Source organism: Aotus nancymaae, unplaced genomic scaffold (genome assembly GCF_030222135.1).
Source record: "Aotus nancymaae isolate 86718 unplaced genomic scaffold, 86718_ANA_hifiasm-v0.15.2.pri h1tg000077l, whole genome shotgun sequence".
Lineage (NCBI taxonomy): Eukaryota > Metazoa > Chordata > Mammalia > Primates > Aotidae > Aotus > Aotus nancymaae.
In genome coordinates this window covers 6,813,296-6,957,474 of record NW_026988492.1, presented here as the reverse complement: position 1 = coordinate 6,957,474, position 144,179 = coordinate 6,813,296, and the positions used below count along the sequence as shown (strand labels likewise).

Below are 144,179 nucleotides of genomic sequence, written 5' to 3'. Positions count from 1 at the left end.
GGATCGCACCACTGCACTCCAGCCTGAGAGACAGAGACTCTGTCTCAAAAAAATAAACAAAACAAAAAAACTGTCCTTGCCTTCTAGATCAGTCTTGGCATGAAGTCTATCCACAGAAGTAATTATGACAAGTAATTGTGACAAGTACTTGAAGAAAGTAGTTCGTGCATTTTGCTACATTTATGCTAATTATGTCTATTTCAGAAAGAAAGTCTTTCAAAACGGTACAATGGTCTTAAAGATATATCTATAAATCCTGTGATAATACCTCCCTTAAGAGAAGAAACTGAATTCCTCTCTCTTGTGCGGGGGTTAGGGTTAGGGTTAGGGTTAAGATTAGCCAATAGAATATGGCAGAAATGATGAGATGTCACTTCTTTCTGTTTTTTTTAAAATTGTGGTAAAATATACATAACAAAATTTACCATTGATAACTATTTTTAAACATACAGTTCAGTGGCATTAATATACATTCACATTCTTGTGCAACCATCATCACCATCCATCCATCCCCAGAACTTTTCATTTTGCAAAACTGAAATTTGTACCCATTAGACATAAATTCCACATTCTCCTCTCCCCCAGGACCTGGCAACCACCATTCTACTTTTTGTCTCTATGAGTTTGACTACTCTAGGTACCTCATATAAGTGGAATCATACAGTGTTTGTCTTTTTGTGACTGACTTATTTCACTTAGCCTAATGTCCTCCAGGTTCATCCATGTTGCACTATGTGTCAGAATTTTCTTCCTCTTTAAGGCTTAAGAGTACTCGATTGCATGTATATACCACATTCTGTTTATCCATTTATCTGGTGATGGACCCTTGAGTTCCTTCTGCCTTTGGTTATTGTGAATAATCCTGCTCAGAACGCAAGTGTAGAGATAGCTCTTCGGGGTATATACCCAGAAGTGGAATTGCTGGATCACATGGTAATTCTGTTTTTAATTTTTTTAGGAACTGCCATACATCTGCATCATTTTACATTTCCACCACCAGTGCCTGAGGAGCCCAGTATCTCCACACCCTCACCAGCTAGAGCAGACTAATACAGTCTCACAGGCGTTATTTGCAAAAATTATAAGAATAAAAGCATGGACTCTGGAGTCAAAATACTGGGTTTGAGTTCCAGCCCCAGCACTTACTAGCTCCGTGACCTAGGGATGTTATTTAATCTCTCTGTTCCTGTTAGGGAAAAATAATTGTACTTACCTTTTAGGATTATTATGAGGACTACATTTGTTAATATTTGTAAAGCAGTGTGTATGGCTCATATAGAGTAAATGCTATATACGTGACAAATAACTAAGAAGCTGATCCGGGCACAGTGACTCATACCTGTAATTCCAACGATTCGGGAGACTGAGGCAGGAAGATCACTTGAAACGAGAAGTTCAAGGCCAGCCTGGGAAACACAAAACTCTGTCTCTAAGAACAAACAAAAAGGCTGGGTGCAGTGGCTCATGCCTGTAATTCCAGCACTTTGGGAGGCTGAGGCAGGCATGTCACCTCAGGTCAGGAATTCAAGACCAGTCTGGCCAACATGGTGAAACCCCGTCTCTACAAAAATACAAAAATTAGGCTGGAATGATGGCAGGTGCCTGTAATCCCAGTTACTTGGAGGCTGAGGCAGGAGAATTGCTTGAACTAGGGAGGCAGAGGTTGCAGTGAGTCAAGATTGCGCTATTGCCCTCCAGCCTGGGCAACAAAATGAGACTCTGTCTCAAAACAAACAAACAAACAAACAAAAACCCACAAAAACTAGCCAGGCATGGTGGTGCATGCCTGTAATCCCAGCCACTTCAGAGGCTGAGGTGGGAGGATCGCTTGAGCCCAGGAGTTTGAGGCTGCAATGGGCTACGATCATGCCACTGCACTCCAGCCCAGGCAACAAAGTGAGACCCTGTCCCTCAAAAAAACAAACAACACACACACACACACACACACACACACACACACACACACTAATGAGTCACATTCCATTAGTCAGGAAAATAAAAGCAACCTAAGAAACTTGAATAAGGAGTTTATTATTGGGAACTAGGGACTTATATGACCTCCAAAGATAAAAAAGGCAGGAATGGCAGAAGACAGGGATCACAGAGAAGCCACCACCGATCCTCGGCACTGATGTGGGTGATTCTCAGAGGACCATCAAAAACCTCGGGCCCACACCAGTGTCGGCTGTCTGCCTCTCCAGATGTCCATGTGTTTCTGGGGACGAATAGTTCCTCCCAGTCTTCCACCCACCACTCACCTCTCAGATGCCTCCCTGTGCGCTGGGGAGCCTGGAAAGGCGGGGTTTCAGGCTTTCAACAGCTCCCGGGAGGGTTCAGAGAGGCAGGGCTGACACCAAGGTTGAATAGACAGGGTTTTATCTAATTTCTGATTATCTCCATGTGTGTTTTGCCTTCATTCATGATTAAAACATTGATTAGAGCCCTAGAAGATCTGTCTACAGCTGTAATAGATTCTTTAATGTAAGGGAGAGCATATTTTATACTTCTTTTACTCTCCTTTTCTGCCTTAATAGAATTTTGCACCTGGAATGTACTATGGCTGCTCAAGAGATTTTTATTTATTAAAAAAATTAAAAACCTTTATAATGAAAGTGACTCTATGTGATATAATTCAAACCACAAAGAGCCACTGCTGAAATTATTATAGATGGAACTTTCTTTACAAAACATCTGTTTTTATTTTTTTTCCCCCAGTGTATTTTACTTTTATTTCCCAGTCCATTCTCACACTGCTAATAAAGACACACCAGAGACTGGGTAATTTATAAAGAGGTTTAATTGACTCACAGTTCCACAGGGCTGGGGAGGCCTCAGGAAACTTACAATAACGGTGGAAGGGGAAGCGAACACGTCCTTCTTCACATGGTGGCAGCAGGGAGACGTGCATAGCAAAGTGCACATAAAACCATCAGATCTCGTGATAACTTACTCTCTATCACAAGAACAGCGTGGAGGTAACTGCCCCCATGATTTGATTACCTTCCACTGGGTCCCTCAAACAACACATGGGGATTATGGGAACTGTAGTTAAAGATGAGATTCAGATGGGGACACAGTCAAACCATATCACCCAATAATAATAGAATCTATTATTAAAAATCAGTTCTTAAAAACACGACTGCCACCATTCATGGCATATTACAAAGACACAGGACCCAGCTTGATGGGGAGCTGAGCAGTCAGATCTAGGACAAGAGAACTCCTGGGCTCAAACGATCCCGAGTAGCCACCACACCTCAGGGCTACAGGCACAAGCCACCACATCTCATTTGGCTAATTTTTAAATTTTTTTGTAGAGACAAGGGTTTCAACACGTTGCCCAGGTTGGTCTTGAACTCCTGGCCTCAAGCAATCCTCCCACCTTGGCCTCCTAAAGTGTTGGGATTACAGGCGTGAGCCACTGCGCCCAGCCAAAAACACCTTCCTAATCGGACTTTAACCTGCTGAGGATAACATTCGAGGTCAGGGTGGTACCACACCGTTTACTCCAAGACACTAAACTTGGGATCACTGAAATGCGAGGAGGCTACGGGGCCTTTCAGCAGGAAGACTGTGAGCACCCACTCTCAAGTAGTCATCCTCATCCTCTCCATCATATTACTGGCTTATTGTCCTCATCACATAACGTTACCTGTTATCATTTTTCCCTGCATATCTTCTGTGTCCCCCATCAGAATACAAGAAGCAGCGGAGCCGGGATCGTATCTGTCTTGCTCATGTTGTCCCCATGTCTGGGCCACGGTCTGGGCTGGGTGAAGAGGTTCTGAATCAACAGCATGAGTGGAGAAACTGGACATCCTGGAGGAGGGAGAGGCCAAGTGCCTGCCCCAAGGCCAGCAAGCCCAGTGCCAAGTGGCAAGCAGAAGCATCTTGTGGGGCCCCAGAGATCCCTTAAAAGATTGTGAATTTGTTTCCCAGGATCTTAATGTTTAAAAAAAGAAAATCTAGGCACAGTGACTCATACCCGTAATCTCAGCACTTTGAGAGGCTGAGGCAGGAGGATCACTTCAGGCCAGGAGTCAAAGACTAGCCTGGGAAACATAGGGAGACCTCATCTCTACCAAAAATAAATAAAAATAAAAATCATCTGGGCATGGTGGCATGCAACTGTGGTCCCAGCTACTTGGGAGGCTGAGGTGGGAGGATTACTTGAGGCCAGGAGGTCAAGGCAGCAGTGAGCTGAGATCACACCACTGCACTCCAACCTGGGTGACAGAGTGAGACCCTGTCTGAAAAAAAGAAGGAGAAGGAGAAGAAAAGACTATAGTTGTATCTATTTTGCTGTCTGTGAATGCAGCTCCTTCATGTCACTTCTCTTCACTGTCCGACCAACTCTTCCATCCTTCAATTTCCACTTTAAATGCCTTTCCATCTGCGAAGTAGTTGGAGATGTCCTTATCATACTTCCCAAGTCAGTTCACATCTCAGTGTTAGGGCTTGTATTGTGTCATTAGTCTGTTTGTTTCCAAGCCTACCTTCCCCCTAGACTTGAGTTGCTCTAGGATAACCTCTGTTATCTTCAAGGCCCACCAGTGCTGGTCATAGAGTGAGTGCTCCACGGACTTTGTTGTGTGCATGACTGGATAGATAACGAGGTGACAACCTGCCTCTCAGAGCCCTAGCCACCCCTAGTTAAGCCATGAGACAGGGCTACGGTTTCCAGTTTGCACGATCTCCTCCCTAAGTTCACTGCACTCCACCTAGAATGAGGAGAATTGGCTGGTCCCACTTCTTTCCTTTTGGCTCTTCCAATAGTTTCCTTCCAAGCTATAAGGTCTTTCTCCAGAGATTTTAAAGTATTAAGAACTGGAATACTGTTCTGCATGTTTAGGTCAACAGAGTCAACTGATCCACAGAATGCACATATTGGTATTTTTTTTTTCATCATTAGGTCTTCCCCTTCTAATGAATGATATTTGCCCCCAAACTCCAAAGTGATGTTTGATCCTAAATTACACATGCAAAGCAAGTTAGTTAAATAATGATTTAGTCCAGGTTCCCTGGCAAGCAGGTGACACTGGATAAGAGATCTATTGGTGAAAACACTGGGGAGAGATAGTGAGAAGGAAACAGAGGGTGACAGGAGAGCCATCAGATCATGGCACAGGACTGACCCCTGGGAAGGATGAGGGAAGGAGGGAAAGAAGCAAGGAGGGAAGGGAGTAGGGGAAGGAGAGATTAAGGGAGAGAGAATGAAAAGGAGGGAGGAGAAGGGAGAGAAGAAAGGAAGGAACTGGAGAGGAAAAGAGGAAGAGAGAAAAGGACGGAGGGAGGGAGGGAGGGAAGAAGGAAGAAATGAAGGAAGGAAGGAAGGCAGGCCATAGACTGCCTTGCAGTTCTAAGAAAGTTTCAGCAAGGTCAAAAGGGAGTCAGTGAACCTATGCTGCCCATTAGAAGAGCCCTGCCTCCCGGGAATGGGCCTCCTCGGTATCCCTGCCATACTCAGTCATTGACTGGGAGCAGCCCTCAGGAAGTGTGGTCTCAATGCTGGGTACACCAACAGCTAGGGATGGAAATCAGTTATGCTTTAGGAGATCTGAAACATGTTTTCGCATGCTACTGCAGACAACAATTTGTATAATTTAACTACCCTCTGATCTTAACTGAAACAGTGGAGTGATCCAAGGCAAGTTTGGGGTTTAGTCCTCAAGCATCCACCTGGGCCTTGCTCTCAATTCCACTAACTAAACAGAGGATTGTAGCCACAGCATCCTAAAGGAAAACTGAGACGAAGGATCCACATTTTGCTAAAAATGTTAAGCTATAGCTCTGCAGCAAGATAACTCCTGCTTTCATTTCAAAACACAATCGATGCATTACTTTTCTTCTGTTTCTGCAAGACACTGATTCGAGATGAGTGTTGGATGCCTGCAAACAGGAAAAAAAAATCTAGCGACTGTTAGTTGAAAGCCTTACTTATTTTTTATAGACTAATTTATGGATCAAGAAATCTTCAATTTGCCTTTGCTGCCAAATGAGGCCACCTTATCATGAGCCATCTTTACCTCCATGCCCTAGACCTGCTAGTGGACAGCATCTCACTGCGACTTACAGGCCTTCAGTTACACTGACATCAGCTAGATTAAGAGAGTTGGCTCTTGCCCCAGTGAGTTGACTGTTTCGGAACCAGTGTTTGCAAGAGGGCTTCTTTGCAGAATTCACTCTGCTAAATCTCTCATTTGGGGAACACTTGTCAACATTTATTATTTATTTTTATTTTTAGAGACAGGGTCTCATTTTGTTACCCAGCTGATCTTGAAGTTTTTGCCTCAAACAATCCTCTTGCCTCAGCCTCTCAAAGTGCTGGCATGAGCCACCATCTTGGCCCTTCATTTGGGGAAGCTTTTCAAAATGTCCATTTAAACAGTGCTTGGATCTGGCGCAGACAAGCAGTCTTTGGAGGTGATGAAATCTGGTCTTGCATTCTAGCTCTCCCACATTGTTGTCAGCAAAGGCAGGTGACGGGTAGACGAAGAACACTTAGAAGCTTTCTGACAGAAATGAAACATGATGGGTTCACATACTTGGTGCAGTATTAAAAGAATAAAAAAATTTTTTAAGGAAATAAAACAATGGGTTATAAGTGCTCTTTGTCATTCTTGTGTTCAAAACTCTGAGAGACAGAGACTTTTATATTCTATTTTTATTGTACTGACTGTCACATCTATTACAGTTCTTGGGTCTCTTCTCCTAAACTTGTCACTTTTAATACCATCTGTATTTTTTCATATGTTTATTTTCTCAACTGAAAAACTGAATGGCTTTTAAACTGATTGACTTCCAAGCCAAGAATATTCTTTTTTTTTTTTTCTTTTGAGACAGAGTCTCACTCTGATGCCCAGGCTGTAGTGTAGTGTAGTAGCACAAACTCAGCTCACTGCAACCTCCACCTCCCAGATTCGAGCAATTCTCCTGCTTCAGCCTCTGGAGTAGCTGGGACTACGGACATGTGCCACCACACCTGACTAATTTTTGTATTTTTAGTAGAGATGGGGTTTCACTATGTTGGCCAGGCTGGTCTCGAACTCCTGACCTCAGGCTATCTGCCTGCCTTCGCCTCCCAAAGTACTGGGATTACGCGCATGAGCCATCACGCCTGGCCAAGATTCTTTTATGTAGAATTATATACATAAGAAGCCTGGTAATGATTATTACAAAATTATGTGACTGTATTTTTCTTCATTTTCAAAAATATTGATTGAATGGAATTCTGATATATTTCTTAAAAATTTATTGTTTTCAGTGGTATAAGCAATTCCAAATGGACAAGATAAGAAGACGTACAGGCTCACGTTGTGCTAATTATGGACTTTAAACAAAGTCTCTAGGCACTACTGAACACATAAAGTTCAGACAATGAGGAAATGTGAGAGTTTATGTTTTGTTATGTAAAAAATCACCCCCAAAATGTAGTTGCTTAAAGCAGTGATCAATCATTTGCTCCCAATCCTGTGGGTCAGCAATTTGAGTGGTTTTTGCTCACATGGGTCAGCTAGGGTCACTCTGGGAGTATGGGCCTCATCTGGAGAGGCTGGATTGACTGGGATGGCTGGATCCTCTCTATGTGCTCTTTCGTCCCCTTTGAGACTAGTAGGAAAGCAGAGTCCCCGGCAGCAAGAGAGGGCAAGCCCTTGTGCACAGGCAATTTTCAAGCCTGCACTGTATTTGCTAATGTCCATTGGCCAAAGCAAGTCACATGGCTAAGTCCAGGTTTAATGAGTGGAAAAATAGATTCAGTCTCCTAATGGGCTGTGTTCCACAATCACACTGCAAAGGGGAATACACGTGCATAGAAAGAACTGATCGCCACATTTTGTTAGCAAGAAAATAGTGGGCTGGGTGCAGTGGCTCACACCTGTAATCCCAGCTCTTTGAGAGGCCGAGGTGGGCAGATCATTTGAGGTCAGGAGTTGGAGACCAGCCTGGCCAACATCATGAAACCCCATCTCTATTAAAAATACAAAAAATTATCCTGATGCATGCCTGCAATCCCAGCTACTTGGGAGGCTGAGGCAAAAGAATCCCTTGAACCCGGCAGACGGAGCTTGCAGTGAGCAGAGATTGCACCACTGTGCTCCAGCCTGGGCGACAGAACCAGACTCCATCTCGAAAAAAACAAAACAAAACAAACAAACAAAACTGTTATGAAAACACAAGTTGACAAAGGATTGTTACTGCTGCATGAATTTTGCTGAGAACTTGCTTCCTAACCCGTGAGAGCAACTTGGTTCCTGTTCTTTCTCCAAGCTTGATCCTTCCAGCTTTCCAGGAATTCTCTAAGCTTTTCCAATAAATTCCATTTGCTCAATATAGCCAGAGTTGATTTTTGTTGTTTGGTTTTTTTGTTGCTTAAAAGATCCTAGTGAACTACAAATTCATGCTACTTCAGATTCAATTACAAAAAATAAAGATAAAAAATAGTATCCTGGTCTTATTTGTCAAAATTGCTGTATGATGACAGCTCCACAGTGCTCTCTAGAGTAGCTGAGTAGATCAGTAACTGCCCTTGGGACTTTACGGAAATAGGTAATATTTTAAATCAATTTTTACACTTATAGTAAAAATTTAGAAAATTCAGAAAACTGCCAGGCGTGGTGGCTCACGCTTGTAATCCCAGCACTTTGGGAGGCTGAGGCGGGTGAATCACCTGAGGTTTCAGGAGTTTGAGACCAGCCTGACCAACATGGTGAAACCCCATCTCTACTAAAAATACAAAATTAGCCAAGCGTGGTGGTGCATGCCTATAATCCCAGCTACTTGGGAGGCTGAGGCAGGAGAATCGCTTAAATCTGGGAGGTGGAGGTTGCAGTGAGGCAAGATCATGCCATTGCACTCCGGCCTGGGCAACAAGAGCAAAACTCCGTCTCAAAATAAAAAAATAAATAAATAAAAATTTAAAAATAACTTCAAAAAAACAAAAATTCAGAAAACTTTAGAAAGAACAGAAACACAAACGATCTCACCAGCTAAATGCCAACTACTGTGAAAATTATTTACAGAATTATTTCAAAATTGGCACAAGCAAATATTCCCAGTTCTCTATTTTAGATGTCTATCTAAAATTTCAATTTAGGCTGGACATGGTGGCTCATGCCTACAATCTCAGCACTTTGGGATGCCAAGGCAGGCAGATCACCTGAGGTTAGGCGTTTGAGATGAGCCTGGCCAACATGGTGAAACCTCATTTCTACTAAAAATACAGAAATTATCCAGGCCTGGTGGCCCACGCCTGTAGTCCCAGCTCCTCAGGAAGCTGAGTCAGGAGAATCGCTCGAACCCAGGAGGCGAAGGTTGCAGTGAGCAGAGATTGCGCCAGTGCACTCCAGCCTGGGTGACAGAGTGAGATTCTGTCTCAAAAATAAAATAAATTAAAATTTCAATTTAAAAAAACTTACTTATTTTTGACACAGGGTCTCACTCTGTCTCTGAGGCTGGAGTGCAGTGGCTTGATCACTGCTCACTACAGCCTCAACCTCCCCAGCTCAAGCAATTCTCTCACCTCAGCCTCCTGAGTGCAGGAGACTGCAGGTGTGTGCCACCATGCCCAGCTGTTTTTATTTTTATTATTATTATTCGTAGTGATGGGGTCTTATGTTACCCAGGCTGGTCTTGAACTCCTGACCTCAAGTGATCCTCCTGCCTCGACCTCCCACCATGTTGGAATTACAGGTGTGAGCCACCATGCCCAGCCTCTATATGAAATCTCAGGTAGAAATTTTTCACTTTTTTTCTTTTCGTCTCTTCCTATTTGCAGCCAGTTTGGCATACAACAAATTTTCATCAATGTTGTAGTCCGTCCGTTCAACAACAGAAATTTCTATATCATCTGTTAAGCCCTGATGTTTGGTTTGTTCAGCTTGCAGAAGAAAAAAATCATAAATATGCTCAGGCTATATTGTCTTTTACGTCTCCCCCATAGAGGGTAATAAACACCTAAATGGCCCAATGAGATAGGGAGGTTTTGAATTTAAACAGTCCTCATTCAAGTTCTAGTTCCTTGCTTCTACCAGTCGTAGGATCGGAGGTATCGTGCCTGATCTGTATGCTCCTCAGATTCCCTGTTTGCACAGAGGGGATAAGAATTTCTGCCTTCAAGGGCAATGTGAAGATTAATGATAAGATCTGAAAAACACTTAGCATAGTGACTAAGCCATGCATTACGTAGAACCTCTACTCTCCACGTGTTATCTGTATTAAGTTGAAAGTAAACTGTAGCTAGTACCAAATAAAAAAGACAACAGTCAATCCCATAGTTTTTCTCCCTTTGCCTTAAATCAGTAGTCCCTAACTTTTTTTAAGCACCCCTTTGAGTTCAAAGTAAGCTATGAACCCTCCCTCCAGAAAAATAAACATCACAAAATAAGCCTGACTTTTTGTATAAAATTTCATAAGAGTGCCAGATACCTTAGTCATTCTATGAACTTTAAAATTTAAAACTCCTGCTTTTTGGCACCAGTTCTACAAGGTGTACATTTTAAAAATAAAAATTTAACCCAACTTCTGCTTTAAATGAGATAGCTTCCTTTAAGCCCTCTATGTGAGAGACAGTGTTCACAAAATCCCATGTGTTCCCCTATAGCTAGGATGGGTTTTATAGAAATACTTCTGGCCAGAGGATTATAAGGGGAAGGACATATGATACCTTCAGCCCAAGCCTTTAAATGGCAGGTGTGAAGAGTTCTCCAGTTTTATCTTTCCCATCTGTGGTGCTGGAAGCAAAAAAACTTTAAGATGGCAGAGTTGCAAAATGTCTTCAGCCCCAGAATTGAAAGTGAGCTACCAAAGAGATCGATCTATGATAAAATGAAGAAGAAATCTTTCCTGTGTCAATTCACTGAGAAGTCAGGTTTGCCTACTAAAGTAGCTAGCAGATTATTTAACCCAACTAAGACATTCCCTCTACTAATGTATCTTTTATTTTCTTGAGATGGAGTTTCACTCTTGCTGCCTAGACTGTAGTCAATGGCAGAATCTCGGCTCACTGCAACTTTTGCCTCCTGGGTTCAAGCAATTATCATGCCTCAGCCTCTCAAGTAGCTGGGATTACAGGCATGCACCAGGATAATAATATTTTGTATTTTTAGTAGAGACGGGGTTTCACCATGTTAGCCAGGCTGGTCTTGAACTCTTGACCTCAGGTGATCTTCTCTCCTCAGCCTTCCAAAGTGCTGGGATTACAGGAGTGAGCCACCACGCCCGCCCTGATATCTAATCTTGAATAACTTGGATTGACCTGGACTATGTCTATAGTAAATCAAATCTGTATGTTAATAATAAAACGTTTGTAAAGTGTTCGTTCAAAGGTCTTTGACACCTCACCGTATTTTACAACTTTGTGAGATAGGAGGGCAGGGATTATTGTATCTCCTTTATAGATAGAATGAACTAAAGCTCAAAAAATGTGTCCTGCTCAAGCACACTAGTGAAGATTCACTTTTAATATTTATTTATATTTTTTAAATTAATTTTTAATTTATTTATTTAATCAAGCTATGAGTAGGACTTTTTATCAGTTACATTTCTTTTGAAAAGATGTCTTAGGAACCTTAATGCAAATTTTTTTTCCTTTAACTTTTTTTTAGGTTCAGGGATACACGTGCAGGTTTTGTTATATAGATAAACTGTGTCACAGGGGTTTGGTGTACAGATTATTTTGTCACCCAGATACTAAGCCTAGTACCAACTGCAACTTTTAAAATTTGATTTATCAATCCAGTTTTTCTAACTTTGCTCTATAAAAGATTTGAGGTGGTTATATTTCAACTAGATCCAATATATTAGTGGGTTTAGCTAAGAAGATGCTATACATAGAAAGCCTGATGACTTTCTGGGATTATCCTTAGTTAAAACTACTGGATGGCTTCAACTAAAACGTCACATGTACTTGATTTAAGAATGTGTTAAGCAAAGAAATACCGATTTGGTTGAGAAACTCACAATAATATGAATTTGTAACTTACCTTTATTCTTGTCAAAAACAAAATAATTGCTTTTAAAAGTAAAAGGTATATTTTAAAAATAAATCACAAAATTCACTTCTTTAATCCTTTTTTATTATGAGATGAAATGCAGAAAAGTACATAAAGTTAAATTGATAATTACAAAGAAATATATGCAATTACCATACAGGTCAAGAAAGAAAACACGGCCAACACTTCAGCAGCAATCCTCTTCAGCACAAAACTCACCATTTGAACACCCAATCTTTTGAATTCATCAGAACATAAATTACCCATGATACTGATTTTTTTCATAATTGCATTAGACATAGCATTGAAAATATTGCTGAATTTGCCTCTTTTTTTCAAAGCAAGTTTGAGTTTGCTTTAGATACCCTATTTCCACTTTTCAAGATGCCATTCATTCAAAGGAGTGAGCATCATATTCAAGGTACTCATGCCCTCAGAAAGAAAAATTGGAGTGAGCTGTATTGTTATTATTTTTTTACTATAGAAATATCATTCAGATTTGAATTTCTTCAAGGAGACGCGACAATTAGGCCAAACTAAATAACTTGGATCACAGTATGGTCAGTATGGTATCTTTTTCTTTTCTTTTCTTTTTTTTGAGACAGAGTTTCACTCTTGTTGCCCATGCTGGAGTGCAGTGGCGCCATCTCAGCTCACTGCAACCTCCACCTTTTGGGTTCAAGCGATTCTTCTGCCTCAGCCTCCCGAGTAGCTGGGATTACAGGCACCCGCCACCCCACCCAGCAAATTTTTTGTATTTTTAGTAGAGACAGGGTTTCATCATGCTGGCCAGGCTGGTCTTGAACTCCTGACCTCAGGTGATCCACCAGCTTCGGCCTCCCAGAGTGCTGGGATTACAGGCGTGAGCTACATGCCAGGCCAGGTTGGAGTATTTTCAAAAGGAGATCATTTCTTCCTATACTTGAGAGTCTGCCCATTTGAATTAGTTTAGCTACAAGTAACAGCAAATGCAAAATTACAGTGGTTTATCAAAAAAGCAGATTATTTTCTCACTCACATTAAAAATCTCTCTAGAGGCTGGGTGCCATGGCTCATGGCTGTAATTTGAGCACTTTGGGAGGCCGAGGCGGGTGGATCACGAGGTCAGGAGGTTGAGACCATCCTGGCCAACATGGCAAAACCCCTTCTCTACTAAAATGCAGAAAATTAGCGGGGCATGGTAGTGCGCACCTGTAGTCCCACTTGGGAGGCTGAGGCAGGGGAATCGCTTGAACCTGGGAGGCAGAGGTTGCAGTGAGCTGAGATAGCACCACTGCACTCCAGCCTGGTGACAGAGCAAGACTCCGTCTCAAAAAAACAAAACAAAACAAAAAAACCACCTCTCCAGAGAGGTAACAGTCTCTCTAGAGGTGACGGGCCGTCCTAGGATGCCAGAAAACCAGGCTCATATCTTTGGCTCCATCATCCTTAGCACATGGTTTCCACTTCATAGTCCAAGGTGGGTATTCACGCTCCAGCTCTCACATTCACACTGCAGCCAGAAAGAAGGAGAAAAGTAGAAGAGCCTTTTCCCTTTAAGGACATTTCCTGAAAGTTCCATGCACCACTCCTGCTTATGTCCTGTTGGCAGACATGGCCACATCAAGCTACAAGGGAAGTGGAGAAATACAATCTTTTCCTGGATGAGGAGAAGTCCACTAAAAACTAGAGATTCTACAAAGAAAGAAACGAAGACAAAATATTGGGAGAAAGCCTCCTTTTGACAGAGCTTTTAAATTGGTAGTGCTCCACAGGTGAATTTATTCACTATATAAACAGGTCAATCTTCCTTTGAATATAAAAGTAACTTGCATGTAGAAAAACATGCAAAATTTATATTAGAATTTTGCCAATGAAATCTAGTTTTTTAAATGTTGATTTAAGATGGTCTTTCTTTTTTGATATAGCTAATGAATATTCCTCTTTCTGGAAGTATACTTTGTGATGGAAAAAAAAAAAAGAATAAAAGCCAGACGGAAAACAGCATTGTGAAAGGAAAGAATTCAGTACTACTACCCAGTTGTATACCACCTGGCAAGCAGACAACACTAATAAGAATTTGGAACCCTGCCGATGGAGTCATATGCCCCTTCTGGGCTGGGCGCTAGGACACGCACCTGCCTAAATGCGCCAAGTGTGCTCCCTGCTACATGCTCTTAATGCAGCGGCTTAAAAGCACACAATGCAGGCCAAAGGTGAGCCTGAAAGAATACTCTCACAGAAATCACATCATCCCAAAGTGATCACAAAATTCGATTAATTAGGAAATACTGGACATTTATATGAGTGGAATTAGCATATTTCCTCAAACACTGCATGAAAACTGGGTACCTAATTGGCCAGGCTGGTCTTGAACTCCTGATCTCAGGTGATCTGCCCACCTTGGTCTCCCAAAGTGCTGGGATTACAGGCGTGAGCCACTGCACACAGCTGTGCCATTTCTTTTTTTCTTTTTTTATATTCTTTATTGCATACCTTCCCATGGTATGTGCCCCCATTTCTAAACTATATTTTTCTTGGAGAAATGTTGCTAGTTTATGGAGTTCCTAATATTATATATTAAATAACAACCACAGCCTGGCCAACATGGTGAAACCCCATCTCTACTAATAATACAAATATTAACCGGGTGTGGTGGTGTGCACCTGTAATCCCAGCTACTCGGGAGGCTGAGGCAGGAGAATCGCTTGAACCCAGGAGGTAGAGGTTGCAGTGAGCCGAGATTGTGCACTGCACTGCAGCCTGGGTGACAGAGTAAGACTGTCTCAAATAAATAAATAACCAACCATTTACTCACAAGGCAAGAGTGATCATAGCATCTTGGTAAAAAAATAATACAAAATTATGAAAATGTTTCAAAATAAGGATCAGCTTTCCTATTAAAAAAGTGTTCACCATTGTCTTAAGGTTTTGTGCAGACATGTACTATTTCGCAAAAAGAAAGTCTACACAGCAAAATGATCTGGATAAACCAAGTATCTGAATATGCAGGCCCTGGACAGCTGCTGTAGCACTGTAACTCCCTGGCCAAGCAGGGTTGCATCACACATTAGTTGGATAACAGGTGCTTCTGTTTAGGGGTAACTTTCTGGCACAACAGAGTCCCACTGCTTGCTTCCCTTTTGGCTCCAGTCTGCTGTATTGTAATATTACCAGGGTTGCAAAAGAAAAGCCTAAATGCAATGTTCTTTTCTTTTATTATTTTTTTGAGACGAGTTTTGCTCTTGTTGCCCAGGCTGGAGTGCAATGGCGCAATCTCAGCTCCACACAACTTCTGCCTCCCGGGTTCAAGCAATTCTCTTGCCTCAGCCTCCCAAGCAGCTGGGATTACAGGCATGCACCACCAAGCCCAGCTAATTTTGTATTTTTAATAGAGACAGGGTTTCTCCATGTCGGTCAGAGTAGTCTCGAACTCCTGTCCTCAGGTGATCTGCCCGCTTGAACCTGGGAGGTGGAGGTTGCAGTGAGCCGAGATTGCGCCATTGCACTCCAGCCTGGGTGACAAGCATGAAAACTCCATCTCAAAAAAACAAACAAACAAAAAACAGACAACCATGCCATGCAAATTACATTGAATGTTGTGATTTGTGAGCAGGGATTGCTTAGTACCCTGGGGCCGTCTGTGCTTTATGTCTCGTTATCTGTTTCACATGAGACATAGTATATTACAATTCAGAAAATATTTTAAGTTATATGGATAATAGTTCCTAACAGTGTTTTTTTTAAATTGTGGTTGAATATTTAACATAAAATTTACCATTAAAACATTTTTTAAATGAACGGTTCTGTGCCATAAGTACATTCACACTGTTGTGCAACCATCACCAGCATCCATCTCTAGAACTTTCAGAATCGTATCAAACAGAAACTCTGTACACATTAAACAAGAACTTCCTGCTCCTCTCTCTCTCTGCCCCTGGCAACCACTATTCTACTTTCTGTCTCTATGAATTTGACTACTCTAGGCACCTCCCACAAATGGAATCATACAACAGTTGTCCTTTCATGACTACATTATTTCACTTAGAATAATGACTTCAAGTTTCATCCATGTTGTAGCATGTGTCAAAATCTCCTTACTCTTTTAAGTCTGAATAATGTTCCATTATACGAATATGCCACATTTTGTTTATCCATTTATTCATCAACAGATACTTGGGTTGCTTCCACATTTTGGCTTTTGTGAGTAACTCTGCTATGAATATTGGTGTACAAACATGTTAGGTTACTGCTTTCTTTTGGGTGTATACCCAGAAGTGGAAATGCTGGATCATACGGTAAATAAATTTTTAAATTTTTGAGGAACTGCCAAACTGTTTTTCACAGGAGCTGCACCATTTTATATTCCAACCAGCAGTGCACAGGTGTTCCAGTTTCTCTATAACCTCGCCAACACCTGTTATTTTCTGTTTTGTTTTGGTTTTATAACGGCCTTCCTAATGAGTGAGGTGGTATCCCATTGCGGTTTTGACTTACATTTCACTTGTGACACTAAGCATCTTTTTATGTGCTTATTGGCCATTTGTATATCTTCTTTGGAAAAATGTCTATTCAAGTACTTTGCTCATTTTTTAATTGACTTTTTTTTGTTGTTAAGTTGTAGAGTTTTTTATATATTCTGGATAGCAATTCCTTATCAGATAGATGATCAGATAGTGTTTTAAGGGAAAATTAAGTCTGCTATGAAGACTGAGTAGCAGAAGACACATAGGGGTGAACACAAGCTTTGTGTAAGTGAGTGAAACATACCAGTAAGCAGATTTCACTGGGGAAGGAACAAGTAGAGACAGACCCTCTTACGAATGCCAGGGTGCAGAGTTTCAATCTTTCACTCAGGCAGAGTTGCCCTTCCACTTTGCTTCTTACCTCCCTTAGCATGGAGGTATGGAGTTACCTCACATCTGCCCCATTTTTCTCAGACCCCCAACTACTACATCAGAGACCCACCCCAGACAAATTATTTGCTTTACAGCAATGTTTCTCAAACGTCCTTCACTTAACAATTTTTGCCATCTTTACATATACAACATTTTCCTAGCACTTTAAATCAACTCAATTTTTAAAATTAATTTTATTTTATCATTTTATTTTTGAGACGGAGTCTTGGTCTGTCATCCAGGCTGCAATGCATGGCATAATCTCAGCTCACTGTAACCTTCACCTCCCAAGTTCAAATGATTCTCCTGCCTCAGCCTGCTGAGGAGCTGGGATTACAGGCTCACGCCACCATGCCTGGCTAATTTTTGTAATTTTAGTAGAGACGGGGTTTCTCTGTGTTTGCTAGACTTGTCTCAAACTCCTGACCTCAAGTGATCTGCTTGCCTCGGCCTCCCAAAGTGCTGGGACTATAGGCATGAGCCACTGCACCTGGCCATTACATTTATTTTAGAAGGAATCTTTTTTCTTTTCTTTTCTTTTTCTTCCTTTTCTCTCTCTTTCTTAGACAGAGTTTCGCTCTTGTCACCCAGGCTGGAATGCAATGGCGCAATCTCAGCTCACTGCAACCTCCACCTCCACGATTCAAACGATTCTCCTGCCTCAGCCTCCTGAGTAGCTGGGATTACAGGCGTCCACTATCACACCCAGTCAATTTTTGGGCAGGGTGGTTTTAAACTCCTGACCTCAGGTGATCTGCCCACCTCAGCCTCCCAAAGTGCTGGGATTACAGGCGTGAGCCACTGCAGTATTGTAAATGGAAAATCAGAATCAGGTGTCTTTTCAGGCACAACAGATGATAAACATCAGTTATTCCTTTGTCATTTAGGACTTTTCTTACTGTTGGTACTAGATAAGCACATCCTTTCCCTAACAGAGAGCATCTGCTAGCATACCACAGTGAGACCATTTATTCAACACAGGTGATATTCAATAGACAGTTTGCACTTGTGCAAAAGTTTGTGCCCATCAAATAGAGAAGGGCTGATAGTGACAGAGTACAATCTCAAATGTTTGTTCATTCCATACTTTTCTCTAGCCTACAGAACACCTCTTGAGATTTTATTCCTGGGGCAAAACCACAGATTCTAAGAGAGTTCCCTCTGTCTATGTGAGTGAAGGTGGATACAGGCCTAACTGACTCAGCTGTCAGTTGCCCGGAGGTAATTCTTTAATTCAGTAGTTCTCAAACTCTGCGGCCTCAGGATCCCTTTGCATCCTTAAAAATTACTGAGGAATACCAAGAGCTTTTGTTTATGTGGATTTTATCTATTGATATTTACCAATTAGAAATTAAAAGTGCAAAATTTAAAACTATTTCTAAATTCATTTAAAATAAACTAATTACGTTACAAATTTTTTTATAAAAAATAGTTACATATTTCCAAACACGAATGGCTGTTTACATTTTTATAAATCCCTTTAATATAAGACTTAATGGAAATCAGCTGAATTCTCGTATCTGCTTCTGCACTGAATCTTTTGCAACATTACATGTCATAAAGCCTTTGGAAAATGACACTGTACACTCATTTATGTTTTGCTATTATTATGAAAAGTTTTAACTACATAGATCTTCTGACAGTTTCTTGGCCACTCCCAGATCTGCTTTAATTCATTTAGAGGTAGCATAGTACGGTGGGTTAGAGGGTAGATTCTAGAGTCCAATGCTGAGTGCACACCCCAGCTCTGCTGCTTTTATTATCTGTTTGACTTTGGCCAAACTTTAACTATTTTATGTCCTAGTTTTCTTATTTGTAGAGTGATGATGATAATGAGGTGATACACATAAGGGTATGTAACGATGAAATCAAAAAAATAAAGTAAGACCTTGAAAGAGAGGTGCATACAGGTGCTGAGTCTAGCCTTATACTGAAAGTTCAATGTTATTTGTATTTCTTAGTTTACATATGAGACTAAACATTTATTATTGGCCATCTGTATTTCCTTTTCCTGTAACTCATCTATACATTAATATAATCTATCTACTTTTTGTTGTTATTTTTACTAATTTTGGGAGTTCTTTGTATAGCATACGTATTAACTGCTCGATTCTTTTATGTATTGTAATTATTTTCTCCAAATCTATAACTTACCTTTTAACTTTAATTATTTTTCATCACAAAGAAGTAATAAATTTGTTTGTGTCAAATCCATTAGTGTTTTTCTCTCCGGCTTCTGGATTTCATGTTCTGTTGATACCTAGATCAAAACAATTCTCCTATATATTATTTCAGTACTTTCATACTTTATTTTTTTATTTTTTATTATGTTTTTCTTTTGAGATGGAGTCTCACTCTGTCACCCACCCAGGATGGAGTGCAGTGGCACAATATCGACTCACTGCAACCTCTGCCTCCTGGGTTCAGGCCATTCTTCTCCCAAGTAGCTGGTTCTACAGGCACGTACCACCAGGCCTGGCTAAGTTTTATATTTTTAGTAGAGATGGGGTTTCACCATGTTGGCCAGGTTGGTCTCGAACTCCTGACCTCATGACCCACCCACCTTGGCCTCCCAAAATGCTGGGATTACAGGCGTGGGCCACCGCACTCTCCCTTTATTTTTTAACATTTAGATATTTAATACATTAAGAACTTATTTGGAAGTACAATGTAAAGAAGAGATTTAACTTTTTCTTCAGAATGGGTAGACACATGTTGCAACATCATTTCTTTTGTCCATCAATTTGTTACTGATTTAAAATGCCTCCTTTATAATTCACTGACTTCTAATAGCTATATGGATGTGTTTTTGAAGTGTTTTGATTCACAGAGTATTTTTCTTTTCCAGTAGCTATAACATACATTGTAAATGACTCTAGACTTAAAGTACATTTTAATGTATAGTATTCCCTCATTCTTCTTCCTCATTTTAAATTTTTTCATGAATTAATTTCTCAAGATATTAGAATCAACTTATCAAATACTAGCCTCATTTCCCCAAAGTTATGATGACGATGAAATCCTGGTAGGTTAGATAAGGAACTTGTTAAAATGCGTGCTCTGAATGAAGAGACCCCCCTCAACCCCAAACAGGCTTTGTGTGAGCAACATGGCTGTTTATTCATCTGGGTGCATGCAAGCTGAGTCCGAAAAGAGCAGCGAAGGTTGGTGGGATAGGAGGTGGTTTTAAAGGTGTGCGGTGGGCAGTGGAATGTTACAGAAGTTACAGTTTAGGGAGGTTTTTTGCAAGCTGGGAGGGGGTCGTAGGGTGTGGAGTCAAGAGATTGACCAAGGTCGGTTACAAAATCCAATGGCCTTATCAACTGGGGCGAGAATAAGGAACAACAGAGGATGTCTCAAAATTAAGTAGGCCTTCCAGTTATTTCAGATTTTCCAGGAACTCAATTGGAATGTCTGTGCAGGTCACAGAGGTTAACATGACGTCCTTGGCGCTGTAAGTCTAAGACCTTACAGAACTTTAGGAAAGTCATCAGCTGTGTCAAGTGCTGAAGACCAAGAAATAAAAATCAGGCTTGAGAACCTGGAAGCTACAGATCATCTTGAGCAGGTTCAGGAGTGTGGGAATAAAGTCTGACTGTGTGGGTTCAAGAGAGAGGAGAAGTGGAGACAGTATTTCTGAAAAGGACAGCAGATCAGAGAGCAATGGAGTAGTATTTGAAGGAAGATTCAGGTCAAAATAGTTTGTTTAAGAAGGTGGCTTATATAGCACGTTTAAAAGTTGATGGAAGTGATCTAGCTATAGGGGGAAAAATTGTAAGGAAAGCTGACAATTCTAAGAGTAAAATGCAACTAAATGCAAAAATGGCAAGTTTGGTTTTAGGAACCGCGACAGTTTATCCAGTTATCGGAGTGTTGCGCTGTATTCAGATGTAGATAGGCTGGTAGGTGCAATGGTAGGAGTAGTTACTACTTTCTGATTTCTTCTATTTTCTTAGAGAGGTAACAAGCAAGTTAATGACCTACAAATGAGGAGGTATTTAGAAGATGTAAAACAGTTGTTTAAGAAGGCAGGTTAAATGGATTAGGGAAATACAGCCCCAGGGGGTGGGGGACTGTGGTGCTCACTTCAGAATTAGCAGGACTGTATTTTTTTTCAGCTAAGTTCAATTGCTCTGCGGCAGGCATACAGTAAATTAACCAGGGATGTTGTTTAAGCAGGTAAGAAGATGAGAAAAGGAGGTGAGGGTATATATACAGAGAAGGTTTTATCTAAGCTAGATAATGAATGGGTGTAACATTTAGACACGTCCCTTAATAAGCACAGATGATTCTGACAACTCTCGATATTTGCGGTAGTTATGTTCAATAAAGTCTCTGTGAACGCTGAACTGTTCCTAGGGTAAAGACAATTCCTGCAAGCCTCTGGCCACGATATTTTTGTCAATCAATCAATACATAATATTGTTTTATGCGTGTTTCTGTTTAAAGATACCTTAATATATATTGTTGATTAATTAACATCTAACTCATGGCCAAAAGCACTAAGGAGAAACCCGAATGAAACTTACATAGCACGTATGTTTTCTCTGTAACATAGCACAGCCATTTTTTGCTTAGGAATATTAGACAGCAGTTCAGCAATACCTGTGGGAGGAATTTAACACAGCAAAACCACCAATAAAAATGCACAAACAGGCTGGGTGTGGTGGCTCACACACCTGTAATCCCAGCACTTTGGGAGGCTGAGGAGGCAGATCACTTGAGGTCAAGAGTTCGAGATCACCCTGGCCAACATGGTGAAACCCCATCTCTAACTAAAAATACAAAAATTAGCCGGGCATGGTGGCACACGCCTACAATCCCAGTTGCTTGGGAGGCTGAGGCAGGAGAATCGCTTGAACCCAGGAGGAGGAGGAGGTTGCGGTGAGCCATGATCGTGCCACTGCCTTTCAGCCTGGGTGACAGAGTGAGACTCTGTCTCAAAAAAAAAAAAAAAAACACACTAATGCATTGTAAAGAAGACAGTTGTTTACAGTATAAAAGCTAAAATAATAAGGCAGAATGTTGCGTCATTCAACTTCAGCTGGGAAAGCGGGTGTCAGGCAAGTTAAACTTTCTCCAACTCTGTGTATCTGCAGATACTGGGAGTATTTTTTAGGGTTCCAAAAAATTTTAAGACAGTAGGTTCCAGTTTGCAAATGTGGAATCCTTGAATGAGGATCAACTGTACATTGCCTGGAACTGTCTCCTCCAGTTTGCTACTTTTGGTAATGTGGTTTATTTTTTGAGACAGGGTCTCCCTCTGTCGCCCAAGTTGGAGTGCAGTGGTGTGATCACAACTCACTGAGTCTCGAACTCCTGGACTGAAGTAATTGTTCAGCCTCAATCTCTGGAGTAGCTAGGACTATAGGCATTCACCACCATGCCTGGCTACTTTTGAGCAAACGGTTTATACCAATTTCAGCAGACACCTAGTTATCAAACAAATTAGTAGTAATTTTGCTGCCAGTTTTCAAAGAAGTTTCTTGTAACGTTTGTTATTTGTTGTACTCCTGATATTTCTTGTCTTCAATGGATTCGCTACAAATGTGTCAGAAATTGCAGGTAAGATGCACCGATTTTTTCATAATTTCAGCCACTGGGAATTTTTTTTAAGTTACTGACAGTTTAAGTGAGCATTAGATAGGCTTTTTACTGGTCTTCACATCTCCACAAACAGCAATAAGCTTTATGTTTGGCAGGTGATGTGACAAATAAGATTACGTAATTAAAAATTTTTTTCCACCCAGCTGTGATTTCAAGGCCTTTGTCCCTACATCATTCCCTCTCTTCACCTATTAGGTCTAGCAATAATATTACTTCTTGGATACCAAATAAATCAGTTACTTTTCGTTATTTTTTTGGGGTGGGGGTCTTTTTTCTTCGAACTTGTTTACCATTTTGCCTCTTCTGTATTAATCACATATTTATGCTTACTACAATTCTTTTAACTAATGTTTCCTTACAGTTTAGGCAAAAAAAAATAATAATAATAACTAATCACCAGATACCACCACTCTCAACTAACGGTTGTTTGGTATACTTGACGTTTCTCCTCCCAATGTGGCTACAACAGTACATAAAATCTCATTTGTAGCAATTTCACCTAACACACCTCAAGACTTTATTCACATCCAGAACCTCAACATGTATTTCCTTTCGCGAACTTCAGTGAAGAAGAATCAGAAGGGGGAAAAAGTGAGAGATAAATAGAGGGTGGGCGGGGCACCGCTGGGTATGCAAAACGTTAAAAAGGGGTGAGAAGCCGGGCACCCTGGCTCACACCTGTAATCCCAGCACTTTGGGAGGCCGAGGCGGGAGGACCGCTTCAGGCCAGGAGTTCAAGACCAGCCGGAGTAACAGCGAGACCCTATCTCCGGAAAAACTTTTTTAAAAAAATTAGCCGGGCGTGGTGGTACATGCCTGTGGTCCCAGCTACTCAGGAGGCTGAGGTGGGAGGATCCGTTAAGCCCGGGAGGTCGAGGCTGCAGTGAGCCGTGATCGCGCCACTGCACTCAGCCTGGACGACAGAGCGAGACCCTGTCTCAAAAAAAGGGAGGGGAGGTGGGGCAGTGAGACAGTTCAGCGCTGTTCCCAAGGAACTCATCTCCCTAAATCTCCACTATCAAGCACCGCTTTCATTCCCTGCCCGGAACGGCGCTCCCTGCTCCGTGCAGGCATCTCCGCTGAGGACCGCCTTGGTGCACCGCCTTCCACCTCGGGCACAGCACCCCTCAGCTCCTCCTCTCGGCCGTTTCTCGCCGGGCCGCATGCGCTCCTTCCCGCTTCGGGGCGCAGGGTGAGACTTACGTCCAAAGGGCGCCCGACGAGCTCGCTGCAGCCCCTGCCCCGCGGAGGGCCCGTGGCGCCCGCGGCGTCCGGTGAGGGACAGCGGCCTGGGTTCGGTTCCGGCTTCCAACAGTGGCCCGAGGGCGCTGGAGCACGCTCCCTGCTACCCAGAGCGTGGCGTCTGCGACTGCCGACCAGGCTGCTCATCGGAAGCGTCCGCCCGTGGTCTCGCCAGGGGGTTTCCGACCTCCCCGCCCCAGCCCATAGGGGCGGGGGCCGCGGCCCGAGAGCTCGCCCGAGAGTACCCCCTCCCACGGCGCCTCTGGGCGCACGCGCAGCCGCCGCAGCCTCCCTTATTAAGTCCGCGATGGCTTCCCTCGCGCCCCACCGTCCTCTTCCGGAAGGCGGCTCCCTCCCCGCGCAGCCCGGAGCCCCTGGGACCAGCCTCGAGCGGGCGCCCGAGCGAGACTATCCCTAAACGGCAACGGCGGTGGCCGGACCAAAGGGCTGACAGGTCGCGAAGATAAGAGCCAGGCCTCAGAGGAGGCCGGGTCCAACCAAGGTTTGTCGAGGGTGGCGTTCGGGACCCGCGCGGGGCGGGGAGGACGGCCGAGGGTGGGAGAGGAGGGGCGCGGCGGAAACTGCCGAGGTTTCCCGAAGGCGGCAGCGTCCGAGTTGCCCGGATGTAGTTGGTGGAGCGGCAGCGGCGGCACCAGCGGCGGCGGGAGGAGGTGGAGGAGGAGGAGGAGAAGGACCAGGCGGCGGCAGCAGCGGCAGCGGCGGCGGCGGGGGGAGGAGGGGAGGAGGCGGCGGAGCAGGAGGAGGAGAAGGCGGAGGAGGCAGTTGCTCTCCGTGGGGCTTAGCCGGACGCATCTTCTTGCCCCCCCTCCCCCCCGGTTCGCGCTGCCGCCGTGTAGTTGGCGCCGCTGCCCCGGCTGAGAGTGAGCGTGGTGTCGACGGAGGGAGATGGCCCGGGAGCGCCGGCGCCAGTAACTGGGAGGTGCTGAGAGTCGCCGAGGGCGCGCCGGGCCCAGGTGCCGGGGCTGCCCGCCGCCCGCCGCCGCCTGCTCGCTCGCCCGCCCGCCTCTCGCGGCCGCTCTCCCCCCTCCCCGACACACACTCACAGGCCGGGCATTGATGGTAATGTATGCGAGGAAACAGCAGAGACTCAGTGATGGGTAAATTGTCTTTTCGTTTCGGGCCGGGCGGCGGCGGCGGCAGGGGGCGGCGGCGGCGGGGGGGCTGTTCCTCCTTATCTGGAGCTGGCCGGGCCGCCATTTTTGTTGTTAACCCTGATCCGGATCGGGTTGGGGAGGAGGAGCGGCCGCGCGGGCGGGCTGGAAGGGACGGAGTGTGGCGGGGAGCGGGGACCCGGCTGCGCGGCGTTTCACCCTCCTCGGCCCTCCCGGAGGCTCCGGGTTTGCGCCTTGTGTGCGCCGGGCTCGGCGCCGGGGCGCTGGGTAGGTCTCCCGCGGGGAGGGGCGATGGGGGACCCATTTTCTTCCTCCCTGGCCCCCCACCCACGCCTCGTCTTATGTCTCTGCTTTCTCTTCCTGTTTTTCAGCTGTCACGACCGGAGAGGGGACTCGCAGCCTTACCAGGTACCAGCCGAGGCCGGGTGGAGGGTTTGGAAGGGGCCGAAGGGGGAAGGGAGGGACTGCTACTCGAGCGCAGGCCTCAGAAGTCGCTACAGGCCCTTCGGTGTAACACATCCGAAACCAGCACCACGGGTCCCCTTAAAATTCGGGGTTTGGTGCCTTTGGCCCTCTCCAGCAAGGTTTAGTGACTTATTTTGACAGGTGACTGGAGGAAGTTCGCTGATTTAGGAAAAAAAGAATCATTTGCAGCCAGGAAGACCTGACTCGATTATTTGCGGGTGAAGGAGTCGATGGGATGAGATGATAGGTGACTTCCGAGGCTTAATTATTTATTTATTGTGTTGGGGAACTGGAAGTTAATGCAAAGACGTTAAAATTAAGTGAGGGACCTGGGATAAATAGCTAAATGACTTACAACTTTTAAATCGGTTAAAAAGTACTATTTCCCCTTTTAATATTTTTGGTATACTTAATTGCTCTACAAGTAAAAGATGTGTGCTTTTGTTTCTGTAAGAATTGAGATCTTTCGGATAATTCATTCTGATGTAGGTGGTTCTAGGTAGGTGGATTCCTTTTTGTTACTGCAGTCGTTGCGTGTAAAGTTCTAAGGACTATGATAGAAGTGGCCCCAGTTTTCAGGAGGGAAACATCATAAATGATTGTTAACCATCAGATGACTACAGAAATCCTTTCTACATTTTAAAGGATCAGAGAGCAGGTTTCTAACCGGATTCCTGTGTTACACAGCTGAATTTGAAAACACTGTTCTCTGATGTGTAAAACATTGGATACGTCAAAAATTAAACCTTATTCAATCTGTCCTCCAAAGCATAACTAATTACACATTGCAACAGACTAGTACATCATGGTTGTTTTAAGATATGTTGGAATAAAGCTAAACCATTATTTTGAGTGCATTATGCTTGTTTAGAAACAGTACTCACGTTAGTGTATTGGTCAGTATTTTTATACCTTAATATTGTTTCCCACACCTGTAAGAGTAAGGAAGTTAGGTCTGAAATGCTTTATTTGAATCATAGAATTGGAGAAACTAGTGTGTGGGTTTTTTTTTTTTGTAGGTTTGCAAAAATATGCGTGTGCTTATTCATGTGCTTGTGCATATCAGTTGTAGAGCAGAAATTGATTGCAGTAGTACTGAATTTCTAGTTTTCCTCTGACTAAACTTTCAAAAAGTAATTTTAAATATTGCTAGAATTTTTTTTTTCCAGAATCAGTGTGCCAAGGTGCTTTGATTCAGTTACAAGACAATGGAGTGATTCTTTTTTTTTTTAACATTTAGTATTATGATTTGTACCAGGAGTGTTACTGTACCACTTAAGCATTAGGTTTTGTCTGAGAAACTTTGAAGAATAGAGCAGAATTTAAAGTGGAAATTTAAGTTCATAAAATTTAATGAGGTTAATACACCAAAATTTATGTTTAAATTAGTTTCTGGAGTTAAGTTTAAGGTTTCAATTCTTTCTCTCTGTTTTTGGGGGGTTGATGTTTTACAGGCACTTAAGTATTCATCAAAGAGTCACCCCAGTAGCGGTGATCACAGACATGAAAAGATGCGAGACGCCGCAGATCCTTCACCACCAAATAAAATGTTGCGGAGATCTGATAGTCCTGAAAACAAATACAGTGACAGCACAGGTCACAGTAAGGCCAAAAATGTGCATACTCACAGAGTTAGAGAGAGGGATGGTGGTGAGTAGCTTTCTTGTTGAAACTTTGACATATGTCTTTCACAGTAGCTGTATATAAAACAGGCAGCAGTAGTATTTCTAGCATGAAGTTACTGTGTGGTTATGTCATTAAAATATTTTACTACTATCAGTTTTTTTTTTCTTTCTCTTTAAACAAGTTACTGTAGAAATAAGATGCTGATGTGAGCATCTGAAAAGTGGAGTCTAAGGCCAGACATGGTGGCTCATGCCTGTAATCTCAGCACTTGGGAGGCCGAGGTGGGCAGATCACTTGAGGTCAGGAGTTTGAGACCAGCCTGGCCAACAGGTGAAAACTTGTCTCTACTAAAAATACAAAAGTTAGCTAGGCTTGGGGTGGCAGGCACCTATAGTCCCAGCTACTCAGAAGGCTGAGACAAGACAATCACTTGAACCTGGAAGGTGGAGGTCGCAGTGAGCCTGAGATCATTCTACTGTGCTCTAGCCTGGACGACAGAGTGAGACTCCATAACAAAAAAATAAAAAGTGGACTTTAGTGTCTAAGTATAGTTTAAAACATGCTTTCTTAAGGATGGGGAAAATGCAGGACATTTTTCCAATAAAGGAACTTTCCCCTTTTTAAGTAAAGATTTCAGTTTATTTTGAGATCCTTATTGTTGCTTCAGTTTGTTACTTTTTAAGGTGTTCAAATCTCTTTTCTCATTACAATGATAGTATGTTTTTTCAGGATAGTTCCCAGATTTAAAAAATTATTTGTGACTTAGAGAATATATTCTTGCTTTTTGTTGTAAACATTTTATTTTCAGTATTCTCCAGTTTTGGTGATGTGATTTTTATACCTTATTCATTGAACTATTCTTTTTAAAAGTTAATGTGATTTGTTTTGCACAATGCTGTACCTTCAGTTATAAGTTTGTGTCAAGCTCTTTGTGGTAGGAGGCTGAGAATAAGTAAACAAAACCAACTCAGTAACTACTTCCAGACTTAATTTGCCCTAAATTTGCCAGAATTACATTTCATGTCAGAAGCATCCAGTTTCAATAAAGTAATTAAAGACATCTATATTTTCTCATACTGTAACATACTGCTTAAGGAGATAACATATGTTAAGCAGATTTACCATATTAAAAGCTTCCAAAGAAATTCAAAGTACTATGTGGCTTTTTGCTCCTATTGGCAACTAGTTCCTCAATACTTTGCTTACTTTAAAAAAATACCGTGCATCTTCTGGTTCCTTAACAGAAATCAGCTTTATTCAGTGTGATCATACATCAAGAAACATTGACTTCCTCTACATAATTACTGGTTTGAGAAAATACTAGTCAGAAGAGATTACACTGGGATTGAATAATTTGGATGAGGAGAAAGTACTCTATTGAATTTAGTTACAGCTTAGTGTTATTTATGCAGATAAAAACCACATTTTTGTTTGTAGTAGCAGGTATATTTGATTATTAAAGTGTTAGAAGTTATTGGGTTGCAAAATTAAGCTCTTTAAGTTTTCAGTTTGGTGGGTAAGTTTTCCATAGTGTTACATAAACCCTGAGAAAGCCTGAGATGGTGCTGTCTATCAGTCACTCTTCTATAGTGGATTTCATTTCAGATGTTAGCTCATGGAGAGCAGGTACTGGTTGTACTTATAACTGTACTTTATTTTGTAAAATTTGGTGATTGTAACAAAATAGGGTATGGCATCTCATCTTCTTACAAATGGCTCTTATTTTAGTGACTATGATCCATGTTATCCCCAAATGCCAAGTAGTCAGTTTTGCAGTCAAACTTACTTTGTAAATGCTTTCAAACAGTTCCAGCAAACCTTGCTCAGCGACTTCTTTTACAGGTGAAATAATCCCAAGAACGTTTTGTTACTCATTCAACAAACCTGGGGGATCTACTCTGTGTGATACTCATTAAGATGTGATCCTGGCCTTGAAGCTATTCTGAAGTGCTTTGATTCTTGAGAGCTAGTGGTGTTTTAGCCACTCACTTTTTCTGTACCCATTTTTGTCTTCACTTTGATTTTTCATTTTCCTACCTGTCTGAACTCCAGGTACTTGTTAGCTTTTTGTTTTTAGAAATTTGCCTCTTTCCTGATCTTTAGCTTCATTTGCAAGAAACTTGATGTCTTTCTAGCTGCTTGTCTTCTGGAGTCTTCCAACTAATACTGTAATTCCATTCCTGTCTGTACCAACTCTAATATACCTGGATGCCATATTCCTTTATATTTCATAGAAATAACAACACCATGAGCTATACAACTTTGATGCTAATACTGTCTTTAAAAAATGTAAAATGGTGGTTTTTCCTCATTTAATACTGAGCTATTTAGTCATTATAATTTGACTTCTGGAGTCTTTGCTTTATTGCTAATGATGTGTTTGGTGCTAAGATGTTAAAAGTGTATATGTATGACTTTTATTGCTGGCATTATGAACTCCTTTAGATTTTTATCTTTAAAAATGAATTCAGGCTGGGGGTGGTGGCTCACACCTGTAATCTCAGCAGTTTAGGAGGCAAAGGTGGGCACATCACCTGAGGTCAAGAGTTTGAGACCAGCCTGGTCAACAGGGTGAAACCCCTTCTGTACTAAAAATACAAAAATTAGCCGAGTTCGATGATGAGTGTCTGTAATTCCAGCTACTAGAGAGGCTGAGGCAGGAGAATCCCTTGAACCTGGGAGGCGGAGGTTGCAGTGACCTGAGATTATGCCACTGCACTCCAGCCTAGGTGCCCGAGTGAGATCCTGTCTTCAACAACAACAAAAATAATTCACCCAGGTGCAGCTGCTCATCTCTTGTAATCCTGGTTGCTTGGGAGGCTGAGATGGCAGGGTCCTTTGAAGCCAGGAGTTTGAGACTAGACTTGGCAACATAGCAAGACCCTGTCTCTAAAAAAAATTTTTTTTTTAATTAGCTGGCTGTGACAATGCCTGCCTGTAATCCCAGTTCCTTGGGAAGCTGAGGTGGGTTGATTGCTTTGAGCCCAGGAGTTTGAGGTTAACAGCTGTGGTTGCACCACTGCACTCTAGCCTGGGTTGACAGTGAGACCTGTCTCTTTGAAACAGGAAAAAGAAAAAAGAACTCAAATATATAAATTCAAGACCATTATCAAAAAATCAAATGCAAGTGAGTAGGATTATCTAAGCTCTCAGCATGTAAAAAACTTAAGGTAATAGCAGGTTACTTACTGTATTGTTTATTGAACTACTTAATTTCCAATTTTTTCATTTTAAGATTTGTTTAATGATTTTCTTTACTAAATGAGAACCTGTATGCTATGATTTGTAACTTGCATTTTACAAAGCAAGTTAAACAAATGTGGAACTTGTAAAGTGTTGTATTTATGTTTTCCTTAGGCTTTACTGGCATCACAGCATTTTTCAGTAAGTACTAGATTTCTTAGCATCTTGGATTTCATTGAGAAATGATCATTTGGAAGTAATATATAAAAGGACTTTCAGATACACTGTAAAAAATGAGAAGTCAGGGATTGTGAGGGATTTTACTCCTAAAAACCGTTTCATTAGTTAAAATAAGCTTGATGTTGCTAACAGCATGTATAGTTTAAAGAGTTAGAGATTTTACCCTTTAGGATTTATTAAAGGAAATATTGTCTATTGTAAATTTAAAAGAGGTTATGTAAGGGTATAATTGAAAGGTTTCTTTGTGAAATTAGTTATTTTTATATATTCTGTGATATGTCAGTAAGCATACAATCTTTTGTTTAAAGTAACCAAAACCAAAAACCTTAAGGTACAATCATTAGGTTTTGTATGTGTGTGTGTTTATGTGTTTTTTTTTTGTTTGTTTTTTTTTTGAGACAGTCACCCAGGTTGGAGTGCAGTGGTGCCATCCCGGCTCACTGCAACTTCCGTCTCCTGGATTCAAGTGATCCTCCTGCCTCCACGTCCCAGGCCGCTGGGATTACAAGCATGCGCCACCATGCTTGACTAATTTTTGTATTTTGAGTAGAAATGGTGTTTCAAAATGTTGGCAAGGCTTGTCTCAAACCTCAAGTGATCTGCCTGCTTCGGCCTCTCAAAGTGCTGGGATTATAGGTGTGAGCCACCGCACTTGGCCTAAAGGGAAGTTTTTATCTTGTCATTTAACTATATCTTTGGAAAAATTTGGAAATGTATTTTCATTTCCCTAATTTTCAAACAAAGGTCAATAGTAACATTTTGAAGGAATTAGAAGTGATTATTTGGGGATAATTGGTCTTGTCATAGTACATAATTCAGTAACGCTTGAGTCTTTCACATTGAATAATAGACTGGTAGTTGAATGACATGGTCTTATAGTTATTTAGATGACTTGGAAATATGCTTTGCATTAGTAATATTAGAAATTACTAACAAGAAATGTATAGGAAGTACTATACAAATTAACAATCGCTTTTGATACCGACATTGGAAGACAACAGATAGTATCCTCAGTTTACAGTTTTACAAATGAGGGAAAATTTTTAAAAAATTGAATAAATTGTGACAGACTTGAGTCTGGAAACTAGTTCTTTAACTCTGGTAATTTATACACTGGCAGAGATGAAATACCTTGGGTATTGAAAGCTTATTTGGTGGTGTTTACCATGGCATGAATTAGTTTGAAGCGTTTTTGCTTTTATCCTCCTAATATCGTCACTCATCTTCCCTCAGTGGTTACATCTTGCCAAATTATAGTACATTGATAAAATGTATTTGTGTAGTTCTAGGCCCAGTTGTCACATTAGTGTTTTATTTTCCAGAATAAGTTTTGACATAGAAGCATGACACAAATTTCACTAAGAAAAGTCTGTTCTCTTAATCCTTTGTATTTATAGACTTGTTTACAAAGAATGGAAATATTGCATATTATCTAATATATTAATATTTGTATTTTAGCAATGCTGTTGACTGTTAAGTATTCCTTTTGTCTAGTAAATATAGTGACACATGACCTTTTTCATTGATTCATGTTTTGTGATGTTGTAATAAACTATGCAGAAATGTTTGCATTGGATTTTCACTGGTCAATTGAGAAAACACAGAAAACATTCTGTTTCAAGAGAAATGGAGTAAGATTGAAGGAGTAGCAGTCTTAATGCTTCAACTCTTTAGTGGTTTTTTTTTTAATTTTAGTAAACAGTGTCTGATGTAAGCATCTGTGCGTGTAAATTGTTAAATTTGAACACTAGTACCAACTCATTTGTCATAGGGCTTCTCATCATATTTTAACATTTTTTATATATTTAGAGAGATAGTTATGTGTTTATGATTTAATGGTATTTCTGTTTTACGATCATAAGAATATTTTGGAATGAGTTGACTTAGATCCTTTAAGACAGTCTTAATTGCACTGTTTTCTAGTTGTGCAAGATGTATTTAAAATTTCTGGTGTAACATAACCAGGGTTTTGGTCTATAATTCACAGAAAATTTATATATTCTGATTTGTCTCTGTTAAGCATCTGTTACTTTATATTGTGCAGAATCATTTAGAGATAGTGCATTATTTTGTTATGATGCTGGAAAAAATGAAGATGGAAATAAGCTGGGCATTTAGGATGCTATACCAGGCACTAGATATAACTCATTGTCAATTTAATCATTACAAAACCGATTTTCGTGAGGAGGTTTTTTTAATTTTTATTTTTTGGAGGCAGAGTCTCACTTGTGCCCAAGCTGGAGTGCAGTGGCACGATCTTCACTTCACCTCACTGAAACCTCCACCTACCAGCAAAACCAATTATTTGAGGCTGGCAAATATGTGAACAATCTTTTTCAGGATTTGTATGATGCTTTATAATTTTCAAAGGGTTTCTATTTGTTTCTCATCTAATTTCATAGTAGTCCTTTGAAATAGGCTGATCAGTACTTTTCCTGTTGTACTGATGAAATTATAATATACATGAAGTATTTAGTCTACTGTTGTTGAAACTGGAAAGGAAGTCTCTTCACATAAAATTTTACGTGAATTATACTCTAAATATAACTCATAATACTTTATCATTTTAGTTCTGGCTACCACCTTTTCTTAGCTTGAATTCTGCAAGAGCCCCCTGGGTGTTTGAGTCCATTTTGCTTTATGTAATTGTTTCCCCACACAGAAGCCAGAGTGATCCAGTTAAAATGCCAGTCACCTCACATCTCTCTCGGGCTCGCAGCCCTCCAGTGACTCCCTATTTCTTAGCAAGGCTTATAATAGATCCTGTGTAATCTGGTATCTGGGTATTTTTTCAGCCTCTTCTACAACTATTCCGCTTGTTTTTGCTACTCTCTCCATACTGGCCCTGCAGGCAGAAGTTCGTTTATGTCTCAGGGGTTCTGCACATTATGCTCCTTTGTTTCTCCTAGTGTACTCACTTACTTCAGTAATGTGCCTGCTTAAGTGTCACCCTCTCATAGAGCCTTCTCTGCCCTTCCTGAACATTCTGAAACAGTCGTTCTCATAATTGTTTCCTTGCCCCTGCTTGTTCCTTCCTTGTATGAAGGTGACCTGTTGTGATTTACATATAGTCATTTTGCCATAATATGATAGGGGCATTCCTGAAAGTCACTGTGCTATGCAGAATTTTACCAGAGGATTTATGGGGAAAATGGGGTTAGGAGCACAGTAACCAAAAATATTGTCAGTGACACATTTTAAAAAGATAGGAACCTAATAAAAATTGTAACCTAGTTTTATACATATAAAATGGTTAAGGAATACCTTAACATCCCAATAAATGGCACTTTACCTTGACCAAGACCTGACTTCTTGTGGAAGTGGCCATCCACCAGAAGGGTTGCAGCTCTTGAATTACTGTGTAGTGATGGATGGAAGTTACCTGATATGAGACAGAAAGTTGTAACACCAAATGTGGATGGATCTGACTCATAATTCCTAATGAACTAAGCTGTTAGGTGTTTGAGCTATGTGTATCTGTGCCTTGTGAATTTCTGTGCAGCTTGGTGTAGCTAGTGTTTCTCATAGATGAAAATACACGTAAGTGTGAAATTTACTGTTTTCTGATAAATCAGTAGCTTTCAAACAAATTTGTGTATTTCAAACAAATGTTATAGTAGAACTGACTGTATTTTAGATTTTGTTTGCTTGCCTTTTGTGAAATATAAGCTCCACAAGAAGAGGAAGTGAGAGTTTTAATGTTTTTATCCACCTTGTATTACTGTTGCCTGGAATAGTGCCTGAAACTTTATAGCATTTCACTAAATGGATAGATTAAAAAATACTGGGATTGTTGTAATTTAAGGGGAATGAAATTACAGTATTTTGGATTAGCGGTCCTCAAACTTGAATATGTATACTAAGCACCTGGAGATACTGTTATAGTCAGCAATTCTGGGGTAGGGCCCAAAGATCTGCCTTTTAACAAGATCTTGGGTGATGCCTATGCTTCACTTTGTTAACAGGGTTCTATAGCAGCATCGTTCAGTAGAAATATGTTAGGCACAAATGCAAACTGTACGTGTACTTTTCTAGTAGCTTAAAAAGTAAAAAGGAATTTTAGTGTATTTTATTTGACCTAATATATCAAAAATATTTCAACATGTAATTGATACTTTAAAAACTATTAATGACAAACTTTACATTCCATTTTTTGTACAAGGCCTTTGAAATCCAGTGTCTGTTTAACATTTATAGCCCAGACAAGTCACATTTCATGTGTTTAATTGCCACATATGAGTGATGGTTATTGAACTGGACAATGTAGTTCTGAAGAATGTAATCACCCTGTTGACCTGTCTGGCTTCTACACATATTTTTATTTTTCTAAAGAAAGTTTTCTGTATGCTTGATTTCTGAAATGCCATATTTATGTACAGCAAGATTGGAAATAATGGCTCCTAGAGCTATGTAGTGCTTATATAACTAAAATTTTGTTAGTACACGTTCATTGTAGAAAAATTAGGAAATGCTGAGAAAAGGAGAAAAACAGTGGCCTTGTGTCTTCTCATTTAGAGTTAATGATTAGTTTTCATGGAAGACATTCTTATGCCATAAAATTAGCATTCGATAATCTTTCCAGAATTGTTTGTTTTTGTTGTTGTTGTTGTTGTTGAAGGCAGGGTCTCACTCTGTCAACCCAGGCTGGAGTACAGTGGCGCAATCTCAGCTCACTGCAAACTCACTTCCGCAGTTCGAGTGATTTTCCTGCCACCCAGATAGCTGGGAGTACAGGGTGTGCTCCACCACACCCAGCTAATTTTTGTATTTTTAGTTGAGATGGTGGCCAGGCTGGTCTCAAACTCTTGGCCTCATGTGATCATTCTCCTCAGCTTCCCAAAGTGCTGGGATTACAGGTGTGAGCCACTGAGCCCAGCTTCTTTACAGATTTTTTGTAAAAGTGTTTTGCATTGTATTTTCCCTTTTTATAAAGCTTGTATTCCTATTTGTGTAGTGGATTAAACAAATACTTGGTATTAACTATCAGTCTTAGAGGACTGAGTTTAGAATTATTTTTCATTTGGGGCTCAGGGAATATTAATACCTACTTTGTATTTTTAGCGAATTAGGAAAGTCATTTTTCGTTAGATTTGTGTTTAGGTTCAGACACTCATAGCTACGTGACCTTACGTGCTACTTAATTTCTGAGTGTTTGTGTCCATCCCTGTAGGATTGTTGTGGGGTTAGATGAAATTGTGTATATATAACACTTCTAAAGCATTTTACCTCAGTGCCCAGGCTGTGATAGAGTAGATTATTAGGCTTGCTTTTATTCCTATGATTATATTTAGTGTCAGATTAGCAACCTATAGCTATTTCTAAAGCTGCTGCTACTTTCTTTTTTTAGAGTTAGGAAGAAACATGCTGGACAGTTTGCCAAATGAGAGCTACGTGATGGGGGCTGCAGGAACATTCTAACTTGCCACTTGTCCATCTCCAGGACTTTGCAGTTCATCTATTTTGGGGGATAGATATAAAGGTTAAAAAATAGAAAACGGCCAGGTGTGGTGGCTCATGCCTGTAATCCCAACACTTTGGGAGGCCAAGGCAGGCAGATTACCTGAGCTTAGGAGTTTGAGCCCAGCCTGGGCAACATGGTGAAACCGTCTCTACTAAAAATACAAAAATTAGCTGGGTGTGGTGGCGCACGCCTGTAATCCCAGCTATTCAGGAGGCTTGAGGCTGTAGAATCGCTTAAACCCAGGATTGTATCACTGTACTCCAGTCTGCGTAACAAAGTGAGACTGTCAAAAAAACAATGCAAGTTTAGAGTAATGGTTCCCCAATTAGGCTGCTTATTAGGCTCCCCTGAGAAGCTTTTAAAGTTACAACTTGACTCCATCCCAATTACCCAGCATCAAAGCAATAGTTGATGGAGCCTAGAAAACTGAATTTTTAGGCTGGGTGTGGTGGCTCACACCTGTAATCCCAGCACTTTGGGAAGCCAAGGCGGGCAGATCCCCTAAGGTTGAGAGTTTGAGACCAGCCTGAGTAACATGGAGAAACCCTGTCTTTACTGAAAATACAAAATTAGTCGGGCATGGTGGTGCATGGCTGTAATCCCAGCTACTCAGGAGGCTAAGGTAGGAGAATTGCTTGAAAACCCAGGAGGTGGAGATTACAGCCAGCTGAGATTGTGCCATTGCACGCCACACTAGGCAACAAGAGTGAAACTGTCTAAAAAAAAAAAAAAAAAAAAAACTGAATTTTTAAATAATCACTGGGTTAATTTAAATATTTATAAACTGCAGGTTTAGGGAGAGTCCACAGAAGGGAGGAGGAACTCTGAAGTGGACGTTAAGGAATGTGAGTTATATCATTAACAATATGGTTATTGGAGAGATTATTTGCCAAATCATATAATATGTTTTTGTTTCAAATAATTTTCTTCTCTATCACCTTCTGGATTCACAGATAGTATTAAGATTTGTAAGTAATTGCTATTAAATAGCTAACTTAGTATCCTGTGGCAAGGGTATCTAATGCCCCTCAGTAGAGAAGTTTCTAATTGGACAGGCCAGTGAAATATTGGGTAGTATCTGGAGCCACTTGTGTTACTTTAGATATTACTTAGGTACTACATTTCCACCACAACCCCTGGTCTCTAGCATAAAGCTGTCCTGAGACGATTCAGTGGTAAACTTCATTTAGTTTTTAATCTTGGTTTGAAAAATAGCCTTCCCCCAAGTTAGTAGAGATACTTTGGCTGACCTTAAGTGTTAAGAAAAGATGTCTAAAAGTTTACCCTTAGTATTTGCATTTTAAAGGAAATTTAGAATGTGTGTGGTTGATATATTTAGATAGTGCTAGTCTTTCTGTGTAGGCTTTGATTACTTCTGACTTTGTATGACAGTGTGCCAAAAGAACATGACTTACTGTTGGCATCTTCTGAAAGGTTCTGACCTGTTCTATATTCATAGAACTAATTTTTTCTGGTAGCTAAGAAAGCAATACTATTGAATTATGTTATCCTGGAATACTTTGGCTAAGATGAAGAGAGGATCATGATAAGATATTTCTGCGTTTAATAATTCTAACTTCATAGAATTGTGTGCCTGTTGATTGTGAAAATATTCATTGTAATGGAAGAAAGCTAGGGAAGTTGGGGTACAGCTTGTGACAGGCTGCTGGAAGTACTATTCTCTGCTGCCTTCAGCCTTTTGTATGGTTATTGGAGCTGGTTTCTGTTCTGCTGCCTGCTGGCTCCTTGTCAGTCTCCTAAGCATTCATATTTAATATATGCACAGATATCTGAATCTCAGTTATGATACTTTGATTTTTTAAAAAGATAAGAGTTAAGTGTAAACTACCTTAATTTTATATTTTTATGTAATTATTAGAGTTCCTTTTTTATATAGCTGTTAAATAAATGCCAGCGTTAATTATTTTGGAAAAATAAAGTACTTAGACCCTTAAACTCCTCTCCCCTTTGAGTTTGACCAATTTTATTTATTATTTAAACATGTAAATTTTGTAAACTTTGCTGCTTTATTCATATTGCATAGGTTTTGATGCAAAGTGGAAGAGTCAGCTCATTTTTTATTCAAGCCTAAATGTAATTTCAGTTTTAATTTGTCTTTTTTAAAACCCAGATCTGTTAAGGGTGTTTTAAAAATCCAAATGAATCAGTTTTGTAAGTCACTGTTAGGCTTTCTGTTATATACTAATTTTCTTGGCTTTTTGGAATTAGGATTTTTATTATTTCTGGGTACTTTTTCGATATTTTTTGGATATTTGAAAATGTATTTCATGTTGGGTACAAAGATCTCTGTCAATAGATCAAGCTCTTTATGTAATGGATAATTGTGTAGGATGTCTTTTGTATTTTTGATATAGCATTTTCTGACAGATGGGATAATTTTCCAGCGTAGTTGATTTCATTTCTCATTTTTAAAAGCGTTTTCTTTTTTTTTTTTTGCTTTATGTGTTATATATGTTTGCTTAAAGAGTTAGAACTTTTGGCCAGCCGTGGTGGCTCATGCCTGTAATCCTAGCACTTCGGGAGGCTGAGGTGGGTGGATTGCCAGGTCAGGAGTTTGAGACCAGCCTGGCCAACATGGTGAAACCCCATCTCTGCTAAAAATACAAAAATCAGCTAAGTGTGGTGTCGTGCGCCTGTAAGCCCAGCTACTTGGGAGGCTGAGACAGGACAATGGCTTGAGCCCAGGTGGAGGTTGCAGTGAGCCAGGATCACGCCATTGTACTCCATCCAGCCTGGGCAACAGGAGCGAGAATCCATCTCAAAAGAAAAAAAACAGACTTAACAACTCTTTTTGTGAATGGTAATCTAAGACTTTGCATATTGAGAATATCTTCATTTTGTTTTCATATCTGAATAAATGATCTTTTGGCTATATTCAAAAACCATTTATCCTCGAATCTTTTTTTTTCCCTGAAGATATTTCTAAAATGCTGATTACTGTTCATTCAATGTTGGAAATGAGAAGCTGATATCAGACCTAGTTCTTTTTTGTAGGTAGATCACCATTGGGATGTATGACTTCTAGTTTACTCTGCCACCCAGCTTGAAGGTTCTGGTTTTTTCCTTCTTTATCCTTAGATCTAAAACTTCACAAATCTCTCTTTGTAAGTGTAAGCTTCTACTTAGTGTGTTTTATTTTTTAAATTGCATTTTATTTATTTATTTATTTTGAGACAGAGTTTCACTCTTGTTGCCCAAGCTGGAGTGCAGTGGTGCAATCTTGGCTCACTGCAACCTCTGCCTCCTGGGTTCAAGCCATTCTCCTGCCTCAGCCTCTCGAGTAGCTGGGATTACAGGTGCATGCCACCACTCCAGCTAATTTTTGTATTTTTAGTAGAAACAGGGTTTTACCATGTTAGCCAGGCTAGTCTGGAACTCCTGACCTCAGGTGATCCACCTGCCTTGGCCTCCCAAAGTGCTGGGATTACAGGCGTGAGCCACCACACCCGGTCTACATTTTAGTTTTCTAAAGACCCTGGACAATGCCCTGAATGCTGAGTGCCTTTTTGTCTGACCCTATTCCTTATAAAGTCATCTGCCACACTTTTTTTCTTCTCATTTGTTTCTGACTGTTATCCTTTTGAAACTTCTGTTAGATGTCTTTTGGTTCTATTCTATTTCTCTTTTGCTTGGTAAACAGTAAGTACAGTAGTTAGATACTTTTTAAGTGTACACTGTATTCTGGCAAGAATCCCTTGGCATCTTCTTTCAACTCTCTGATATTTAAAGCTGTATTCATTTCATTCACCTATTGCAAGTTTTATTTTGGGTGCTCTGCTTTTAATTTTTCATAGCTTTTTGTAATTTTATGACTCTGATTTACTTAGAAATACTCTGAGAAATTTGGTTATTTTTAGTTTTTTTTATGTCCAGTATATTTCCTCAGAAAGTCTTCTGGTTGAGTTTGGTGCATCATATCCATGCTACTGGGTTCCTCAGATGCTTGCTGTTGATAGTTATCTGTTTACATTTGGGAATACAAGTCTAGGTCAGCTCTGTCAAATATATGGTTGAAAATATTTGCTGTCTGAGCTGTCCAATGTGGTAGCCACATGTATCTTGAGCATTTGAAATATGGCTAGTACAGCTAAGAAACTTAATCTTTGTAGTTTTTTTGGTTTTGTTTTGGGTTTGAAGCAGAGTCTCACACTGTTGCCCAGGCTGGAGTGCAGTGGCATGATCACAGCTTCCTGCAGACTCAAAAAAAATTCCTGGGCTCACGTGATCCTCTTGAGTCACCCTCCTAAGTATTTGAGCCTATGGCACCATTCCTGGCTAATTTTTATATTTTTTATAGAGATGGAGTTTTGCCGTGTTCCCAGGCTGGTCTTGAACTCCTGGCCTTAAGCGATCCTCTTGCCTCAGCATCCCAGAGTGCTGGGATTATAGGTGTGAGCCATCACATTTGGCCAACATCTTGGTTTTTTATGGTGTTGGTTTTCCTTTCTGTACTGCTGTTTTAATCTCATTCTTGAGCTCTGCGACTGAAAAGTTACTGTTTCCTGAGATGTTCTGTCTTTGCTGCTTTCTCAGTTTTCAAACTCTACCTGGGTATAGCTGTGGGTACCTCATGCTTCTACTATTGCTCCTTTGATTTCCAGGCCTACCACCTAATGTTCTATAGATAATCTTCCTAAATCTTTTTCTAACTTGAATATTCCCTGTCCTTAGTAATGCCTGGGAAGTTGTCCTTGATTCTTTTCTCCTGTGATTAGGGGTAACTTCTAGAACTCACTGCCCTGTTTTAAAATATTAAAATGTCTTGTTTACAGATCTGTTGTCTAATTTCTTATAGCTGAGTAAAAATTTTAACTACAAATTTAAACATACTCCTTAAGTCATTAACTCTTAAAGCGTAAATTTTATGCATCTTATGTTGTATTAATGACAGTTGTCCAATTAAGTTTTTCTCTCCGCTTCCATATATACTCATCAGAGAAATGTTCTTATTTAATGTACATGAGAGGATACTGAAATGAAAAGAACTGTTAGATCCATGCCAGAAAGTTAACATCTCAGACTAGATTTTTGGCTTTAAATAAAACTTAGAAGTTTAAGGAGTTTAAGTTTTGGTTGTGCGCAGTGGCTCATTCCTGTAATTCCAGCTGAGGTGGTTGGATCATGAGGTCAGGAGTTCAAGACCAGCCTGGCCAACATAGTGAAGTCCTGTCTCTACTAAAAATAGAAAATATTAGCTGAACCTCGTGATGGGTGCCTGTAAGCCCAGCTACTTGGGAGGCTGAGGCAGGAGAATTGCTTCAGCCCGGGAGGCGGAGGTTGCAGTGAGCCGAGATCATGCTACTACACTCTGGCCTGGGCCACAGTGCGAGACTCGGTCTCCAAAGTTTAAGTTTTCTGAGCCACTATTACCCAAAGTCCACCTTTATCTTTTCTCAGCCACCCTCTGCTTTCTCTACTATCTAGTAATGTAAAAACACCCAGTCCAGGCATCTTTTTATTACGCTGTTGTCCCATTGTATGTGTTTTCATAGCCAAAACTGTCCTCTCTCCACTCCTGCCTCACCTTTTCTTTTCCTTGCCAAACCTCTTACTTCTTCAAGATCCCACTTTATTTTATGAAGCCTTCCTTGAACCTATCTTTATTATAGCTGTTTTATAGAGCTTTGTAGTTATTTCCATATGTGTTTGCCTGCTACACTGTGAGCTCCTAATAGGCAGCAATTTTTCTGTGTGTGTGTGTGTGTCTGGTATATATAGGTGCTCAGTAAATGTTAAATGTCTTTTTTTCTTTGTTCTTTCCTTACACTATTTACCAACTGAAAATGTTAAATGTCTTATATGTCATTTGACATACTCGGAAACAAGTGAGTGGCAGTAACCTTCAGAGATTGGTGTCCCTCAAAGTTCTTTTTTAAAGTGCAATTAAGATAAAAGTAAAATCATAAGAGTTTACTACTACAGAGTTCCTATAGTGTTTGCATGGAAGTTGCCTTTATTTGTGGAGGAAGCTTTTAGGAAAATGTATAAACTGTAAGCATGTAAACTTAAAAAAAAATGGTGTATATAATTGATGGCCTCATTCCAAACTATTATCAATCTCTTAAGTAGCCCTGCTGGTTAGACTAGTTTTCCTTGCATTAGTATAATCCTATAGAAAGCTGTATGTGATTTGAATAATGACGTGACATTTGAAATTCTGCAGTTCAGACCTTTTACTGATTTTCTTAATTGTTCCTTTTCTAAATTGTTGTTTCTCAAACCCCGTTAAATTCATGTCTTACTAGCGAAGGAGATTTTTATGGTTTTGCTTTCTGTAGTAAACTAGGTAGAATAATAGGGGAGATATTTTGGGGTGGTGATAGTGGTGGTCTGTTTTCCAAATATCCTATATTTGAATATTCAATAAGCTTTTTGAAGCTATTTATACATGCCTAAAACTTCTCAGATGTAGTGCTCTATTTCCTGTATCCTTGAGAATGGCTGATTGTGTTGAACTGGTGATTCATTATGTTGTGATTTTGTTCCTAAAGTGACTATAATGATTTAAAGTGACTTGTGTTAGAGAAAAAAAAAAGAATGCAGCTATTACACAGGCATACTTTAGCTGTTGAGCTTGGGCATTTTGATAGTGAAACTATGACTTTTACAAGTAAACCTATGGAAAGTATATAAGCTATTATAATCCAGCAGTGGCTCACTTGTAAAAAGTCTTTCTTTTGGGGGTTGAATTCACATCTTGTGGAAAAGCCAGGGGCTGCCTAGCAGATCAGTCTTGGTTTCTCTTCAGTCCCATCTTATTTTTGATCTGAACCAATATAAGCCAGCTTGCCTTCTACCTTATTTACTGTATTTTCACTGAATTATGTTTTTAATAGTCAAACCCACCCCCAATAATTAAAGAATTAGCTTAAGATATTGGAGTGAATGTTGTAGGATCTGAAATTGTTTTTCAGAAATGATTAATAAATGTTTTGAGAGTTGATGTCATTTTAGACTTAAGTCAAATGCTTTTATGGTTCCTATTTACTTTTTGTGTGTGATGTATATATATTCTTTTTTGAGATGGAGTCTTGCCTTGTTGCCCAGGCTGGAGTGCAGTGACATGATCTTGGCTCACAGCGACCTTTGCCTCCCAGATTCAAGCAATTCTCCTGCCCCAGCCTCCCCGAGGAGCTGGAATTACAGATGTGCGCCATGATGCCTGGCTAATTTTTGTATTTTTAGTAGAGATGGGGTTTCACCATGTTGGCCAGGGTGGTCTCAAACTCCTGACCTCAAGTGATCTACCTGCCTCGGCCTCCCAAAGTGCTGGGATTACAGACATGAGCTACCACACCCGGCCTTTGTATGTGTATTTTAATAATATTTGCTTTTTAAAAATCAACACATTATTTGTTACCTTCTCATTTTTTTTTTCCTCTTAGTATTATTCTTAGGTATCTATGCGGTTTTTGAAAAGCTGTCTTCTGGCTTTAAAAAGCATTAATTTATTTTGTGGATGCTGCAGTGGCGTATCATTATGGTTTTTCTCCTGCCTAGGCTCAGAATTGATCAGAATCAGGTGGATAAAATCAGACTTGTTGGTTAGAGTGGTACATTACATTGGTTTGTTAGCCCTCTTTCTTCTTTGTGACATTAGATACTATCCCTCTTTCTATTGTAATTCTTCAATGTCATTAATGTTGATATCAATGGTGGAAGGCAAGGAAGCATATAGAGAGCTTATGTTTTGTTTTGTGTATTGTCACTTCAGAAGACACTTGTTGGTTGGCCATTGGGTTTTTAATGTAAATGTGAAAGCATCGTAAGAAATTATACCAAATAAAATTTAAAACTTTGAAAATTTTGAATCATATAGTCAGAACTCTGAATAGTGACTGGATTCTATCTAATGTGTATGAGGAAGTTCCTTTTTGGGTTTGGATATTATGTATCTTTTAGGATTGTATGCTGCTAGAAAGTATTGTCAACTCAGTAACAAGAATTAAGGTGAGAAAAAAAGTATTAGAACAGTGTTGCGATCTGGATGTTGTCGTTTTTGTTTTGTTGTTAGTGTTTTAACAATGAGCAAATCTTGAAACCACTTGGCTGCTTTTTTTGCTTTTTTTTTTTTCTTCCTTGAGTAAAGAACAAGTTTGAATTTGATAATCTCCAAGGTCCTTTTCTGAATAAATGATTTGAGACCTTTACAGGAGAGCCTTTTGATTTTTGTACTTTAATTTCTGTTTTCGAATATTTGCTCTGTGTCCTGCCAGCCCATGGTAACTTACCCTCCTAGAGGTAGTATTTATGGCTTCATTTGTTTGAGTGGAGACAAATGGAATGTTTTCTTCCAGCATTTAATATTTTCATTAGTGTATAGAGAAGGATAGAACAGGAAAATACTTATCTCTGGATTTATTAAGTTTAAATTGAGAAACAAGGTTGAAAATTTTCAAAATGACTATATACAGAAATCTTTTATAGTTTTTGCTCTATGTACTGTATTTACTATTTGTTTACAAATCATTTTTATATAAAAAGTGATTTAGTTTGTAACCTTGTTAATACAGCTTTCAGTTTAGTAAATCTTAAGTTGCCCACCAGATACAGTATTCATTTTATACTTAAATCAGGAAATACTCATTTTGACTCTTGAAATAGTAGATACTAAGCATTTTAAACCTAATCCACTGGGCAAATACAATTTTTATTTCTGGTGGGTTTTTTTTTTAATGAAAAATGAATTTCATATTTCAAATTCTTGTATATTTGTATTTTAAATGTATGGCTTTTTCTTTTTTACTTAAGATAGTTATGGTGTTGAAGAACAAAGGCATTATAGAGTTTTATAGTGCTATTTAAGATTGAGGGAAGAGTTGTTACTGTTTTAAGTTTGTTAAGGTATATAAGTAGAGTAAATATTAATATAGTCAGCCCTCTAAATTCATGGATTCCTTATCTCTGGTTTCCCCAACCACAGATAGAAAATATTTTGGGGAAAAAAGGATGGTTGTGTCTTTACTGAATATTTACAGGCTTCTTTCTTATTCCCTAGGAATAGAATATAAGAACTATTTACATTATAATAGATATGGTAAGTAATCTAGAGGGTTTTTTTTGTTTTTTTTGTTTTTTTTTATTCTTTTGAGAGAGAGTCTCTCTTTGTCACGCATGCTGGAGTGCAGTGGCTCTATCTTGGCTCACTGCAGCCTCTACCTCCCAGGTTCAGGTGATTTTCTGCCTCAGGGCCGGGCGTGGTGGCTCAAGCCTGTAATCCCAGCACTTTGGGAGGCTGAGGCAGGTGGATCACGAGGTCAAGAGATCGAGACCATCCTGGTCAACATGGTGAAACCCGTCTCCACTAATACAAAAAATTAGCTGGGCATGGTGGCACGTGCCTGTAATCCCAGCTACTCAGGAGGCTGAGGCAGGAGAATTGCCTGAACCCAGGAGGCGGAGGTTGCGGTGAGCCGAGATCGCGCCATTGCACTCCAGCCTGGGTAACGAGCGAAACTCCGTCTCAAAAAAAAAAAAAAAGATTTCCTGCCTCAGTCTTCCAAGTAGCTGGGACTACAGACACACACCACCACACCTGGCTGACTTTTGTATTTTTAGTAGAAATGAGGTTTCTCCATGTTGACCAGGCTAGTCTCGAACTCCTGACCTCCAAGTGATCAGACCCTTGGCCTCCCACAGTGCTGGGATTTATAGGCATGAACCACTGCACTCAGCCTTAGAGAGATGATTTTAAGTACACAGGATATGCATAGGTTATATGCAAATAATACACTATTTCATATAACAGAATTGAGAATTTGTGGAATTTGGTGTCAGTGGAAGCATCTTAGAACCAGTTTCCCATGGATACTGAGACATGACTATACCTAAATGTGATGATTTATTTTTGATGAAAGTGGGGTTTTATCAAAATGTAGATATCTAGAATCAGCAAATATTTGTAAAGTTGTTTGCTTCTGTTGCTGTGGAGTGGAAGGAACCACTAGGAACCACTGAGTAGGGGTTGTACTAACCTTAGTTCATTTTTGTATCTTGATTTCCTTCACTTTGCTTAGCTCGTGATTCTTTTACTGTCATTATGCTCCCTTATCCCCAATATCCACAGATAACTGGTGAATTTGTTCACTTTTTCTAGCTTGGGCCATGACTGTCTCTTGCCCTGAGTTAAAGAAGAGTCATACTACCCCACCATTCCCCACCAGTTTATTCTCCACATTGCAGTCAGAATCACCTTTTAAGAAAAGCACATTTGCTCATTCTTTTTCTAAAAATCTTTTACTGACTTCCCATTGCCCTTAAAGTACAGACATTGCAGTGGCCAGCTCCTGTATCTTTCTACTTTTCCATACCTCCCCTTTGCTCTTTCTTTGAAAATGTTCTTTGAAGACGGTTCGAGTTCTGACTTATCTTGGGTACCTCACGCATGCTGTTTCTTTCTAGAATACTCTTTCTCCATCAGATCCTTTTGCCTAGTTAATTCCGTATTTTTCAGACTTCAACTTAAAAGTTACTTTGTCTATCCTCAACCCCCAGTCTAGGTTACTTAGCACATCCGTTATCACATAAAATAGTTTATTTATGATGATAGTTATTTTAGTATCTGAAACTGAATTGTGTGTTTTCCCCTCCCAAACTTGCTTTTCTCAGGTCTTCTGTGTTTTGTTAAATGGAAACTACAGTTTCCCAATTGCCAGGCCAATAATCTTGAGCCTCCTCCTTAACAGGTCTTTCTGCTTTCCAACTTTGTAACTCTTCAGTGTCTTTATGCAGCAGTTAGGTCAAGTTACTCTTCTGAAACCCTCTCAGATGTCCTTGCAAGTGGGTCATGAGGCCCTATGCCTTTGTTACTCCTGCCTAGCCCCCTACCTCTCCAACCTCATGTCTCTGAGTTACATTCTTTACTTAGGGTTTACTCAGTCACATGAACGTTGTAGTTCCTTGAGCATTCCAGGCACATTCCTGCCTTATGTTAGAGAAGATACTCAGTGATACTTGTTTAAAAGCACAGTAAGGAAGATTTTTGGTGGGGACTATTGCAGTAGATAAAAGAAGCACTGCAACCAGGTCTTGCAGTTGGTGGGAGTGTTAGGCTCAACTCTGAATGCAGCATGAGCAAGTGGGAACTTACAGGCAAAGAGTAGTGTAGGAGTCAGTGGATGGAAAATTACTACAAGGAAACATCAGTGGTAAAGGGGATTTGGCTAAACCAACTGCTATGGTTTGAGTGTATTCGCTAAATTTTATTTGTTGGAAACTTAATTCCCAGATTTATATGTTGATGGTATTTGGAGGTTGGGCCTTTGGGAAGTAATTAAGATTAGTTAAGTCACCAAGGTAGGGCTCCCATGATGGCATTGGTGGCTTTGTAGGAAGAGGAAAGGAGACCTGAGCTTGTGTGCACTTGACCTCTTGCCATGTGATCACTGGCACCATGCTGTAGGAATTTCCAGCTTCCAGAACTGTGAACTAAGTAAACCTTTATTCTTTATAAATTATACAATCTGGTGTTCAGTTACAGCAACAGAAAACTAAGACACCAACTAAGCAGGATTCCTGCTGAATATTTGCCAGGGTGATTAGACATCAACCTGGGAGATGGTGGAGGATGAGAACCCTGATCAGGTGTAGAGCATAGAGTGTTCTTAATAAACTGTCTTAGCCAGAGTTCTTTGTTAAAACTGGACTTTGCAAGGAATTGCACAGAAGGGCCTAGTGAAAGATTGAGAAGAGTTTAGCCGAGCAAAGAATCTTTGTCACTTACAGTCTTGTCTTTGCTGTTTCTTCTTACTGGGTATCTTAGATATCCTCTGCCATTTAGGTATTTTGAAAATAATATATAAAATGTGCAATTAAGAATTACTAAAGAGCAGTAACATACTGAATTTGTGAAATAATCAAAAGGATTACCATGACATCTGTGGTACCATGGTTTGTATCCAGGGCAGATAACAGGTTATTCAAATGCTTGGTCTCATTAATCTTTTTTCCTACCAGAAGACTTAGATATCTATTCTTAAAGACTATATCTAGTGCAATTATTTAAGGTCTAGGGAAGTTTTTATTTCTTTTTTTAACAAGTGAATGTATACTATAAAACATACAGCCATTGATAATCTTGTCAACATTTTAGTGTATTTCAGAATATACTTTTAGTTCAGTGTATTTCAGAGAAATATTCTGACTTCTTTTGTGTGATCAGGAACTTTGTACCATTGTTTTTCGTTGGTTTCATGGACCATTTGACCTGCAGGGTTTGAAAATGCCACCTAGTCCCACTCAAGAGTGAGCAAGAGAACCTTTGGCTGATGGGATCTAAATGTCTGCACATTTTTTGTGCTCCTGAAAGTTTTATTGATCATACACATAATATGCCAGCCATGTCTTTATGTTGTACAGTTGAAGAGTTACAGTGGAATTGAGAAACTGAGAATTGAATCCCATGGTATGATTCGTGGCCAGAAGTCTGGGATATACTTTAAATTGAAACTTAAAAATTGTATTTAATTTAAATATATTTAATAACTTCAAAAATTATAATTGAAGGTTTGGAAAAGTAGCTTTCATTTTTTAATGAAAGAAAGCAAGTATAATCTATTAGGACTAAATAGAATCCACTTGATGTTGCTAGTTCTCATGTACTTTAATTCTTAGTAACATTTTTTGTCACTTGGGGTTTACAGTAGGGAACCTTGGGAATACCATTTGATTCAAATCACAGAAACATGTATAACTTTGTAAAGATTTTTACAAATCTTTGCTTTCTAGGGAAGTACCTCCTGTTTCTTAGTGCCTTGCTTGCATCAATTTTTTCAGATGTTTGTCACCATAATTGTGAAATGTTTACGTTAGCACTTGGTTTTTAGCCTCTATATAAATGGACTATTTTGGGTTTAGGAATGCGGTGTTTTTCCTGCTGGAATTCATTAGTTAAATGAAAACATAGCCACTTTAATTCATTTAATGTGTACTAGTTTTAAGTGTAGATTGTTCCTGACATTTGATACTGGTAATTGCTTACTGATTACATTCTAATTGTATTCCTGAAAGACTGCTAAGTCAAGGCGTTTTTTTTGGCTGGAAACTTGAATTTTGTTGCTGGAAAAATTACTTATATTTTAACCCTGTTTCAAAAGGTTTAAGGTTTATGAGAGCTGTAGTTTCTTCATTTAGAAACTATTTCTTTATATACCTTCTTTATTATTTTAAAAATACATAATATTTAAAATATTTGATAAAGTCAAAAATATTTGATGTGATGATTTCATATACATACACATTATGTATATGTTAATTAAATTAATACATCCATTACTACCCATGCTGTATGGTAGATCCCCAGGATTTGTTCATGTTACAACTGAAAATTTGTGTCCTTTGCCCAACATCTCTTCATTCTTCCCTTTGCCGCCTCTCCCACCCCCAAACACTGGCACCACCATTGTGCTCTCTGCTTCTATGAATTTGACTGTTTTTTGGTTCCAGGTATAAGTAATATCACAGACCACAGGCATACTTTGGAGATACTGTGGGGTTCAGTTCCACACTGCTGCAATAAAGAAAATATTGTAATAAAGTTAGTCAGTTTTTTTTGTTTATTCGTTTCCCAGTGCATATAAAAAGTTACATTTACACTATAGGGTAGTCTATTAAGTGTACAGTAGCATTATATCTTTTTTTAAAAAAAGTACATACCTTAATTTGAAAGTACTCTACTGCTAGAAAATACTATGATCTGAGCCTTCAGTGAGTTTTTGCTGATAGAGCTTTTTACCTCAATATCGATGGCTGCTGACTGAACAGGGTGGTGGCTGCTGAAGGGTTGGGGTGGCTGTGGTAATTTCTTAAAGTAAGACAATGAAGTTTGCAACATCAATTGACTCTTCTTTCATGAAAGATTTCTCTGTAGCATGCAAGCTGTTTGATAGCATTTTACCCATAGTAGAAGTTCTTTCAAAATTGAGGTCTCCAAGTCCTTTCAAGTCTCCAGTCCCTGCTGCTACTTTATTAACTAAGTTTGTGTGATAGTCTAAATTCTTTGTTGTCATTGCCACAACACTTACAGCATCTTCACCAGTGGACTCTATCTCTGGAAACCACTTATTTTGTTCGTCTACAAGCAGCAACTCATCTGTTCAAGTTTTGTCATAACATTGCAGGAACTCAACCACATCTTTAGACTCTACCTCAAATTCTAGTTCTCTTCCTATTATATCCACCACATCTGCAGTACTTCTGTACAGAAGTCTTGAATCTGTCTAAGCCGTCTGTGAGGGTTGGAATCAGTTTCTCCTAAACTCCTGTTAATGTTGATATTTGAACCTCCCATGAGTCACTGATGTTCTTAATGGTATCTGGAATGGTGAATCCTTTCAGGTTTTCAGTTTACTTAGATCTATCAGAGGAATCACTGTCTATGTTGTCTATAGCGTTATGAAATGTATTTCTTAAATAATAAGACTTGAAAGTCTAAAGGACTCCCCGATCCATGCCTTGTTTTACCAACCATGAAAACCACATTAATCTTCTTGTACATCTCCATCAGAGCGCTTGGGTGATGAGATGCCTTATCAGTGAGTAGAAATATTTTGAAAGGAATTTTTTTTTTTCTCTGAGCCATGAGTCTCAAGAGCGGGCCTAACAGATTAAGTAAACTATGCTGCAAAAAGATCTGCTATCATCAAGCCTTTGTTCCATTTCTAGAGAACAGGCAAAGTAGATTTAGTGTAATTCTTAGGGGCCCTAGGATTTTCTGAATGGTAAATGAGCATTGACGTCAACTTAAAAGTCAGCAGCTGCATTAACCTGTTAACAGGAGAGTTAGCTTGTCCTTTGTAGCTCTGAAGCCAGGCATTGACTTCTCTCTGGCTATGAAAATCATAGAAAGTCTCTTTTAATAGAAAGCTGTTTTATCTACGTTGAAAATCATAGTGTGGCCACGTTCATCACTGGTCTTAGCTAGGTCTTTTGGATAGCTTGCAGCTTCTCCATCATACTTGCTGCTTGGTCTTGGGTGTTTATGTTCTGGAGATGACTTCTTTCCTTAAGCCTCATGAACTAACTGCTGCTAGCCTCCTTCCAACTTTTCTTCTGCAACTTCTTTACCTCTGTCAACCTTCAATAAAATTGAATAGTGTTGGACCTTGCTCTGGATTAGGCTTTGGCTTAAGGGAAGATTGTGGCCGATTTGATCTATCTAGATCACTCAAACCATTTGCATGTTCACTGGAGTAGTGCTTTTAATTTTCAAGAATACTTTCTTTGCCCTCACGGGTTGACTAACTTCCATAAGAGAAGCATCTTTTTTTTTTTTTGGCTTATCTCAGCTTTTGACATGTTTTCCTCACTAAGCTTAACTGTTGGTAGCTTTTGATTTAAAATGAGAGTTATATGACTCTTCTTTCACTGGAACACTTAGAAACCATTGTGAGGTTATTGATTAGCCTAATTTCAATATTGTGTCTCAATAGAGAGATGGGAACAGTCTAAACATGCAGTGTTTATCAGTTAAGTTTGCCATCTGCCCTGGGCAAGGTTTTTGGGGCTTCAAAACAGTTAGAATACTAACAACAAAGATAACTGATCTCAAATGACAATAATGGATATAATAATAATGAAAAAGTTTGAAATACTGTGGGAAGTACCAAAATATGACACATACACAGCACATGCTGTTTCGTGGCACTGATAACTTGCTCAATGCAGGGTTGCCTCAAACCTTTAATTTGTGAGTTTGTTTTTTTTTTTTAAAGCAGTACATGCAAAGTGCAATAAAACAAGGTATGCCATTCTGTTTCTTTGTGTCTCTTATTTCACTTCGCGTAATAGTTTTCCAGGTACACCCGTGGTGGAAATGGCTGGATCCTCTTTTTTAAAGACTGAATAATATTCTGCTGTGTAATATATATCACATTTTTCTTATCTGCTCGTCTGTGAATGCACGCTTAGGTGGTTTCCATGACTTGACTATCGTGAATAATGCTGCAGTGAACATGGAGGTGCAGGTTTCTCTTTGAGATACCGATTTCCTTTCCTTTGGATATATATCTAGTTGTAGGTTTGCTGGACCATATGGTAGTTCTATTGTTAATTTTTAAGAAAGCCTCTATACCAGTTTCTGTTATTCCCACCAATATTGTACAAAGGTTCCCTCTTCTCTGCACGCTTACCAACACTTGTCTCTTGTTTTTTTTCTATAATAGCCATCCTAAGAGTTGTGAGCTAATAGATCATTGCAGTTTGATTTGCATTTCTCTGATGATTAGTGATGTTAAGCACTTTTTAATATACCTGTCAACCATTTGTACATTTTTAAAATGGTCAAATCAATTTCTTTGCCCAGTAATATATATATATATTTATATATATATATATATATATTTTTTTTTTTGCCATTAAGCTGGTGTGTTTGAAACGTTTTGTATACTTAATTCCTTGTCAGATAAATGGTTTGCAAATATTCCCTACTGTTTCGTAGGTTGTCTTTTCATTTTGTTGATTTTTTTCTTTATTGACACACAGAAGCTCTTTAGTGTGATACAGTCACATGTATTTTTGCTTTTGTTGCCTGTGCTTTGGTGTAGTATTTGCAAATTACTGCCAAGACCAAAGTCAAACAGCTGTTTTGTCCCTTGCGGTTTCTTGTGGGAGTTCTGCAGTCTCAAGATGTTATATTTTCAGTTGTTAATTCATTTTGAGTTACTGATTGTATATGCTGTATGACATGAATCCAGTTTCGTTCTTCTGTGTGTGGATATCCAGTTTCCTCAGCAACATTTTTAAAAGAGACTTTCTATTCCTCATTGTTTATTGTTGGCACCCTTGTCAAAGATTAGTTGACCATGGAAATATGGGTTTATTTTAGGTGTTCTGTTTTGTTGCATTGGTGTGTGTTTATTATTACCATAGCTTTGTAAGATAGTTTTAAATCAAGAATTATGATACTTCCATCTTTGTTCTTTCTCAGAATTGCTTGGCTATTTGTGATCTTTTATGGTTCCATACAAATTTTGGGATTTTTTGTGTTTAAAATTTCATTGGAATTTTGATAGGTATAAGTCAGGATTATTTAAGTTGAAGAGTCTTTTTCTAATAACAAGTGGTAATATAGGTTATATCCTGTGCCAGGTTTTTAAAGATAAATTTGAGTGCCTTGTATTATTGACTAATAAAATGTTAGGCATAATTTAATGCATTTTCACTGCCAGTAAAAACAACCTGTTGAAGCAATGTAATACTATAAAACTGTCAATATTATACAGTGTCATTAGTTATATAAAGGATAGAGATTTTCCTTTGTAAACAATCAAAATTAGGAAGTATATGAATAGCTGTAGGCTGGGTGTGGTGGCTCACACCTATAATCCTAGCACATTGGGAGGCCCCGGTGGGAGGATCACCTAAAGTCAGGTAATCAGGACCCACCTGAACACAACATAGTGAGACCTTTTCTCTAGAAAAAATTTTAAAAATTAGCTGGGCATGGTGGTCTGCCCCTGTGGTGTCAGCTAGCTATTTAAGAGTCTGAGGCAAGAGGATTGCTTGAGCCTAGGAGGTAGAGTCTGCAGTGACCCATCATTGGTCCACTGCACTCCAGCCTGGGGGACAAAATGAGATCTGTGTCTTAAGAAAAAAAGGAACAGCTTTGTTAAAGTGGTCCTGGAATGTGGGAAAATGTCTTTGGGTAGATTTTGACCGATGTTAAGAAAATACTCTTAGGGTCACTTGAAACACTTTGAGAAATTCGCTCTGGATCATCTTTTGGCCTAGCTCTTTCCTTATGAATTATCTACAAGCAAACTCAATCTTCAGAGAGAAAACTTTGTGAAATTATTTTTCACCTTTTTTTCTATTGCCACTTTGTTCTCTGATGTTTAAATTTTAAAGAGTTTATTGAGCAACGTGATTTACAGTCAGACCATAAGCAGTTAGGGAGCTCAGCCTGCGGTGTTTGAGGGGAAGGCTTATATAGGGTAAATGCAGAAGCAAAGCAAAGAAGTTATTTGATTTCTTAATGTTTGAGCAATTGCCTTATTGGACTAAGTGGGAAGTTCAAGACAATGTAACTAATACCCATTTGGCCACCTGTGATTGGCTGAGTTTGTTTCATTTTCATTAGGAAGCCTGAGTGTTCTGCCTCAGTCAGACCGCTGATTTGAGCCTTTTAATTTTAATTATTTTGAGTTATGTATAACAATCTATTTGTATAAATATAAATTGTAAAAAAAAATGACATAAGTAAACCACCTGTGTATGTTCTATTTTTTTCTATTTTTTTTTTTAACCTTATTCTTCATTACTGCATTGTATCAGAGACTAACATTGTGGGTATTAACGAAAGCAAGTAAAATAATAGTGAGTTTGCTTTACAATGAATCAGTAAAGTCTGGTGCATTCAAGAAATTCAGGGAATCCAGAGGTGGTGCTGTCCTGTAATAAAGATACATTGCAAAGAGTAGAATATAATTTTTGTGCACTGTGGGCTTTTTACTAGATACAATTGGCAGGCCCTTAGAAGTCAAGTGTTGCTTTAGGTGTTATTGGAAAGTTGGAGAATATCGGAAAATCCTAGAATGACGAATATGTGTAGTTCATTTGGTGCACATCAACCCAGCTGAATTTGTTAATATAACAAATAGAATGTGTAAAATAAAGCATGAGGGTGGGTGTAATATTTCCCATAAGATGCTAATGTAGTACACAAATAAGCAACCTAGTATGTCAAGTATGTGGGTATTGTAGACAACAGATTAGTTAAATCTCTGCTCTCGAGAAACTTTTTTTTTACGTAAATCTGATGTTTTCTTGGGTGCAGTAGTAAATGGTAGTGCTCTCTTGTAGACAAACAAAACTAGATAAAGGAAGTAGTAGGAAGTAGGAATTGCTTTTCTATGTAAAAACGAGGAAGCTAGGCATGTGGTTATGGGAGTGAGGGAAGTGTGTTCTAGGCAGAGAATAGTAAATGTCAAAGCCTTATGGTGAGAGTGTTTGTTTAAACAAGATAGTTACCAGGATCTTTCTGGTGGGAAAGCAATAGAGTTTAGGGAAGGGGTAACAAGAGTTGGCCTAAGAAGGAAATTGAGGCAAAATTAATGTAGAGGTTTCGTTTGGACCAAGGTTGAGGACTGCAGCCCCAGAAACACTGAAAAGTGCTCTGTTTGGCATTTGTGACAAGCAGGTTTGTAAAGACAAGGAAACAAGGAGTGGGCTGATACGAGGATATTTGATGACAGTTCCCATTGGTTTACAGAAATAACGTTGATTATTGTCATACATTGTTATGGGATAAGTTAAGGCGTCCAGTATATCATTGTTAGGTTAATTTATGGCTACTTGGGGTCAGTCTAGAACCCACATAGCAGGAAGCTTCAAATGGTGACTGCTTAGCTTGAGGGGGGAGTGAGACATGACTCCTGTCACATTTCATTAACTCTCTGTGCCTGATGAAGGGGTTTACATTCCTCAGATAGATGTTTCTTTCTCACAAGGGCCATGTATGTAAGGTCTTACAGGCTTTTGGAACGGATTTTGGTTTTTCCTCTGAATAGAATGACTTGGATTAGGGTAATGACAATAGATGTAATGTGATTCTGGATATATTTTGAAAGAATCAACTGATGAACTGGAAGTTAAGGAAGAATAAGGCCAGGCGCAGTGGCTCATGCTTGTAATCCCAGCACTGTGGGAGGCTGACATGGGAGGATTGCTTGAGCCCAGGAGTTCAAGACCAGCCTGGGCAACATAGTGAGACACTGTTTCTACAAAAAAATAAAATTAAAAAATTAAAAGCCAGGCATGGTGGTACACACCCGTAGTACCAGTTGCTGGGGTGTTGGGGGTCATCTGAAGGGGTAATCACAGATAGCTTGAGCCTAGGAGGTCTAGTGAGCTGTCATGATGCCACTGTACTCCAGCTTGGGCAACAAAGCAAGATCCTGTTGGGAGTGGGAGTTTGTGGTGGTTGGGTGTCGGGGGAGCTTGGAGTGGGGGTGGTTTTTAGCCAAAGCAGGCATTAGCTGGAATTGTGTATTGAGATGAAGAAGACTGTAGAGTGAAATGTTTGTGGTGTGAGGAGGATCAAGAGTTTCGTTTTTTTTTGTGTGTGTGTGTGTTGTGTTATACCTGAGATTCTGGTTTAGACACCAAACAGATGTTGAGTAGGCAAATAAGTAGGTAGAGTCTAGAGTTGAAGGCACAGATTTGGGCTGAGATTATCAGCATGTGAATGGAATTTAAAATTGTGAAACTAGTATATTCCACTCAGACTCTTAAAGAAAGTGAGTGAAGACCAGGAGCCTGCAGGTTCTCTGTAAAGGCCACATGTAAATATTTTTGGCTTTGCTGCTACAGAGTCTTTTGCAAATGTAGTATTATTCAAGTCTGCCTGTATAGCAGTCACAGGCAAGATGTAGATGAAGGACTGTTGCCAGCTTTGACTAGTGGACAGATTTTCTGATTTGTACACTCCTGCTGTAGACAGAGGAAGTTAAGGCTTTGGGGTGATCCCTGTGTTACTATGATGTTTAGGAGTCAAGGATATGAAGAGAGACTAGTAGCAAATGAGACTGAGAAGGAGTGGCATGTGAGGTAGGAAGAGAACCTAGAGAATGTCTACTGGATGCCAAATGAAGATGTCTCAAGAATATGTGAGTGTATACTGTGCCTTAGGTCTGCCAGTAGATCAAATAATGTAAGAACTGAGGATCTGCACCCTAGGGGTTATTGACATTAATGGAGAGCAGTATTAGTGGAGTTGGGAATATTTCAAAATATTTTAGCTTACGTTCTATCTTTTAATATGAAATACTGATGTCCACGTTACAGAACTAGCTACAAGGTGATGATATACAGCTCTCCAGAACTGGGTACCTGCCGCTCAATTACACATATGTACTACCTTTCTCAGTCGTTTTACTCTCTAACCCTGCTCTTCCCAGAATTGTCCAGATTTTGGTGTTTGCCATTCCCGTTAATTTGATTGTTTTGTTTCTATTTTGAGCTTATCCAAAATGCAGTTTTACCGGTTTTCCTTTGACAGGAATCTAACCCAAATGAAAAGTTCACTTTTAAATGATGTTTTGTTTTTGAAAGATGGCATAAAACAACTTACATTAGGGCATGTGTATATTTAATGGAATTTGACCCTATAAGGAAAAATAAGGATTATAGAACTTTAAACTTTTTTGCTAGTTGGGATAATGGGTGAAATGATATGGGTTCTTTGAAACCAGGGGGTTCTTAACCCCTGGGCTGCAGACCCTTACCTTTCTGTGGCCTGTTAGGAACCAGGCTGCACAGCAGGAGGTAGGAGGTAGGCGGCAGTCGAGCAAGCATTAGAGCCCGAGCTAAGCCTCCTGTCCGATCAACCACAGCATTAGATTCTCATAGGAGCATGAGAACCCTATTGTGAACTGCACAGGTTATGTGCTCCTTCCTGATCATCTGAGGTAGAATCATTCCACCCCAAAACCATCCCCTCCCAGCCCCCGTCTACCCCCATTGAATTGGAATTGTTGGGAAGTAAGGGTAAGGATGAGAAGCAGGTAGGGTGCAGAGACCCAGGAGCTGATTATGATCTGTAATATGCTACAGACAGCTGAGATTAGTTCTGTTTTCTAATAGATTTTGAGATGGAGTCTCACTCTGTCACCCAGGCTGGAGTGCAGTGGCACAATCTTGGTTCACTGCAGCCTTTGCCTCCCAGGTTCAAGTGATTCTCCTGCCTCAGCTTCCCGAGTAGCTGGGATTGCAGGTGGGTGCAACCACGTCCGGCTAATTTTTGGATTTTTAGTAGAGACGGGGTTTTGCCACGTTGGCCAGGTTGGTCTTGAACTCCTGACCTCAAGTGATCTGCCTGTCTTGGCCTCCCAAAGTGCTGGGATTACAGGCATAAGCCACCAGGCCCAGCCAGTTTTCTAATAGATTTTCTATGTGGTTTTTTTCCAGTTTCTTAAGAGCAGTGACAATATTTGAAAATTTGTTTGAAATTCAATGATTGATCTGATCGTTTTACAACATGATTTTTGGTCTGGTGTGTGTTGTCTTTGCACATAGTAGATGCCCAAAATATGATTTGGTGAGTAAATGTTATTGTTTCTGAATTTGATTATACTTTCAGAACATATTTTTATGAGATAAGAAAGGTAACAAAAATTAACAAAACTGACAACATTTAGGCATTTCATTCTGTGCTTATTTGAAGAGATTAAACTAATTACATTGTGGCTATCTTGTAACCAAATGTCAGATGTTGTGTAGATTGTAGTACATTAATGACAGCGACACAATGAAAACAAAGTTAGCATTAGGGCAAAAACTCTAGCCTGTGTTTGTCTTCCACTTGTGGCTTTGGCCCCCTCCCACCTTTAAATTTGTTTTTCAGACTGAAAAATGTATTATTTACTACCTCCTTCAAAGATTTTCTTGAAGAGTAAATGAAACTGTCTGAAATCTGTAACAATTACTAGTTTGTACAAGGTGATCAAAAATTTTATTTTCTTATTTTGTGTTTTATGTTTGAGTAAAAAATCTCTTTGAAGTTAAGTACAAAGAACTATATTACTCTTTCAGCATTACTCTTTCTTAGTAACTTTTTTTTTTCTATTAGAGATGGAGTTTCACCATGTTGGCCAGGGTGGTCTTGAACTCCTGACTTCAAGGGGTCTGTCCACCTCGGCCTCCCAAAGTTCTGGGATTACAGGTGTGAGCCACTGCACCTGGCCGAGCATTACACTTTTAAAGTAATTTGATTCTTTTCCTTCTAGTTGGGAAGTTTAGTAATACCCAGTAGTTCTGCCTTTTCTTAATTTTCACTTAATGGCCAACCTTAGTGATTACATTCTAGGAGGCAAAACAAGTGAGGTTTTGGAGGAAAAACAAAAGAGCTAATCGTTTTCTATTTTAGGAAATATTTGTTATAATTCTTAAAATGCTATATTTTATAACAGAAATCAGTTAAGTTTGGGAATTTTCATAGTATATTTTAACATAAGGTATCTTTAGTTTTTTTAGCTCTTCAACATGTTTTAAATTTATGTCAATTTAATGATAGCAACACAAGAGATTTCGTATACAGTATTTTTTTTTTTTAATGGAATCTCGCTCTTATCACCCAGGCTGGAGTGCAGTGGCACAATCTCAGCTCACTGCAGCCTTCGCCTCCTGGGTTCAAGCAATTCTTCTGCCTCAGCCTCCCGAGTAGCTGGGACTACAAGCGCATGCTGCCATAGCCCAGCTAATTTTTCTTTGTATTTTTAGTAGAGACGGTATCACCACGTTGGCCGGAATGGTCTTGATCTCCTGACCTCATGATCTGCTGGCCTCTGCCTCCTAAAGTGCTGGCATTACAAGCATGAGCCACTGTGCCTGGCCTAGTATACAGTATTTTTAAAAGAGAATTATAGTAAAATATTCTTTGAATAGAGGCTTATTTTCTGAAACGCCATTTAAACTGAAAGTAGAAGAAAAAGACTGGGCATGGTGGCTCACACCTATAATCCCAGCACTTTCGGGAAGCTGAGGTGGGCAGATCCCTTGAGCTCAGTTTGACACCAGCCTGGGCAAGGCAACCCCATCTCTACAAAAAAATACAAAAATGAGCCAGGCATGGTGGTGTACACCTGTAGTCCCAGCAACTTGGGAGGCTGAGGTGGGATGAAAGCTTGAGCCTGGTAAGTGGAGGTTGGAGTGGGCTGAGGTTGTGCCACTGTACTCTAGTCTGAGTGATAGAGCCAGACCTTATCTCAAAAAAACAAAGAAAGAAAGAAAGAAAAAGAAAGAAAGAAAGAAAGCACCCTAGGAACAAGAACAATGGGAAGGGAAAATGTCCTTTGGGCAGATTTTAGTGTTGTAGCTAGAAGGCAAAAATGAGTTTTTGGACTAAGTTTTGATGCTGATTGAAGGTCATAGAAATGGAACAAGAGAAGACTAAGAGGCCATGGTGGTTAGAGGAGGAGTAGGAGTGATGAAACATATTAGTGGAGATTGAGGAATTTTAGTGGGGATACTGAGGAGTAGTGACAAAAGAACATCCAGCAACAATGTCTTTATCATTAGGAACAATGAGAGAACAAAACCACACTATTCATGCTTGTTAACAGGCAGAAGAATAGACATAAGGGTTATACTTGGGTTTAAACCTCATCTGTTTATATTTAGCTAGTTTTTTTAGGGGAAAAGAAAACTATTTTGAGATAATTGTAGATTTACCTGCAATTGTAAAATGATAATGCAGAGAAATTCAGTATACCCTTCATCCAGTTTGCCACAATGGTAACACCTTGCATAGCTGTAGTATACTGTGACAGCCTCAAAATTGATAATGATAATATCCATTGACTCTATTGAGAGTTTAATAGATACGCATGCACTGTGTGTGTCTATATTTTGTTCCATGCAAGTTTTATTTTTGTTTTGTTTTGTTGCATGAATAGGTTAAGGCAACCATTGCCATAGTCAAGATACAGAGCAGTCCCATCACAAGAATTTCTTGTGCTACCCTTTATAGGCACAGCCTAACCTTCCTTAACTCCTAGCAACCACTAATCTGTTCTTCATCTCTCTAGTTTTGTCATTTCAGGAATGTGTCATGTATAATGGTATGGTATTACCCTTTCTAAATGTCCTTTTTTCACGTAGCAAAATTCCCTTGAAAATCATCCACATTATTACGTGTTCCTGTTTTACTGCTGAGTAGTATTTCATGGATTGATTGCACCACAATGTGCTTAACCATATACCACTGAAGGAAATGTGGATCGTTTCCAGGTTTTGGCTGTTAGCAGTACAGCTCTTACAACATTCATGTACAGATTCTTGGGTGAACAGACATTTTTGTATCTCTGTGATAAATTCCCAAGAAACAATTGCAAAATTCATATGGTAGGTTAGCTGCTTAACGTTATTTGTTTTTGTTTTAAAGAGATAGGGTCTTGCTCTAACACTCAGGCTGGAGTGTAATGGCTTAATCATAGCTCGTTGCAGCCTGGAACTCCTGGGCTCAACAATCCTCCTGCCTCAGCCTCTGGTGTAGCTGGGACTGCAGTTGTGCACCACCCTGCCTGGCTCTGCTTAATGTTCTAATGACAGTTAAAAGCAGAATAATCTTCGCTCAATGTCAACAATTATCAAATAGTATTATAAATGGTTACTGTTTTTATCTATTGTCCTCTGATTACATTCTTCTGTGGGTAATTATACAGTTACCTGAATTTTTAAAAGGAATTTGCTAGATGCTAATTAGTAAATGTATCAAATTAGGTTTCTATTTTGCAACTTTTCCTGGACAAATTGCACTTTAATTTTATGCAATACATACTGTATAACAAATACACTTTTTGTTTAATGTATTTAAGATAATTTATTTTGGACCTATCAAACTCTTGAGCTATATGTTTTCGGCGGTAATTTTGTTGTCACTTTCTATTTTCGAGATGTTTAAAAATTATTAGAGTGCGCAGAAAGCAGTGGCACAATCTAGAGTCTGACATTTATACCAAAGTTTCATACTTACTATACTGCTGTTGTGTTAAAAAAAAATTAGAGTAAAATATAGTACCGAAAGTTACTTACTCTGCCGTAAACGATATAGGAGACTTGAAGAGGTTGTAGTATATGTTGTAAGTACAGCAGATCTGTAGTTCCTAAACCTGGCTATCAGAATCACCTGAGAGGTTAAACACATCTGAAAGTTCGATGACAAACTGGTGGTATGGAACTAGGATTCTTAAAAAGCACCTCAGTTTCATTTGATGCCTAATAAAGCTTGGAAAATCAGGCAAAACTCCAGGGAGGAGTAATTTCTAACTTACTCTTCCAGTGTCTTATACCAGCTTTGGCATATAGTAAATGTTCAATAAATTAAATGTTTGTTGAATGAGTATTGTGTGTGTGAATGCTGAGAGTAGGGTGAGACAAGTATTGACTATTTTAATTAAAAAAAAATCAAGAATATATTTTAAGTAAATTAACATTTACTGTTTAATGTCAGTCCTTGGGCATAAAACAAATTAACAGTTGTCAAAATAAGTACATGGTAGAGTGGCTGTTGATCTCAGACAGTAAGCAGGTGAGTTTAACTGGATTTGGTATACACTGCCAGTCCTCAAAGTACAGCTACTCCTTTTGCTAATGCATGTTGATTTTTCTTATGATTGTCTGTATTCTGAAGTTTCCTTTCATTCAGTGTACTTAAGAATGTCTTCCTATTGCTTTTACTCATGAATGACATCTTAGACGGAAAAATAATTTTCTGGGTCACATCTAGTTATTTTTTATTAGCATAAGACATTACTCCATTGTCTTCTGGCATTTAGTGTTACTGTGGAAAAGTCCAAGGTCAGCCTATTTTTGTTTTGTAAGTGATGTGCCTCTGCTGGGATGCTTTTAGAATTTTTTTTATGGGTAAAATTCAGCAGCTACACCAGTGTATGAGGATATGTGTCAGTATTTTTTGGTTCTTTGTTTTTTCTGGTATGTGGTGAGTCCTTTTCAATTTGCAGATTCAGATCTTTTATTTCAGGGAACTTTTGCTTTATTATCCCCTCAAATGTCCTCTCTGTTTTTTTTTTTTTTTTTTTCTAGGACCCTCAGTTTTGTATATATTGGCTTCATCTTTCATATTGGACATCTTATCTCTAAGTACTTTACATTTTTGTCCTATGTGCTTTATGGTATTTCTCTGTTTTATTTCCTTATGATTGACATTGCTTTCAGCCATGTTACTGTTTTGCTACTTCTAACGTTGTTTTAATTTTTTAATAATTTCATCTTTTTTCTTAAGTTTCTCTAATTTATTCCGGCATCTGCTTTTTTGGGGGTGGGGAGGGGGGCTCTGTTTATGTAAGTTTTTGGTTTCCTGAAATTTGAAGTATTTTTTTAATATTGTATACCCCCATTTCATATCTGTACAGGCTTTGTGTGTCTTTGTTTTGAGTGGATAATGTGTCTGGATAGTATGATTAGATACTGCTTCTTATTCTTCTGGGCACTATTTTAATTGTGTCCTTAAAATTTGGTGTTTGTAATCTGAGGCCAGGTTAAGGAAAGAGGTGTGAAAGGTGGCATATATTTGGAAGAGAGTGATAAAGTGAGGAGGTGATATTTATTCTGAAGGTTCATAGTATTTGATGAAGTCTCTTTTCACAGATCACTCCTGGGGGTCCGGGCAAGGGTTTAGAGTGGCATAGGGATCCTTTCTGAGAATTCTCTACTTCACTGGGCCATAAAAAGGCAGTTTATTGGTACAAATGACCCTTCTCTCCCACCTTTTATAAGTTTTCAAAATACACAGGCTTGACAAGAATTGGAATTTGTACCTTCTTGGCATTTCAGTATGGACTTTTTTTTTTCCTTCTCTAAATGGAGACATGGTCTCACTTTATTGCCCAAGGTGGAGTGCAGTGGCACCATCATGGCTCACTGCAGACTTGACCTCCTCAGCTAACGTGATCCTCCTACTTCAGCCTCCCAAGTACCTGGGACTAAAGGCAGGTATCACCAGACCATTGTAGAGATGGGTGTCTCACTATGTTTCCCAGCCTGATCTCAAACTCCTGGGTTCAAGTGATCTGCCCACCTTGCCCTCCCAAAGCACTAGTATTACAGGCCTGAGAAACCTTGCCAGGCCTTAGTATGGATTTAATTTGTCAGAGACAGTTTGTTGAGTTGTGACTTGCCTTGTTAGAGATGATTACATTTTCCTTTTGGTCTCTTGTTAGTTTTGTTAGGTGTTACAGAGGGCAAATATAGAAACATGTTCTCAAGCTGTCGTCTTTTTGAAAGTCAACTTTTAATGTAATTTTCAGTGTCAGTTTTGCTGTTTGATTTATCTAAGTTGTTTGCAAAAACACAAATGCATTATTCCACTTGCTGAATTAATGGCTTTTTAAGTCATTTGGAAATAGGTCTTTTAAGATAACTTTCATATGATTATTTCAATATTAGATTCTGCTGAGGTTTTTTGTTTGCTTGCTTGTTTGTTTGAGACTGAGTCTCACACTGTCACCCAGGCTGGTGTGCAGTGGTGCTGTCTTGGCTCACTGCAACCTCTGCCTCCCGGGTTCAAGTGATTCTCCTGCCTCAGCCTCCCGAGTAGCTAGGATTACACGCTACTGCCACCACTAATTTTTTTGTATTTTTAGTAGAGACGGAGTTTCACTGTGTTGGCTAGACTGGTCTCAAACTTCTGACCTTATGATCCACCCACCTCAGCCTCCCAAAATGCTGGAATTGCAGGTGTGAGCCGCCGTGCCCAGCCTAAGTTCTTTTTGTATGGGTTGGGAATTTCAGCACCCAGATAAATAGTAATTAGAGAACATATATGTCCCTGCGATTATATGCAATATATGAATATATGCATTGTACGTGTGGAGTATAATGTTGTTGTTAAAAGTAGAGGCACATTTATTGATGAATGAAGAACTTCCTGGATACTAAATAGAAAAATGCCCACACAAAGTAGCATGACTCTGTTTTTGGTTACAGTGCACGTAAAGAAAAAACTTAAAGGAGACTGACTTATCTTTTCTGTTTTTCTGTAGCTTCTTATACTAATACCCATTTTTTATTGAAAATCAGATAAAATAGTACTATAATTTTTAAATATAATGATAAAAATAGACTAATGAGAATTTCTTTCTTGTGCTTGGTGGTAAATGATCATAATGCAAAAACTTTTTCATATTAAGGAAACATTCATCTATTCCTACAATTAGTTGTTAATGCTGTTTGAATTTTATCATGCTCTCTTTTGAAGCATTTTTTTTTTTTTAATTATTATTTTTTTTTATTGCATTTTAGGTTTTGGGGTACATGTGAAAAACATGCAAAGTTGTTGCATAGGTGCATTCATGGCAGTGTGATTTGCTGCCTCCCTCCCCCTCACCCATATCTGGCTTTTCTCCCCATGCTATCCCTCCCCAACTCCCCCCCCGCTGTCCCCCCACTCCCCCGCAACAGACCCCCGTGTATAGTGCTCCCCTCCCTGTGTCCATGTGTTCTCCTTGTTCAACACCCTCCTATGAGTGAGAACATGTGGTGTTTGGTTTTGTGTTCTTGTGTCAGTTTGCTGAGAATGATGGTTTCCAGGTTCATCCATGTCCCTACAAAGGACGCGAACTCCTCATTTTTAATGGCTGCATAATATTCCATGGTGTATATGTGCCACATTTTTCCTGTCCAGTCTATCATCGATGGGCATTTGGGTTGGTTCCAGGTCTTTGCTATTGTAAACTGTGCTGCAATGAACATTCATGTGCATGTGTCCTTATAGTAGAATGATTTATAATCCTTTGGATATATACCCAGTAATGAGATTGCTGGGTCAAATGGAATTTCTATTTCTAGGTCCTTGAGGAATCGCCACACTGTCTTCCACAATGGTTGAACTGATTTACACTCCCACCCACAGTGTAAAAGTGTTCCTATTTCTCCACATCCTCTCCAGCATCTGTTGTCTCCAGATTTTTTAATGATCGCTGTTCTAACTGGCGTGAGATGGTATCTCAATGTAGTTTTGATTTGCATTTCTCTAATGACCAGTGATGATGAGCATTTTTTCATATGTTTGTTGGCCTCTTGTATGTTTTCTTTTGTAAAGTATCTGTTCATATCCTTCGCCCATTTTTGAATGGGCTTGTTTGTTTTTTTCTTGTAAATCTTTTTTAGCTCGTTGTAAATTCTGGATATCAGCCCTTTGTCAGATGGGTAGGCTGCAAAACTTTTTTCCCATTCTGTTGGTTGCCGATTCACTCTATTGACTGTTTCTTTTGCCGTGCAGAAGCTGTGGAGTTTGATTGGGTCCCATTTGTCTATTTTGGCTTTTGTTGCCAATGCTTTTGGTGTTTTGGTCATAAAGTCCTTGCCTACGCCTATGTCCTGAATGGTTTTGCCTAGGTTTCCTTCTAGTGTTTTTATGGTGTTAGGCCTTATGTTTAAGTCTTTAATCCATCTGGAGTCAATTTTAGTGTAAGGTGTCAGGAAGGGGTCGAGTTTCTGCTTTCTGCATATGGTTAGCCAGTTTTCCCAACACCACTTATTGAACAGGGAATCCTTTCCCCATTGCTTGTTTTTATCAGGTTTGTCAAAGATCGGGTGGTTGTAGATATGTTGTGTCGCCTCCGACGCCTCTGTTCTGTTCCATTGGTCTATATCTCTGTTTTGGTACCAGTACCATGCTGTTTTGATTACCGTAGCCTTGTAGTAGAGTTTGAAGTCCGGTAGTGTGATGCCTCCTGCTTTGTTCTTTTTGCCTAGAATTGACTTGGCTATGCGGACTCTCTTTTGGGTCCATATGAAGTTTAAGGTGGTTTTTTCCAGTTCTGTGAAGAAGGTCATTGGTAGCTTGATGGGGATAGTGTTGAATCTGTAAATTACTTTGGGCAGTAGGGCCATTTTCACGATATTAATTCTTCCTAACCATGAACATGGAATGTTTCTCCATCTGTTCGTGTCCTCTCTTATTTCGTTGAGCAGTGGTTTGTAGTTCTCCTTGAAGAGGTCCTTTACATTCCTTGTTAGTTGTATTCCTAGGTATTTTATTCTCTTTGTAGCAATTGTGAATGGCAGTTCGTTCTTGATTTGGCTCTCTTTAAGTCTATTATTGGTGTATAGGAATGCTTGTGATTTTTGCACATTGATTTTGTATCCTGAGACTTTGCTGAAGTTGCTTATCAGTTTCAGGAGATTTTGGGCTGAGATGATGGGGTCTTCTAGATATACAATCATGTCGTCTGCAAATAGAGACAATTTGACTTCCTCCTTTCCTAATTGAATACCCTTTATTTCTTTTTCTTGTCTGATTGCTCTGGCTAGAACTTCCAGTACTATATTGAATAGGAGTGGTGAGAGAGGGCATCCTTGTCTAGTGCCCGATTTCAAAGGGAATGCTTTCAGTTTTTGCCCATTCAGTATGATACTGGCTGTTGGTTTGTCATAAATAGCTTTTATTATTTCGAGGTACGTTCCGTCGATACCTAGTTTATTGAGAGTTTTTAGCATAAAGGGCTGTTGAATTTTGTCGAAGGCCTTCTCTGCATCAATTGAGATAATCATGTGGTTTTTGTCTTTGGTTCTGTTTATGTGGTGAATTACATTTATAGACTTGCGTATATTGAACCAGCCTTGCATCCCCAGGATGACTCCTACTTGATCATGGTGGATAAGCTTTTTGATGTGCTGTTGCAATCGGCTTGCCAGTATTTTATTGAAGATTTTTGCATCTATGTTCATCATGGATATTGGCCTGTAATTTTCTTTTCTTGTTGAGTCTCTGCTGGGTTTTGGTATTAGGATGATGTTGGTCTCATAAAATGATTTGGGAAGGATTCCTTCTTTTTGGATTATTTGAAATAGTTTCAGTAGGAATGGTACCAGTTCCTCTTTGTTTGTCTGGTAGAATTCGGCTGTGAACCCATCTGGACCTGGGCTTTTTTTGGGTGGTAGGCTCTTAATTGCTGCCTCGACTTCAGACCTTGTTATTGGTCTATTCAGGGTTTCGACTTCTTCCTGGTTTAGGCTTGGGAGGAGGCAAGTTTCCAGGAATTTATCCATTTCTTCCAGGTTTTCTAGTTTATGTGCATAGAGTTGTTTGTAATAATCTCTGATGATGGTTTGAATTTCTCTGGCATCTGTGATGATATCCCCTTTATCATTTTTTACTGCATCTATTTGGTTATTCTCTCTTTTCTTTTTTATTAGTCTGGCTAGTGGTCTGTCTATTTTGTTGATCTTTTCAAAAAACCAGCTCCTGGATTTATTGATTTTTTGAAGGGTTTTTCGTGTCTCTATCTCCTTCAATTCTGCTTTGATCTTAGTTATTTCTTGTCTTCTGCTAGGTTTTGAGTTTTTTTGATCTTGCTCCTCTAGCTCTTTCAATTTTGACGATAGAGTGTCAATTTTAGATCTCTCCTTTCTTCTCATGTGGGCACCTATTGCTATATATTTTCCTCTAGAGACTGCTTTAAATGTGTCCCAGAGATTCTGGTATGTGGTGTGTTCATTCTCGTTGGTTTCGAAGAACATCTTTATTTCTGCCTTCATTTCAGTGTTTATCCAGTCAACATTCAGGAGAAAGTTGTTCAATTTCCATGAGGCTGTGCGGTTCTGGGTTGGCTTCTGAATTCTGAGTTCTAACTTGATTGCACTGTGGTCTGAGAGACTGTTTGTTATGGTTTCCGTTCTTTTGCATTTGCTGAGGAGTGATTTACTTCCAATTATGTGGTCAATTTTAGAGTAGGTGTGATGTGGTGCTGAGAAGAATGTATATTCTGTGGATTTGGAGTAGAGAGTTCTGCAAATGTCTATTAGGTTTGCTTGGTCCAGGTCTGAGTTCAAGTCCTGGATATCCTTGTTAATTTTCTGTCTCGCTGATCTGTCTAGTACTGACAATGGTATGTTGAAGTCTCCCACTATTATTGTGTGGGAGTCTAGGCCTCTTTGTAAGTCTTTAAGAACTTGCCTTATGTATCTAGGTGCTCCTGTATTAGGTGCATATATATTTAGGATCGTTAGCTCTTCTTGTTGCATTGATCCTTTTACCATTATGTAATGTCCTTCTTTGTCTCTTTTGATCTTTGTTGCTTTAAAGTCTATTTTATCAGAGATGAGAATTGCAACTCCTGCTTTTTTTTGTTCTCCATTTGCTTGGTAAATCTTCCTCCATCCCTTTATTTTGAGCCTTTGTGTATCCTTGCTTGTGAGGTGGGTTTCCTGGATACAGCACACTGATGGGTTTTGGCTTTTTATCCAATTTGCCAATCTGTGTCTTTTGATTGGGGCATTTAGTCCGTTTACATTTAGGGTTAATATTGTTATGTGTGAATTTGCTCCTGTCATTTTGATGCTAGCTGGCTGTTTTTCCCATTGGTTGATGCAGATTCTTCATTGTGTTGATGCTCTTTACCATTTCGTGCATTTTTGGAGTGGCTGGTACTGGTTGTTTTTTTCTATGTGTAGTGCCTCCTTCAGGAGCTCTTGTAAAGCTGGTCTGGTGGTGATGAAATCTCTGAGTGCTTGCTTGTTCTCAAAGGATTTTATTTTTCCTTCACTTATGAAGCTTAGTTTGGCTGGATATGAAATTCTGGGTTGAAAGTTCTTTTCTTTAAGGATGTTGAATATCGGCCCCCACTCCCTTCTGGCCTGTAGGGTTTCTGCTGAGAGATCTGCTGTAAGTCTGATGGGCTTCCCTTTGTGGGTAACCCGACCTTTCTCTCTGGCTGCCCTTAGTATTTTCTCCTTCATTTCAACCCTGGCGAATCTGACGATTATGTGCCTTGGGGTTGCTCTTCTAGAGGAATATCTTTGTGGTGTTCTCTGTATTTCCTGGACTTGAATCTTGGCCTGCCTTGCTAGGTTGGGGAAGTTTTCCTGGATAATATCCTGAAGAGTATTTTCCAGCTTGGATGCATTCTCTTCGTCACATTCAGGTACACCTATCAAACGTAGATTAGGTCTTTTCACATAGTCCCATATTTCTTGTTGACTCTGTTCATTCCTTTTTACCCTGTTTTCTCTAATCTTGCCTTCTCGTTTTATTTCATTGAGTTGATCTTCGACCTCTGATATCCTTTCTTCTGCTTGGTCAATTCGGCTGTTGAAACTTGTGCATGCTTCGCGAAGTTCTCGTGTTGTGTTTTTCAGCTCCATCAATTCGCTCATATTCCTCTCTAAGTTGTCCATTCTTGTTAACATTTCGTCAAGTCTTTTTTCAAGGTTCTTAGTTTCTTTGCATTGGGTTAGAACATGTTCTTTTAGCTAACGGAAGTTTCTTATTATCCACTTTCTGAAAGCTGATTCTGTCATTTCATCACGCTCATTCTCCATCCAGTCTTGTTCCCTTGCTGGTGAGGAGTTGTGCTCCCTTGTAGGAGGAGAGGTGTTCTGGTTTTGGGTGTTTTCATCCTTTTTGCGCTGGTTTCTTCCCATCTTTGTGGATTTATCCACCTATCGACTTTGTAGTTGCTGTCTTTCTGATTTTGGTAATTTTAAGTCTGCAGCAGCTGAACTCATAAACCCCCTTTTCTTCCCCCTAGGTGGTCTGTCCCAGGGAATTAGGGCGTTATGATTTTCCGCTGTTGCAATGGTTTTCCCTGCCCACAAGGTGGCAGCCTAGTCACACTCAGCCTGCAGAGGCTTCGTTGAGCTGCTGTGGGCAAATTGTCCTGGGAACTGCAGGGTGTTTCCCGGTGGGTGACGCCCCTCCTCCACAGAGCTGGACCGTCCCGTGTTCAGCCGTGTTTCCGGGGGCGTCCTCTTTGCCCAGGAAACTCTTGGGTTGAGTCCCTGCCTCAGCTCCCCTTGCTGGCCCAGAGGGGATCCGGTCTCGCTCACTCTGCACAAGGGGCCGCTGCTCCCTGCCTCGGGTGCAGGCAGAGCAGCCGCACCAGTCCAACCAGCGGCGCTGGCAACCCGTGGAGCTTCTCCACCTGTGAATCTCCTGGTCTGTGGGCAGTAAAAATCCGCTGCCCTGTGAGCCGCTGCATCAGCCAAAGCAGCGGCTCTGAGATTCGTGGCGCGCCCTTGCCCGGGAGTGTCCTGGCTTGAATCCGTGCTTCAGCTCCCCTTGCTGGCTCAGAGGTGATTCAGTCTCTCTCGCTCTGTATGTGGATCCGCCTCCCCCCACCTCAGGGCGTAGGCCGAGCGGCGCGCCGCTCCGCTCAAACCAGCAGCGCTGGTGACCCGTGCGGCTCCTCCTCCTGTTAATCCCCTGGTCTGTGGTCAGTAAAAATCTTTCTGGAAATGCGGCGTCCACTCACCCTCTGCGCCTTCTTTCGGAGCTGCGATCCCGACTTCCTCCTAATCGGCCATCTTGAAAAAAACTTGAAGCATATTTTAAAGACATTAACATTTAATATATTTTTGCCAGTGTGATAAATATTCAGCCATTTTGTATTCTTGTGCTTAGGAGTATATAGTTGTGAATTCTCTTATTCTATGATTATCTTTGTCAGCATTTTGCAGTTGATTACTTTTATGATTGAATCTGTTTCTAAAGCGTATTATACACTGGGAGTTAATCTCAAAATGTTTGAAATAGTTCCTCAGTAAACTTAATATAATCTAAGTCTGGCTAGAGCTGTGGTTGGGCAAGGAGGTTGGTAGGGAATGGAAAGATTGGGACTGAAGGGAGAGTGAAGAGATGTCTATAACATGTTGTCATTAAATTGGTATGTAGATGGAACATCAGCAACAAATATAATTTGTTGGGGCTTCCCCTCCACTGATTATTGAAAATTTGTTTTTCATCTTTAGTACAGTACCTTATAGTAAGTAACATTTGCGTCTGTCTCTAATTGGTTTAGACAATGTAGCAGTATGTACTTACCCTTGAACACAACCATTTCATAGTTCAACAACATCAGAAGTGTCCAATATTAGGTTATCAATGGTTCTATCCAGAAATGCACCCCTTGTTGCCTCAGCACAAAAGTAGGATGACTAAGCACTCAAAACAGATGGAGTTTTAGAATAAATACTGCTTTGTGTGCACATGTCTCAACTGAGACACATGAGCAGTATTGAAATTGTCTTATCTGTAAGGGAGAATTTACTCAGAGTGTTTCTTGAGATAACTCTGCTGTAATATGCTACCTTTTATCTCTTTAATACCACATATTTTTGGGAAAAGTATTCCAATTTGTTTTATTTTGTATAGATAATAGAGTGGAGGCTAGAGTAATTTTGAAGTTACCAATTACCAACTTTTATTATAAGAATTTTTAGTTGTTATTACAGTTATAGTGTGTTGTCTTAAAACTTTTTTGCTGTGTTTTAGTAGTTGTATTTGATGAGGTGATGTTTATATTCTTGGATATAATACTAAGATTTGTTATCACCAGCCTTTTGGCAGCTTGTCTCCAGAGAGTCTCTGTATCCCTTATTATTAAGTGATGCTGTATAAAGCCCCGAGGTTCTAAGAACAGTCTTAACTAAGAATTGATCCTTAATCACCCACTATCCTTGTTGCAATAGCAGCAGCTCCACTTTTAAGTATTGTACTTTCATTCATGCATTTATTTTATTTTAGAGTCTACTCACAGACCTGGGTACTGTTCTCATTACGGAATTATTCCAGTGGCATGTGAGGAAGATCCCTGTGCTCAGAGATTCTCTTCTAGTGAAAGAGACAGACAATATAAAATATATAAAAGGATAATTGTGTGATAAGGAAATAGCGATTCAAACAGTAATGGAGTGAAAGTAGATACATTGGTCAGGGAGAGGCTGATTTATGAATTAACACGAGGGATGTATAGCCAGCCATATAAGGAAAGAATTCTGTGGCTTTAAATAGTTGGGGAAAAATTAGATAACCATTTTTCTAGAAAGACGCTTCTTTAGTTGTGTTATCCTTAAAGATACACTGTTTCTTTTCTTTTTTTTTTTTTTTGGAGACAGAGTCTCACTCTGTCACCCAGGCTGGAGTGCAGTGGCTCAGTCTTGGCTCACTGCAACCTCCGCCTCCTGGGTTCAAGTGATTCTCCTGCCTTGGCCTCCCCAAGAAGCTGGGACTACAGGCGTGTGCCACCATGCCCGGGGTTTCACCATGTTGTCCAGGCTGGTCTCGAACTCCTAATCTCAGATGATCTACCCACCTTGGCCTCCCAAAATGCTGGCATTACAGGTGTGAGCCACCATGCCTGGCCCTTTAAAGATACACTTTTAGTATGCTTTTTCATGATGCCACCAGTACCATTCGGAAGCATCTAAAAATGCTTAAAAGTGAAAAGTAAGTAATTTCAAGAATTTCTTACTCAGAAGATGAGATCTGTTCTTTCCTTAGTTTAGTATCCAAGGCCACTTAGTAGTCTAGCGTAACAGCTTTACACATTCGTTATGTCACAGTACAGTAACCATATTCCTGTCAGACTTCTTGTACTCATTGCCCTCTGAACTATGTACTTCCCTACTTTTATGCTGTTGTTGATAATGTGTCCCTTGACTGAAGGTTGTCCTCTACCTTATGTACCACGTTGAAATCTCCTGTGTATGATGATCTTTGTAATTTGTCTTATTCTTTTAATATAACTGAGACAGATAAAAGAATAACATGTACTTGAGGATTCCTTTGTGCTCATTTTTACTCCTTCTCAGATTGAGAAGTGAGTTCCATGTGGCTTCCAAAGTTGAAATCTACTTCTTGCTTAATTAGGGTCAGAAGGAAAAATTACCTGGAGACACCTACGTGCATGCAGGTACCTGTCTCTGTTTGTTTTTGCTTGCTGTTCTTGTAACTCTGATCAGCTTGGAAAAGGGTGATACTCAGTTTTTTAACTATATTACCTACTCACCCTTTAGAATCTTAGTATAATTTGATAAATTTTCGTATACTTAGTGTTTTACTCTAACTGTATTTTTTTCTCAGAGGAATACTTTCTTCCCTTAGAATAGCTACTTACATAATTTAAAGATGAGAAAACAGGGAACAATATGGGATGTAGTCTAATTACACTGCATAAAAGTAGTTATTGTCTGGACATGGTGGCTTATGCCTGTAATCGCAGCACTTTGGGAGGCCAAGGTAGTTGGATCATGAGGTCAGGAGTTCAGGATCAGCCTGGCCAAGATGGCGAAACCCCGTCTCTACTAAAACTATAAAAATTAGCTGGGTGCAGTGGTAGGTGCCTGTAATCCCAGCTACTTGGGAGACTGAGGCAGGAGAATCTCTTGAACCTGGGCAGCAGAGGTTGTAGTGAGCCAAGATAGTACCACTGCACTTTTGAGATACTCCATCTCAAAAAAAAAAAATAGTTGTTAAGGAGAGATGTGTGTTACGATGGGGGCTTGCTTTAAATTGTGTACTCAGGAAAGGCTTTTCTGAGGATGGGGCATTTAAGCTGAGACATGAAACTTGACCAAGAAATAGAATAGGAGATAGAATGTATAAAGAGTATAAAAATCTTACTCTTGGCTGGGTGTGGTGGCTCAGGCCAATCACTTGCGGTTAGGAATTGAAGACCAGCCTGGCCAACATGGCGGAACCCGACCTCTACTAAAATTACAAAAATTAGCTGGGCATGGTGGCAGGCATCTGTAATCCCAGCTATCAGGAGGCTGAGGCAGGAGAATCACTTTAACCCGGGAGGCGAGGTTGCAGTGAGCCGAGATTGCACCATGGCACTTCTGCCTGGGTGACGAGTGAAACTCTGTCTCAGAAAAAAAAAAAAAAAAAAACCTTACTTTTGAAATCTTAGCTAATTCTTTAGTGAAAAGTCAGATGGCAAGGGTCAAAAAAATTAGTAACATTAAGTATCTCATTTCAGACTTTGTTGTGATTATTGCAGTCCTGCACAGTGTCGAGCAATATCTTACTTGATAAGTGACCATAAGTTGGGCCCCCACCTAAGTAAAGGCAGAAACTGAACTGAAGCCCAGATTGCCTGATTGCTAGTCTCACTGCAGGGTGGCTCTTAACTTGGTTAGACCAGCCATCTCTTTTAAAAAATATTTTATATGCCTATTTTTTTTCTATTTCAAAAATATTTGTTAGTATTATTGTAGCGACAGAATATCCCCTGTATATGGTCTGGAATTCATGGCTATTTTTAAAAATTGAGATAAAATTCAGTTATTTCCCCACCCAAAAGAACTTGATACCCATTAGCAGTCAACTTTCATTTTTCTTCTCAATGCCCAACTCCCCAGTTGCTGATCTACTTTCTGTCTCTAGATTTTTTATTTTGTTTGCTGGATATGTTACATAAATTGATGACACAGTATATAGTCTTTTTTGACTGGCTTCTTTTACTTACTGTTTTCAAGGCTCATCCATGTTGTATTATATATCAGTACTTAGGCTTTTGCTTCCTGTGTTAAAAATTTACTTCAGTAAATCTCAGAGCCTGTAAGGAACATTAAGTTTTCTATAAGAGAATGTCAGTACAGACTATTCTAGATTCACAGTCATGTACCATTTTCTATTCAAAGCATCCAGTGGGATTAGGTATTGAGAGCTGATGAATTAAGGACTTGTGTCTAAGCTAGACAAATTAAAGTCACATGTATAGTATAGTAGATTGCTTTTTTTGGTGGGAGGGTAAGTTTTATTTATGTGTAATTCACATACAGTTCAGCCATTTAAAGTGTGTAGTTCAGTGATTTTTAATGTATTCACAATTACTCTGTAGTAGCAATGTTCTAAATCAGTTTTAGAATATTGACATTACTTAGATGTCACTTACATTTTAGAATATTGACATCACTTAGAAACCCTTTAACTGTCATCCCCCAGCATCCCCCTCACCCTCAGCTCTAAGAAACTGTTACTGTATCTTCTGTCTCTACAGATATGTCTATTCTGATTGTTTTGAATAAATGGGTACATACCATACATATGTGATCTTTTGTGACTAGGATATTTCACTTAGCATATTTTCGAGATTGATTGATGTTGTAGCATGTGTTAGTATTCATTCTTTTTATTGCTAAATGATACTCTATTGTATGGCTATGCCACATTTTCTTATCAATTGGTAAACATTTGGTTTTCATTTTTTGACTGTTAAGAATAATACAGTATGTTTTTGTTGTTGTTTTTGAGACAGTGTCTCACCCTGTTGCCTTTGCCTCCTGGGTTCAAGCGATTCTCCTGCCTCAGCCTCCCAAGTAGCTAGGATTACAGGCATGCTCTGCTATGCCTGGCTAATTTTTTTGTACTTTTGGTAGAGACAGGGTTTCACAATGTTGCCCAAGCTGGTCTCGAACTCATGAGCTCAGGCAGTCTGCCTGCCTCAGTCTCCCAAAGTGCTAGGATTACAGGTATGAGCCACTGTGCCCAGCCAAGAATGATGCATTAGGAACATTCATGTACAAATGTTTGGGCATATGTTTTCATTTCTTCTGGGTATATACCTAGACGTAGAATTGCTGGCTCATGTAACTGGTTGGTGTTTTTTTTTTTTTTTTGAGACTGAGTTTTGCTCTTGTTACCCAGGCTGGAGTGCAATGGTGCGGTCTCGGCTCACCGGAACCTCCGCCTCCTGGGTTCAGGCAATTCTCCTGCCTCAGCCTCCTGAGTAGCTGGGATTACAGGCACACACCACCATGCCCAGCTAATTTTTTGGTGTGTATTTTTAGTAGAGACGGGGTTTCACCGTGTTGACCAGGATGGTCTCGATCTCTTGACAGCGTGAGCCACAAGCCTGGCCCGGTGTTGTTTTTTTGTCTCTTTTTCACTGCTTTATTCTTGTTTGCCAGTATAGTGCCAGTACATTTTAGAAACACAAGTAGATGTTTGAATCAATCAGTCAATCAAAGAAAAAATTACATTGATGGTCCATATAGCTTATTATTTTGTAAACATTGATGTTCTGTTTTAACTCAGGATTATAGCACTTGTTTATTATTAGGATTTTGTATATATCTTCAACTAATAGAGGAAATCCTGTTTTTAAGTTTTTGTTTAAGATTTAGTGGGTACATTTGCAAATTTGTTACTTGGGTGTATTGAGTGATGCTGAGGTTTGGGGTACTAATGGTCCCATCACCCACGTACTGAGCATAGTACCAAACCGTTAGTTTTTCAACCCTTACCTCCTCCTTTCCTCCTCTTCTAGTAGTTCCCAGTTTCTGTTGTTGCCATCTTACTTATTTTGAGACGGAGTCTCGCTCTGCCTCCCGGATTCAAGTGATTCTCCTGAGTCAGCCTCCCAAGTAGCTGGGATCACAGGCGCACGCCACCATGCCTAGGTAATTTTTGTATTTTTTAATAGCGACGGGGTTTTGCCATCTTGGCCAGGCTGGTGTCGAACTCCTGACCTCAGGTGATCCGCCCTCCTAAGCCTCTCAAAGTACTGGGATTACAGGTGTGAGCCGCCCCGCCCAGCCTGTTGTTTCCATATTTATGTCCCTGAGTACCCAGTGTTCTGTTTGTATATATGACATGATTTCGTTCTTTTTTTATGGCTACAGATAACTATACTTAAACATTTTCAGGAACTACCGGACTTTTTTCCAAAGCACCTGCAGTATTTTACATTCACATTAGCGGTGTGTATGAGAGGGTTCCAGTTTCTTTACATCCTCACCAACACTTGTTTTTTCCTGTCTTTTTGACCGTAGCTATTCTAGTGGGTGTGAAGTGTTATTTTCTTGCAGGTTTGGTTTGCATTTCCCCAATGACTAATGCCGTTGTTCGTCTTTGATATGCACTTTGGGAATTTGTATGTCATCTTTGGGGAAATGTTTGTTCAGATTTGTTACTCATTTTTAATCAGATTATTTTTATTGAGCTATGGAGTTGTTATTGGTAGAATTAGATAAACGCTGTATCAGATGTATGATTAGCAGCGTTCTACATGTTGTCTTTTCACTGATAGTGTCTTTTCAAACACAAAAGTTTTTATTTTTGACAGTACAAATTTATTTTTTGTTGCTTGTACTTTTGGCGAAAACTTACGCCTATACTTTGTTTTAAAGTTTTAGTTTTAAGATTTAATGTAGGTCTGTAATTCATTTTGAATGTATTTTTGCATAGAGTGTGAGGTAGCGGTTCAACTCAGTTTTATTTTGCACGTGCCACCTCCCATTTTTAAACTCGTGTCGCATAATGTTTCCATAAATGAAGAACTGTGTATTTGAAGGTGGTCCCATAAGATCAGAATATATTTTTACTGTACATTTTCTTTGTTTAGATATGCTTAGATACACAAATACTAACATATTGTATTATAATTGCCTGCAGTCTTCAGTTACAGTCTGTATAGGTTTGTAGACTAGGAGCATTAGGTTATACCACATAGCTGAGGTGTGTAGTAGACTTTACCATCTAGGTTTTTGTCAGTACACTCTTAATGATGTTTGCACGACAAAATATGCCTGATGCCATATTTCTCAGAACGTATCCTTGTTAACCAACACATGACTGTGTCGTATAAAATCCCCATAGTAATATATACATAATAATGTATACTACCTGCACATAGAATATTACATGTAATTTTCACAAACTCTTTGTAGCACTGTGCTAAAATATGTAGCCATACATACATATTTAAGATAAGGTATGGCAGTACTATTTTTTAAATGATGAAATTTGGTGAGTGTCTTCATTTATCTCTGCCACTTCAGTGTTTGGACCTAACTGTTAACAAAGGAGTCTACTTAATGTCATTTGTTTGTGACAAATGTCAGGCAGATGTATTTTATAGCTTTATTGTCAGTGGTGAGATTTTTCCAAGTAGTGAACATTTTGATAAAAGTTCCAAACAGAATGAAGTTTTATACAGCACAATTTGCATAGCAGCTATATTCCTGGAAAATTCAGCATGCTGTGCTAAGCAGATCTTGGTTCTAGACTCAATTATAAGCAGCTTGTTTTCAGATGTTAGTTCTTTGGGAGACATGTTTAATGCACAGTAGGCATCCCTGGCCTCCTTTAACTAAGTATCAGTGCACTTTAATCTAGAGCAGTGCTGTCCAGTGAGTCAGATACGCAGTTTTAAGTTTTTTAGTAGCCAAAATCTGGAATTTTAATTATATTTATTAACCAGATATATCTAAAATACTTATATAATCAATATAAAAAATTAATGTGATAATTTGCATTTGTTTTTCCCTAAGTCTTGGAATTTAGTGTGTATTTTACACATACAGAAAAATCCCAGTTTATACTAGCCATGTTTCTAGTGTTCACTAGCTATGTGTGGCCAGTGACTGTCATTGAAGAGCCCAAATGTAGAGGGATTAACTCTATAGCCAACTGTCAAATTGTTGATACTTACTGTGATACATTTTTCCCTCCCCCAAAGGACAAAGCCTGGTTAGCTGTAAGTTTTCCTTTTTACCACCAAGTTTCTTGATACACAGTTGGTAAATTGCAGAATGATGTTGTTATAAACTGAAGTTGTATTGGTTCATATGTAAAAGAAATTTTTTAGTCAAGGAGAATCAGAATAGCAGAAGTAGGGTTATTACCTTCAAATAGAAAGGAAAAAGCCCCCAACCAGGCAAGAATCCCTAAAGAAAATTCAAGTCGGCTTCCCTAGCCTTGCATGGCTCTCTGTGGCAAGTCACACTTTACTGTGTGTCCATATTAATTATATCCTCAATGCTCAGAACTTCGCTTCCATTTCCATGTTCTTAGCCCCAAATAGCTGCATTTTTATCCTAATGTATTTTGCATTATTATCACTTGGAAGTAATTTATATCCATGCTGCGCTGCTTGCCTGTGCTAGTTTTTATTAGTGCTCTGATAATAAAGTTGCATAATTTTGAATGGCTTTGTTCCTACTCTATTTTTTTCCCATAAGACTTAGTGTGCAGTTTTACAGAATTCAAGATTATTCAAGGAAAACATACATCATGTTATAGCAGAAATACCCATTACAGATACGTGGCTTTCTTGGTGAAACCCTTTTTTTTTTTTTAAGTGCTTGTGGCCTGCTGGTTAGGAGCCTTTTGATGAAAGGCGAAGGACCCTGGAAGGTAGTACAACATGTAGAGTAACAGGAAGAAGATCCTTGGGAAGGTACTAGAAAAGACAGGAAGAGACCTGTAGAGTACAGTCATCTCTGTAAGTGAAGAGGGTATGATCACCAGTTTATTTTAGCATATTGCTTACCTTTTCAAGGGAGATTTGTTGAGTATCCTCTACCATTTGACTTTGTAAACCTATGTTTCCCAATGTGTGGCCTGGGTGCTAACTATACTAGAACTGTCCTGGGAATGCGCTTTAAAAATTCAGGTCTTAAGCCAGGCATAGTGGCTCACGCCTGTAATCCCAGCACTTTGGAAGACCGAGGCAGGTGGGTCACTTGAGGACAGGAGTGTGTGACCAGCCTGGCCAACATAGCAAACAACTCTACTAAAAATACCAAAATTAGTTGGGCACGGTGGCTCACACATGTGGTGCCAGCTACTCAGGAGGCTGAGGCACAAAATCGCTTGAGCCCGGGAGACAGAGGTTCCAGTGAGCCGAGATCGTGCCACTGCACTCCAGCTTGGGTGACAGAGTGAGATTTTGTCTCAAAAAAAAAAAAAAACTTAAAAAAATTTCAAAATTACTGTGAATTAGAATCTCTGAGAAAAACAACCTTGAAATCTACAATCTTTAATAACTAAAGTTTCAAATCCACTACTGAGGTTTATTCAGTCCTACCTGTTACTTGCATTTGTTTGAAAGCAATATGGGATGGTAAATGTCCTTGAATTATTTCATTTTGTATATGGATACACCTATTCCTTCTTTAGTGTCTTTATTGTTTTTAAGACACTAAGACTTCTAAGTTTGAGGATCTGGTAATGAATTCTGGTCGTTGTCATGGTCTGAATAAGAACATAAATGCCATAATATTTTGCTCCTGAGTAGACTGAAAACTGTTGTTGCACCTTTTCTAAAGCTGGTTGCCTTTCCCACTGTCATTTAATCATGTAAAATTGTATATTCTCCTCCTGCTTTCCTGATACCCTGGTTCCCTTTTGTAAATGGAAGGGCATTGTAATTGCTTAATACCCATTTCTTGCTGAGTCAAGTATGTTTTGATAAATATTTTTTGGACCGTTTTCTGATTATTCTTCTAGAGCCCTCACTGTTTGAAACTATACGTTATGTCCTTCTCACCCTTAAAATTTAGCTTCTGAAGTTTTAAGAGGATGCCAAATAGGGATTATTCTGTCAAAAATACTGAAGATTTTGTCAGGGGAAATGTCATTCTCTTGTACCGACCCTTGGACTCTGGTCTGAAACTAGCATCCAGTCATGTTGTTACATCTCCATTTCATAATCTGCCCTGGTTAAGCACTGGAAGGGAGAATTTTCCTCACCATTTAGGTTCTTCAAGTTGGAAGCATAAGTATAGAATTCCCTTATCTGTCCTCTCCTTCTCCCAAAACCAAGTAATTCCCAATAGCATCCTTTTCTTTGAATCCTTTAAGACTTAACTTTATTAGTCCTAACTTCAATATCTTGAGGTTGGCCTAAATTTGTAGCATTGAAAAACATTTTTATCCCACTTACTCACTGATACCGTATTTCTTGAGTAGATGATTGTTTATTTATTGTCGTTAAATAGCGAGCTTTTCCTTGCTAATATACAGAGTGCATAAAAGGTACTTGACTGTATAAACAGCATTGCCTCCGTTGCTTCTTTGGGTCAATGTGTGACTCAGTGGGTTCTTACTTGGATATGTTCAGAAGTCTTACTATATTCTTTCTCTTAGCCTTAGACTCTATTATAATAGGAATATAAAACTTGTGGGATGACATATAAAAATTGATGTGAGATTTTTAAGATAGGAGATTTAAAAGGAATTTTGTGTTGTAGCGCTTCTTTTCAGTATGGTTCTAGAAAATCATAATCACCATTACCCCAGCCCTGGGGAGGATGTGCACAATCACTTTGCTGTTCTGCTTGTGTATTCAGTTTGAAAACAGTTGCATGGAGAAAGTAAAAGGCTCAATTGAAATACCAAAAAAAAGTGTGTAAGGTAGTATAAGCTGAAGCTTTTATTATGAGACAGTTAACTTTGTAACTTTGTTTACCTTATTACTGTCATGTTATTCAGGGTCAAATCTGCCCTACCTTCAGGTCCTAAGGACATCCTTCTTGTTGGAATCTAAAGATGTATTGACTGCCATGCTTTCTATAAAACCTTTTATGTGAATTTGAAATGTGTTTAATGATATTAGTTTATTCTTAGTCTTTTACAAAAATATCTTTATCTTCTCATCCTTTTCAAGTTTTGTTTTTGCTAAGCAGTCTCGTTAAATCTGCTCTGTAGAATGTGGAATCTGGTCCCTATCCAAAAAAGCTCCTGTCTTTGAAATTAATTTCCCTATCAACAACTGATTCCATTTTCTCTTTTAGAGAAGTCTTAGGCCGGTGTGCCTTGATGCTTTTGACTTTTGATTATTATGCTGTGCCTTCTAAAAACACATACACTAGACCTAAAAGTTAACTGGTAACTTCCATCAGGCTGGTGGAAGGCATACCATTTACTTAGAGGTAAGAGCTTAATTAATTGGAATGTTTGTTGGTATTTGAGTTTTCATTGACTTTAGGAATAGTCACTAAAGTGGAGTGACTTCCTGGATCGAGACCTCATGAGAGGTCAATAGACCTCTTTTATAATATACCTTATGTTTGTAGAATACTCTACCTGTCATATCTTTCAACAAACCTTAATGTGGCACTTTCACAGATTTAAGCATAGGACATATTGTGCAAGAATGTGTGCAAATAAATGTCAGAGTGGGATATCTAACCCAGGCTTTTTAATGGATTACACTGGGGTTTATTTCAGTCAGTAAAATTAGCCTTTTTCCTATACTGTCAACAAACTTTTGGAAATTTTCATGGAAATCTCAACTCTACAAGTAGTGCATACATATTCTAGTAGTCCATATTACTAGTCCTATTTCTTATTTGTGTGTTGTAAATCTGATTTTCAAAAAATCTTTGGAGTTATATCTGAAAATTAGAAATTTCAGTGTAAATCTAATATTTTCTATGAAACTTGCAATATTACTTTTCCTTTGTTACTAAGCATTTTGGGATCTTAAAACCACTTGAGGTTTGGTGATTTGACTCTCAGGACCCAACATAATAGTTATCATGACTGGGACTTACTACAGTAGAAGGTACAAAGAGAAAAGGCCCATGGGCAAGGCCAAAGGAATCTGGGTATAATCCGAGTATCTCACACAGGATGCACTTTATTCCTTCAGCAACAAATTGTGACACATTTTTGGAATGTTGTCACTAGAGATTTAGTGCAGACCGCTTTTACTGGACATAGGTACTCTTTGCCTTGCATGTACCAAAATTTCAGACTCCAGTAGGAAAGCAGGTGTTCAGTACAAACCGTATTATATACACAAACAGCTCAGGCACAATGAGCAGTTCGTTTTTTGTTGTTTTTTTTTTTTAAGTTAGATTCTTAAGCACCTCTTTATCAGTTAGGGTTGTGAGATCCCTCTGGAAATCCAGATTCCCACATGCCTACCAAGGGCTAGCTGTGCCAGAAGGCCTTTCTAACGGTAGCAGTCTCAGGGCTTCTTGTCAACTTTTCCTGCTTTCTTTTCTTTTCTTTTCCTTTCTGTCTCCCTTCCTTCCTTCCTTCCTTCCTTCCTTCCTCCCTCCCTCCCTCCTTCCCTCCCTCCCTCCCTCTTGGTGGAGTACAGTGGCGCAGTCTCAGCTTCCTGCAACCTCTACCTCCTGGGTTAAAGCGATTCTCCTGCCTCAGCCTCCCGAGTAGCTGGGATTATAGGCACATACCACCTCGCCCAGCTAATTTTTGTATTTTTGGTAGAGATGGGGTTTCACCATGTTGGCCAGGCTGGTCTTGAACTCCTGACCTCAGGTGATCCACCCACCTCAGCCTCCCAAAGTGTTCAGCTTATTTTTGACTGATTTCTTCTTGATTGTGTTTATTCTTAGAGCATTTATTGAGGTTTTATTTATTGCTTCCTGTTACTCAAAAAGGGAGTTGGGGTATTTATTCTATCTATATAAATAGAATACTGTACAGCAAGATAAAATAAGTAGAAGAACTCATCAGGTATCTCAAGTATTAGGCTTCTTAGGAAATGTCCTCTAGAATACCACTTGGGTTGTTCTTAAGTAACCATTATTAATTCTCTGATCTTTTGTGATATCACTAGCTTTCTTGGGTCTTTGAATCTGCTTGTAGTTTCCATTATAAGCATACCCTTATCTGAGGGTATATCTTGGCCATTGCCTTTTTTCTTGTCATATCCTCATTTCATCCATGAACTTCCAGTGCTTGCTGCTTAATGCAAAACCGTCTCCTCTCCTACCTTTGACCCCTAATAGATAAGACTTCGAAATCCACATCTACACCTTTTCTTCTGAATTCCTAATACTGTGTTGATCTGCTGACCATTTTCACTTGGATGTCGAAAACCTTATAGTCATCATCTGTCTCAGTTCACCTTTCCTCTTACCATTTAATTGTTTCTATTGATTGAAATAGTATTTCTAACTCATTTCTACTTATATCCACCCTGGTTTTAACTGATAATTCTTGGCCACTGGAGCATTTAAATTGCTCTCTGCACCGTCAGTTTTTGTTCATAATACTGTAGCCTCTATGCCACTGCCAGCTCATTTATTAAAACATATCAGTTGGATTATGTTGCTTTGTTGCTGAAAAATCTAGAATTATGTGGAATGAAATTGAAATACTAACAGACTTCTGTGGTGAACCTTTCTATTTCATTCATCAGTGTTTTTGCAAGTTAGGATTTTTATACCCTGGTTTTTCTTAAAGCAAGAGAACATGGTCATTGACATGTATATATTGTTCATAAAACTCAAGTTACTTTTAAGCAATTTTTAGACTGAATTGGACTTGTTAGGAAAAGACTCTTATGTCATCTTTATCATCTTATGAGTCCCTTCCCTGAGACACTCTTTAACTTTTTGAAAAAGTTAATGCTGTTTTATTTGAAAAATTGGCAAGACTATTGAAAGGCAAATAGGGGAAACTATTAAGAAATTGAAATACGGTTGCAAAAACATACTGATAATAGTGAGTTTTGGTTCTGTATTATTTGAGTTCTTGTGCCTTTTTTTCTGTGTACATTGTACTTCTGTTTTTCTCCAGTAAAACTTTAAGAAAACCCAGATGTTGCTACAAATGATAAAGATAAGATTTTTCTCTAAAAAAGGTCTCTGTTATATGCTGTTGTTCCAGGGCATATCAGGTTAACAGCGATAATATATTTTAAAGCCACATCTTTAATAGGTTCACAGATACTTTATATACTATAAAAAATATAGATATGTTTATATTCCTAATGCTTATGTAAGATATTGGTTTAGGAATGTACAGTAATCTCTAGTATGATAGAAAACAGTTTAGATTAAACATGAAATACAGTTTACTTGTAATTCACTTTGTTCTTTATTTTTTAAAGGGACCAGTTACTCTCCACAAGAAAATTCACACAACCACAGTGCTCTTCATAGTTCAAATTCACATTCTTCTAATCCAAGCAATAATCCAAGCAAAACTTCAGATGCAGTAAGTATTATAAACATGCCCATTATTGTTTCTTTGGAATTGTTTTTTCTTTCTTTTTTTTTTTTTAAAAAACCTATGGCAAGTCTTGTAAAATCTAATGTCTTTTATTTTTTTAAAAATGTGTCCAGCCAGGCGTGGTGGCTCACACCTGTAATGCCAGCACTTTGGGAGGCTGAGGCAGGCGGATCTCCTGAGGTCAGGAGTTCGAGACCAGCCTGAGCAACATGGAGAAACCCTGTCTCTAATAAAAATACAAAAATTACCTGGATGTGGTGGCTCATGCCTGTGATCCCAGCTACTTGCGAGGCTGAGGCAGTAGAATCACTTGAACCTGGGAGGCGGAGGTTGTGGTGAGCCGAGATCACACCACTGCACTCCAGCCTGGGCAACAAGAGCAAAACTCCATCTCAAAAAAAAAAAAAAAAAAATTTTTTTTAATCACAGTCTCTGTATTTATTTGATATTATTATGATCCTATTTTAAAGCAGTGAACCAAGCTTATTAACGGAACTGAGCATAGTCAGAAGACTCTATCTTTGGTATTAACCAGGATTTCTGTACAAAGCAATGTTTTCTTCCTTTGTGATAACCGAAATAAAAAGAACTTCAGGCTGAAACTTCTCTGAGGTGGTCTAACTTAAGCTTACTTTCTTTTCATAGTGTATAAATTCCTTATAGGATATATTTATTATCTCCTGTGTCTTACTCTCCCAGACACTAGGGATATACAGTTACCTGTCCACAAGGGCATGAAACCCAATGAGGGATTTTAAATATTTTCAGAAGTTTAGATTAATAAAATAACTTACTTATTTTGAATTTTTTAAAGTCATAGGATTAAATGAAATGTTCAATTCAGCAAAAAAATTAATAAGGTTTTAATTCACCGGGCATATGCTAGGCTGCATATATATAGAATGTGGCCCATCTTAAAGGAATTTTGGGACCTGTGGTAGAGACAGAAAAGTAAACAGTGCCTGTTAAAGTTGCTTTGGGGAGCACTCAACACAGGACTCTCAGCTTGGATGAGGAAGATAAGTCAGGTATAACTAATGCCTCCCAACAGGGTGACTGTAACTTAGGCAGTAAAAGAGCTCTGGAACTTCATAGCATACAAAGGAATAGAACTTGCAATAATGTAGAAGTGTAAAATAGTGTAGTATATTTAGAGAACTGCTAGAGGACAGTGTGGAAAAATGGCAGGAGCTAAAGTTTCAGAGATAAGTGGGAGGTATATCATAAAAAGTTATATGTCATGCCAAGGAATATGGATTATGCATATATAAGGCAGTGGAGAGGTATTGAAGGATATAATCAGTAAAGTCAAGTCATATTTGCAATTTAAAAAATTATCTCAGCAGTGTGGAAAAAAATACATTATAGGAAAGAAGGAACAGTGAGAAGGCTGTCAAAAGGTGTAGGTTGAGTCCAGTGGATTTTACTTTTGAGTATTTGAGTAATCATCATGTCTTAATTGATGTTGAAAGACCTTCAGATTTTATTTTTGTTTGTTGTTGAAGCAGTGTGGATAGTACATTTCCATAGAAAATTGAGACATTAGGATACTATTTGAATAAAAATAGATAGTATTAATGTTCATTTAGAAAATGATACCAGTGGCCAGACAAGATGGCTCGCCTCCTGTAATCCCAGCACTTTGAGAGACCGAAGTGGGCACATCACTTGAGGTCAGGAGTTTGAGTCCAGCCTGGCCAACGTGGTGAAACCTCGTCTCTACTGTAAATACAAAAATTATCCTGGCATGGTGGCAAGCACCTGTAATCCCAGCTATTTGGGAGGCTGGAGAATTGCTTGAACTTGGGAGGCAGAGGTTGCAGTGAGCCAAGATGACACCATTGCATTCCATCCTGGGCGACAGAGCAAGACTGTCTCAAAAAGAAAAGTCATACTAGTTATTTTAACACAGAATTTAACATATGGGATTGGTTAAGCAGATTCTGAAGAAAACAAAGGAACCCTGAGATAACGCATAGTAATCACCACTCAGGGCTATGGAACAACAGGATGAAGTTGGGTTTTGGAACCTAATAGCCTAGAGTAGGAGCCCCACAGAGCTGGTGGCAGTACTTCTGAGGGTATGGTGAAGCTAGTTTTAGTGGTGAGATGGTAGCCCAGAGCTGGAAACAACTGGCTGCTCCTTTCTTCTAACTTTCCCTCTTTTAATGCTTCTAACAGGAAGGAAGCCAACTGGCTAAATAGAGAGTAATTTGCACTCTTCCAGCCCTAAGAGCCGACTAGAAGGGTGGGATTGAGGCTGAGAAAACAGCTTGCTAAGCCTTCACACATGCTATCATCAAACTATTTGCAATGAATCATTTTCTTTTTTCTTTATTTTCTTAAAAGTGGGGAATGGAGGATGAGGCCGAGTAGGGAGAAGGGGGAGCAAATCATTTTCAATGAGATGTATATTCAGGATTTTAGAATGAATTTGCCTGTTTTTCTGGAAAACAGTCTATTAATTTAAAAAGTAGCATTAACCCTAAAGTTCCACTTGTCATTGACAGTTTAGATTAACTATTTGTCTACTCTTAGGACAGCAGCAGCAGCCCTTGTGGGTTTGTGTTTTTGTTTTGTTTTTTAAACATAAAGGCAAAACACACACCTCCTCCAGGGAAAACAAATTTTGATTATTTGGGTTTTAGAGCAATGGATTTAACCCAGTAAAATCAGAAAGAATAAATAATGGGCATCAGATAAGCTTGAATGATTCAAATGATAAGTATGTCAGGGGAACTTAATTACGTTCCCCTGAAACATAATTACTCAAATAGATATAAAATATTAATGTGTTTCTGGAATCCGGGTTCTGGTTTCTCTAGATTTCACCCGTAGATGCATAATTACTTCTAAGTAGTGGTCTTTTGCATTATAATATAGCTAGTGGGAATGACACAAACAGTACTTAAAAACTGTAAATGTAATCTTACCTGAAAAGTTGGCTTTAATCTACACAGATCTTTGGTTATGTGGGTGATTTTTAAAAATGAAGTTAACTATTAAAAGCCAAGTTGAAATTCCTTTTTTATTTTCAGTATCAGATTAAGGCATTAACATGTAATGTACTTCCCTGCTAAGTCTTATGATAAACATTTATTGTGGGGTGTTTACCACAGAGCCTGGCTCATGGTAAAGATTAGGAAAAGCTTGGTGAATGCCTCCTTCACAGTAAAAATCATGGGAATGTTGGACGCAGTGGCTCATGACTGTAATCCCAGCACTTGAAGTGCCAAGGCAGGAAGATTACTTGAGGCTTTGAGTTTACAGCCAGCCTGGTCAATATAGTAAGCTCCTGTCTCTACCAAAAAGGAAAAAAAAAAATTGGCTCTGGTGGTGTGTGTACCTGTGGTCCCAACTACTTGGACGGCTGAAGCAAAGGATTGCTTCAGCCCAGAAGGTTGAGGCTGCTGCAGTGAGCCATGATTGTGCCACTACATCTCCAGTCTGGTCAACAGTAAGGCCCTGTCTCAAAAACAATAAAGTAAAATAAAAAAATCATGACGTGACTTGCAGACTATTTTAGATTAGTTGTGCATATTTGATTTTTCAAAGAGAGCTCTCAATTTAGGGAAAAAAGTTGCTTATTTCTATTTAAAGGCACTGTAATTGAGATTTTCCCTTCTAAATATTCTGTGCCAATTTTGATTTGCTGGGGTGTGCTTAAGTTCAATCCTGTATGAGTTTGCATTCATACTCCAGCTCCTCTTGTTACCAACTAAGTATCATCTGCATACTTTGAAGCTTTTGAGTCTTGAACCCGCTGAGGTGGCTTGCCACCTGTGGTCCCGGCTGCTCAGGAGACTGAAGAGGGAGACTTGCTTGAGCCCAGGAGTTAGAAGCCAGCCTGGGCAGTATAGCAAGACCTCATCTCAGGAGAAAAAAGGAAATGAAAGAAAAAGTTTGAGTCTCACCAATATCTGCCATATTAAAAATTAAAACTGGAAAATTAAATAATCATTTAAAATGTCAGTTGTAAACCCATTATATGGTAACATATGTAATATCTTTATGAAAAATAACTATTTTCTAAAAAAATAGACATAGAACATCTTGGTAATGTTTGACTTAATAGAAGAAGACAGAATTTCATAACTTCATATCTGCTGCATTCAGTCTGTTGTGATACATTCAGTGTTTTGTTGAGCCTCTTGGTAAACTTCACTATATATATCCTTGTGATAAAATGAGGAAGAAAAAAATGATCATGTTAGTATATAATAATAGTTTTGGTCTTGCGAAAGGATCTCAGGGTTCCCTCAAGGTTTCTTGGATAACACTTGGAGAGAGCTGCTTTAGAGCATATGTTGGCAACCATCCCAAACCAAATCTAGAAAACCTTAAATGTTTGCACACCTTTTGTTTAAGTTCTGAATATTGGGTATTCTTTTTGTAAAATTAAGAAATTTGACACCTGCTGTTGCACATCAGCATTGTAAAAATTATCCCATAAGTTGAAGGGCTTCTTTTTCCTTAACCCCTTGAGGATGGCAGTGGGGTGGAAAAGATAAAGTTATTGGTGTGCTATTGTAATTCTGTACCCTGGAATTTTATTAAGTATAAGACATTAGCTTGAACTGATACAGAATTTGATATGCAAAATCGTTGTAGTGTGGTAGACCAGTGTTCTGCTCTGTGAATTTTCTGTCCTGGAGGTTGTGCTAGTATGTTAATCACTTAAATACAACGTTTAGTTCAAGGTACAACTTCTGTGAAAGAAACGGTATGTTTATGTATTCAGATGCAAGCTCCTTACTCCGCCAGGACAAGTTGGCAGACCATCACTTGGAAGAGCACCGGTCTAGATCATACTGACCTCTGCTGTTCTCTGTCCATTAGTGTGAAATCTCATTCTATCTCTCCAATACAGTAATTTCACATAACCACTTGGCAAGCAAACCAAGTTTTCCAGATAACATCCGTAGAAGGGATCAGTTGCATAATAATTTATAGGGAGGAGTAGGTAGTGGAGAAGAACTTTTGAATTTGGCCCTTTGTGATTGGGTTCCTAAAGCTTGATTGTAGCTTCTGGAAGCTAGTGGGATTGAGAATTAACTCTCCACTGCCTTTTGAGGTTTGGGGGCCCAGGGATGCTTTACCACCCTCATTATTTTGGGATGTAATCCTGAGCATATAAATATATGGCAGAGTCTGTGATCTTTTTCCACCTGCCTTCAGAATTATTAGGGAATTTCCAGAATTTGGTGTTAATTCTGGGGGAATAACAGGCATTTGGAAACCAGGGTTTTTTGTCCTTTGATAAATGACTAATTAGTTTTGTGACCTATAGGCAAGTCATAAATTCTCTCAGCTTGTTTTCTAGTTGTTAGAATTAAAGCCAAGGTAAGGCAGTGAATAAGACTTCATTTCCTCAAGCTTGAAAATTGTGTTACAATACACTCAACCCAGAAGGATAGGCTATAATGGTGTAGAACATGATTTCATGAGTAATTTGCGTGTCTGTCATCTCAAACATTTGTCATTTCTTTGTGTTGGGAACACTCAATCCTCTTTTCTAGCTATTTGAAAAAATATATAATCAATGTTATTTCAGTAAGCACCTTTGAAAAAAATAATTAAGGAATTCAACCAGGATACTTGGCGGTTCTACTAGATTTCCTGGGGCCAGTTAGGCACTTAAACATTTCACTTTGTGAGATTAGTTTCATGGAAATTGAACCTTTCAGATTTTTCTAATTTCTTTATGATGTTACATTGCCTGTAAAAATACCTGGAAGAGGCAATATCTGAGAGTTTTTGAAAGACCATTTTTAGTTATGGGAAAATGAGTGATACTGTTAATCCTATATATTATATGAGAACAAGATTCTAGTTACTATGGTATGTACTTGACCCATCTTGTCAGTTTTGAAGGTAAAGCAGATTTATAGCTTTTAATTAGCTTTCTGTTTATGTTTACGTATTTTGGTTCCTTTTTCACTGAGTAACAGTTAACACAAGCAAGATTGTTCTCTTTTATACCATATATAATTACTGTTGTGCCTTAGAATTTAAAACTGATGATCACATGTCATCATCTAGTCAAGAGTACATTTCTCACCCTCACGTTACTGGATTTCAACAATTAAAATGATGGTGGGCGATTTGGTCATGTTTTCTAAAATCAAGATGATAATAATTTCACAGTTTTCTTTCTGTGCCTAGCAGTCTAATTTTTATTCTGCTTAATTTTGATATTTTAAAGAGTTGTGTTGTCTTTGAAGACTTTCATAAACTAAAGTCTTCTAAATATCTATGCAGATAGTTGCATTCTAGTTCAGGGTGCCTGTATCTCATAAGTATTTTCCTGTATGTGTGCTTTGATGTTCTTGATATTTCATTTCATGTGATTAAATAGTATTGACATTTTCTAATTGTAAAAATATATATTTTTAAGCCTTATGATTCTGCAGATGACTGGTCTGAGCATATTAGCTCTTCTGGGAAAAAATACTACTACAATTGTCGAACAGAAGTTTCACAGTGGGAAAAACCAAAAGAGTGGCTTGAAAGGTAATTTGCTTTTAATCTAATTAAACATTATTTCTCTATCTTGGTTCTATAAGTTAATATCTTACAACATTAAACATTCTAATTTAGGTTTTTTATAGTGATACCCATCTACACTTTTTAGTTGGCAGTGGTTGATGGCCCCATCATGTTTTCCATAGTTTGTCTTTATTTTTATTTATTTATTTATTTTTTTGAGACGGAGTTTCGCTCTTGTTACCCAGGCTGGAGTGCAATGGCGTGATCTCGGCTCACCGCAACCTCCGCCTCCTGGGTTCAGGCAATTCTCCTGCCTCAGCCTCCCGAATAGCTGGGATTACAGGCACGCGCCACCGTGCCCAGCTAATTTTTTGTATTTTAGTAGAGACGGGGTTTCACCATGTTGACCAGGATGGTCTCGATCTCCAGACCTCGTGATCCACCCGCCTCGGCCTCCCAAAGTGCTGGGATTACAGGCTTGAGCCACCGCGCCCGACCTTGTCTTTATTTTTAAAAACAAAAAACGTGGCCAGTGCAGTGGCTCATTCCTGTAATCCCAGTGCTTTGGGAGGCCAAGACAGGAGGATTTCTTCAGCCCAGGAGTTTGAGGCCAGCCCTGGCAACATGGTGAGACCCTGTCTCTACAAAAAAGTTAGCTGTGAGTAGTAGCATGTACCTATAGTCCCAGCTACACAGGAGGCCGAGTTGGGAGGATTGCTTGAGCCTGAGAGGCGAAAGCTGCAGTGAGCCATGATGGTGCCACTGCAGTCCAGCCTGAGCAACAGAGCAAGATGATACCTCAAAAAAAAAAAAAGAAATTCTAGGACAGATAGACAACTGTCCACAAAGGCCTTGTGAAGAGTCAGTATAGTTAATATAATACTTACCTACATTTATGCAGAACTTTAATCGTTTTTATGATACCGTAATGTTTCTTTCATACGGAGAATGAAAACTACTGAGCTTTGGTTATGGCGTTAGTGGTATAATTTATTGATATGGTTTTGCTATTAGTGAGAAACATTAGTGTTCTGTTTGCTACATTCCATCTCCCACACCAGTTAAATTATGACCATGTTCATTTCTTTTGTTTTCTATATAACATTTGTTAGGCATTTGGCCAGGGCTGTTTATTATGGAGACTCATGCCCATGATGCAATTTTTATGTGTTTATCTTATTGTTTTATTTTTAGAGAACAGAGACAAAAAGAAGCAAACAAGATGGCAGTCAACAGCTTCCCAAAAGATAGGGATTACAGAAGAGAGGTGATGCAAGCAACAGCCACTAGTGGGTTTGCCAGTGGAAGTAGGTATTAATTTTTTTTCTTTGAAGTGTATGTTTGATTTATTCCTATTTTTCAAATCTGTGTCCATCATCATCTACATATGTAAATTAAAGTAAATAGAAACGTATATTCTTTTATGTTGGATTTATCCCCCACCCTCCACCATTTTGGTCCCTGAAAAGGGAAGATATATACAGTAGAGTAGTACACATCTGTGTTTCCCACTACCAATTATGGCTGTGATGGAGTTGAATTGCAAGCATATCAAATGTTATGTTTTGGATTGGTTTCTCTTGATCCCCCCAAACAGGAGCTTTCTCTCCCACCCTACCCTCCTGTGCTTAAGTTGTGTCCTGTTAAACTGGAGACTCATCTCACTGGGTTTTAGTCTAATAATTGAATCATAGCCATACACAGTAGCACCATAGCTACTGGTTTTTTATGTTACCAGTGAGTAACTTGTTTATCCTTGTATTTGGAAATTAATTTCACCATGATCATAGATCTATATAATATCTCTATTCTGAATTTCCACACAATTTAAAAATGTCTATTAGAAAACTTACACCATTTTGTTTTAAGGTACTCTTCATCTGTAATTCAAACTCAGTGTTCTTCTGAGGCCAAATTTTGTGCTAGGGAGACAATTTTGGATAACACACATTTGTTTTGTAATTCATTCTCCAAATTTGAAGCTTTTTTTAAAGGTACTCTTTCCACTGGCTTCCCTTATCTTGAATAAAATTTACTCCTGGTGCCGTGGCTAATGCCTGCTGCAATCCCAGCCCTTTGGGAGGCCAAGACAGGAGGGTGGCTTGAGGTCAAGATTTTGAGACCAACCTGAACAGCATGACAAGACCCAGTGTCGACAAAATTAAAAATTAACCACCCAGCTATGGTCCAGCAATTTGGAGGCTGAGGCAGGAAGATGACTTGAGCCCAGGAGTTTGGGCCTGCAGTGAGCTTGTGATCATGCCACTGCACTCTAGCTGGCAACAGACTCTGTCTCAAAAAAATTAAAAAATTTAAATGCCACATAGATTTCTCGGGTTCCTTTTGCAATTTTGAGAAGAATTTCAAGGTGATGTTTTCTGGGAACTCTTAGACTTCAGTATTTCAGTCCTGCTTCTGTAACTCAAACCAAAAAGTCGGGGGTATGTTTGGTCTCGGAAGGGATTATTGAGTTTTTGATGGGAGAAAATATTTAAGATGAAACAGTAACAAACATAGATCTGCAGGATTAAATTTTAAATATTAAATTTTTATATTAGTGAAATTATATATAATGTTTAATGATATAAAGTACTGAAGTTAGGAAATAAAAGAACATTGAATTTTGAGATAACTTAGATTCTAGTCCCATTTCTTTTTATATCTTAATTAACTGACTTCTGTCAAACAATTAAAAATGAGACAGGATTTCCACTTGAGGTAAATGAGTTGCACCCAACTTGTGGGCTTTTTGAACAAATTGCAGGGGGAGGAGATGCACAGAAAATGAGTGACAGATAAATATAAAAATAACTTCTTTTTTCTTCATGAATTCAAAAGTAAGCCATATTTGTGAATGGAAATGTAAAATGTTGTAATTCCATGACCCAAGAACATTTTGGAATGTATACTTTTTTCTGTGTGCATATAAAAGTGTATACAAATTATATATGTATGTATGCCAAAAATGGGATTCTGTATTACTGTTTTTACTTGTTCTTTTATTCAGTAATGTATCAGATATGTTTTTATGTCCTTTTATAATTCTGAATTTGTTATATTGATGGCATAGGTATACCTTCATTGATAAATAATCCCCTATCAGTGAGTACTTAGGTTTTCAGCCTTTTCCTACTGTAAACAAGATTATGATTCATATCTGCCCACTTGTATGATTACTGCCTTCAGTGAAATTCCTAGATAGGCAATTGATGAGTCAGTGGGTCTGTGGTTAGTTGAAATGTAGTCATGTATCACACTTTGAGTTTCGGTAATGTTTGAGAGAGAACCTTAGCTGTGTTGCTTTTTTTAATACTTGGTCAACTTAGTTATATTTGGTGTAGTAGTAATAAAGTCAGTAAGCCATTGAAGTGTTTAACTTAGTCTGTCCAAAATATATTGACAGAGTGTTCCCTTGTGTTCAGTATATTGGTGTTTGTGTAGAGTATGGCTTAAAGCTTGTTCTTGACTACGACTAAAAGAACTGTAGGGGTTGTCAGAGGGGCAAGGTTTGGGAAGATTTTTACATGTAAAGAAGTAAAGTAGGTTTTAGTAACATTTTTTGGTTTTGTTTTTTTGCAGTGTATTAAGTGTTTGCAAAATGCTAAAATATTTTAACCAAGGCCAAGCACGGTGGCTCATGCCTGTAATCCCAGCACTTTGGGAGGCCAAGGCAGGTGGATCACCTGAGGTGTTAGGAGTTTGAGACCAGCCTGGCCAACATGGCAAAACCCCGTCTCTACTAAAAATATAAAAATTAGCTGGGTGTGGTGGTGTGTGCCTATTAGTAATCCCAGCCACTTGGGAGGCTGAGGCAGGAGAATCGCTTGAACCTGGGAGGCAGAGGTTGCAGTGAGTGAACTGAGATCATGCTGTAGCACTTTAGCCTGAGCAACAGAGTGAGATTCTGTCTCAAAAAAAAAAAATTAAAATGTTTTAGCAGGAATATTCTCCACAACTTGGATATTGAAAATTATATGGGTAAAATTCCTAGTTTGCTTTTAACTGCTACTGAATTTTTTTTATTATTGCAAACCTGTGCTTTATATGGTGATGGCTCTGTGTTTAGAGAAACCTTGCTTAGGGTTTCTCAACAGAAGCACTAACGACATTTTGGGTGAAGTAATTGTTTGTTATGGGAGGCTTTCCTGTTTTGTAGGTGGTTGCACACCATAACTGGCCTCTCCTCACTAGATGCCAGTAGCATACCTCTCCTTTCTCCAGTCAGGAAAGGCAAAGCACCACCCTCTGGGAGGGTGGCAAACAGTCATTGCTTTAACTGTGTTTATCCAGAGTTGTAAGTATAGAAAGCTGTTACAGCTATAGCGTCCCCTGTTTCTGTAATGCTGTTGCCTTTTTTGTTTTTTAACTTATAACTGTTAGAAGTATCATCCTTAATTTTCATTGGAGTGCATACACTTCATACATTTTGACTAGCCATACAAAGCTGAAAGGAAAGTTTCTTGGTTGAGGAAATAAAAATTGTATATAGGGGTTGGGCATGATATTATTCCTATTATGAATGCCCCTAAAGGTTTCTGTTTTAGTAGTATCCTCAGTGTAGGCAGAAACTGTAGAATAAAATTTTTAAAATTTTATGTTCATACAAGTTGATAGCTTACTGATACGTTACCATCATACAACAGATGTTTGTATTCTGTTCATTTTTGTAAATTTTTACTTATAACACTGAATTTTATATATTAAGTCATTGTCGAAAGACCTTATGTTTTGATGTGATTGACTTTCTGGGTAGTATTCTGGTACATTTTGCTGTGGTGTAACATGTAGTGGTTGTGTACTGACAACTTTAAAACTGACTTATAGTTTGAGTGTTCCTCCTTCGTTGTCTTGTCTTGGTCTTTACAATTGGAGGAGCTGTTAATTGGAAAAAAAATACAATAATCAACAGAGGGAGCATCGCTTTAGTAAAATTATTACATGTTACATGGTTGGATTTTAGGCTGTTTCTCTCCTTGGAGGTTATTTTAATTCTTTAGTTGTCAATTGGAATGTTATAATTTAGATTGTACACTTCGAATGAACTTTAACATGATCGTTGAAAGTTTCCTTCCTTTGTACTGTTTTGTGGAATCATGGTGTTAGAATTTAAATTGTTGGTAGATTTTAAACTGATTTCAGTATTTCTGAGCTTAAAGTGTTTTTGTGGCTTTAAATTGGAAGATTTGTTTTTAATATACCTAGTGATAAGTAGATATTTCTGACTACGCTCCAGGTGTTGGACTTCTATTTTCAGATAGCATTATGCATTATGATTTTATTACTAACTCTGGTATTTGTAGCATTATTAAAAATACTGCAGAACTTCAGTCATCTTAAAATGATTTCATTTAAGCCTTAGTATAAACTACTTTCGAGGCAACTAATTAGCCACCTTAGTATTCAAAAAGACCAGGCTAATAAAGCTAATATTCTTTTGCAGTTGAACCACTGTGAATAATTGAATTATTAAATTCTGTGACCCATAGTGTAGAAGAATGAAGCATTTACCTTTTTTGCTTTTAAAACTTTTTTTAAATTTTATGAGTATGGTATTACAATTCCATGTTTTTTTTTTTTTTTTTTTATGTTTTGTTTGAACTACAGTGTGATTCTAAGGAATCCTAAAAAAATGTGTAGCCCCCTTGAAATACAAGTATAGATTAATATTTATAGTTGAGGAAAAACTCCTCTTCTTCCAGTATTGCATATTTACATGCCAGTGGTAAAACTGCAGACACTAACTGGGTTTGCAGTTTTATAAAAGGATATATAAGTACAAGTATGTTGCTAAATTAGCTGATGTTAAAGGTAGGATTCTAACGTAATCTTTTTTCTTCCCCCTTCTGTCATTCGAACATCTGTTTTTTCGAACTGTGAACTAAAGTGGAAGACAAGCATTCCAGTGATGCCAGTAGTTTGCTCCCACAGAATATTTTGTCTCAAACAAGCAGACACAATGACAGAGACTACAGACTGCCAAGAGCAGAGACTCACAGTAGTTCTACGCCAGTACAGCACCCCATCAAACCAGTGGTTCATCCAACTGCTACCCCAAGCACTGTTCCTTCTAGTCCATTTACGCTACAGTCTGATCACCAGCCAAAGAAATCATTTGATGCTAATGGAGCATCTACTTTATCAAAACTGCCTACACCCACATCTTCTGTCCCTGCACAGAAAACAGAAAGAAAAGGTATGCCATTATTACTAGATGCTGCACGTTGAACTATAGTTTCTACGTTTCTTATATATTAATTACATTATTTCCTTTGGCTTATAAGACTTTATTATAAATTTTTTTTAAAGTCTTTTAGAATGTTTCTATGTAGAGTTAGGTCTAGAGTTAGTAATATCTAGCGCTTTTTCTTGAATTTATAACTATCCAGCCTCAGAACTGTTTCTTGCCTCTGAATTAAGTCAAGTGCTCAATTTATAAAAATAATGGTTTAAGTAACTTGTCGAAGTCAAATAACTGTCCCTTCAGTTTTCTATTTTTTTTGTGATAATTGTCTTGACAGTTGAGTTTATAAATCGTCTGTTTTCTCTTAATATTTAATATGAATAGAGATATTTTAAAACTAATTTCTTTATAACATTTCATTATTGGTTTCAGTTTGTGATTTAAAAATTAAGTTGTGAGTCATAAGATAAGGAGTGTTAATGTCTGAATTGGACTTTAAGTCTGAAGAGTGGAAGTTAAACATTGCAACCCAAATTGTGTTTATCCAACTCAGTGTCAATAATCAAAGCATGTTCAGAAAGTTACAGAAAAATTGTGAGAACAGCTACTTGGAAGGTGACACACAACATAAGCAATGTGATGAGATTTGTATAGACCATTCACAATCCCAAACTTGTACTTTATAGTATGTTTTAACAATCTAAGCAAATTAAAACACAGAAATTGTCACAGGTAGACCCAGTAGCAGACCATTAGTAAGTGTTGAGGTACTTTTAAATGTTCTGTGGGTTAGGAGAGGCTTGATTCATTAATTCACATTGATTTAATTTGTTGACAAAGGGCTCAGATAGTTGGATTTCTTTGTTTCTGGTTTCTTTTCTTGAACTACAGTGTGATTTTAAAGAATCTTAAAAAAGAACTTGTAGCCCCCTTGAAATCTAGAATAATATAGATTAATGTTTATAGTTGAGCAGAAACTCAACTATAAATAACATGTTATTTAAAATTTCCTTATATTACATGTTATATGCATGTAATTTGAATTTTCCTTGTTATTAAACCGTATACTTTAGTATATATATTATGCAGTACATAGTGTCAGATGAATGCTTGTTCCAAATGTCAAATTCGGTAAAGATGATTTGTACTAAAATTCATACATATCATGTCAGATTTTATCCTGTGACAGAATTAAGTTTGCACAGAGAAATACTGAGGGATGAAATCTGAATTAATGCTATAGTTAATATATTTTCCATAGGACATTTTGTTTGTTTTTTTTTTTTTTTTTTTACTTCCTATAATTCTGACAATTTGCTCACAGAAAATTTTACTTAAAAAATCTGTCAGTTAAAATTCTGATGATCCTTTAAAAGTATTTATCCCATTTTACCTTTGTCCATTTAACACATTTTAACTCCTTTTTGAAATTCTTTTTCTGGCTCTGTGTTACTGCTCTCCTTCAGTTTCCTAGTTGTGTTCCTTCCTGCTTCTTACATATCTGTATCTTAGCCTGTTCCTTGGTAGTCATTTTGTTACTGTCATGACTACCAAATCTTTAGTTCTGGTTCACACTTAACTTATCTACTTACCTTCTGTAAACTCTTAGTATTTGTTACGTATCCTCAGATACAATGTGTCCCTGATTTCTTCCTTTCCCACAATTTATTCTTAGATTCACTGTAATTGACAGCACTGTTCTCCCTAAGTTTGCCTTATTCTTAAACATTCTCACCCACCCACCGATTGACAAATCTTGGGTTCTTTGTCCTAGCACTTACTGAAATTTGATCCCTCCCTCCCTCCTCCCCCTTCCCCTCTGTCAATTGTAAAAGTATTTTGTTTCATTTACCGAAATTCAGATAGTCTCTCTCTGTTTGTTAATTTGTAAAAATCACTGTATTGCTCAGACTGGTCTCAAACTTTTGGCCTCAAGCAGTCTTCTGACCTTGGCCTCCCAGTGTGCAGGGATTACAGGTATGAGCCACTGTGCCTGGCCAGTCTCTCTTAAAATAATCTTCTGATTATCTTCTTACCTAGTCTACCCACTTATGGTAGCGTCATTTTATACAATTTAAATTGAATTGTGTTAGTTCCTTGCTTAGAAACTTACAGTGGTTTTTTAATATCAAAATGATAAAGTCCATACTTTTTAGTAGATTATAGCAAGCACTTGACAGGATGGTTGCAGTCTTGTTACTAGTTTGATCTCCACCTGTTTCGCCCTTAATTCTCTGTAATTCGTCTGTTGCAAACTTGGACATTTCTTGGGACTTGCCGTTATCTTTTCTGTCCTGAGCTTTTGCTAAATAGGACATGTTCTTTCTTTCATTGCTGTCCTATTGAATCCAATACTGTTTCATTACAACACTTAAAACATTATAATTTCAGTTTTTTCCATTAGATAATATCCTCTCTAGGGCTCAGCATTATGTTTTAATGTATTTCATACTTTGTTAACCTTCTTCTGTACTTTGTTCACCTTCTAACCCTTCCCTCCATGTAGTTTGATGCTAATTGTCTTATATTTATTTTAGTTTATTCCTTAAAACAAAACTGTGAGGGAAGGTAGTATCTCTGTCGCAGAAATGAAGAGCTAAACATTGCCCTAGTTCAAACGTGGTATTAGAGGCAGCTTCTCCACAACTCTGGTCTTTCCTCAAAACCATATGTAATGAAAGACGTAACATACACCACATCTATGTCAATTTGGACTCTCGTAATTTAAATTTTTTGACAGAGTAGATTAGAGTTTAAATTAAGGGTTGATGATCCAAATCAGGTTGCTCTGTTGGTCTTAAGCACTAATAGTATAGTTGAACTGTGTCGAAAGATGTCAGTGTTGGAGGCTGTGAGAGCAGAGTCTTTGTCTTTCTTAACCACTGCTCTATTCCTAGTGCTTGACAAATACTAGGCAGTGTGTAAATACTGGTTGTAGATGGATGCCTGTACAACAGTGTGTAAATATTTGTTGTAGATGGGTGCCTATACAACAGTGTGTAATATTTGTTGTAGATGAATGCTGTACGAATAGGTGTTGAGAGTTGGGGGAGCACTTGCATTGGTCATGGTTTAAAAAAGTATTTGAGGAGAAAGAAGTGTGTGTATGTGTTATGCATCTGACTAAAGCATACCAGCAGTGAATTTAGATCTGTTTGATGCCAGTGTGTCATTTGAGAGAAAGAACCTAAGGTGAACTCAATGTTTGTGCCTGCTTGAATGGTCAGAGAAAGCTGCAGAGCTCTTTACGTCTGCAGAGAACAGTCTTGATGTTAGGTAGAGTGAAACAAGGGAGTGAGGTGACCCCGTTTAGGTCTATATTTATTTGTTAGGGTAACATTTGACCATCTATGTACGATCACTTTACTGTAAACCCTCTAACAAATAGAGAAATTCTGATACACCAAAAAAATATAAAACTGAATTTTATCAGTTGGCACCCCAATGGCCATTTTAGGCCTGCTCTAACTCTACCATCTTTTCCAGATTTGTGAAAAGACAAAATAGGAGACATGGGCCCTTGTTGTTTGCTATGACTAGGTTAAGTTTCAGGAGAGTTTAAACCTTTTTCAACAAGTTCCTTATTTAATAATTGAGAATTATGATTTATTAGCAGAGAGAAATTTGAAAACAAAGTGATCACAGAGTTAGACCTATTTAGTAACCTCAAGCTGGCTCTCAGTATGGACATGTGTAAATAGTCACATGCTCTTATGCTAGTGCCATATGCAAGGGGCAGTAGACTAGTCCAGGATAGACTAGTACTAATTAATATGAGGTGTGACTCAGTCACTTGAGGTAAAATTCCCTCTGTTTTTATGCTGTCTGTAGACTAAATGACAATTGCGTGAACCCAAAAACCTCAGTATGTGTTAAAGTTAGTCTCCTATAGCTGATGTAGATGGTCATTAACTGGCAGTGGTAGTGAGCCAACTTCAGCACTCAGTTGTTTTGCTTTAAAATAATTTTTAGAAAGATTGGCCACGGTTATTCAAATATTTATTGAATAATCGAATACATAGTGTAGGAATATAGTCTTAGTCGCTAAGTTTAAGTTTAGTCAACTTACTGATAAAAAGAATATTAGGAAATATTGTTTGTAATTTGACAGTAAGGAAGATGTTCATCAAGACCCAAATGGATTTGTCCTTTTAAAAATTAATATATTTGACCACATGTAAGACATTTTAAATTTCTTTATGGAAAGTACAGTAAACAAAAGTTGAAAGATAAATATCAGATATGAGAAAATACCTGCAGCATATTTGCAAGATTCATTAAAGATACATTAATTCATACAAAGCATTATGAAAAAGACAATCCAGTAGAACAGTGGACATAGACTATGAACAGAAAATTAGAGAAGGGCAATTGCACCATATTCAAAAATTCACTGAGAATGGATCAAAGACCTAAAGTTAAGAACTAAAACATTAAGACTTAGAAGAAAACGAAATCTTCATGGTATTGGATTTGGCCATGATTTCTTGAAATATGATACCAAAGCACAGGCAACAAAGAAAAAAATAGACACATTGAACTTCATCAGTATTAAAAACTTGTGCATCAAAGAGAGTGGAAAATGCAACTCATAGAATGCAAGAAAATATTTATAATCATATATGTGATAAGGGATGAATGACAATATGTAGAAGTCCAATTCAACCACGTAAAACAGCCCAGTTCATAAATGGGCAAAGGACTCGAATAAACATTGCTGCAGAGAAGACATTTTGGTGGCCAGTAAGCACATGAAAAGATGCTCAACCTCATTAGTCATTAAGGAAATGCAAGTCAAAAATCATAATGAAATATCACTTAATACCCATTAGGATGACTATTATAATTTAAAAATGGAAGGAAGTAACAGGTGTTTTGGAGGATGTGGAAGAACTGAAACCCTTGTACATTATTGGTGGGAACATAAAATGCAGCATCTCTGGAATATAGTTTGGCAGTTCCTCAAAAAGTTAAACATAGAATTACGTGTACGATCCAGCAATTCCATTTCTAGATATATACCCAAAAGAAAGGCAGGGACTCAAACATGCTTACATGCATGTGTTCCTAGTAATTATTCACAATAGACAAACATTAGGTAGAAACAAGTGTTCATCAACAGATGAAAGGATACATTGTGATACATAGACATAACAATACCGTATTCATCCTTCAAAGGGAGTGACATTCTGATACATGCTACGTGTATGAACTTTGAGACTATTACATGAAATGAAATAAGGTAGACACAGAAGGACTCATATTTTGTGATTCCACATATACAAGGGTACCTAGAATGGGCAAATTGGTACAGACAGAAAGTAGAATAGTAGTTCCCAGGGACTGGTGGGTAGTACCCAGGGTGAGAGTGGGTATTAAGTTTCTGTTTGGGAAGATGAAAATGTTTTGGAGATGTATAGTGGTGATAGTTGCACAGAAATGTGGATGTGCTTAAAAGTATACCCAGAATACTTTACTTACAAGAATCAGTATTCTTGTAAAACAGTTAAAATAGTAAATTTGATGCTGTGTATACTTTACCAGGATAAAAACAATGGAAGAGAAAGATTGCCAGTACATGCTGAAAATTAACATTACTATGAGGACATTTTTTACTCTTGAGATTAGTGACAACAATTGAATGTTGGGAAGTAGAGTATGTGGGAGTGTGTAAGTGGGTTCTGCTAGCGTGGGATGTCACTTTAGCAAAGTCTATTAGAATTTGTTTAGCTTTTATATGTATTAACATGAAGATTTTCTCAGTTGAATAAAAAGGTTGAAAAAGATACTATCTTTGTTATAATCAACATATTTATGTGCATTTATAAATGCGTTGAGTGCTAGAAAGATACATGAATAAAAATACTCATGAATTTAAAAATTAAATGACAATCACACTAAGATTTATAATAGGTGTTGTCACCTACCTACTCTATGTTTTTTTCCTACGACACTTACATACCTCTTCATAATCTGCTCCGTGTCTCCCATGTAACACCACTGTTGCAAAATAAAGCAGGCTGCCTTTGTAGCAATGATTTGAGCTTCACACATTCCCATGTCCTGCTTAGTATTACAGCAGCTGTCAAGACACCTCAGGAAAGTAATGATTAGAAGTACACTTATTACCAGTATCATTTAGATCTTACTGTATATTGAAAAGGAGTTGAGATACCAGAAAAAAAGGTCAGACATAACGTTTGACTTCATGCTCTTACAGTGGTTTGCAAGAGTACCTATAAGAAGAGTTGAAGTGATAATATTTTAAACCCTAGAAGGAGGTTATAGCAACAGATTTTTATGCGTCGAGTCTTTGGTAGGTTGGTCACCCTACTCCCCACCCACCCATCAACCCCCCGCCCCCTCAGCCCCAGCAGAATTTGGAAATACAAGGGAATAATTTGTAAATAGAAAGCATTAAGAGGTTTTGTCTCTTAAAGTAAATATACACAATTTAAAATGAAATGGTGACATTTATGGCACACATCAAATAATTGGTCAGAGATACATCACAAGTCACAGAAATGTCAAATGGGAGAGTGAGGGAAAGTTTAAAATAGCTTAGGAAGAGATCACAAAATATCCTTTAAAAGATCATAGGCACACACAAGTCAACACTAGAGCTAAAACCAGATATTATTCCATTGCCAAAGACTGATGATGAAAGACCATTTAAAGCAGGAGTGTCCAATCTTTTGGCTTCCCTGGGTCACATTGGAAGAAGAAGAACTGTCTTGGGCCACACATAAATACACTAATGGTAGCTGATGAGCTTTTAAAAGAAATCACATGTTTTAAGAAAGTTTATAGATTTGTGTCGGGCCACATTCAAACCCGTCCTAGACAGCATGCGGCCCATGGGTCATGGGTTGGACAAGCTTGCTTTCTAGTAGCCTAGGTTTAATCTTTAGTGCTTGGATAAGTTTGCATTCAAACAATGAGAGTAGGGCTGATAACTCTTAAAGAACAGAAGAATGCATTGAACTGATTTTGTAATGAGAAACGCTACATTCTCTCTTTTATTTAAGTTCATTCTTTGTGCTTAGCTATTTTCAAAGATGCACATTTTGTTTATGTTCAGTTTGATGTAAACATGTAAAACATGTTATAAGCATATTAGCCTCACATCCTTAGAAATTAGCTTAAAGGGTTTCAGACAAATGAAAGTGTTAATTACAATTAGATATTTGTGTACTAAAAGTACACTGATTTTTAAAAATTATTCCAAAGTTTTTTTGCCTTGTGTTTACAAAAGGTGGTTTGAGTTATTTTATAAGATTATTTAAAATAAGTTTAAGTTAAATTTGTCTCTCTATACTGTTAAGCTTCATGAATATAGCATAAAACGAGCTATTCATCATTTCCTTTGACTGTTAGAGGTGAAAGCTTAAGGCCTACCTTCCCAGCATTATCAGTTTTGTTTTTTTTTTTAATTTGTTTGACGCATTTAGAAGTTAAATGTGAGTGCACATGTACATGCTCTTGTTACCTGTATTGCAGAATGCTGTCATTAACTGGCATCCAGGCAACAAATATACGTTGATGCCATTTTGGTACCAAGTCCTATTTTCTACCAGGGCTACAGAAAAAAGTACAACAAGGCTGGGCATGGTGGCACATGCCTTGTAATCCCAGCACTTTGGGAGGCTGAAGTGCGCAGATCACTTGAGGCCAGGAGTTTGAGACCAGCCTGGCCAACATGGCAAAACCCCATCTCTACTAAAAATACAAAAAATTTGCTGGGCGTGGTGGCGCCCACCTATAATCCCAGCTGAGGCAAGAGAATCAGTTGAACCGGGAGGCAGCCATTGCAGTGAGCCAAGCTTGTACACTGCACTCCAGCCTGGGTCACAAAGAACAACTGTATCTCAAATAAAAAGGGGAGGGGAAGGGGTACAGCAAAATTTCTCTCTCGAGGAAGCTCATGTTCCTAATACAAAGGAGGGCTAATAAATGTAACAGAAGATACTAATATGCTAGATTTGAATAAGGGCACTCCAAACAAAGAGGAGGGGCACCCAACCAACACTTTAAATGTAAAACTTCTACCTTTATAATATTTCAGTGATTAAAACTACCTCTCAGAAGAGCGTTTTATGTTTTGTATTAATTATTAAACTCAGCCATGAGTATTGTACATGTAGACTGAGGCATGTAACGTAAGAGGCATGTCACGTAAGAAATACGTAAATAACTTGCAGCATGCTTTAGAAGGACGTTTTTATGTGTGTCTTTGGTTTGGGGGAGTGGAGCAATAAAAAAAAGTATAAATATAACATGCTGAAGACCTGCCTGGAAAAAAGATTTTGCTTCTGTCCTTGATCGTAGTCAGTTCTCCACATTGTGCTGTATTTTTTTCAGTTTTGCTTTATGTTTTCTTTTGTTTGTTTTTAAAGTTAAAAGGAACCTTGGAGGTTCTCCAGTCTACTTTGGCATAAACACCAAGTAGTGCCAGAATCACACATAGAACTTTTACAAGTTGTTAGATATGCCCAGGCTTCCCCAGTTTCAATAGATGTGGCTTGGAGCCCAGGTATCTGTTTCATTTTGTTTTTTAACTTTAGAAGTGATTCTGATGAGCAGTCTGTTGAGAAAAATCAAACCTTTTCATAGAGAAATTCTGGGCTTCAGAGATGTCACTTGCCCAAGAGTCCCATAAATATTAAGTAGGATCAACTGGTTTCCACACTACTCACCTATAATTCTCCAAAACTACAGAAGAAGTCTGTCGTTGGGGTAAATAAACTTATTGAGTAGAAATTAAGGATGTTTTTGTTGTTCTTTGTTAATGGTGATGTGTATTTGTTTTCTGTTTTGGAGTATTTTTCTTTTTGCTTAGCTTGATGGACAACACTGAAGGATTTTTAAGCCCTTCTGTTAATTTTTCATGTCTCTGATAGATTTGGCAGCATCAAAAAAAATTGTGAACACCTTGCACTTTCTTCTCCAACTTGTTTCCGTTACTAAAAGCAGAAGAAAATTTACGGAAATAACAAATAATGAGGATGATTTCACAGGGATATTAGTACTAGTTCAATTCATGCAGTAAGTAGAAATATAGAGCTTATTTCATTATGAATATTAATCAGGATGCCCCAAAGTTGTATGTGAAGGAACCTTTACGAGGGATATGATCTGGAGAATACTGCTACTGTATTCTGTAATTGATTGCCCCATAAAATACAATGGCTGACAGCAGTTTTTTGGTTTTTTTATAGACAGTGCCTCACTCCCATTGCCCAGGCTGGATTGCAGTGTCTCAATCACGGCTTACCGCAGCCACAACTCCCATGGCTCAGGTGATTCTCCCACCTCAGTTTCCTGAGTAGCTGGGACCACAGGTGCAGGCCACCATACCTAGCTAATTTTTTGTACTTTTAGTAGAGACAGAGTTTTGCCATGTTGCCCAGGCTGGTCTTTTTTTTTTTTCTTTTTTTTTCTCTCTTTTTTTTTTCTCAGGCTGGTCTTGAACTCCTGGGCTCTAGCAGTCATTCGCCTCACAAAATGTTGGGATTATAGGCATGAGCCACCATGTCCATCCGGCAGCAGAATTTTCACAAGGAAAACATTTATCATTTTATTCAAGTTTCTTTATGCTTGTCTATGAATCCAGAACAGCAGAGCTGAAAATAATAGGTAGTCTGCTGGATTCAGGTACCCTCCTTTAAAAGTGTATACCTTACACAAATAAAAATATCTTAGTCCTTCTGAGTTCATCATGGTTAATCAACACATTTTTGAAATGTACTTAAATGAGCTATGAGAGCCACGCTTTAGAGAGCTGTTATTCCTAGTTCTTTCGACCATTATAATAGTGTAAAAAGACCGATAGTAGAGTCTGTTTTCAGTAAACTTGCTAGTACTGTATACAGGATCTTGAAAGTCTTACATAGGTCGTTCTAGTTTTGTGCTAAAATACAAAAATGCTATTATGATAGTCGTTTATTGTTTCTCCTGGTTTACATATGTCAAGAGTTTCTCTGTGGGTGTGCCCGTAAAGGGGAATTACTGGGTCATGCAGTGTTTGTATCTTTAAATTTTCTAAATAATGCCAAATTACTTTCCAATGTGATAGTATCAATTTATTATCCACCAGAAATGTAAAGTAAATGTTGTCATTAGTCTTTGTCAACATTTGGTATTGTCTGACTTTTAAGTTTTTCATTATGGTCAGTGTAAAGGGATATGTTGCTTTATTTTACATTTTCCTGATTTTTAATGAAGTTGAGCATATTTTTTTTCATTTCCTAGGCATTCAAGTTCCTTCTTTGAAATAACTTTTTATATCTTCCATACATTTTTCTGTTGGACACTTTGTCTTTTTTGATTTTTAGAGGTTCTTTAAATAGTCTGATTAAAAGTACTTCAAATAAAATTGTTTTTGCTTTTTGTAACTTTATAAATCTTCTGCTTGGTGTTACAGATATCTTTCTCTGTTTTCCTATAATAGTTTTAAGACTTAAATACCTATATAAAAGTTCATTCTATCTTAAATTGGCTTTGTTTTAGATGTAAGTTTTTGTATTTGGCATATGTCCTGCTAGCAGTGTTCTATTTCTTCAGGATATGGAATCTGCAAGATTTATGTTATTGGCTTGTCAAATACTATTAACAGTGCTCTTAGGGCATTGATTACAGTTACACTGAATCTATATAAATAATTTGAAACAACAGCTTTCAAATAATTTTCCATGCATATTTCATACATCCTTTATTTCTAAATACTATGAGGTGGGTTGTCTTTACTATTAAACTGTCCTTTTTAATTTTAATAATCTTTAAATGAAACAGAAATAGCTCATTGCCTTATTGAATTACAAAAGAGAAGTACGTAGTTATAAAACTCAGTTATTAAGTATAAAAGTCTCTTATTCATCTTATCTTTAGCCCATTCTGGGTGTAACCACCTTGGTGTACCTATCCTGATTTGTATTAAGACCAATGTCATATTTAGGTAGGTTGTTACTGTGGCCATAAACATTTTTCTGCCTTAGTTTGTGAGATAAATTAAGTCCTATAGAGTTATATTGTCCCTTTATCCTAATGGAAACTTGTTTGAATGTGTGGTTAATAGATAATTGTGTTTGAGATAGCATTGCTGGTAGACAGAGATTGGTACTTTCAAATCAGATATGCGTATGGCTTACCAGGTTTTATGGTTTCAAGTTACCTAACCTTTTTTGTTCAGCCTTCTCACCTGTGAAATAGGGTGAGAAATGCCTAAATCATTATTCTCATCACTTGGATGTTTACTGAGCATCCTCTATGTGCTCCAGTGTAAGGGTTAAATGAGATTACTTGTGTTGTGTTAGGTGCCTGGCACATGAGAGATGTTCTTTGGATGTTTGTTCCAGTTTTCTCTATTCAAGTAACTTTTCAGGCTTACTATCTTTTTATTTAGAATCTACATCAGGAGACAAATCCGTGTCACATTCTTGCACAACTCCTTCCACGTCTTCTGCCTCTGGACTGAACCCTACATCTGCACCCCCAACATCTGCTTCTGCAGTCCCTGTTTCTCCTGTTCCACAGTCACCAATACCTCCATTACTTCAGGACCCAAATCTTCTTAGACAATTGCTTCCTGCTTTGCAAGCCACGCTGCAGCTTAATAATTCTAATGTGGACATATCTAAAATAAATGAAGGTAAATCTTCATAACTTTTTAAAATTTATTTGGATTGTGCAAAATTATGTAAGTAGTAAAATCTCCAGTTTAAGAATGGTCTTAGTTTTCTTTCGAAGTTTATAGTTGAACTTTTTTTTTTTTTTTTTTGGAGTTTGGAATTTATATCCCCTATAGTTTAAGACCATTGGTAGTATAATTGAATTAGTGGTGCTTGGATCTTGTGTATATTTTTCAATATTTGTTACATGTCTGGTAGTTACTGGTGATAAGCCATTCTATGTACTTAATGTGTATGGTGATATTTTACATAAAAACAATGGAGCATTTGTTGGAATTGGTACAAAAACTTCTGCTATGTTTCTAAAAACCTGTATTAATAATTACTTAGAATATTTAAAATATACTAATTACTAGAAAAGTAGGAATTCAGGTAACTACTTAAAATACTTTTTAAAAATACTGAGAAAGGAGGAGATAGGTACTAGATAAGATACTGTCTTTTCTTCCTTGTCAGTTGCATTATTTAATTCTAGTCTTGCTTTCCAGTAGTGCTACTTAACGTTTCAGAATATTTAGGTAGCCACCTTGAAAAAGTCTGAATAAAATTAGATGTAGTTTTAATTTGGAAACTATTCAGTTTCACGCATTAATTCCTAAGAGCATTGCAAAATTTTCTGTTGAAAATGATCAATTTTTAGGTCGAAGTGGGTGGATCGCCAGAAGTCAGGAGTTTGAGACCAGCCTGACCAAGATAGTGAAACCCCATCTCTACTAAAAATACAAAAGTTAGCCAGGCATGATGGCACATGCCTCTAAATCCTAGCTACTTGGGAGGCCGAGGCACAATAATCACTTGAACCCAGGTGGCGGAGGTTGCAGTAAGCCAAGATCATGCCTCTGCACTCCAGCCTAGCTGACAGAGCAAAACTCCATCTCAAAATAAAAAAAGAAAAAGAAAATGATCAATTTTTGTGTACCTTTTCACATAATATACCTGAAAGTAGTGTTAAGTGGTTAAGTTCTTAATCCTAAAAATAAAGCTATTCTCAGGCTAGTTGGTCATTAGTCTGTTCTTACTGTCCTTAATTTTTTTGTATTTTATTCTCAAACCATGCGGTTCTCTTTTGTGGTAGGTAAATGTTTCACTTAGGCAGAGTAGGGCTTTTAAATAATTTGAGGAGGCCAGGTGCAGTGGCTCATGCCTATAATCCCAGCACTTTGGGAGGCTGAGGCCAGTCGACCACTTGAGCCCAGGAGTTTGAGACCAGCGTGGGCAACATGGTGAAACCCTATCTCTACTAAAAATACAAAAAATTAGCCGGGCGTGGTGGTGAACGCCGGTAGTTTCAGCTACTTGGGAGGCTGAGGTGGAGGATAACCTAAGCCTGGAAGGTCAGGGTTGTGAGGAGCTGTGATTGCACAACCCTGTCTCCAAAATAAAGAAATAGTTGAGGAAATAATAGTTAATGTCAGTAATAAAATATCTTATGCATGAAAAATACGTGGTATTTCTAAATACTCACTTTTTTGTATCCATTTTTAGATTATTGGGGTGGATGTTGATAGAGGATTTGAATGGCCAGCTTGTATAAAAAAGGCAACCACATGAAATAGCAACCATTTATCCAGTTAATTCCAAAAAGCATACTGAGCACTCACATGTGAATAGGTTTCTAACGTAATCCGAAGTTCCTGTGAACACTCTTTAAGTCTCACTCATAGAGAGCCTTTGTTCAGGTGATCATCTTAATTTATTAGTGTAAAAGAAACTCTGTTGGTTTACCTTTATTGTAAACCCATTAAGTTTCTTCTCTGCCTCAGATCATTTAAATCTTGGGACCCATTGTAATACACCTATCCAGTAGGTTATTTTGAGAGTTCTAGTTTGAAATATTCCAGTTTCTCCTGGGTTCTCTTCCTTATCAGGTTGTTACTGATGCCACATAAGCCTCTGTTTTTATTTGAATGTATGAAATAATATGTTTTTAGTTCTTACAGCAGCTGTGACACAAGCCTCACTGCAGTCTATAATTCATAAGTTTCTTACTGCTGGACCATCTGCTTTCAACATAACGTCTCTGATTTCTCAAGCTGCTCAGCTCTCTACACAAGGTATTCATACTGATCTTAGATATCTCTAGAATGGTATCTTGATTTTGTTTTGGAATTAATAGCCCTTTTTTGTTTTTAGTGGTTTTTGTTGTTTTGTTTTTTTTAGTTTTTTAAGAGATTATCTACAATAATTTTGGTTTTCTTGTAACATTGGCATATACAGTAGTATTTTTATTTCCTTTATTTTTAGATGAAGCAAGCTTTGACATTTGTCTTAAGGTATTGCCATCAAATCTGTATTCAGAATTTGTTATTAATGAGGTTTTTTTTTTAATGCCAAAGCTAAAAGAATAGTATGATATGCCACGTATCTTTGTGAAACACTGCATGTATTTGAAGAGTTGAAGTTTGGTTCAGATTGACATTAGATGTTTTTTGACTGGATAATATAGAAATGCTCATTTTCTGCCTTGAATTAGATATCGCTCTTCATGAAGGTATCCAAATGAAGAGAGATACACATAGGAGCAAATGGGAAGTGAAAGGGTCACTTTGTCAGAAAGCTGATAAACAGCAGGAATGCCTGGTCTGGAATGGAAGTATAATGGTGCAAAGACTCTTGCAACCCCCTGGCTAGCCTCATGAGCAGGAGACTGCGTGGGATACCTGGGCCTAAATGTAGAATAAGAAAGAAGAAATAAGGATGGTGAGGAGGCCTTCCATGTGAGAATAGGTTCAGTCCTAGCTTCCTGTTCCAGCCCCATAAAGGAGAGTGGGCCACACTGCGTGTGCTTACCTCTTAACACACAGCTCACTTAGTGTGGCCCAGTGAGAAGGTCAGATTCTGATTTATTCATATAAGCATTCTCTGGGTAATATGGGGTGGGGGGTTTGGAGTGATACAAAGATCTTTACCACATATATATATTACACAGGACTTTAGTTTTTTGTTTTGTTTTTCTTTAAAATTAATTGCTTTCCTCTTTTACAGCCCAGCCATCTAATCAATCTCCAATGTCTTTAACGTCTGATGCGTCATCCCCAAGATCATATGTTTCTCCAAGAATAAGCACACCTCAGACTAACACAGTCCCTATCAAACCTTTGATCAGTACTCCTCCTGTTTCATCGCAGCCAAAGGTATGTCACCTTTGAGGGACATTTGGGAAAGAAACTACTTTTGGAAAATCAATAATATTTTAGAATCTCTTATAGAAAAAGTCCTCTGAGAATGAGGTGTAGTGGTGGAATGAATGACAGGTATGGTAGTAGATGTGGCCTAGAATTTCTCAGTGACATGGAGAGTGAGATCTAGAGGGTATACTGAGTCTTAATATTTGTAAAATTTTTGAACTCTAAAGGATATGAGAGAACATGTTTTCCAGCAACTTTCCCATATTTGTATTTTAAAAATGAGGCAATTTCTGTGCTAAGAACTTAATGTATGTTTAAGTTTCACATCATGAGAATCACTTGCTTCATTTGATAGATAAGAAAAATCAAACTTTTAGTTAAGTCTAGTTTTTGTGGTGGAGTCAGAATTTGAAACCTAGGTGTTTGTGAATACAGGGATCCATTTTACTAAGCTTACATTGCCTGTATTTGTCTCAGCAGAATCTTACATGGCTGGCTCCATAGGTACAGTTAGAAAATTGCTGGTCTAAATGGTAAATGTAGGAGGAATTTCTTTTGAGTAGTTGTGGAACAGTGGACTGTTTCAAACTTTAATGCCAAAGAATTCTTTGTAAGATCTTAAGCAGAAGCCCCAAAATAAAAATGCATTGAAACATAACTTGAAAGAGGTGGTTGGTCAGCTTTTAAGTCCTTGGCCATTGATGAATACATGTTTTAGGATCAATTTAGATTGATTTTTTAAAATTCCAAGTTACAGTTTATTATGCAGTTCCTTATCATTTGCCAGTATTTTGAGGGAGAAAGAATTAAAATGTGAGTTTCAGCAAAAGAGGTGTTATTTTTGGAGCTTAGAACTTGTCTTTAGGGTGGTATTTTAAGAGAACAGTAAATAGTGGTTAAAAGTGAAGTAAGTGGTAGTATTGGTTTTATAGGCACTTGGTGAAAGCAACATTTCAAATCATTTAAGCAGCTTGGGTGCCGTGGCTCACACCTGTAATCACAGCACTTTGGAGGGCAAGGCAGGAGGATTGCAATAGGCCCTGGGCAGTATAGCAAGACCCCATCTCTACAAAAATAATTTGAAAATTTTCTGAGGGATGTGCGCGGTGGCTTACACCTGTAATCCCAGCACTTTGGGGGGCTGAGGCAGGCGGATCACTTGAGGCCAGGAATTTGAAGCAAGCCTGGCCAACAGGTGAAACCCTGTCTCTACTAAAAGTATAAAAATTAGCCAGGCATGGTGGCACAGGCCTATAATCCCGGCTACTCAGGAGGCTGATCCATGAGAATCACTTGACCCAGGAAGTGGAGTTGCTGTAAACCAAGATGCACCACTGCACTCCAGCCTGGGCAAGAGAGCGAGACTCTGTCTTTTAAAAATAAAAATAAAACAATTTAGGCATGGTGATGTGCACTACTCAGAAGGCTGAGGTGGGAGGATCATCTGAGCCTGGGAAGTTGAGGTTGGAGTGAGCCAAGATCACGCCACTCTGCACTCCAGACTTCGGCACCCGGTCTAAGACCCTGTCTAAAAAAAAAACAACAAAACTTTAAGCAGATAGCTGTCAGTTTTTGTATTCCAAAAACTTTTTCAAGTTATTTTAAAAGTAATTGAACATTTGGGCTTTTATGTAACACTTACTAAGATATTCTTTATAAGACTTGACTTGAACTGATAGGTTATATTCAGAAGTAAGCAGGACATTCCAGATTTGTTAGGGAGAATTATTAATCATAACCCCTCACTGCAAAAGCAGTGAGGTGTGACTTTATCACAAAGGATTCCATCTGCCTTTGTGCCTCAATTTGGAGCTTATATTTTAAACTACTTGTTTTCTCTCTCTGTGGCTTCTGAATATAATAGGTACCCCGATTGGTAATCATGGACTTCTCAGTCTACTTCTGCAGAGTAACATCTCCTTGAAAAACTCTCATGTTGAATTTTATATGGGCCGTAACTCATTTTCTGATAGCCCAATTACCTGTTTATCCATGTCATTGAAATCTGAGCATCCGTATATGCATGATATGGTAGCATACATACTTACTTTGATATAAAAGTAACAGTAAATCAGAAGAGATATAATGTATTGGAAAGAAAACCGCGCTGAAAATGAGGAGAGCTAGTTTCTTACACTGGTTTGATAGGGAAGTAATTTTATGACCTTGGGCCATTTCTACAAAGAAATGAGATCTAAGTTTCAGAACTTGACTACCTTCTAGCTATATGGCCTTTGGCTAGTCCTTTGAATTCTACTTCTTGTGGGGAGAGATGTGGATTAGATTTTGGGACCATCTCACCAGATTTTGACATTTCAGGTTAGTACTCCGGTGGTTAAACAAGGACCAGTGTCACAGTCAGCCACACAGCAGCCTGTAACTGCTGACAAGCAGCAAGGTCATGAACCTGCTTCTCCTCGAAGTCTTCAGCGCTCAAGGTAGGTTGATACTATATATTGAGACCACATTATTGTTTTCTTTAATTATGGTATATTGCACTGTTGGAATATTATATATGTAAAATATAACTTAACCGTAGATTCCATGAATAGCCTAAACTAGACTTCTATGTTGTTGTAAAATTTATAAAGACAAACCTGTATACAACAGGTTGGTTACTGTCTCTAGCAGTGAAGCCTGGGTTATTTTGAAAAAAGTGCCTCTTTTTCTTTAAAATTTTACACAGTGGAATATGGTGGGGCTAAAGATTTGTGATACTTATACCAGAAACGCACATAATATTTGTTGGAATTACATCACTTTTTAACCTCCTCACAGAAGTTTTGATTTGAGTATATTGATGAAGCCAAAGTCTCATATCTAAAACTTGGGCTAATGTTTCCCAACTGGTATATATAGTCAGGCTTTCCTAATAGCATAATGCTGACCCTATACAGATGGCTTTTTAGATAGTTCTATACCACTGTATTGTGTTAGCACATTTCTTGTTCATTAATAATAAAAATTTAAATGAAATTTGTTGAATGGTTTTCATTTGATTGATTTTCCTATTTTTTATTTCATGCTATGAGGTGGCAAAATAATTGAACTGTTTTTATTGTTGTTTTCTAAACAAGCATTTCAACTTATGCCTCCAAATCAGAGTTGTCCCCTTCAAAATAATCACCTTGGGAAGCTGTCTACTTACTCCAGCAATGTTGCCATTGCTCAGCACATTTTTGGGCAATTCTTCTTTTAAATTGTCTTTAGAGGCTGCAGTATTATTTTAAATATCCTCAGTGATGAAAACTCTTCATCCTTTGGGAGATTTAGTTTTTGGAAATAACTGAAATTCATTCAGAGCCAAGTCTGGTCAAGCAGGTAGGAGATCAACTTGGGTGATTAAATTTTTTGGTTCTCACCACCATATCCCCAACCCTGGCCCAAACCATTCAATTTTAAAAGAAGATAAACAGTCTCAGAGTTTTATTTTTGGCCTTGTTTTGCCACTATGCTTGTTCATTGCTATCCAATAAAATGTCTGTATTTTGCTTCACATTATTTTACCCTCTGATTCAGAAGTTCTGATGCTGAACAAAGGCGATATGTATTTCCCCTTTTTATCTAGATATATATGAGACACAGTCTTCAGATGTATAGTATATCTACAGCTGTTAAAATGTGATCTTTTTTTAGTTATATTATTAGTGTTTGTGATACACAAAGTTAACGGGTTCTGCTATCAGATTTGGTGGGTACAGTTTACATTGGACTCTGACAGTAGTGTTAAAAGGGCTTTTCCCCCCAAAGTATCTTGACGAATAATATACTTTGGATTGTTCATTCTCTGACGTTAAAATAACAAATTTTTCCTAGGAATTTGGATATCTTTAAGTTAATAAAAGGTATTAACATGCAGTTACCAGGATACCTAGAAACTACTTTTAAACAAACTACACATTCATTTCTGTTTTCTGGTAGCCAGAGAAGTCCATCACCTGGTCCAAATCATACTTCTAATAGTAATGCATCAAATGCAACAGTTGTACCACAGAATTCATCTGCCCGACCCACGTGTTCATTCACACCTGCACTAGCAGCACACTTCAATGAAAATCTCATAAAACATGTTCAAGGATGGCCTGCAGATCATGCAGAGAAGCAGGTATGTTATATACAGCCTATATTTTACCTTTAGGTGATTAGCAAAACAGAACTTCAGCCAACTTGTAGAAAATCTAATGTAGACCACTGAATTCAAGCAATATTTAAAAATAATGAATCTTTAACTTGATCTTTGTAGTCATTTATAAAAAAATTGATATATAAGATAACTGTTCTGGTTTTACAAAATATTTTAACATAATTATAGCCACTGTTGTCAGGTACTCAGCAGTTAACTCTGTGCCTTACATTTATTTTCTCTGCCGCTTAAAACAGCTAAGCAGTGCAGATAGCATTTTCTCATTTTGCCATTGAAATCCTTAAAACCAAGTAGGTTATCCCATGGTCATCCAGTTAGCAGAGTGATGTGGCTCAAAGCCAGTGTACTTTTACCACTCAGCTGCTGTGATAGTTTCAGAATCCATTAAAACTGTTAATCTGGCCAAGTGCAGTGGCTCATACCTGTAATTCCAACACTTTGGGAGGCCAAGGCAGGTGGATCACTTGAGGCCAGGAGTTCAAGACTAGCCTGGCTAACATGGTGAAACCCCATTTCTAACCATAGGTGCAAAAAGTAACCAGGCGTGGTGGCATGCGCCTGTAATTCCAGCTACTTAGGAGCCTGAGGCACCAGAATCACTTGAACCTAGGAGGCGGAGGTTGCAGTGAGCTGAGATCGCTCCACTGCACTTCAGCCTGGGTAACAGAGTGAGACTGTGTTTCAAAACAAAACAAAAAAAAACTGTTAATTTTCTATGACTCTCCCACCAGACTAGCAACTGGAAGTTAGGAAACATTTTTGCTTTGGAATGAGAGACCTTAGGACATTGCAGTTACTGCCATTTGCCTCTTACTTTTCGCCAGATAAATAACCATCTGGGGTGTTCTGAAAGTTTACAGAGAATATGTTGTGTGTCTTGTAACAGGAGTATAGTGAGGCTCTTTAATCAATATTTAATACCTGAACTTGCAGGAATGACACTCTTTGGCTCACTCAGCATCTTTATTAACCACAAATTATGAGTTCTTTTTTCTTAGTGCTGTGTTAGCTTGAGATTGGAAATTCTCCAGCTTGGAAGGGAAATCTTAAAATAGGTACCTTCCACCCTTAGAGACAGTTTCTTAAAAGAAATTCATTTTCCCTGTTAGATTCCCCAGCATTTTTGTGTATTTAAGGGAAAAGGATTATCCTTTAATCTTAGTATAAAACTCTGCTGAGAAATTTAATGTTTTATTTTGTATATGTTCATGTTATTTATAATGTATTTTATGTTTCGTTCATTTCTTTAATTACAGGCCTCAAGATTACGCGAAGAAGCGCATAACTTGGGAAGTGTTCACATGTCAGAAATTTGTACTGAATTAAAAAATTTAAGATCTTTAGTCCGAGTATGTGAAATTCAAGCAACTTTGCGAGAGCAAAGGTAAGTTTTTCACTGAAATACATTTTTATGTTTCTCAGATTATGACTCTTAAATCGAACTAAAGAATGTAAGTCACATTTTATTTGTGAAATGTAAAGTTCTCTTTGATACATTGGTCACATTCTGTCACTGCATTTTCATAATCTAATAATACTCCTGGTGAAGGATAAAGCCTGTGATTTTCTCTTAACTCATGATGAATGCTTCATTAGACTTTTCTCATAACTCTGTAAGCCGTAATAATACATTATTGAAAAAGTGAAATATTGGCCACATCTAATTATAAATGACCTCTCTTGCTGAGGATAGTATTTGTTTCCATTGAAATTTCAGATTATTTATCCTTGCATCATCAGTAGACCCCTTAAAAAGTATAGAAAGAATTTGTCCAGCAAGATACTAATATCTGCTGTCTTAGTATTTTTCACCTGAACTCTTGTCTTGCATTTCTTAATCTAGTGTTTCACTCAGGTAGAATATCTAGGTCACAATAATAATACCATAGGTTTTGTTTTTTTTTTAATGCCTATTTATAGAATTGAGGACAAACTTGCAATGGCTTTATGTTTCTGCATAGCAACTTGGGTTCTTGTACTCTCGGATTGCTCTGAAAGTAGTTCTGACATAACTATCTTCATTTTGGCCTGTTACATCATTTAACTTTTAGGAAATTATTCATTATTGCATCTTAGAAAAACAGCATACACAGTTGAATATCAAGCCAGCCTGATTATGCCTAATTCATGGGTACCGGCAATAAATATTTTTGTTTCCAGAATTGAGGAGTAAAAAGAGGAGAGATTTTCACATTCATGGGAATCTGGGTAACTGGGGTTTGTGTGTTTCATTTTTTGGTTTTGGGCTGCATTTTAATGTATCCACGTCTACATTGAGAATTGGTCTTATAAATGATTAATCTCTTGTACCTAGTTAATTCTACTCTTTACTATATAGTGGGCCACAAAACATACAGTGTAGGTTTATTTAAGTCAGTTGTTGTAGCCAAAGTAATTATTAAGAAATTGTTAGAAAAGGCCAAGCACGGCAGCTCACTCCTGTCCCAGCACTTTGGGAGGCCAACGTGGGTGGATCACTTGAGGTCAGCAATTCAAAGACCAGCCTGGCCAACATGGCAAAATCTCATCTTTACTAAAACTATAAAAATTAGCCAACCATAAGGACGGGTGCCTGTAATCCCAGCTACTTGGGAGGCTGAGGCAGGGAGAATTGCTTGAACCCGGGAAGTGGAGGTTATGCCACTGCACTCCAGCCTGGGTGACAGAACAAGACTCTGTCTTAAAAAAGAAAAGTTAGAATACAAATACATTCTTTCATCATCCTCATACTTTAATAGATATTATGTATTAAATGTTTACTTTGTCTTAACTATAAACTAATTTATAATTTTAATTATTTAGCCTTAGAAATTTGTTTTAATTTTAAAAATTTGTAATTATAAAAGCTTGGGTTTCTGTAATATTTGTATATATACACAGGTTTTAATGTCTGCTTTATGTTTTTCAGGATACTATTTTTGAGACAACAAATTAAGGAACTTGAAAAGCTAAAAAATCAGAACTCCTTCATGGTGTGAAGATGTGAATATTGCACATGGTTTTGAGAACAGGAACTGTAAATCTGTTGCCCAGTCTTAACATTTTTGAGCTGCATTTAAGTAGACTTTGGACCGTTAAGCTGGGCAAAGGAAATGACAAGGGGACGGGGTCTGAGAGAGTCAATTCAGGGGAACGATACAAGATTGATTTGTAAAACCCTTGAAATGTAGATTTCTTGTAGATGTATTCTTCACGTTGTAAATATGTTTTGTAGAGTGAAGCCATGGGAAGCCATGTGTAACAGAGCTTAGACATCCAAAACTAATCAATGCTGAGGTGGCTAAATACCTAGCCTTTTACATGTAAACCTGTCTGCAAAATTAGCTTTTTTTAAAAAAATTGGGGGGGTTAATTTATCATTCAGAAATCTTGCATTTTCAAAAATTCAGTGCAAGCGCCAGGCGATCTGTGTCTAAGGATACGATTTTGAACATATGGGCAGTGTACAAAATATCATGAAACAACTGTTTCCACACTTGCACCTGATCAAGAGCAGTGCTTCTCCATTTGTTTTGCAGAGAAATGTTTTTCATTTCCCGTGTGTTCCATTTCCCTCTGAAATTCTTGATCTGATTTTATCCATTTTTTTAAGGCTCCTCTTTATCTCCTTTCTTAAGGCACTGTTGCTATGGCACTTTTCTATAACCTTTTCATTCCTGTGTACAGTAGCTTAAAATTGCAGTGATTGAGCATAACCTACTTGTTTGTATAAATTATTGAAATCCATTTGCACCCTGTAAGAATGGACTTAAAAGTACTGCTGGACAGGCATGTGTGCTGAAAGTACATTGATTGCTCAAATATAAGGAAATGGCCCAATGAACATGGTTGTGGGAGGGGAAAGAGGAAACAGAGCTAGTCAGATGTGAATTGTATCTGTTGTAATAAACATGTTAAAACAAACAAAAATTGTTATTTTTCTTTTCCTTCGGTCAATGCACATTAGAATTTGAACTACCTGGGGATTCTTTATCAGAACTATTCTTGTTGAATATTTATACTTAATTGAAATAATTCCTTAAGGGACGTTTTGTTTAAAGCATATTAACAGGAAATTGTGTATAAGATATTTAATGAAATACGAAATTCAACAAGAATGATTAAGTCACTTCCCAAGTGGTTGTCATTTGTTAAACCCTGGTTTACTTGTCTTGCTATTACGACATTTCATTTGGAAGGATGTTTGTGTTGTAGCTAACTGTTCAAGTCTGGTGCTGACTGCTGTTCTTAGCCATCACAAAACGCTCAATTTGTGTAATTGGAGCTTCCTGCTTTTATCTGGAAATAGCAGGAAAGCTCAGCTTTGTATATTGTTTCCTAAAGTATATTAAAATAAAAAAAGAAACTATTGCTACTATAAAATTACCTTGACTTTTTTTTTCCTTTGCTAAAATATTAGTCACATGGCCTTAGCTTCACACTGCCAGTAATGTATCAAATCACAAGCGTTTTCACACACAAAAAAAGTATTTCCCCCCCAAAACACTTTCACCATTAAAATCTTGCCATCTGATTTAGAGAGGTTTTCTTGGGTTATTGTTTTTTTTTTTAATTGGTTTGGGGTTTTCTTGTAATTTTTTTTGTTTGTTCGCTTTTTTCTGTTGGGGAAGATAAATGTTTCCAAAACTGCCAGCACCAAGAGTGTATTTTTATGTTAGACATCAATGTAAATATTACTGTATTCTGGGATAGTAACATAACTTTCAAAATTGTTCTTGTGCTTTAAGCATATTTAAAGTATGGAAGTTAAATATTCAGGCTTTTCCGTAAGCTCAAAAAGTTAACTGTAAGCAATACCGTTGGTGTTTTCTAAAATACAAAAATGTTCCAGTGTAATTAAAAGGAATTAAAATTTTATACTGGAAGCTTATATTCTCCTGTAATTTAAGAATACTTTTAAAATGTAAGAAAAGACAATGTCATGAATTTATTGTCATGGAATGTTCATACCTCTGTGAGATTGTTAACATCTGCTGAATTAGTGCATGTAAATGAAACGCCAAATTGCTGTGTTAGGCTAGAATCCTTACTGTACCTTTTCTGGAAAGAAGCGAGCGATTTGTTGTAATAGGCAAATGTTTCCTGATCAGATGGCAACTTGTGATTTAGGTAAATTTGAATTTGATTTGCTAATAGTCTGCTGGTCTGTGTAGCTGTTTTGTTTTTTTAAAAAGTTTATATCCCTAAATGAATTAGTCACATACCTTTAGGAGAAGACGCCTAGTTTGACATTTCTTGGTAGTGATTTTTTGTTTTGTTTTTTGAAACTGAGTTTCACTCTGTAGTGCAATCTCAGCTCACCGCAACTTGAATGCCTTCCAGGTTCAAGCGATTCTCCTGCCTCAGCCTCCGGAGTAGCTGGGATTACAGACGTGCGACACCACGCCTGGCTAATTTTGTATTTTTAATAGAGACAGGGTTTCTCCATGTTGGTTAGGCTGGTCTCAAACTCCCAACCTCAGGTGATTTGCCCGCCTCAGTCTCCCAAAGTGCTGATACTGCAGGCGTGAGCCACTGCGCCTGGCCGGTAGTGAATTTTTAAACAACTTAAAATTTTGTGGAAATATTTTAAATGCTGCACTTTAATATAGACACGGTATCCGGCTCCTAACCTCTTTGATGTAACTGGGGAATACCTATTAAAACAAGCATAGTATTCTGGTATATACCTTATCTAGTTGGCATATTGCCATGGATTTGAATGTGTACCTTGGTTCAGATAATTTGAAAATAGCCTCTAGGGAATTTGAGTAGCTTTTTTTCTCGTTTTAAAAGGTTAGTACTCTACATTCAGACTTTTAAAACGTGATACTGTAACAGTATATTTGATGAAAGAAAGTAGAGACTCCCTGGAAGAACCAGCTTTCCTACGCTTTTTGCTTTTCTAACTTGTCTAACCTGATTTTAAAAAGACTGTAATTCCAGACTAAAAACATGCTTCAGCCCTGTTTCAAGACATTATGCTGCTTTTAACAGCCCAAATTTTTTCTTACAAATCTTACATGTTTCACACTTGTAAAATCTTGGGAAGGAGGTGCTTAAAACTTTGCAAGGAATCGTTACCCATTTCCAAAACAGTTTATTCTGTTCAAAAACCACCATATCTTTGAGGGACTGTTAAAGGGGAGAGGGTAATGTGGGAAGTAATTCACTCTGCGCACCAGAACTATTGTAGTTCAGGACTTCCAGCTACTGTATTTAGATGTTGGGTTTGAATATACAGATTTCTTTTCAATACCTGTAAATACGGCTATATTCTTGTATTTGTACAGGAGTGTACAATATGACACTGAAAAGTAATAAATATGTTTTGACTATATTGTGCAGTTATTTCAAAACTGTGTTTTGAAACAGTCTTAGAATGTGTAATTTGCATTTGAGTAAGGAAATTTACCAGATTACTGCTAAAATTTTAGTGTATTTCAGTAGTTTCTCATTTATTAAGTGCACCATTTTAGTGAAAATTACGGTGTAAAGTTGGGATTCTTTAGGTCCTGCTCTAATTTGCGGTACCCTCCTTTTTCTGATCGTGACCTTTGACAGTGCCCCGAAGTGCAGCCTGCCTAGATAATCTCATCCAGGCTCTTGACTCTAAAAATCCCTTGCATGTGTTACATCCAGATTATCTCCAGCCCTGATCTCTCTTGAGTTCCCAAAACCAGTCCACTTAGATGCTTTTCTTAACACGGCATGTGCTCCCAAAAAATCTCATGGCTTGTGCCTCAGATTATTCTCGTCTTTCAGTTTTTTAGTAATTGCCAACATCATTCTTCCAGTTGCCCAAAACCCAAATCAAGTCATCCTTTTTTTTCTCTAACACTCTGTATTTTATCCATCAAGACCCACAAGCTCTGCCTTTGAAAATGTATTTCCCTAGTGTTTACCTCTTTAGTCCAATCCACGATCATCTGAACCAAATCCCTGCCACAACCTCCTAACCTTTCTTCTACTCAAATGTCCCAAGGTCCTCTCCACCCTGCCCCTGCACATACACAACCTTTTCTCCATTCAGCCAGCAGAGTGAAATGTAGACACGGCTGTTCTGTTCTTAATCCTGCAATGATTCCCACTCAGAACAAAACCCAGAGCTCCTACCATGCTTACATGTTCAAGCCCCTGAATATTGCCACATTTTCATCACTGCAGTCTCTCCTTGCAGTTTGCATTTCCTCTGCCTGGAACGCTCTTGGTAGAAATTGGCACAACATGCTGCCTGTTCATCAGTCTCCTCAAGATGGTTTTCCTGGGCCAGGTGCAGTGACTCACCCTTGTAATTCTAGCACTTGGGACGTTGAGGTGGAAGGATTGCTTGAGCTCCAGTTTGAGACCAGCCTTAGTGAGACTTCATTTCCTTTTTTAAAAAAAGCCTTTCTGATGGCTCAGACTATCTAGAAGCACCCTCCATCACTTATTTCTTCACTCGTTTTCTTCTAAAAACACTGCCTGGTACATAGCAGATGTATTGAGTGAATTCTGAATGTTTAAAGGGCTTTGGACAGAATCCAAACTTGGGAAGATGTAAAGAGGTTACTGAATTTTTTTTTCTTCATTTAAATTTTGGTCCCTTCACCTTGGGAGATAGAAAAGGAACAGCAAATAGCAATTTTTTTTTTAAATGATCACACTTTACAATTGGTCACCAAAACCTAACTGCAAACCTGTCTTGAATTGTTAGCATTATGAAATGTGGTCTCTAAGCAAGAGTAACCAACTGAACCAGTGATCATAGCCTCTTGTGAACACATTTTAGGAGTAAATAAGCCAATGAGAAATGAGATGCTGCTTCTGATATGACGGTCTTGGGGAGATGGACTGGTAGGAAGTGAAACTGCTTCTAAGGCTAGGATTGGGTGAGGCATGGGGGTTGGAGATTGTCCTGGTTTCACTAGGTGGGACTGAACTGTGTGTGTTTCAGAAGATGCCTTGACATCCAACCAGACCCTTTCTGGTTTTTAGAACAGGAACCAGGCACTCATCACATTCTAAGCTGTGTCACTAATAGAACATCTGGACTACCCATACCTAATCTTAAAATAGCTAGGATGTAAGAATTGCCTGCCTTTGCAATGGATGGGAAGATTGAACAGGCACTCAATGCCATTTTCTCCCCCATAAACGAGCATCTTCCTATTTTAAGATGTCTTCTGTTAATTGCCCAGTTTGATCAGCATATGTAGGTGTGCTAGTATGAACTGTTTCTTATAATTTTAGGCATTTCAAAGGCTTGGGACAACAGAATGTAAGCACACTGATTTTTGTCATTTTTGTTTTATGTATCCCCATCACCTAGAAGAATCAACACGTTGGAGAATCAACAGATACTTATTGATAAGCCTTTTAAATTTCACTTTTTGCCCCCACATTTTGATGCCTTGACATTGTATTACCTTTGTGAGCTAAAACCGTTAAAGTGAAAATACTACCATGGTTGGTGAGGGCTCTCGCTTTTAAAATGTCAGTAATTTCAGGCCATGCTTCTCTGTATCTGTTTCACAAGTATAAAAGTTCCAAAGGTACTATCTAAAATACAGTGGTATTTAGAAAAAAATGCTCAGTACCATTAATCAGGAAAATGGGAATCAAAACCACAAAATACTCCACTTTGACTATTATCAAATGTCTGTTATCAGATGACAACATGCTGGCAAGGACTGCAGGAAAGGGAACTTAGTCACTTTTGGTGGGATGTGACACCAGTACAGACATTATGGAGAGCAGTATGGAGGTTCCTTACAAAACTACAGACAGGGCCAGCCACAGTGGTGCGCGCCCATAATCCCAGCTACTCGGGAGGCTGATGCAAGAGAATTGCTTGAACCCGGGAGACAGAGATGGCAGTGAGCTGAGATCATGACACTGCACTCTAGCCTGGGCGACACAGCAAGACACTGTCTGAAAAAGCAAAAACAAAACCAAAACTACAAATAAAACTACCCTATGATCCAGCAATTCCACTATTGGCATTTCCTATACCTAAAGGAAAGAAAAGCAGTATATCAAAGAGATATCTGCAACCCCATGTTTACTGCAGCAAGCACTATTCACAGTAGCCGAGATAGGGAATCAACTGAATGTCTATCAGAGGACGAATAAAAGTGCGGTGCACAATGGAATACTATTTGGCCATAAGAAAAATGAAATCGTGTCATTCCCTGGAGGACATTATATTAAGTAAATAAGCCAGGAACAGAAAGATACATGCTTCTCATATGCAGAACCTAAACAAGTTGATATGATAGAAGTAGAAAGAGTTAATAGAGGCTGGGAATGGGAGAGGGGATAGGGAGAAATTGATTAATTGATTGGTTAAAGGATATAAAAATTACAGCTAGATGTGTCTATAGCACTAAAGGCTGTCTAGTTAATGATTTTTTTTTTTTTTTTTTTTTTTTGATGGAGTCTCTGTTCCCCAGGCTGGAGTGCAGCCTGGGCTTACTGCAACCTTTGCCTTCCAGGTTTGAGCTCACTGCAACCATCTTGACTCACTGCAGCCTCTGCCTCCTGGATTCAAGTGATTCTCCTGCCTCAGCCTCCCAAGTAGCTGGGATTTCAGGCACCCGCCATCATGCCTGGCTAATGTGTTTTTGTAGAGATGGAGTTTCACCATTTAGCCAGGCTGGTCTCAAACTCCTGACCTCAGGTGATCCACCTGTCTCGGCTTCCCAAAGTGCTGGGATTACAGGCGTGAAACACTGCATCTGGCCTAGGGTCCTCTTTTAAATGTGCAAAAAACCATTTCCAGTTTGAACACAGTGTGAATTTCCTTCGAGAAATCTCACAGGAATGAGGTCATAACTGTGGAGCCCTGCAGGCAGGCCTGGGACAAAAAGATGCAGGTCTGGGGAAGGAGAGGCTTCATCACAAAATCCCTTTCCCTGCTTTCCCTCAGTGGGGTTTCCAATGATGTGAACTAATTGCAACATTTTTTCAACATTTACTTTGGTTAAATGCAGGTCTCCCAGAAGAATTTACCAGGTGACTGGAGCGATTAACTTCAGAAATGGTGGCACTCTCTGGTTCCCACGATCCTGGTAGGATCTTTTCATTCTACTTCTTCCACACGTGACTGTCCCCCTCTGCCCCAACCCTGCAAGAGAAGACATCAACTGGCACTTTGGGAACCTTAATCGGGTCTCTTCCCCTGCTGTTATTTTCCATGTGGGCTTTGCTGGGAGCTAGCGTTTCCTGCTTTAGGGCAAAAATAGAAAAGTGATAGAAAAGCTGCTAGTAGAGAATGAAGGTGAGAACCTAGAAAGAGAAATGTGTCTGTGTCCAGCACTAGAGGAAGGGACTGAGCTGTTCCCATGTAGTTGAACCAGCAAAAAGGAAAACTGCCTGGGGACGAGGTCAATGTGAACTGCAGAGCAAATGCAAAGCCTTTGCGTTGATGCCTCGGCAGCCTTTCATCATGGGGACCCCCTTGTCTGCTTCCAAGGAATCACTGACGATGGTCATAATAGGAGGTTCTTGCTGCAAATCACTCTGGTGAATTGCATTTAATGCCGTGTGAGCTTCACCATGTTTTGTTTGGTTGGAGCCACTGAGCTTCTCAGGCAGGGGAAGACTGCGTATCCAAGAAGATCTCATGCTGCCATTGAGGGTGGAGGCTGGAATCCATCCTACATCATTCAGTTCGGCGTTCCTAAGTGTGGATGTGTGGCATTCGGGCTGTCTCTCCTCTCTCCTCACTCAACTCAGTGATGCTTGTGACTTCTTATTTTGAAAAATATCAAACGTATAAAAAGTTTAAAGAATTATACAATGAGCACCTACTCGTATATTCCCCATTGAGATTCAGTGATTAACATGGTCCTATTTCTCTACCTCTCTTTCTCTGTCTCTGTCTGCTTTCTCGTTCAAACCATTTGAAAGCCAATTGCAGACATGGTGGGACATATCCCTACACACTTTAGTGTGACTCTCCTGAGAATAAGGCCATTATCCTCCATAACTATAATAGCCTGGGCATGGTGGTTCACACCTGTAATCACAGCACTTTGGGAGGCCAAGGCAGGCAGATCACTTGAGGTCAGGAGTTGGAGACCAGACTGAGCAACATGGCAAAACCCCATGTGTGCTAAAAATGCAAAAATTAGCCAGGCATAGTGGTGCATGCATTTAGTCCCAGCCACTCGCAAGACTGAGGCACGAGAATTGCTTGAACCTGAGAGGTGGAGGTTGCAGTGAGCCGAGATCGCACCATTGCCCTCCGGCCTGGGTGACAGAGCGAGACTCTGTCTCAAAAAAAGAAAAAAAAATACTGTCATCACAAAAACAAACACAACCTGATGGAATTTGGAGATGAGAACAATTAGAGAACTATCCCCACGGAGGTCAAAGCAGAGTAGATTTCACGTTCCATTGTGCAAGAAGGCTTTTCCAATTACTCCCTACAAGCATACTTAAACGTTTTGCAGTAAGCTTGTTCTTTTGCAGTCAGAAAGAACAACAACAGAAAAAAAAACCTTTTAAAGCTGTGATCAGGATCACCGAGTCTCAGCCCATGTCTGTGGTGGCCACTGGGCATGTCCTGGGCCTCCAACACCAGGTGGCAGTGTTGGGCTACATTCAGCAAGCTGGTCCTAACCAGTGAGAAGCCTACCTGGAAACTAGGGATGGGGCAAGAGAAGGGTGGTTGCACTTTCAAAGTAAATCTCAGAACTTCAAGAAAACCTCTAAAGACATAGGAAGGGGGAAATGACAGAGAACTTACCTTAATGAACAAGCCTCTTTGCGGGGGAAGATGTTAAGTACATTGTCTCAAGAGTCTGACCTACTGAATTCAAACCCTCATTCTATCCCCTCCTAGTTGATTGCCATGGACAAGCAACTTGACCCAGGGAAGGCTGGGTTTTGTTTTACCCTACGTAGGATGACTGGCAGGGATATGGGTGACAAAAGCCCGGAGTGCAGGGCCTGACACCGTGCAAGTACATAAAACGTGCTGGCTACGTAGCTACGGTGACTCACTTCTCTCCACAACTGAGCCACTGCTGGCTTCGTCCTCTCGAAAACCTCTTCTGCCTCTGCCCTAGTCACCTTGTTTGCAGTACCACCTGGGTGTGGGTGGACAGTGGCTTCTTTTGCAGAGTCAGGGAGGTGGACAGCACCCACAAGCTGAGAGAGGGCCAGCGTCACAGGCTGAAGCACAGGCTTCTGCATTGGCCTCCAGAGTCCATCCTGTAGCATACATGTACTTACGCCTGATGGACAAAGAGGCTTGATTTTGGGTCCAGAATATATTGGCACAAAGCCACCCTAGAATGGAAACACTGAGGCCAAGCTCCCTCCGGAGCATGCACAGTAGCTGTTTAGATTCATAGACAGCATCAGCCTTCTCCTAAGAAGCAGGTCAGGCCAGGCACAGTGGCTCACGCCTGTAATCCCAACGCTTTGGGAGGCTGAGGCAGGCGGATCACCTAAGGTCAGGAGTTCAACACCAGCCTGACCAACATGGAGAAACCCTGTTTTTACTAAAAATACAAAAAATAGCTGGGTGTGGTGGCGCATCCCTGTAATCCCAGCTACTTGGGAGGCTAAGACAGGAGAATCGCTTGATCCCAGGAGGCAGAGGTTGCGGTGAGCCAAGATCACGCCATTGCACTCCAGCCTGGGCAATAAAAGCAAAACTCCGTCTCAGAAAAAAATAAATAAATAAATAAAAAGAGAAAGCAGCAGCTTGGAGAGGACTCGGGGTCACTAGGTGGCTCACCGCAGCTGGCAAGCTGACCCAGAGCCCTCCCTGACAGCTCTTGCCTCTGCCCACCTCCACCCCACCTTGCACCGATTTCTCCTACCTGCTGCCGGTGTGTGCCCTCCCTTGTCAGAGCACCTCTCACTCTTCCTGTAGGTATCTGCACCCAGCATGGTTAGTGCAGATCCGCTCTGCTATCTCCAGCCGTTTCCTCTGCCCGGAATGATCCCCGAGTCTCACGTGATTGGTTCCTTCATACCTCCCACGTCTCGGCTGCAGTACCCCTCACCGGGGGACCTCCCTTCCTAGTCTCACTCTCCTGTCACTCTGGGTATTTTCCTTTTTTGCTCTGTCACCCAGGCTGGTAACAGGCCATCGCAAAACCGAGGGATTTCTTAATTGAATGTGTGGGCACCAAGAAAGGAGAGAAAATCATTTAGCATGCAGGCTTATTACAAACACTGTTTAGGTATGCTAAACAGTGGGGAGGTTCATTGCCCTTGTGCTACTGGAAATAAAGAATAAATAGATATTCTTGCTAGCTTTTATTGCATTAGATCATGTTGTTTTAACCCGAGAACCTCGGGAAGTGCAGAGTAAATTGCAACACTCAATCAAATAAAAAAAAAAAATGCTTAAACTGAGTTATAGTTGGTTGTGCCACAAACGCGAAAGTTCAAATTGACGTTTCATCCTGAGCTCATAAAGTTATTAGTGGGGAACCCACAGCGGGAAGGAGGAACAGAGAGTGTATCAGACTTCAACATGCGTGGTGCGACTCTGTTACTTTAGAGGAAAATGAACCTCGCTATGTAATAACCTCTGTTGTGTTTGTTTATTCATTTTCTTCTAAGTTCAAAGGTCAGTTCTAGGTAGGAGAGCAAATGTCCTTATATTTTTTCGAAATAGGCCGTTTGCTCGGTGGGCCTCACCCCAGTGGAATGGAAGCACATTAGGGGCAACCCCATCCTTGTCTTGGGATTGCGTCGCTATCTAATCAGCGCACAGTGAGGGTGGAACTGCGAACGTCTACACAGCACGCCTGCATCAACTACAGCTTTGCTTTACCTTCGTGCAATTTTTGAAAAAAAGAAAAAACCAAAAGCATTGCATTAGGGGCAATTCCTACCCCTGCCCCCTCTCTCCCGTGCCCATAGCTCGGGGGGCGGAGAAAACTGCTCCCTAGCAGGGGCGGGGGCCCTGTAGCCTAGCGACCTCGCATCCCAAGTGCTGGTAGCACCTGGCATTATCTGTAGATGGTTTGTCAGCAACCCAGGGAACGTGAGCAAAGAGTTCAAAACATTTCAGTTTAGAGTAAGTCATACCGAAATGCTGCCGACAGAACACACCAAACACCGGTAATGTAACTGTATCTGGGGAGATGGATATTCCAAAGACAGCTATGGTAGCCTTTACGCACAACTGTGAGCAGGAGAAGTCTGTCTGCAGCTCCTCCCCCTTGTTCTTCCTTTGAGCTCATTCTCCTTTTCACAGTCCCTTCTGCTGGGCTCATAGAATACTAGTAATGGATCTTTACAGCTTACCAAATGGTTTTTAAAAATCAATTAAATTAATTAATTTTTAGAGAATGTGCCTACTGGAGGTTGCAGAGCTAAGATCGCACCATTGCACTCCAGCCTGGGCAACAAGAGCAAAACTCTGTCTCAAAAAAAAAGAGAGAGAGAGATGGTGCCTCCCTCTGTCACCCAGGCTGGAGGGCAATGTTGCAATCATAGCTCACTGCATCCTTGAATTCTTGGGCTCAAGTGATCCTCCCACTTCAGCCTCCCAAGTAGCTAGGACCACAGGTGCACGTCATCACTTTTTGCTAATTCTTAAATTTTTTAGTAGAGATGAGGTCTCACTATGTTGCCCAGGCAGGTCTTAAACTTCTGGGCTCAAGCAATTCTCCTGCCTCAGCCTCCCAAAGCGCTGGGGATTACAGATGTGTTGTGAGCCACCACACTCAGCCGCAAATGTGTAAATATTAATCTTCAGGTTGGAACCTTGTCTTTTGGAGCTTAAAGTAATGAACATTGTAGCCTCTGAATTCTCCTCACTCTTATACCCAGAATTCTGAAATTTCTGCAGAATGTGGTGCATTTTCTTGTGCTACTATGTAACATGAAGAATTACATATTGAAATTATTTTTTCACTGAAGAAGAGGCCTTTCACCAAAGCTACCCAACCACATTTAGGTGAGAAGGTAGTTGATGGAGTGCATAAAATCCAAGAATGGGGCCACGAGTGGTGGCTCACCCCTGTCATCCCAGCACTTTGGGAGGCCGAGGCGGGCGTATCACCTGAGGTCAGGAGTTCAAGACCAGCCTGGCCAACATGCTAAAACCCCATCTCTGTACTAAAAATACAAAAAAAAAAAATTAGCAGGTCATGGTGGTGGGCACCTGTAATCCCAGCTACTCGGGAGGCTGAGGCAGGAAAATCACTTGAACCCAGGAGGCGGAAGTTGCAGTGAGCCAATATCATGCCACTGCACTTCAGCCTAGGTGACAGAGTAAGACTCCATTTCAAAAAAATGTAAAAAAAATGAAGTGAGGACGATATCAAGGGAGAGTCATCCTGCTCTGGAAGACTCTTCGTCATGCATCAGGGCAGCCTTTGTCCTTTCTTCCTACCTCTGCTCAGCCACTACGGCCCTTCTGGGCTCATCTCTGTCTGCTGTTCAAGACCATCTATCCAACCTTTGCATTGTCCAGCGGTCATAAGGCCACAGTATTTCCCCTTTCTTCTCTCCTTAGAGTCTCGTCTCAGGGAAATAGGCTTGGGTGGATAGGGTTTTGATTCTAAGGCCAGAAAGCCCAACTGTCTCCATTCCTTGTGGCTTGGGAGACTCCCTCTGGTCAGAACTGATGCCCTATGCACCACCATCTCTCAGCATCACTGAGGGGGAATGCAGGACGCTGTGATGGGGGAGAATCTTGGATGAATGAATATGGTTTCTAAAGGCCTCGGTTGGCTGGGCGCAGTGGCTCATGCCTGTAATCCCAGCACTTTGGGAGGCTGAAGTGGGTGGATCGCTTGAGCTCAGGAGTTCGAGACCAGCCTGGGCAACATGGAAGACTCCATCTCTAAAAAAAGAAAAAGAAAGAAAACGAAAGATGATCAGAGATTTGAAAAATCAAAACTGAGAACTAAGTATCAAAATTTATCTTTGGACAATCCTATCCAGAGAGCCCTTCTCCAGTACACTGGATAGTACAGAAAAATTGACACCACTGATGACAATGACTGAAATACAATGAAAATTAATTCACTATTTTACGAGACCATTTCCATGCCATGTTCTAATGAGGAGTAAGGGCTTCCAGATCAGGTTTCTACTGTGTTTTACAATGGAACCAGAGAAAAATGGCCATCTGAATAACATAGTTTTGCATGTGTTAAAATGATCTCTAATTAGCACCTCAAGAAGTAATTTTCTGGTTAGAAACAGTGCCCCAGGCTGGGCATGGTAGCTTACACCTGTAATTCCAGCACTTTGGGAGGCCAAGGCAGGCAGATCACCTGAGGCCAGGAGTTCGAAATCAGCCTAGCCAACATGGTGAAACCCCATTTCTACTAAAAGTACCAAAAAATTAGCTGGGCATGGTGGCACGTACCTGTAATCCCAGCTACTCAGGAGGCTGAGGCAGGAGAATCACTTGAACCTGGCGGCAGAGGTTGCAGTGAGTCAAGATGGCACCACTGCACTCTAGCCTGGGTGACAGAGCAAGACTCCATCTCAAAAAAAAAAAAGTGCCCCAATAAACCAGAAGAATAGATTGAAGGGCAGCTTGGTAAAGTACAGAGAACAGAGAAGACTCAAAAGACCTGGGCGAGTCCTGGGTCCTCACTCCACCTCTTTGTAGCTTCACGACACTCATCAGTCTTGACCATGACACTTATCAAAAACTTGATTTGACTTTCTTTTCTCCAAAAATGAAGATATGGTATTTATATCATAGAATTGTCAGGAGAAAAAAATGAAGCAAAGTGAAGCTCTCTGAAAACTGCACACACTCTGAATATTAGTTATCACTGGACGGTCTCTATGAGACCAACCCTAGCAAACAGGTTGTGTCGGAATCTGTCGCAGGTACAGGGTTAGGTGTCGGTCTGCAGGAGCCTTCTTACTGCTGGAAGAGCAGGGATCCAATCTCTTGGCAAGTCTTGCAAGAACTGGAGAATACTCGGTGCCTCCAGCTCTAGGCCAAAGGTTCTCAAAGGGTGGTCCCCAGTCAGCAGCATCATCATCACCTGGGAACTTACAAGACATAAAAGAGATGCACCAGAGACTGGACAGGTGACCGTGAAATTTTTTTTTTTTTTTTTTTTTTTTTGAGACAGAGTCTCACTTTGTTGCCCAGACTGGAGTGCAGTGGCGTGATCTTGGCTCACTGCAACCTCTGCCTCCCGGGTTCAAGTGATTCTTGTGCCTCAGCCTCCCAAGTAGCTGGGATTACAGGTATGCATCACCACACCTGGTTAATTTTTGTATTTTCAGTAGAGACGGGATTTCGCCATGTTGGCCGGGCTGGTCTCAAACTCCTGACCTCAGGTGATCCACCAGCCTCAGTCTCCCAAAGTGCTCGGATTACAGGCATGAGCCACTGTGCCCCCTTTCTATTAATATTATTTAAAGATGTAAAAAATGCAGGGAACTTGAGAAAGAAAGCCATGGAAGGAACCATTGATGGCTTATTGATACATGCTGCAGTGACTGTCAATCTATTTCAGTTATTTGTGGCCGCAAAGAAAGCAGCTTGCCTCTACAAACTGGGAGAAATGAAGACAAGAACTCTAGCTACTGAAATTTTTTTCAACCTTTCCCCAAATAACAATATTTCAGAGGCATTGAAAAAATGTGATATCTCAGCAAATGACACTTTGGTTCTAATTGTTTATACTAACGAGAAGAACACATCAAGGATATCTAGTATCTCAAGTAGAAGGTCAGCAGGTTTCTCTGAAAAATCTTCCTGAAATAATAAATATTATTACAAAATTCAAAAAGAAATATAAACTCCCTCCACAAGAAGAATGTATTGGGGACATTACTGGATGGTATTTGTAGAATGTCAACAAAGGATGTTTTGCAAAAACTCAGAAATATTAGCAGAAATTTTCAGCATTAAAGAAAACACTGGGCCTGTAATCCCAGCACTTTGGGAGGCCAAGGTGGGCCGATCCCCTGAGCTCAGGCATTCAAGACCAGCCTGGACAACATGGCAAATCCCCATCTCTATAAAAATACAAAAAATTAGCCGGGCGTGGTGATGGCGCACCTGTGATCCCAGCTACTTGGGAGAATTGCTTGAACCCGGGAGGCGGAGGTTGCAGTGAGCCTAGATCGTGCCACTGCATTCCAGCCTGGGTGACAGACTGAAACTCCATCTCAAAAATAATAATAATAATAATAAATTGATTTTCCTTTGCTCATTAAAATGTTATTTTATTTTTATTTTTTGTAGTGATGGCATCTCGCTATGTTGCCCAGACTGGTCTCAAACTCCTGACCTCAAGCCATCCTCCCACCTTAGCCTCCCAATGCACCAGGACTACAGGCATGAGCCACCATGCCTTGCCCCCACCTCTTTTATTATCTTAAAGGATAACCACTGTTACTATGATTTGTTAGTGCCTTCTAGTTTTCTACTTCTACTCAAATATATTTTATTTTTATGTAATTGGGATAAAAATTGCAAACACTTCAAAAAAAAGAAGAGGAAATACAAATTCTCAGGCCCTACCTCAACCCTACTAAATCATAAACTGTGGGATGGGGCCCGTGAATCTGTTTTTCTAAACCCTCCAGATGATTTTAATGCATGCTGAAGTTGGAGAATCAGTGACCTAGGTCTTTGGAGCCTCTGCAAGAACCAAGAACAAGGCCCCCACTTTAATAGCCTTTTCATTATCTTGCATAGTGTGAGCACAAAAAAGGTTTCAAATCCTAGAGCCAGGAGGTACCTGAGAAGCCATTTCTCAGGTCAGTTTAATTTGTAGCTGAGGACTTGGCAACCTGCGGGGCTAAGTGAAGTGTGACCCAGAGCCAGGCCAACAGCTGGTGTGAAGGCAACTCTCAGCCCAGGGCCCTTCCTGCTGTGTCCACTGCCTCTCTTTATCCAGAGCAAAAGCACCATGCGGTTGTGACTTGAACACAGTAGAGCTTGAAGGAGCAAGGTCAGGTGGAGAAGCTGGGTTTGGATAAACCCACTTAGTTCTAGCCCAGAAAGCAGGGTCCCAGGGGAAGTCACAGCTACCCTCCTTGTTCTTAGTCTTGTAAATTGCCTGATTAGTTCTTCCTGCTTGCTACGGACTAAATCAGTTCACTGAGACTGTGGTATTGCAGTAAAGAAAGAGTTTAGGCCGTGTGAGGTGGCTCACGCCTGTAATCCCAGCACTTTGGGAGGCCGAAGTAGGCAGATCATTTGAGCCCAGGAGTTTGATACTAGCCTGGCCAACATGTCAAAACTCCATCTCTACTAAAAATACAAAAATTAGCCAGCCGTGGTGGTTCGCACCTGTAATTCCAGTTACTAGAGAGGCTGAAGCAGGAGGATTGGTGGTGGGAGCCTGTAATCCCAGCTACTCAAGAGACTGAGGTAGGAGAATTGCTTGAACCCAGGAGGCGGAAATTGCAGTGAGCTGAGATTGCACCACTGCACTCCAGCCTTGGCGACAGAGCAAAAGCAAGAGTTTAACTAACTTGAGGCTGGCCACATGAAAGAACCGGAGTTGTCACTCAAATCAGTCTCCCCGAAGATTTGGGGTTAGGGTTTCTCAAGGACAGTATGCTGGGCTGGGGACTAGGGAATGGGTGCTGTTAACTTGTTGGTGATGAAATCATAGGGGTGTGGAAAAATGGTTCTTATGCACGAGTCTGCCTTTGGGTGGTGGTCACAGGACTGGCTGAGTCATGCGTCATGATCCTGGGTGGGGCCAGTCAGTTGCCAGAATGCAAATATCCGAAAAACATCTCAAAAGACCAATCTGAGGTTCTGTAGCAGTGATGTTATCTGTAGGGGGAACTGGGGAAGTCACAAATCTTGTGACTTCTAGTCACAGGACTCCTGAGCCGTAAGGGATTATAGAAACGATTCCTGCATTTTAGCAGAGGTCAGGACTCTCCCATAATTTTAATCTCTTGGCCTTTCATTAGTTTTTGGTCCCGGAGCAAGGAAGGGATTAGTTTTAGGGAGGGACTATTATCATTCTTGCTTCCAACCTAAACTATAAACTAAATTCCTCCCACGGTTAACTTGGCCTATGCGCAGGTGTAAGCAAAGCCAGCCAGCCTGTGAGGCTAGAAGCACTGTCGTCATCTTTCAAAGGCGGTTTCAGCCTAGGAGATAAAATCATCTCCAAGTTCTTAGTGATTGGTGGGTCTCCCATTCATGGTCCTTGAAATGGAACCAGGTATGGACCCCAGGGGCCCTGGGGTGTCCCTTCCATTGAAGCCACTTTCTTGACTGGTGTGAGGGTCAGGAATTTCCCATAGAGCATTTTTCCACAGGAGAAGGCCAAGCTCTGAACAGAAGGAGCTTGCAAATAAAATGAAGCATTGGAGGAAGCAGCCACTGACAGCTGCCTAGGCAAGCTGCTTTCTGTAACTGAAAGCTGGAGTCCAAGAATGACCTCAAACTCATTCCCAGAATTCCTTACTTCAGGCTCGTAGGGACTGAGACAAGTTTGGGAGTAGTCGTTATTTAATCAACTCAAAAACAGCCCATAGTTTCAGCTATAAAGGCTCTCCCTTCCTCTCCTTCCCTTCTCCTCCCTTTCCTCACAATTTCTTGCCACATACTTTTCAAGGAGAAACAAACCACCATTTGCCAGCGACGAGCTCTTCACAGCTTCTCAGCCTTTGAGATGAAGAGGGGTGTCCTGAACCCAGAGTTTCAGTGCAGTTGGTGTGACCTTGAGGAAGCCGTTTCACCTAGTCTCTGTTTCCTCAACTGTAAAAATCAGAGACAGATGTGATCTTTCTTTTTTCTTTTCTTTTCTTTTTTTTTTTTTGAGACGGGGTCTCACTCTATTGCCCAGGCTGGAGTGCAATGGCGCAATCTTGGCTCACTACAACTTCCACCTCCCAGGTTCAAGCGATTCTCCTGCCTCAGTCTCCTGAATAGCTGGGATTACAGGCCTATGCCACCACGCCTGGCTAATTTTGCATTTTTAGTAGAGACAGGGTTTCTCCATGTTGGTCAGGCTGGTCTCGAACTCCCGATCTCAGGTGATCCACCCACCTCAGCCTCCCAAACTGCTGGGATTACAGACATGAGGCACCGCACCCGGCCAATGTTTGCTTTTTAAAGTCAGAGTCAGTTAAAAGAGTTCGTATTCAAGACCAGCCTGGCCAACATGGAGAAATCTCGTCTCTACTAAAAATACAAAAATTAGCTGGGGGTAGTGGCTAATCCCAGCTACTTGGGAGGCTGAGGTGGGAGAATCACTTGAACTTGGGAGGCAGAGGTTGCAGTAAACCACTGCAGTCCAGCGTGAGTGACAAGAGTGAAACTCCATTAAAAAAAAAAAGTGTGTAAATTTGTAGGAAAAAAAGCCCGTTTAGATAATAGAGATTAGGAGTGATGCCTTGTCCTGCTCAGTTAGCACATTTCCATTCAAAAATATTAAGAAGACCCATAAATGAACTCGGTGGCCCAGAATAGAAACTCCCCCTTCTGGTGGGTGACACGCTCTCAGGCAAGGGTGATTTATTTAGAACTGTGGTTACCGTTGCACTCCATGGCACGCATGTACCCGCTGGAGGTAACACCACCTCCTCTCAGCCTTATGCACAAAGGGAATCTGGCTCATTATTGTCTGAAGTCTTCAAACGACTCTGGTAACAGGGCTCACAGTCCTCTTTTACTGAGGTCTTGCATGACATGGAGACAGAGTCACTTGAATATTGGGTCTAAATATTCCCTAGAACGACCTTGCTTTTTGTATCAACAGCAAACAGTAGCTGCTGTCTTCCCAGTTGAGCGCTGCCTCCCTCTCACCACAAGGGGGCGAGAAAGACACGCGACAGTACCTCTCCCTCCTTGCGGGAGGTTGGAAGAGAAAGCTCTGGGCTGCCATTAAGAAGGCATTTTATTCTCTGGAAAATAGAAGTAATAAGAGACGCCAAAGTTCCAGTGTTGGCTTAAGAAACAGTGGTTACCCTGGTGGGTTTTTTGTTTGTTTGCTTGCTTCCTCCAGCCCCAATCTTTTAGAGCTTGGACATGATTATTCTCTAGAGAATTAACACAATATTATTATTTATTATTATTATTTAGAGACTCACTGTGCTGCCCAGGCTGGAAGGCAGTGGTTTGATCATAACTCACTGCAACCTCGAGCTCCAGGGCTCAAACAATCTTCCTGCCTTAGCCTCCCAACAGAGGGACTACAGGAATGCGTTACCATGCCTGGCTAATTTTTCTATTTTTTGTAGAGACAGGGTCTTGCTATGTTGTCCAGTCTGGTCTTTAACTTCTGGCCTCAAGCAATTCCCCAGCCCGGCCTCCCGAAGCTCTGGGAATATAGGCATGAATCACCAGGCCTGACCTGAACACATTATTTTAAGTAACCTGAATGATGTATGTGTAAGAATCCAAACATTTGATAAAAGAGGGTTTGAGGCCGGGCGTGGTGGCTCACACCTGTAATCCCAGCACTTTCGGAAGCTGAGGTGGGTGGATCACAAGGTCAGGATTTAGAGATCAGCCTGGCCAACATGGTGAAAACCCGTCTCTACTAAAAATACAAAAAAATTTAGCCGGGCGTGGTGGCAGGCACCTGTAGTTCCAGCTACTTGGGAGGATGAGGCAAGAGAATCATTTGAACCTGGGGGGCAGAGGTTGCGGTGAGCCAAGATTGCATCACTGCATTCCATCCTGGGCAACAGAGCGAGACTGTCTAAAAAAAAAAAAAAAAAAGAGGGTTTGATGGTCTGGAGCATAAGCTTATGCTTGTCTTCTACCAGGCTATGTGATGTGCAAAAAATTGGGGAGGGGCCTGGGCAGGACAGTGTTTTCAAGAGAAGAAAAACCAAGAGGCTGTGATATGGTGATTCTATTCCTGGTACTGGAGGGTCCAGTACACCTGCAGTGCCAGGCACACCGCAAGAAGTACTTATCAAGGAACGGTGTTAGCAAAAGCTAGGAAAATAAACTATTGACTGCTCCTTAAAGAAAGATATCATATCGACTTGGGTTTTCCTTCCCCTTTCTCCCTGCTCCTTTCTCTGTATTTTTTTGTCTGGAATTATGATATGACATGAAATGACTCTTTTTTTGTAGCTGGAGTTTTGCTGTTATTGCCCAGGCTGGAGTGCAATGGCACGATCTCGGCTCACTGCAATCTCCGCCTCCCAGGTTAAAGCAATTATCTTGCCTCAGTCTCCCGAGCAGCTGGGATTACAGACAACCACCACCACGCCCGGCTAATTTTTGTATTTTTAGTAAAGACAGGGTTTCACCATGTTAGCCAGGCTGGTCTTAAACTCCTGACCTCAGGTGATCTACCTGCCTCAGCTTCCCAAAGTGCTGGGATTACAGGTGTGAGCCTCTGCGCCCAGCCATGATATGAAACGACTTATAAGGAAGGTTGGTAGAGCCTGCCAAACAGAATTTACCTTTCATCCCATCCAAAGTTAAATCTGTCCAGTTGTTGACTGAAACAACATGGCCATGAGCTATTGTTTAGAGACTGGTCAGAAAAGGGAGATAGAAAGTGGCTTTGAGTCATACGGAATGCAGGTTTGTTTAAAATGGATCCTAAACGTGAATTAAGATCCTGCATACAGCTGTCTTCTGTGGGCCCTCTGCCCTCTGCAGCCCTTCCCGTAATTACTAAGAGCAGGTCTGCTAGGTCAGGGAGGGCTGGGTCATAGGAATGTGGCGGCCCCATCCATGCTTTTTTTGTGTGTCTCTTAAGCAGTCACAGCCAGCACTGGTGCTCGGCCTATTCTGAAGTGAGTTGCACACCCACCCTCATATTTCTCCTCAGTTGAGCATCTTTGGTCTTGAATAGTTCAGGAAAGTTGACACTCAGTTTCTTCGTAGATGAGATCTAGTGCACACCGATTTTCCTAGTTGCGGAAAATTACACAGCACTGTCATCTCTAATATTAAAGGAAATGATAACTAGAAGCTGGGTGGGCACGGTGGCTCCCACCTGTAATCCCAGCACTTTGGGAGGCCGAGGCAGGCGGATCACAAGGTCAGGAGTTTGAGACCAACCTGGCCAATACGGTGAAATCCCGTCTCTACAAATAAATAAACAAACAAACAAACAAACAAACAAACAAACAAACAAATAAATAAATAAATAAATAAATTGGCTAGGTGTAGTGGCACACTACTCAGGAGGCCTGGGCAGGAGAATTGCTTGAAACCAGGAGGTAGAGGTTGCAGTCAGCCCAGATCGCACCACTGCACTCCAGCCTGGGCAAGAGAGCGAGACTCTGTCTTGAAAAATAAAAAGTCCGCCCGAAGCCACACACTGGAGTGACTGAGCCCCAAGCTAAGGCTGGGCCTCGAGTGCAGGGATGCACCTCCTCACGGCTTCCTTGTGTCTGGCTCTGCCTCAGGAACAGCCTCCCTGCCACCTGCCGAAGCCGCAGATGTTTTTTGTATTTCCAGGTTTTCTGCAGTGATCCATTACTTTTACAATCAGAAAACGATCACCTGGGCCTGACTAGTTGGTTCATGCCTGTAATCCCAGCACTTTGGGAGTCTGAGGCGGATGGATTATTTGGGGTTGAGAGTTCGAGACAAGCCTGGCCAACATGGCGAAAACACGTCTCTACTAAAAATACAAAACTTAGCTGGGTGTGGTGGCGCATGCCTGTAATTCCCGCTACTCAAGAGGCTGACGCAGGAGAACTGCTTGAACCCAGGCAGAAGTTGCAGTGAGCTGAGATTGTACCACTGAACTCCATCCTGGGTGGCAGAGTGAGACACCATCTCAAAAAAAAAAAAAAAAAAAAAATCAATTGGCTAGATACGGTGGCTCAAGCCTGTAATTCCAGGGCTTTGGCAGACTGAGGCAGAAGGATCAGCCAGGAGTTTGAAGCCAGGAGTTTGAGACCAGGTGGGGCATCATAGTGAGACCCTGTCTCTATTTAAAAAAATAAATAAGAAAATAAAGAAAAAGAAATCAATCAATCAGACAAACAAAACCCGATAGTCTTGAAAAACACCTCAGTCATACAGAGGCCAGCCCCTAAAGTCCGTCTCTGAACCTCTAGGTCAGGGAACACTGCTGTTCCATCTCTCCTGACTCCTTAAAATTCAGTGACTTAAAGATCACATTTTGGTCAGAAGTTAAATAATAAAACCTTTTCCTATCCCGTCCGCCACATTCACGCACTCCCGGGCCCCCACGCGGCTTATTTTTAAGACGCTGTTTTAAATTTCCTGAGTTACGGGGGAAAGAGGGAAGGGGCTGCGGCGGGAGCGAGTCTGAGAACCACAGCGCGAACGGGGGCGCCTTGGTACCAGGATCGGGACGGGGAGGTCTCCAGTCCTTGCAGACTCTAGCCGGGGGGGAGTCTGTCCAGATCACAAGTGTCTGTGCCCCTGTTTTATTTTAAGACGAGTCGAGGGCGCTCCCTGAGTCAGCACAGAGGAGGCGCTGGGGGAGGCCGACCGCGGCCGGGACGCGCGGGACCGGGGCGCACTTTGCGCGCGGGGCACCCGAACCGTGCGCGGGCGGCCCGGGGCGGGGCCCGGAGAGGCCGGGAGGGCGTGGACCCCGCCGGGGAGGGGCGGGCGCGGACGCGGGCGCGTCTGGGTCGGGCGGGATGATGTAAAACAGCGCGGAGCTCCTTGGCGCCTCGGCCCCATTACCTTCAATTATCATAATTGGTGCCTCTCTCCAGCGTTTGCATTTCCCCCGAGGGACCTCTCGCTGTTCCCGTTCCTTCTCCTCCTCGCCCTCTCTCGCTCACTCGCCCTCGGCTCCCGATCGCTCTCCCAGCCTCGCCCTCCCCTCGGTATCGATCTTTTTGGATGTTCTCCCTGCCTAAAACGGATGCTAATATCCCTTCGATTGAACCGAGATGGCGCTGCGGCGGCTATTTTTCTATTGTCAATAGAAACTTAGAGGGACCAGGGATCAGCATTTATCTTATACTTGAATTAATTTCTCTAAGTACTTTTCTACTTGTATTCCAACGAACCAGGAATCAGTAACGACGTGTGGAGCCTGGAGTACGTTTTCCCGAAACGTCTCGATCTGTCAGTAGGAAGGTTCATCTTCCCTCTCTCTTCGCTGGAGACGTGCTGGCTGATGGGAACGAAAAGACTTAAGGTCTGAAAAGGCTTTGATTGTACCTTGAGACATCACCTCTGACAGAAATATATAAACACAGGCTCTTCTTTCTGCATTGCCTGCGTCTTTTCAGGGGCTGAACCTCACCTGTCTCCGGAAAAACTGTGCGGATCGTCAGGGATGACTTGAAGGATTCGGAAAGAGAGAAGAACCAGTGCCCTTCCATCTTTCCTACAGACCTTTGTTAAAATCAGGCAGTCACCGGGGGGGAAAAAAAAAAGGGGGCAGGTGGATTAGTAGCATTTTGAGGGCAGGAGCTATTTCGGAAATCTTGATCACTCCTAAAAAAAAGAAAAAGGACATCTCTTGAGTACGGTTCATGGCGAGTGTATCCATACCTTAATCAGGATTTTCTTGGGAAGTGCTTCTGTTCAAAAGTGAATAAACAACATCAAACTTCTTCGAAAAATGCCATTGGATTGGAGATGGGCTATCTAAAGGTGTGGTGTGGCACAGTGGAGGAGACTTCTCGCATTTCCCATCAGACTGGAGGCATGAGTTATGGTTCCATGCGAGCAGCTAATTTCTTGCGTAATGATAAGTTAGCCAACCAATTTGTCTCGGCTGATTCTTGGACTATCACCAGTCATGGGAGCAAACCTTTCTTGGCAAGATTCCTGCGTTTTTAGAGAGATATCATCACCCTGCCCAGGCCGTAGGCTGACTTGGCAGTAACATTATTTAAGCTTCAAATCTTGTGCTCCGGGGAGGAGAAAATCCTGAAACTATGGGAAGTCCTGAAGCCATCATAAATACATTCAGATATTATAAACTTTTTTCCTTAGACCAATTTCTAAGGAAATCGGTACCATTTCTATAGAGATTCACAGTTAACAAAACTTAAATGAAGACGTCATGCTGCACTAGTAGCAATCTCTGGAGCAGGCAGGCGACCAAACACTCTTGTTCTCATTTTATGGGCAAGAAAACTGAGTACCAAGGGGCCAATTGGTTGGCTCATAAAAACTCATTAAGTATATGGGCATGGCGGTTCACGCCTGTGATCCTAGCACTTTGGGAAGCTGAGTCAGGCAGATCGCTTGAGCTCAGGAGTTCAAGACCTGGCCGAGCACAATGGCTCACACCTGTAATCCCAGCATCTTGGGAGGCCGAGGCAGGTGAATCACTTGAGGCCAGGAGTTCTAGACCAGCCTCGCTAACACGGTGAATCCCTGTCTCTGTCAAAAATACAAAAATTAGCCAGGCATGGTGGCAAAAATCTGTAATCCCAGCCACTCAGGAGGGTGAGGCAAGAGAATTGCTTGAACCCGAAAGGCAGAGGCTGCAGTGAGCTGAGATCAATCTATTGCACTCCAACCTGGGCAAGAGAGCGAGACTCCATCTCAAATAATAATAGTAAAATAAACAATCAGCTTGGGCAACATGGCGAGACCCCATCTCTACAAAATATTACAAAATTAAGGGGTGTGGTGGCGTGCACCTGTAGTCCTAGCTACTGGGGAGTCTGAGGTGGGAGGATCACTTGAGCCGTGGTGGTGGAGGCTTCAGTGAGACAAAATTGTGCCACTGCACTCCAGCCTGGGTGACAGAGCAAGGCCCTGTCTCAGAAAACAGACAAAACATTGAGTAAGGGAGTGTGGATACAAATGAAGGACTTCAGTTTCTTCCTTTAGTGTTACTGCTTCCTCGCTCTGTTGCCCAGGCTAGAGTGCAGCGGTGTGATCTTGGCTCACTGCAGCCTCCCGCTCCCGGGATCAAGTGATCCTCC

General features: G+C 39.6%; 1 protein-coding gene, 1 long non-coding RNA gene, 1 other non-coding gene and 1 pseudogene across 11 annotated transcripts; 3 read left to right on the top strand and 1 right to left on the bottom strand.

Moving 5' to 3' along the window:
• Positions 1 to 12,056: 12,056 nt before the first annotated feature.
• On the bottom strand, positions 12,057 to 21,665 carry LOC135271400 (uncharacterized). Its single transcript, XR_010339533.1, has 2 exons — positions 19,022 to 21,665; positions 12,057 to 13,482 (listed from the first exon to the last, which is right to left on the bottom strand). It is a non-coding gene; the product is annotated as an uncharacterized LOC135271400 (long non-coding RNA).
• A 2,506-nt stretch (positions 21,666 to 24,171) lies between these two features.
• On the top strand, positions 24,172 to 122,748 carry WAC (WW domain containing adaptor with coiled-coil). 9 transcript variants are annotated; one of them, XM_012474195.2, is made up of 14 exons: positions 24,172 to 24,218; positions 25,221 to 25,257; positions 26,769 to 26,964; positions 84,679 to 84,785; positions 91,198 to 91,313; positions 92,484 to 92,596; positions 97,174 to 97,482; positions 108,872 to 109,117; positions 111,089 to 111,211; positions 112,143 to 112,291; positions 114,605 to 114,723; positions 116,207 to 116,390; positions 117,686 to 117,813; positions 119,338 to 122,748. In XM_012474195.2, the coding sequence occupies exons 3-14, from the start codon at positions 26,826 to 26,828 to the stop codon at positions 119,405 to 119,407; spliced, it is 1,803 nt and encodes a 600-aa protein (XP_012329618.1). In that variant the 5' UTR covers positions 24,172 to 24,218; positions 25,221 to 25,257; positions 26,769 to 26,825; the 3' UTR covers positions 119,408 to 122,748. The 9 variants fall into 9 exon arrangements, with proteins under 9 accessions (XP_012329618.1, XP_064224628.1, XP_064224626.1 ...); XM_064368556.1 differs by lacking the exon at positions 24,172 to 24,218 and adding an exon at positions 24,757 to 24,834 and having other exon boundaries at positions 25,221 to 25,258; positions 26,752 to 26,964; positions 111,098 to 111,211; XM_064368555.1 differs by lacking the exon at positions 24,172 to 24,218 and adding an exon at positions 24,759 to 24,834 and having other exon boundaries at positions 25,221 to 25,258; positions 26,752 to 26,964.
• Positions 122,749 to 130,086: 7,338 nt separating this feature from the next.
• LOC135271438 (U4atac minor spliceosomal RNA) lies at positions 130,087 to 130,212 on the top strand. Its single transcript, XR_010339579.1, has one exon. It is a non-coding gene; the product is annotated as a U4atac minor spliceosomal RNA (small nuclear RNA).
• A 3,514-nt stretch (positions 130,213 to 133,726) lies between these two features.
• LOC105732160 (EKC/KEOPS complex subunit TPRKB-like) lies at positions 133,727 to 134,259 on the top strand (annotated as a pseudogene).
• The last annotated feature ends 9,920 nt before the right edge of the window (positions 134,260 to 144,179 follow it).

Coding starts and splice junctions, on each gene's coding strand:
- WAC (XM_064368555.1), top strand. CDS start 24,794: ATGGTAATGTATGCGAGGAAACAGCAGAGACTCAGTGATGG. Junction 92,597..97,173: donor TAGTGGGTTTGCCAGTGGAA/GTAGGTATTAAT, acceptor TGTGAACTAAAG/TGGAAGACAAGCATTCCAGT. Junction 114,724..116,206: donor CGAAGTCTTCAGCGCTCAAG/GTAGGTTGATAC, acceptor GTTTTCTGGTAG/CCAGAGAAGTCCATCACCTG.